Here is a 144,179-nt window from a genome sequence, read left to right as displayed (position 1 = left end):
TTTTAATAGAGTTTGAATGGTTGATAATAAGCATATTGCTCACAGAGTTTTGGGACATGATGATAGAGTCTATTTTGTGACCACCTGCTTCTTCTGGCTAACATTAAGTATATGCAGAATAAGAAATACATGTAAGATGTTAAGTGGATGACTGGAAAATAAACATACCAACAAGTGGATGGGCTTTCATGTAACTGGATCACCTTCTGCTTCTAAGTTGTTAGAGTCCCACATGGTTACTCTTAGCCTCCTATTGGTTGAGGCTATCCTTCAATTCAAATCCCAGATGAGCCGTCAAGTGCAATATTTTCTACACTGAATACCTGTTCTGTGCAAATTAATTAAGGGTTAGGTTAGCATTAAATGCAATTATTAACTTGTTTAAATAATGTGGAAGGAATACAGCCAGGAAGAGACACATGTCAGACTATTTCAAGATCTCAAAACAGAAGAACATCACATGGGTCCTCTACTGGTTCTTTAGATCCCACTTTGTGTTCCACACTGGGTAGGGTTGCTTGAAGCCACATTTCTCTTATGTTACTCTTCTTTTTAGAAGTTGGCAGTGAAGCCCAAGTTACAAACCCTGTGCATACCCTCCTTCTCCTCTGCAGAATTTATCTCATTGTTCATTCCCCTTTTCATTGGATTCCAGGCCAATGAATTGCCCTCTTCCTGCCATTTCTCTGACTCTAACTTGGATGCTTAATGTTTCTCTCCTTTACATTTAATGTAAATTTCCCACAAGATTCTGCCTTTGCCTGTCTTTTCTTTTTCCTTCTAGAGTTGATCTTTCATTCATGCCTTTTGCTGAAGAATCCTAAACCAATAATCATATTTTTCACTCCCCCTATTTGCAAGGAACAACAGCCATTCTCCTCATAAATGTCCTGTCAGCGCCTCCAATTTGGCATGCCTATAACTAATCATCTACTTTCTCCTTATATATGCTATACTATGTCTCATCATACTCTCAATTGGCAGAAGCTATTGCTCCAGTCGGGCAGACTCAAAACTGTAGAGTCCTTCCTATAGTAGGTCTGCATTATAAATTTAGTGCTAATCTTATAAGAATGTAAGGAAGTAAATTGCACTTCTTTACTGTCTTTCACATATATAACTTTCCTTTCTATTATTGCTACTAATCATCTAGCTAAGAACTGTGTCTCTTTCATAAACAATATCCATAAGAGGATTTGTCCTACTGCAATTCCTTCCTTGAACTTACACCTCTGTTCATCAGACAAGCATTACTACTACCATTGCCATCATGTAGAATAGTAAGAAAAGTATTATTAAAGCAGAACTCTGGTCAAGCCATCCCCAATTATATAACTTTGAATGGTTTCCAAATACTTCCTAAAAAGTAAAGTACAAGAAAAACAAGGAAGACTAATTCTAAAGCAAAAAGGCATTGGGTTATATGAAAGGAAGACTGGAAGAAGAATCAAAGGTAACAGCAAGTGTTTTCCATGCATAAGCTGAAGGACTGTGGATATGTGGTGACTTATCACCAAGTTATACAAAGAACCATAATTTGCTTATTCAGATCATTACTCTCTTAGACAACTTCCTTTCCTAGACACCTTAGTATTATTCTATAGGTATACATGTATAAAATGAATGTACTTCCCAATGATATATTATGGAATATGATCAGACATATGGTTGTAGAAATGGGGCTGGGAAGATAAGTGAGGAGCCCGTGGGATGAGGCCTGCAGCTTAGGGTGACTGGTGGAAGGCTGAACAACTTCTGAATTGTGCCAAGTCTGGAGAAATTCTGCTCTGGTGCATCTCTAAATATCACCAGGTCTCCTTTTGGTCAATGACTAGCTGTGATACCTAGCAGGGAAGCAATGATATGAAAAGTTAATAGCTCTTCCCAATCTGTACCAATCACATTTATTTCTGAAGAAACCTTTCTAGAAACTGAGAGTTCTAGAACCAGAAAATTACTTTCTATCTAAAAGGTTCCATTATACCTAACAATGTAAATCACATATAATCCTTCAAATCCAAATAAAAGTTCATTTTCCATAAAGCCTTTCTGGGTTATTAGAAGGGTTTTTGTCCTCTGTATTTTATAGCTATTTGTCTGAATCAGTTATAATCTATCATGTCAAGTGTTGAATATATTAGAAATATAATATAATGTATTATCTCTTAATGTATTCAACATTCCTCAATGTCCACAATAGAAGGAGAGAACATGAAATGTAAGATCAAAAAACATGTGTTTGAGAACCATTTCTGAGACATATGAGTTTTGTGATGGACTTTGAATGAGGTCCATAATCTTTTTGCTACCCACTTTCATAATCCGCAAAACAACAACAATAATAATATTTTCTCAAACAAGCGGTATACAAGAACCCTGCTGATTAATCTAAAGGTACTTTCTAAATGATAATGTGCTCTGCAAATATTACTTACTATGCACATCCTACTCTGTACCTAACCAGAATCTTTAATATATGAGGCACTCAATAAATGCTAAATACCTGTAGAATCAAATTGAATTTCAACCCTTCAAGGTGAAATAGGAAATATTAAAACAAAATTTAGAAATGACACTTTATATACACAGATTATTTTTATAGATAAATGATTTCCCAAATGAATACCAACAAATAGGAAATTGTATTGGTGGTAGCTGAATATCTGGAATGTTCTGCTTTAAACTAATATGTATCTTTATTATTTTTATTTGGCATTATCAAGAAAATAGAATATAGTCAGGGTTGATGGCAGTGCCTTAGGATCTAAAAGACAGAAAGAGCACATTTATAAAAGAGAAACAAATAGAAAGTGAATGAGAAAAAGGGAAATTAATCACTGGGGAGAGACAGGGAAAAAGTAACTTCAGTCTAATGAATGCTATGATTGCTCTTCCCTGTTTTCACATCAGTGGGTAAGTGAGCATCCAGAATAACAAGGAATCACTTTGCTTTATAGCACTTATGATCTTTACATGAAGCATGAATGTTTTCTGAAATCTGATCAGACCTGCATATACCTTAAGTTTGAGGAGAAGAGATGAGTTTGGTTTAGATGCTAGATACTCCACATTCAACATACAATGAAGGTCCTACTACTCCTATTTTACAACTAAGAAACCTGAAATGCAAAGAAGAGATTTCCAGTGATGTTTAGAGATAATTTAAGAGAGTCCAAAGTTGTATTGCCTTTGAGCCTAGGAAACAGAGTGAGTGCTGCAGATGACAAGATCCATATTCCGTGCAGAACCAGTGTGTTCCAATTCATCAATGACATTCACCACTCAAGGCCTGAATGACATTCACCTCTTGGGGACTGGAGGATAACACCCTGGTTACAGATAGTGTTTTAATGGCAGAACAAACCATGGTTTCCTACAGACCTGTGATTCCTAGATGACTTATCAGGAAGGCATCCTTAACAAGAGAGCCAGAGAAAGTGGGGAAAAAACAGGGCAGGCCTAACCGCAATCATAAACATAGCTTGCATTCTCTGAATGCTTACTATGTGCTGGGAAATATGGTGCATTCTTGACAGCTGGTTCCTTGCTGTTCCTCACAGTGACCCTATGAGGCAGGTACTCTTATTATGCCATTTTACAGATCCAGAAATGGAGGCAGAAATAGCCACTTGGCTCCAAACACTTTGCTCTTAACAACTGAAAGTGTCTTCATGCTACACCAATCATGTGAGATAACTGAAGCCAGCAGAGTGTTTTTGAACAGGAGTGTCAGATAGTTCACATGGTAGTACCTATAAACAATATGATGAGTTTGAGAAGGGAATTAAGGGACTACGTGAATGAGTGGGGACCTAAGCCCTAATGGGTTTTCACTGCTAAAGAAATCCAAGTTTTTCCAGACCTCAGTAACCTGAAAGTACAACTAGACCCGTAGTTCTCTGGATACGTGGAAGATGCTCATGGGGCTCACATTCCTTTCAGAAAAATTTCCTCGATTTTCTGGGATCTGTAGACAGTGGAAAAAATATTTCTCTGTTGCTGTTTTGTTCTAGTTTTCTGGTTAGTGTCTTATCAAAGCTACTCTTACCATTGTAAATCTTTTGGTTCAATCTTAGTGTGTTTTGTTGCCTTCTGCCTTCTTATGGGTGGAAGTGTCATGGACAATAGGATGATCAAAATATGTATCAGAAGAAGGAAGTGGAAGATAAACATGTGAGGTGAAGAAGAAAGGCTGACCTTAGAGTGTGTGTCTAACAGCTGCTTCTTTGTAATGCTTTGGGGTCTGTTTTTGTGGAAAATATAAACATACAGGACTGTGTGTTTTGATGACCCCAAGTTGTCAGAACCTTGTTCTTCATGCATAAATTCCCTCTAAAACCACACACATGAACTACGTTTTCTACTAGTGAAAATTGCTTCTAGATCCTTCCTCCATACTATGTGAAAATTTTGAGAATAATAACATTATAACTAGTAAAAATGAAATGTATGATAACAATTTAAAGCAATGGTTCTCAAATCTAACCCTGTTGTGTTTATAAATCACTTTAGCAGTATTGGGATACACATGGAACTTCTTCTCATAATAATGTTATTACATGTATAAAATATTTAAAAATAAAAGTAAAACGAAATCATTTATACTGAAATACAATTATCAAAATATTAATAAATTTGTGATATAATAATCCATTTTTATTAGCATACTAAATAAAGTTCTTAGCAGCAAGTGTAGTAATTACTGTGATTTCTGAGTAATCAGGAGGGTCAACAATATTTTACCATATTTGCAACAGCTGTAATATGATTTGAAAATAGCTGTGAATGGCCGGGCGCGGTGGCTCAAGCCTGTAATCCCAGCACTTTGGGAGGCCGAGACGGGCGGATCACGAGGTCAGGAGATCGAGACCATCCTGGCTGACACGGTGAAACCCCGTCTCTACTAAAAATACAAAAACTAGCCGGGCGAGGTGGCGGCGCCTGTCGTCCCAGCTACTCGGGAGGCTGAGGCAGGAGAATGGCGGGAACCCGGGAGGCGGAGCTTGCAATGAGCTGAGATCCGGCCACTGCACTCCAGCCCGGGCCACGGAGCGAGACTCCATCTCAAAAAAAAAAAAAAAGAAAAAAAAAAAAGAAAATAGCTGTGATTTCCATGGGGGATGGGGGATGAAGTAACTGTTGCTGCTAGTGTTACTGTGCATGTTGCACAGGAATGTTAGCATTAACAATTGAAGGGTATGTAAAATTTCATTTAAAGATTGGTGAAAATAAAGAGGTAATTTTTTTCCGTCTTTCATTGTCATTCATGATGTCTTGGAGATTCTGTGGACCCAAGGTTTAGAAGGCTGAATTAAATTGGTGTTCTCTCCAGAGACTCTGCTTCTGTTTCTTTCTTTCTTTTCTCTTATTTTCTTTTTTTGTTTTAACAGAGGCTCACTCTGTTGCCAGACTGGAGTGCAGTGGTGCAATCATGGGTCACTGCAACCTCTGCCTCCTGAGTTCAAGCAATTCTCCTGCCTCAGCTTCCCAAGTAGCTGGGACTACAGGCGTGCACCACCCACATTCAGCTAATATTTGTATTATTATTTTATTTATTTTAGTAGAGAGGGAGTTTCACCATGCTGGCCAGGATAGTCTCGAACTGTTGACCTTGTGATCCATGATCCACCTGCCTCGGCCTCCCAAAGTGCTACAATTACAGGCATGAGCCACCATGCCCACCATCTGCTTCTGTTTTTTAAGCTTATTAATGATAAACTGTTGAATTTTAAATATCAGTTATTTTATAACAGAAAATTTGGGAAAGCCATTGCCTTTTTCTCATTCCTAAAATGCCATAAACTAGACTACCTAGTGTACACACCGATATTTCTGACATCATTTCTAACCATTTGCAATTGTAGGGGGTGTCAAAAGTTACAATTGCTATGTGGATGAGGTAATGCAATTAACACTTTTATCTCTTGTCTACATTAATGTTCAATTGTCTATCTAGTTATATGCCAAAAGAACTAACGAAAGAAGTCACAGGCCAGGTAATTTTGAAGTGAGATATCTGTGTGTGCAATTACTTATAAGGAGAATTCACAAAGCACATGTATCCTAAAGAGCCAAACTGCAATTTAACCACCCTCGATATATAAAAGAATAGTGAATGGAAATAAACATGGGGAAGGATTATTTGAGGTGGATAAGTAGGTACTACAAACAAAATTTTCCTGTGTATTGTCTGCCCAATGGATAGCCCAGAAATCAGTTCATCTGCTTCTGAATGTGGAATTCTGCACGCCATAGAATTATGTTTTATTTTTTATAAAAATCACCTTAAACTAGAACTTTACAAATTATTTGAATTACATATGTGATACACAAATGCATTGTTCTATAATATTAGCTATTACAGATAAAACCAAAGGCCCTTTATCCCCCCTGCACAATCCAACTCCTTCTCTAGATGTGGTTATGTCTATTAATGAGTACATGTCCACACTTTTCTATTACATATATATAGGTTCATGAGTTTATTTTTATATCATATACATATTTTATAGTTTTCTCAACAATATAATTTTGACAGGTTTCCATGTTACTAAACACATATCTACCTACTCTTCTTAGCTACTGAATATGGATATACTATAGTTTATGTAACCATTCCCTTTTTATCCAGCACTTGGGTTTTTTTCCCCAATATATTTATGTTAAAAACAATGTAGCAACAAACACCTTTTTACAAACTTCCTTGAGCTCACATGATTTTGTTTTCATCATGAACAAACTGATAAGTAGACTTGCTGGGTCTTTGAAGGTGTATGTGATTGTATATACACATAGTTGTGTATATAGCTGTAAGAGACACTGCCATATTGTTCTCCACAACATATAGATTTATACTTTTGTCATTGCTGTGTAATATTTCCAATTATCTGTACCCTCGCTAACACTTGACTTTATGATACAAAATGACACTAGACTTTTATTTCTTTAGTCAGTCATAACTGGAAGAGATGATGCAAGGTTAAAGTGATTTCTAAATAGAAATTTCTGGGTCTTGTTTGTACAGATGTCCATGCTATAAAAGCAAGGACAAGCTCTGATAAGTTTCTTAATCAAAATGATAAAAGCTAAAGACTCTCCTCATAATAGCATATATAATCCACAAATTCAAATGTGACAGTATAATGTTTAGTTTTCAGTGTGAAAAGAAAGATGGGGGAGAGAGATAGAGAGGAAGACATTGAAGGACAGAGTTATGGGAATGCTCTGGTAGGTGGACAAAGGGTTCCCTAACGAAACTCCCAATCTAGAGTGAGAGGAAGTAATGGACATTTATATTCAAGTATAATATGTGTTAGGATAGAGATGTTGTGGGAATATGAGAAGGGACACCTGATCCCACTATGGGTCCAGGCCCCCGACACGCTGAGGAAGGTCGGCTGAGAGAGCTGCCGTGTTTGCCAAAGCAGCCACCATGCTTGACTTTGGTGTTTACAGTGGGGTCTGGATACAGAAAACTAAAGAGGCCTTTCTCATAAAACATATAACGGAACAGCCTTATAACTCAGACAACTTCTTATTTCATTCTTTTGCGATTTGGATGGAATTCAACATGACTCTGCCTCCTGATGATTTAATGCTCAAAAGAGAATTTGATGGTGGTCCTAATGCCCTTAAAACTTTGAAAAGGGAAAAAAGGCTCGTAGATACAAATACCAAAATGACAAAAGAGGCAAACAAAAATATTTGAAATATCTTTCTTTTCCTATTTTCTTGTTTCTTTGTTTTTTGTTTCTGTTTTCTTTCTTTTCCTTTCTTTCTATTTTCTTTCTTTTCCTCTTTTGGGGGTTTTGTTGTATGCATAGAAGTAATTCTTAGAAAATGGGCAGAATGGCAGGCGTGTAACTACTGTTGTCATGCTGTCTGTGGAAGTGGACTGAAAATAAAACTTTGTAGCTATGGAGAGATGTCAAAAGAGAAGCAGAATGGATATGTACATATTGATACTGATGTACACTTATGTTTATATAAAGCATCTGCCCATTGCCAAAGTCTCCAGGTTTATTTGCACAATTAAAAACAACATATTCGGTGTGCTAGAAGAACAACAGTAACTAGGTAGTGCCCCACACAAACTCCTCTGAACATTCTCTAGGAAATACATATTCCTAGTGAGTTCCATCAAACAACAAGCTGAGCAAATTATTGAGACATATTCAGTGCCCTGAAGGTCACTTTCTTTAAACAAGTATAGATATGGCATTTTATAGTATGAGAGCTTTGCCTAGAAATATCGTTTCAAATATAGAAATTTCCTCTAGTGATCTCTAAATTCAGCAGGGCTCTTAGGAAAACAAGTGGCTTCTTTAGAAGGTAGAATAAAACAATACTTTCCAATTGTATCCAGGAGCACTCAGAGAGTGTGGCTGTTTTGCTCCTGTTGTGTTTGTGAGGCATCCATGCTGAGGGAATTTCAAGGAGCCAGCTGCTACCCAGACAGCTGGAACCAGCCCACCTCTCTCTCTCCCTCTCTTTCTCTCTTAGCAACCTCTCCTGGAAGATTATAGGATGCCTGGAAGGTTTTCTTCCCTAGCTCCGTGATGTGTATATAGTGAATTTTATTTCTACTTTCTACAGCTCCCAGTCATGTTCAAAGTCCCAAATGTCTTGGTTTATTTCATGGCTCTATTTAAGCAGAAGTGCTTGTGAAATTAATGAAAGAAACACTAATGGAGAAGAGGTAAAAAGGACAAAGTATTTTCCCATCCTTTCCCACTTTCCTACTCCTATGAGAGAGGTGCACCACAAGGTAAACAGGGCTCGTGTGCCCCTTGAGTTTTCTGAGGCATTAAAGACCTCTTTGCTCTCTATGTGGGAACAGACTAATATTTTGTCCATGTTTATTGTGGACACTAAGTGGAAAGCATATTCTCTTGCAACAAGATGCATCATGTCACATCCACTTTCTCTAATGGTCGAAAAACAGTCTGGGACCTGGCTGAGTCAGAATATAGGAATTTTTTCACGCAAAATAATTTCCTTGTCATTTTATTAAATCTTTATGAAGCTCCCTCTTAATAAATTAACATGTAAAGGATTAACATTTTCCAACCTTGGTGGATATAGACTGCTTGTTTTTAATTAAAAACATTGATGGCTCCAGAAACAGGATTTGGTGCCGAGTGAGTTTCCCTAATGGAGCCCTGGAACTTGGACACAATTTTTGGCTTGGGGCTCTCAGTTCTCTTTTCTCCTGATTGCATCTCTCTGTAGAATATCATTTATCCTAAGAGGGCCTAATGTCGTACATCTACAGTGCAATAAGCATAGCTACTTAAAACTGTGGATTGAGAAGGGATTGAAACTGAGCTCAAAATATATATAAAGATTTAAAGGACGCTTATTTTTCCACATTTGTCCTTTAGGGAATAATTGTAATTGCCATTTATTCCAATTTCCATAGCTTAGTTTTTGGCATCATTTTGCAGAGTGTGAGGAATTCACAGAATGAATGTGCAGTGTTCAAACTTACAACCTTGAGGATGGTTACTGTCAAGTTTAGCTTCAAGTCAGTACTTTTCCCCATTCCTCTGGGTATTCTCTTTTATGCCATTTGTGTACCCATCTCTATTTTCTAGTAAATGTGAAGCTTCTGTTAAAACCTAGATAATATTTTATTCAACTTTATGTATTTCCCAACTTATCTTCTAACACAGTGTGTTGTAAGCAGAAGCAGTTCAATAAATATTGGTTAGAGGGAGAAATAGAGGACAGTGTTTCACAAAGTCAGCTACCTAACATGATTACAGACAGTAAAAAAATTAATCTTTTCATGTTAATAGTATTATAATTATTTTGTGCTTATTATTATAAATCACAGAGTTTATGATCAGATCTGCAGCTTCAATCATATTTTTATAAGTTAAAATGCAGACAAATTTCAAAGAATAAATATTAACAATATTAAATGCTAAAATAGGTTTTATGTGAATATGAGAAAAATTGTGACACTGGCATATTTCAATAGCAACAACATGAGAAAACTCAAGGGTCCATAACTCACCAGTAGTTGTTATTATCCGTGAGTTTTAGCAAAAAAGACAACATGCTGAAGTCAGTTTCAGAACCAAGAGTAGAACTCAGGACTCAAATTATATTGGGATATTGGGCTTCTAACTACTCTAAATCTTGACTTTCTCATCTAGTAAAGAAGCTGATTGGACTAAACTGGGTAGTCCCTCCTGTGCCTGTAAGTCCAAAAATAAGAACCAAATAATAGTATTCAATGGTGTTCATGAGTACTTTAAAGAGCCATTTATTCGTTGCATTGCTATGTTTTTTTCTCTGTAATTTCTCTGTTCATTCTCAATTTATACAGCATGGCTCTGATCCAATTTGCTGCCAACCACTATACAATCTATCTCTTTATTATATAGGCCAGAATGTGAGGATAAACTTAATTTTGGGCTCTGGCAAGTCAGATCTTGATATGCTATGGTTCCCCTGGTAGCAATTTAAACAAGTTTCAGTGTCCTTTCAGAGTACATGAATGTAGGTGCTTTTTTACATTTTTTCACCTGCAGAAATTGAAGTTTTAGATAACACTTTTCTCTTGGTAAATAACACATTTTATATAACCAATTTATACTCCCATATGTTTCTCATGGTGATATCTTTCTATTAAGGACTTTCTGAGCACTTACAGGCCTGCTTCATCAATAAAATTAGATTTATATTGCTTTCATGAGTTCTAAAGTAGTAAATGCTTTAAACAAGGTTTATGGTAAATATAATTGAATTATAGATCCAAAGTTCATATTTATAGAGGAATTACATTACTGGAAGCCTGTGGAAAATATAGCTGATGATAACTAATAGAATATTTACATTAGGTACAACCACACCAACCTGTACTCCTGCTTGATACTAATGTTCATATTCTCTTGCTTTCCTAAGTATATTTTCTAGAAATAGAGACATTTGCAATTAAACTGCATACTTTTTTTTAGATTTCCATCTTTTCCTCTGACTTTAATTTTCTTAACATGTCACTCAGTGGGATCTGTTAGAATGGCTAACTGGAAGAAGGTTCCCTTTTGCTACATTTCAAGTCTGTTTAAACTCTAAAATGAATAGACAATTTTACTTTACTCCTTGCATGAAATGACATGAATTAGAACAGTCTAATATGAAATGTAATTGCTCTAGTAATGCTTGCAACTGGCCTCTGAGGAAGTGTTTGAAGATCTCAGTGGGACATTAATGCAGTTGAAATTGTAGTATCGCTCAGGTCAGCCCAACTGCCCAATTTTCCTTTAGTGATATAGTAGGACACTACAGAAGTATGTTCACAATCAAATTTACTCCCCTAAGCAGATGATACAGCAAATCTTCTATTCACCTAGGTCAGTTGGCGTGATCTAAGCAAAACGCCTTATTAGATGAAATGTTCCCAGTTACTCCCTGGATTAATACAAATCTGTTTATCTGAATCTACAGCTGGCAGTGTAAACCCTTTTGTGAGTTCATTGCTAACCCTCTAAAAAACAAGGTCACACTGCAGAGTGGGAAAAAAGAAAGAAGACAGGGAAGCAATACAGTTCTTTCAGACAAATAGGGCACACTTTTGAACAACCCAGAAAAGCAACTGCGTAGAGACTGTAGATCCCAAAAGGACAAGTAAGAAAGCATGATTATATCAATTGTAACCTTGAGAATTCAAAATATCAATTCCCCTCTTAAAACCTTTAGACCAGCAACCAAGAATTTCTGGAGTTATTTTTTAAATTCATGTAATTGTCTTAACTGTCTATTTCACTTTGGCAGCAAAGCATAGTCACACAGAAAACATTCATGTATGTAGGGTCTACCATGAACCACTCATTACATTAAGCATAGTTACACACATTTTCTTATTGAATCTACTTAGTAACAATATGAATAAACTGTTATCATCCATATCTTTCAAGTGAGACAAAACTGAGATTCAAGGAGACACAGTAATATTTCCCAAGGTCACGGTCCTGTAAGGTTGAAAAATTAGGGCTTTAACATGGACTAGTATGGCTCCAAGGCCTGTGTTCTCTACACTGTATCATGCTTCTCAAAAAAAATTGCTATTTTTATTAGTAACAAACAATAGAAGCTAAGCAACTTCATATGATTCAACCTAAGAAGTTTGCAGTTGTCAAACTTCAGGTGGTGCACAGAACACATTTATTTCATATGATTGCTGGCAACACAAGAGGGAATCAATTTGGGGGACCACAAAACCTCAATTAGTAGCTGTGGATGACTTTAGGGAATGTTTCGTATAATACCCTATATACTTTGGAACAAGGTATAGGCCAACATTTCCCAAGCTTTTATGTGCATACAGTCACCTGAGGATCTCACTAATGTACAGATTCAGATTCAGTAGGTCTATGGTGGAGTCTGAAATTCCGCAGTTCTCACAAGCTCCCAGGCGATGTCAATATTGCTGGTCTGGGAACCAAACTTTGAGTAGCAAGAGATTAGGCAACTATTCTTAAAAATAAGCATTCATTTTTTGAGAATAGTCTGGGACCAATAGCAGCTGTCTCTAGCCTGCAAATTTGCTAAGAATCATTTATGTCATGCCTTGCTTTCTGAAGCCAAGAAATTAAGAACCAGGACCTCTGGACTCTATGTAAAATGCACCATAGCACATCTCCTGGCTCTAATCTCTTCCTAATAGGAAGTTCTTCCAGGCCTAAATACGTAGGAAATATTTAGAGAAATAATCCCCTCATTTTAGCTAGACACCACCAACTCTGTGATAATTTATGTTAGTTGTAAGCAGTGAGAAAAAAAACAAGATTAAAAATTTCCTGTTATTAAGTAAGCAAATGAATTAATGACTTAGTAATCTTGAGAAGTTATATTATTAATCTGGTAATGAAGACACCAAAAACTAAGACTGATTATGATTATAATTACTTCATAAAAACTATAGGTTATTACTCATTTGTCTTTTCCTGAATAACACACCACCTTAAAATTTAATGGCTTAAAATAATAAATATTAAATATTGCTAGAATTCATCAGGATGTCTACACTGGGTCAGCTAGGGCTGAGTGGAATAGGATGGTCTCGCTTACAGGACTGAGACTTCAAGTGAGACTGCTCTGTCACCTTGGAGCTGGGACCTCTCTCTATGTGATCCCTCATCCTCAAGAAGATATACTGGATTCACTTTCTCATTCTTCTATTTTTGTTTTGTTTTGTTTTTTTTCTAGTTTTACTGAACTGGCTGGAATTTGCAGTAAAATGCCAAATATGAATATTGATAGTAGAGCCCATGTCTTTTTCCTGATTTAAAGTGAAATCTTTCAACATTTCCCATTGAGAATATTTGTTGTAGAGACTCTTTATCAGTTTTTTTTTTTTTTTAAGTTGTCTTTACCATGTTTGCTAAGAGGTTTTTCATTACTTATTTATTTATTTTTTCAAATACCGTACGTTCTCACTTACATGTACCCAATGTTAGTGGAACTAAACACTGGGTACTATGGTCATAAAAATGGGATTATTCACAGGGTGATTGCAGAGTTCCCAGCAGCAAAAGAGGGGAGGTGCCAGCGTGAAAGCTGATTTTTAATCCTCTTCTTGCATTGTGTTTGCTTATATCCCACGGTCAAGGCAAGTCATGAGGCCAAGCTAAAATTCAAGGGATGGAGAAATAGACTTCACTTGCTGGGAGGGGTTGTGAAATACTGAGAGTATCTTTTCAATTTAATATATTTTGCTCTCTGACTACAATTAGTGATACTCCATCCACAGGTAAAATATGTTTATACCCATCTCAGGATCCCTCAAAGTCTCACTCAATGTTGTCATCAAGTCTTAATCCAGATGAGGACCCTTGCATGAAGTTCTTCTTGATTCAGAAACCTGTGAACTAAAAATACAAGTTATTTACTTTCTATCTGTCCCACACACAATGTTGGACAGGGACTGAGTAACTGCAACAGACACTCCCACTCAAAAAGATGAAGAAAAGGAAGGGCATGACAGTCACTGATTTATAGCAATTCTGAAATCCAGCCAGGCTCATATTAGCAGGTCTCACTATTTGCAGGACAAAAGATGATTTCTGATTAGGCCTAGTTCTGGTCTTCATGATTGACTCTCTAATACTGCAGTTCCATATGGCTTTTGGCTCCACTCTGGGTTTTTCACTCTGCTCATTGAGACATCCTTCTTTTTCCACAAGAAATGGTTCCTATTTGCAGCTGAGTAATTTTCACCTTGCTTCTTACAGTAGAAGGTCACTGGTCTTCTTTTAAATATAAATTATCTTTGTTCCTTTTAGTGTAAGACTGGTTACCTATTGATCTGATTCAGGTTCACTCCATGCCCTGAAAGTCATATTCCTTTTGTTTGTTTTATTTTTAAAGACCAGCCTCTATTTGGTGCCATGTGTCAAATTGGCATGACACAATCCTCTTAGGTTCCTAGATCTTTAATCCAGCTATGTCTTCAAGAGAACTCTAACAACATATCTTGTAGTCACTTTCTTGACTTCACTTTTGGCTTCGTACCTTGTTTCACATTTAAATAAAATTATTTTTATAAGATAGAGAGACCATTTTATTTTCCAACCATGCAAGTCCTGGCTTCTCTCTAAATTCTGCCTGCAAGTTGAATAGTTCCTTCTGTAGCTCATTGACATCTTCCTCAATTTTATTATTCACAGCCATAAACAACCACTGACACTTTCAACATTCTAGTTGTAGATTTCCTTAGCCAAAACCCAAAAGCTCACTAGGTATACTCTCAGTCTTCCAAATTATCACAAACAACAGTTTTTCTAATTTGGTTTGCTGCTATGAGTTGCTATTTTTTAAGTGTTCTTTAGAAATATGCATGCCATTTTCCCAGGCTTCACTAAGAGTTTACTACCCACTTTTCTAGACTTTATTAACACTTCATTCACAATTTTCCAGTCTTTTCCTGTTTGGTGGCCTCAAGTTCAATGCTACACATTTTAGATTTGTGTTCAACACCACCCGACTTCTAGTATCAATTTATGCCTTAGCTGTTGCTGTAAAACAAATCACTCTAACACCCAGCAGCTTAAAGCTGGGTCTTATATACATTTATTCTTTTTCAAAATTCTTTGGATTTTCTGGACCGTTCTTATGGTCTGAGTTCTCAGCTGGGATGGCTGAGAGTTTATGAATGTTTGGAACTCTTTCCACAAGATTTCTCAACCATGGAAAACTTGTCTTGGCTTCTGCCCATCATAGTCTCAGGGATCCCAGTAGCAAGAAAGGGCAAGCCCCAAGGTGATATAGTATGTTTTAAAACACTGCATGTATCACTTTGCTAATATCTTACTAAAAACTAAGGTCACATGGGTAAAGAGAGATTCAAGGGGTAGCGACATAGAGTTTGTGTCTTGATGAATGGAGCTGTAAAATGTTGTGGGGTTTTTTTTTTTCTATCTATTATTCTATATTCCAAAGAAATATATTCTTATTCTACTGGAAAACTATTTAAAGATATAAAAATCTATTTTTAACATAGAATATTAGAATTAGCATTTCATGAAACATACACAAATATATAGAGTTATAGATATGCATTACACAGACATATATACACTTATACACACATATGTATGTGCGTGCATATGTGTGTGTATTCCTAAATCAGATGTGTCTCTTCTGAATAAAAAGCATTAGATTCTTATCTTCTTCTAAAATTTCTGTGGAATTTTTTCTCCATTCTGTTTCACAGTTATACTTCACGTTAATTCATTTTATTTAGCTAAGGAACTTTTAAGATGGGAATTTAGTTACTCAAAATCATATTACTTACGTATAAAATTTAGCATCAAATTTGCATGAATTATGCAGGTCAAATTATCAATTATTTTTATACATAGTTACATAATGCATTCCATATTATAAATGTTCTTTTAAGAACACCATTTCTACAATTAGTACAGTGTTTACTTTCTATGTGTAAATTTAAGTTAGGTAGAATGTTAACAAATGTAGAATTGAGTTTGTTACCTTCGGTTACCAGTATTTGTCTTGAGCATTCTAATTTAAATTATAAATTTAAACATTTCCAAGCAAAATAAATAATTTTTACATAATTGGAATTTATTTCCCCCTAAAAAGCAGCCAATTGCTTCAATATTGAAAATTTAATTCATTTAGAAAGAGAAGTATACCTCTAATCATAGAGTTTATCCATTACTCTGCTCATATTTGGAATAATTGAATATGGAAATATTTTGACAATATAATTACAAAGACGTATGTGGTTTTTACTTCTCCATGACATATTGATTTTATTGAATGTCACCATTTTTCAAGGAGACTGTGATAAAAGGAAAATGATGTGAGAGAACTGGAAATATTGGAAAAAAAATACTGATGAAGGATATACCACAGATTCTAAGCTGAAAAGGAAAGTGAATGGTAGAAATTGATTGAGACAGAGAAAGTACAAGGTTAATGGGACAAAATAACTCGGGAATGGTCCTAAAAAGAATAAGAAGGAAAACAGAAGTGGAGAATACGTAAATGAGACAATTATAGATGTGTTTCTCAGAATATCTCCCTGTTAATATTTCCCAATAGACTGCCGCTTTGTTTTCAACTTTTAAATGTAGTAGAATATATGTATCTCTCATTACAAAAGTTTTCATTAAATGTTTGTAAAGTTTTTACGTATGCTCTTGTAACAGTATAATACTTAAAATACATTAATCTTTGTTTAATTCCTATTTTTATCATCTACAAGATTGCTCAAGAAGTGCAAAAACAGCAGATAATTAAACAATGGTTTTTTAAAATTCAACAACGACCCCTCATCTCTCATTTCCCACTCTCACTTTTTTGGCCATACAGGCTAAAAATCCTGTTTGTTTTTCTATTTTAAGCATTATCTATTGAGCGTTCACTGTGGATGAGGATTTTCTCTTTCATACCTTCTTAATTACCAGCACACACATGTGTCCTTTTCATAATCCTATACTTGTTAAATATTGTAAATTAGGTTAGATCAACATGCAGTATTTACATTAACTCATATTATTATGATTACTACATATTCACCATCATCTGGGGAAAATATCCTTTGTCTCTCGTTTGTATTGTGTCTCTTGTTTCTTGTCTCCCACGTCTTCTTCCTTTCTTGGTTTACTCTCATTGTAGGAGATCATAGCCTACAATAACTTCCTGAAAAAATATACATGGGATTATGGGATGTTTTCTTACATGATGATGTTTTGGCTAGGCAAAGCGTACTCTGTTGGAAATAATTTCTCTTCAGAGTTTTGACGGCATTGGCTCACTACTTTCTAGTTTCAGAATTTGTTATTCAAAAGGCCCAAGCCATTCTGATAGCCTAATTCCTGTGGAAATCTAAATCCTCTCCCCTCTCTAGCCCCTGCGGAAGCTTGTAAAAAGATCCTTAGTTCTCTGAAATTTCATAGTGATTTAACTTTGTATGATTTATTTTAGCCATATGTGTAGGTAGTTAGTAAGGCCTTTCAATATGATAATTAAAGTTCTTTAGTTCATGTAATATTTTTGAATTGTTTCATAAATGATTTTCTCTATTTGTTTTGCTCTTGTCATTCTTTCTGGAACTTCTTGTATTCAGATGTTGAACGTCTTTAATTATGTGTTTAATTTTTTAACATTTTCTCATATATTTTTCCATGTATGATTCTTTTGGCTCTACTTAATGGGATTTTTTTTTCCTAAGTTTTTCAGCATTCTATGAGTTTTCCTTTCTGTTATCACTTATTTACAAAATATTCAAAAGCTCCTTTTGGATCGTTGAGCGTCCTTTACAGATTGATAGACATCTAGATATAGACAAACATTTATATATAATACATATATTCTGAAATTTCTTCGTGTATATATATGTGTGTTCTTGCTTCATGGATGCAATATATTCTCTTATTCATCTAAAGATATTAATAGTTTATTTGAAAATTGTTAATTTGCATAGTATGTTTTATGCTGCTTTTGTTTCAAGTGTGTGTGTGGGTGTGTGTATGTGCTTGTCTTTGTAAATTTTATACTAGGAATTTCTCAGATATTGTTTTTCACCTATTTTGGTCTTTGACTTTTTATTATAGGTTTTCTTCAGATAGTGAATAATCCATAAATTTCTACTCATATCATAGGGTGGAACACTGAATAGATAATTGGAATCCCATGGACTTGCTGACTGAATTTCACTATTGAGTGTGCTGCCTGAGCTTTTCTTTTGGTAGACATAAGATGCCCATCATTTTGTGCCTTTTCTTTGTAAAGTCTAATTCCCTAGAGAAGAATGTGTCAACATTCCTGCTAACATTCTGTAAGCCAACTGGCAAAAGAGGTGGGGTCCAGGAGTCTCAGGAATTGGTATGTAAATATCCACTTAATGCCACCTTCACCTCTCTCATTTTCAGTAAAGTATCCCTATCCACAACTATGCCTAATTTTTCCTAGTCCAGAGACTCTCTTTTTTACCCTCTGGAGAGAGCAAACCTCCAGAGTTCTGCTGAAGTACCGGAGAGTTGGTTTCTTGGTTAATGGAACTGAGGGTGGGAATTGGATCAGAGATAGGCAAAGCCCATCAGGGGATCTCCTTGGTTTCAACTAAACATTCAGCTTCACAGCACATAGGCCACACTGGGACCAAGCTACTCAGAGTGATATAAGCAGGAAACACAGCTTGGCAGGAGGGCAACATCAGGCATTCCTTCAAAAAGAGTCTTTGCAGCAGCTCACATGGCAGTTCACATCCAGTAGCTACTCTTATCTCAGATCACAACTGGAGGGCTAGGAGGTGAGTCTGTGTTAGGAGATGCAAGAGTCACTTTGGCTGAAAAGACTCATGACCCATAGTATAACTTCCAGAATTGCATGAAAAACTTACCAGCCATTACACTCAGAATACGCCAAAGCTACATCCAATCCAGATGTAGTTTATCAGCAGTCATTGCGTTCTAAGCAGTGTTGCCTGATAACATGGTTCATATACTATTTTTATCAAGTTGCCAGAGGATCAGAGTTAGAGAGTTAAATAAAGTTTAAATTCTGAAGCCCAAAGGAATAGCTTTTCTTAAAACTTTATCCATACAATCTAATTGCTTCTTTTACTTTTTATTTTTATTTTTTAATGAAACAGGAAGGAAAAGAGAAAGTATGAGTAGAAATATGGCTATAAAGGCAAATTAACATAGTGTGAAGATAAGCACATTTCTGTCTATTTCTTCATTTCCCAGGAAGTATGAGGTAAGAACACCATCATAGGGAAAGGATAGATAAGGAAGTGGGTGATTTGTAGGAGGAAAAAGCGTGAAGTAGCATTTTGGTAAAGTATATAAGGAGTCCCCTAACTCCTCCAGAATATATTATGGTCAGTAATTTTTTTATTTAAGAGTATTGGTGTATTACTTGCAACAAATGAAACACAATAATATGTATAATGACCTGAACATGATAGAAGTTGATTTCATGCTCATATAATCGAATTAGGCAGGAAGACAAGGTGATGGCAGGACCCTCTTCCATGTAGTCTAGTTGGGACTCAAACTGGCAGAACCACAGCCATCTTTGAAACTTAACCTACAAAGTTATCGGCTCTTCTTTCTTCCAGCCAGAATGGAAGAATGCAAATGAGAATTTTGTTTGTATTAGGCTTGGAAGTGGCAGCTATCCTTGCAAATGAGCACACCTAATTGCAAGCAAGGCTGAGAAATATTCAGCTATGTGCCCAGTGTACTAAGGAGAGCATAGATTTTGTCGTACGTTTAGTGAGCATTTAGATTTTTTAAATATTTGTATCAAATGCATAAAAATAAACATGTTAAAATCAAAGGATATATGGTAGTCAGTTATTTTTAAAGACATTATTTGAAACATCTAATTTCTTAAAACCATCATGTCAATAAAATGCTGTTTAATGAATTAGTAGCAATGATTTCAATAGCATGACATTAAGGGTTATCATTATATCATTTTAGTAGTGATTTACATGCATGTAAAAATGTATACTGTTCTGTTATAAAACATACCACTAGACTTTTCCAAAACTGCCTATGGATCAATTACCTTCATAATAAATGAAGAATTCATCTTTAGTTTTAAATAATAAATTAATAGCTTACTTTTATCTTCATGTCTTATTTTCATAGATATTTGTTTTTTAAAATTCAGGTACCACCATATTTTACTCAACTGTACATGGCATCAATTTACTATGTTACAGTGAGTATGTCATTTTATAGACTCAAAATAAGCCAAACATGGAAGTAGGAATATCCAATTTATTAAAATAAGTCTGTTACTCTTTCTGATATTGAATGAGACTATTCTTTTTGGTTATCTTACATTTCTTAATGTAATATGGGAACCACAGGGATAGGTGAACAAATATTTCTATCTAAAAATATTCTTTATGACGTTAAAATAAATTAATAATAGAAGGATATAACTTTTCAACTTATAATTAAGATTAAATATTAAAATAGATATTATCTCCTTAGTTTATAAATGTGAATTGTTTTAATTTTACCAGTAATATTGTCCCAGTTTTATATACTTATGAAATGTCTTGTGTTTTACTGATGGTGGTTTAAAACATATCCATATTATTTTCTTTTTAAAAATGAAACTTCACAAAAAAGAAAAGAAAAAGAGGGTAAACCCACCATTTGACAGCCTGTTTCTATTCATTCACATCTTTCTGTAACATTATCCTTTTGATGTATTGGGCTCCATGAAAAGATGAAAGCTTCATGGTAAGTGAGCCATACTTGCATTACTGTTTTTCAGTTACACAGGGATGAAAGGAAAGTGCTGTTCCTACTGTCTGATTATTTTTGCATATGTGTAACTTAGAAAGTGACTGTGAAAGCTGAAAACTTTCCATCAGTCTAGTTTGCAAAAAGAAACTTCTCATGGAAAATGTAGAAGAATAAACATCCAAGTTCTGATGTTTGGAAAATTAATCCAAGGCCAATTCCTTAGGATTTAAAACATTTAAACTTGCCTTCGTTAATGATAGTCTATCCATTACTAAGGAGATTCACGTGTATTACATAATTACTTCATATCTACCCAGAAGTGGACTCTTTGGAAGCCCCTCCTTTTACTCTCCAGTGGAGAAATAACCATGAACCAAGAAACCAAAGTAACTCTCAATTTCAACACTATTGTTCTGCACAATATCAGTGTGTCTGTAATCCCTCAACTTCAGGAAAAAATAGATACAATTACAAAGGGGAACAGGTCTGGATATATTGTTTAGACATATTTCCTACACTTAAAAAAGAAACATAAAACAATATACATTTGCTAAGAACCTAAAAGCCATCAGGAAATATATTTGTAGTCAGAGGTTACAAGACAACATATTCACTTATCTAATTTTCTTTGAGGATAAGGAAGAAAACTTGTTTTGATGCTAATTTAGCATTCCAAGCTATATGAACACAAAGGCTGGTAAGATGTCTCATTGCCAAAAGATGCTTTTTCAGAAATTGATGCTAAAAATATTATAGAATTAAAAATTATCTTATGGACTATCTTTTAAAAAGTCCCTCCTTTTATCAATGACTAAAGTAAAATAAAGTGAGACTATACGTTGACAGAGATGAAAATCAGAGATGCAAGGTGATATCTGGTGTTCCATATCTAGCTGGGTTTTCAATATCATACCATGGCAGGCATAGAATCTGAACATCAGTTCTCTAAAAGTGTGAGCAGAGTGGCAGAAGACCTAGATTTTTGCTCATTTTCTTTTTTTCCTTTGAGTGAGAGTTGCATTCTTATATACTGTAGAAAAGATAGACCTCTAAAACACTGCTCCCTTAAAATTTAGTGTTGCGCGATATTCCTGATCCTACAAGGATCTTTGGTCTTGGATAAATGATACATGAGCATGTTAAAGAAGCTCTTGAAGACTATTTATGATTCAAAGTAATCTAGGCACATACCATTTAAGAAACCACAATTAGCCGGGCGCGGTGGCTCAAGCCTGTAATCCCAGCACTTTGGGAGGCCGAGGCGGGTGGATCACGAGGTCAGGAGATCGAGACCATCCTGGCTGACACGGTGAAACCCCGTCTCTACTAAAAAAAAAATACAAAAAACTAGCCGGGCGAGGTGGCGGCGCCTGTAGTCCCAGCTACTCGGGAGGCTGAGGCGGGAGAATGGCGGGAACCCGGGAGGCGGAGCTTGCAGTGAGCTGAGATCCGGCCACTGCACTCCAGCCCGGGCGGCAGAGCGAGACTCCGCCTCAAAAAAAAAAAAAAAAAAAAAGAAACCACAATTAAAAAAAAAAAAAAAATCTGCCTAGACCTCATTCCACTTCTTTCTTTATGCATCAATTTGTCAAGTTTTTATTTTATATATATATATATTTTTTTTTTTTTCTTTTTCCTCTTCTGGGTGCTCTTCTAGGAAATCAATTCATAAATAAGATTGGTAATATTCCTCCTCTCATGGAGCTTAGAAACCAATAGTAGGAGACTCATAGAAAACAAGAAAAAAATAAGTTAATTTCAAAAGTGATATATCCAGTGAAGAATATAGAAGAATATGATAATGTTTGGGAGGGATCATATTTCACATAACGATCAAGGAAGGACATTTTAAGGAGGAGAACTGAAAGACAATCTAAAAGATAAGTAGACTCTAACCATGAGCAATTTCAGGGAAGAATGTTTCTAAACAGAGGGTTAAGCAAGTACACAATGAGGGAAAAATCAGGGCTTGTATTTTTGAGGGAGGGAAATAGAATTCATGTAAACAGAGCACAAGGAATGAGGATAATTTTGGCATGTAACGAAATTGAAAAGTTGGCAGGGCAGATTATGAAGCACTTATGGGCTATCATAAGAAGTATGGATTTATCACACTTCAAAGTTGAAAGACAAAAACAGTACAACACAGACTGTCCTTTAAGGCAAACATAATGTTAATGTTCTTTATTTCCTTAATACTTACCAGAGTGTCTGATATGTAGCAGACAATCAGTAGGTATGTGCTTAAGTAAACATATAAAATTTGTTGATAGCAAATGGCTGATATTGGTAGTATAAGCAATGTGTTTTTAAGAACCTCACATTTTCATTTCATATCCAGTTCTTAAATAATATGCATATGAAGAACGATGTGAACAGGGGTGTGGAGCCCACACAAGAATAGAAGTTTAGTGCATTTCTTTTTGGGAATCTCCAGAGTATCTACTTCACAATAAAATGGAAAGCTCTCAATTTGAGAACCAAACATTTAAAATGTAACCCAGACTGGACCACTCTAAACTGCCTGGGATTTCCTGGCAGGGCCCATTTGCATATATTTTTCAACATTTAAGTAGATTTTCATCTCTTTCATTGTAATTTTAACATTTTTTAAAAGACTCACCAGCAAAGATTCTGTGATGAAGAGCATTACAACACTCACAGGGCATCCACACATGCATCCCAAAGGCTTCAAACTGAATGGGCAGACTTTCAACAACACATCCTGTATTATTATAGCATTGCTCTGGAATAGTCTGATTCCTGATGTATATAATTATAGGGGTCTAAACAAACCTCAAATCTTTAGCATGTCCCTGGCCTACATAACCATTACCTAGACTTAGCTTTGGCTGAGGAGGAAGGTCCTTTACTGCAGCATTCCTGTTTTAATTTTGTAATTTCTCTCAAAGTCAAATTTACCACGAGCCCTCAAAATACAGAGTAAACTTTGAGTGCAAAGTAAAATGCCTGCTTTGTATGTCCACAGAGATATTAGTCCAGTGAGCTCCATGGTTCAAATCCACTCATGCTTTTTTTTTCTTCGCTGAATCATACTTGCTTTTGGAGAAACGAAGTCTCACCATACAAATTATATCTCTAGAGTACATTGGACACCTGGAGAATGCAATGAGTTTCAGGCAATTCTGATGCCATGGGGCAGATTCAGATCATTTAGCAATTGACTGATAGCTTTCACCAACTGATAGCCAAGCAGCTTGCGAGTTAACGTAGAGATACATGGCTGCAATACTAAAAAGGAATGTTTGACTATATCTGAGTGATACATTCTCATTACTGTTGGAAAGAAGGATTTACATTTGGCAGATCTTTCAGTTACACATTATAAAAGAAGAAAATGTTTTGTTCATCCTGGCAGAAACAATATTTTCCCTTTTACATTTATTTTAAAAATAATTATGATGATTGAAAAGTCACACAGGTAAAACTTTTTTTTTTTTTTTTTCAAGAAATAATGACATTCCCAGGCCAGCAGACTTCAGTTCAAAATGTTAAACCAGGCACCGTCTGGAATATTCATTTTCAAACTCTATGCCAATGGGATCAAACCGTGGCATGCTCAATCTACATTTGATTAACACTCTTTTAATATAGAACTGGCAAATCAAAACTCCCTTAGATTCCTGACCTTTGCTCAGAGATATAATGACAAGCTTGAGATGGCCTTTGCTATTTAATAGACAAAACATCGACATCTGGCTGCACAGTGAAGATGGAATGGAAGAAGGTGATATTTAATTATTAGAAAAGTCACACAATTGTCCAGAAACAAAGTCTGTGACTTAAATGTATATTGGAAAGCTTAGAAATGTCACTTAAATGCTCCTACTCAAAATTATACTGCTTATTAACCTCACTTAGACATTCTCTGGCATGAGTTATTCACTATTCAATGTGGTGAGAGTTTGGGTTTCCTAATTGCATCCTAAGTTCTGTAACGGTAAGGGAAGGTCCACCCATTATGTTATTTCTTTTGTAGCCTCCATCTCCTTTTTATTCATTGTTTCTTGAGTGCCTTCTGTTTTCCAAGCAGCAATACTGAAGGTTGCAAATATTAATATCAGTGTTCCCTGCTCTTGGGAACTTCAATGTAATGGAAAAGACAGTTATGAAAACAAATAATTATAATGCATTGGGAAAAGAGGTATACTATAGGCATGTAAAGAATGTTATGGGACAAGAAAGGGAACAACCACATTGGCCTGGGGAGTTAGAGAAAAACTTCCCAGGGATTACTCGGGACTTGGCCTTGAAAAGTAGTGGAATTTAAACAACAGTAAGAAGAGGAATACCATTTTAGGCAACGGCAAAGGCCTGGAGGCCCACAGGACCCTGTAGAACAGGACCCTGTCCTATTTAACTTTGGCTGGAAGAAAACACCTTCCCTAGAAATCTTGCTATAATTATATGATTTTTGTAAGAGTAATAGGAACATAATAGGAATGTAAATTCTGAGCAATATAATATATCAGAAGTATGTGGTTTAAGGCAAGTAATTTTGAGCCAGACTGCCTGGGTATAGATTCCAGCCTGAACACATAAATGCTATACTACTTTCAGCAAGTTACATAAGTATTATAAGCTTCAGTGTGCTGGCCTGTAAATTAAGGATGAAATTAGTAACTACCTCACATAATTATTGTACAGATTAAATAATTATTTTAAAATTCTTGGAAAAGTGATGGATTTGTGAAAACTTTATAAAAAGTAGTTACAAATGTTTGAATTAATTGCTTTTTAATACCTTTATTGAGTTGTTCAAATACCATAAAATTCACCCATTTAAAGTGTGTAAGTCAATGAATTTTAGTAAATTCATAGGGTTTTGTAACCATCACCTCAACTTAATCTAGAATTTTCTTTTTTACTCAAAAAGAAACCTCATACATATTAGAATTCAATCCTTATTTCCACCCAATCTACTTCTCAGGTCTAAATAAACACTAATCTTTCTGTCTCTGCTGATTTCTCTATTCTGAAAATTTCATATAAATACAATTATATGTATGTGTTATTTGTATCTGGCTTCTTTCACTTAGTGTAATGTTTTCAAGGTTTGTCCATGTTGTAGCATGTATCAAAACCTCATTCATTGCAGTGGCTAAATATTATATTGTATGAATGTGCCACATTGCATTTATTTATCTTTTTGTTGGTGAATATTTTAGTCTGCATTTTGGCTATTACAAAAAATGTTCCTATGAGAATTTTTCATAAGGATGTATAAGTTTTTGTATGAATATATATATATATATATTTTTTTTGTATCTTGGCTATGTACATAGTAAAATTGCTAGGTTTTATGGTAACTTTATTTTATTTATTTATTTATTTTGGGATGGAGTCTCACCCTGAAACCCAGGTTGGAATGCAATGGTACAATCTCGACTCACTGCAACCTCCATGGACCTCCCAGGTACAAATGATTCTCCTGCCTCAGCCTCCCAGGTAGCTGGGACTACAGGTGCCTGCCACCACACCCAGCTACTTTTTTTGTTTTTAAGAGAGATGGGGTTTCACCATGTTGGCCAGGCTGGGGTAACTATACCTTTAACATTTTGAAAAACTGCCAACTGTTTGCCAAAGCAGCTGCACAACTTTACATTTCCAAATCTTTTACCCATTTTAACAATTGAGTTGTCTTATTACTGTTCAATTATTAGAGAGTTGTAGATTCTTGATACAACTTGATTAGATAAATGATTGCAAATATTTACTCTCATTCTGTGGGTTGTCTTTACTTTTTTGATGGTGTTCTTTGAAACCCAAATATTTTTAATGCTGATGATGTTCAAGTCATTTTTCTGATGTATTGTAAAGAATTAGTTTCACTACCCTAAAAGTCCCCTATGCTTTATCTATGTCCTTCCCTTCCTATCTCCAAAAACCTAGGAACCTCCCATCTTATTTCTGTTTTGCCTTTTCAAGAATGTTGTAAACATACTGTAAGTAGCTTTTCCAGATTGGCTTCTTTCACCTAGAAATTTGCTTTTATTATTTCTCTAGTAAAAAAAAATCCTTCATGTCTTATTTAGTTTTATTGCTGAACAGCATAGTTTGCTTCTAAATTCACCTACTGATGGACAGTTTGGTTGATTCCAAGTTCCGGTAATTATGAATAAGGCTGCTATAGATATGTGCTGGTTTTGTGTGGCCAAAATTTGAAATTTATTTAGATATATCTCAAGAAGCACAATGACTAGGTGATATTGTAAGAGCTTGTTTAATTTTGTAAAATACTGCCAAATTTTTCCAAAGTGACTCTACCATTTTGCATTCCCATCAGCAATGAATGGTAGGTCCCGTTGCCTTGCATCCTCACCAGCATTTGGTGTTGTCAGTGTTTTGAGTTTTAGTCATTCCAACAGGTAATATATTTTGCTGTTGCTTTAATTTGCAGTTTCCTAACGACATATGATGTTGAGTATCTTTTTATATGCCATTCACCATCTGTGTATCTTCTTTCGTAAGATATCTGCTCATATTTTTTCTTTCCTTTTTAAAATTGGATTGAGGTTTTTTTTTTTTATGTGTAAGAGTTTTGCATATATTGGATACCAGACTTTTTTATTATTATTTTATATTATTTATTTATTTTTTTGAGATGGAGCCTCCCTCTGTCACCCAGACTGCAGTGCAGTGGCGCAATCTCAGCTCACTGCAAGCTCCGCCTCCCGGGTTCACGCCATTCTCCTGCCTCAGCCTCCCAAGTAGCTGGGACCACAGGCGCCTGCCACCATGCCCTACTAATTTTTTGTATTTTTAGTATAGACGGGGTTTCACCATGTTAGCCAGGATGGTCTCCATCTCCTGACTTCGTGATCCACCTGCCTCTGCCTTCCAAAGTGCTGGGATTATAGCCATGAGCCACTGCGCCCAGCTGGATACCAGTACTTTATCACGTTTTTGCAAATATTTTATCCCAGTCAGCGGTTTGTTTTCTCACTGTCTTAACAGTGTCTTCCACAGAGCAGAAGTTTTCTAATACACCTAGGTTTTCTTTTATGTTATCTTTCACAAATTTTATAATTTCACCTTTAACATTTAGGTCTATGGTCTCTTTCGAGTTTTTTTGTATGTGTGTGTGTGAAAATTACAAGGGAAGTGTCTAAGTTCTTTGTATAAGGATGTCATATTGTTCCATCAACTATCCTTATTTATTGAAATATCTTAGATTCTTCGTCAAAGATCAATTGACTATGTTTGTATGACTAGATCTATTTCTGGGTTTTCTATTCTTTCCCACTGATTGATTTATCTTTTTATCAATGGTATTATTTGCCAATATCATGCTGTATTGGTATTGGTAAGATAGCATTTTATTACTGTAACTTTACAGTAAGTCTCAAAATCAACTAGTGTCAATATTCCAATTTTGTTCTTCCTTTTCAGTAGTGTGTTGACAATTTTAGGTTCTTTTGCCTTTCTCTGTAAACATTATGATCAATTTGTTGATATCTACATGTTAAGTTACTGAGAGTGAAATTGTGTTGAACCTAGAGATCAAGTAGCAGAGAATTTACATCTTAACAATATTGAGTATTCTTACATATACATGAGCATGAAATAGCTCTTCATTTACTTGGGTCTTTTAAATTTTTCTTTAGTTTTGCAATTTTCCTCATATAGGTGCTGTACATATTTTGTTAGATTTATACATAATTTGGTTTATTGGTAATGCCAATAGTATTGTTTTTAATTTCTTATTTCAATTATCAATTTCTGGTATATAGGCAAGCAACTGACCTTTATATATTAACCTTGTATGTAGCAACCTTGCTGTAATTGCTTATTACTTCGGAGAGGTTTTCTTGGTTATTGAAGACTTTCTACACAGAAAATTATGTCATCTGTGAACACAAATACTTTTCCCTCCCAACCTTTCTACCTTTTATTACCTATTATTGTCTTATTGTATTAGTTTTGACTTTCCATAAAATTGTGAGTAGGATTGGCTAAGAGGGGATGCATCTTTGGCAGGAAGGTTCTTAGGCAGAAAGCACAACATTTACTATGATGTTAGCTGCAGGCTTTTAGTAGGTATTATTTATCAGAAAGCAGAACTCCCTCTCCATTACTAGTTTTTTGAGGGTGTTATAATTCATTGAAGTGTATTTCTCTATTGATATAATATGATCATCTTAATTAGTTTGTTGATTGGATGAATTATATTAATCGATTTTCAGATGTTGAACCAGTATTGCATACTTAGATTTTTAAAATATATTGTTGGGTTCGATTTGGAAATATATTGTGAAAATTTTTTGCATCATTGTTCATGAGATATATTTGTGGTTTTGATATCTTTCAATATTTTTATCTGGTTTTGGTATTAAAGTAATGCTGTTTTCATAGAATAAATTTGACAGTGTTTTGTACTTTTATTTTGTAGATATCAAAACAACTGAAGAGTACACATTTTTAAAAAAGATTGTAGAGAACTGGTATTGTTTCCTAAATATTAGGTAGAATTCACCAGTAAAATTTTCTGAGCTTAGCGCTTACTTTTTAGAACATTTATCAATTTCTTATTCAATTTATTTAATATAGGCTGTTCAGATAAACTAGTTCTCCTTGTGCCAGTTTTCAGTTTCTCTTTTTCATGGAATGGGTCAATTTTATGAAGGTTATCAAATTTTTGTAAGTATAGTTGTTCATAATATTCCCGTATTAATCTTAAAATATCCACAGGATTATCTCTCATTTTTGATATTAGTAATTTATGTCTTCTCTCTTTTTGTCTTGATTTATATGCCTAGAAGTTTATCACTTTGTTGAACTTTTTAAAGAAGCAGCTTTGGTCTTGTTGATTTTCCCTATTGACTTCATGTTTGAAACATTAATAACTTTCCCTCTAACTTTCATTATTTCTATCTTGTTGTTTTGGTTTTCCATTGCTCTTCTCTAGTTTACTAAGTTTACATGATCAATTTTAGATCTTTCTTCTTTCCTATCATATGGATTTCATGCTATAAATTTCCCTCTAAGCACTGTTTTTGCTACATCTCACAAATTTTGATAAGTTGCATTTTCATTTTATTTGCTCAAAATATTTAACAATTTTTCAAGACTCTTTAAATCACTTTATTTTAGGTTCAGGGGTACAAGTGCAGGTTTGTTACATAGGTAAACTCATGTCATGGGGGTTCAGTGTACAGGTTATTTCATCACCCAGCTACTAAATGTAGTACCTGATAGTTATTTTTTTTTATTATCTCTCTTTTTCTACTTTTCTCCCTCAAGTAGGTCCCAGTGTCTGTTGTTCTTGTCTTTGTGCTTTTTATAAATATAAATATTTATAAATAATTATTTTTTAATATTATTTTATTATTAAATAATAAAATTGCTTTTTATTATTTAGTTTCCACTTACAATTAAGAAAATTCAGTGTTTGGTTTTCTGTTCCTGTGTTAGTTTACTAAGGATAATGGCCACCAGCTCCATCTATGTTGTTGCAAAGAATATAAGCTCATTCTTTTTTATGGTTGCATAATATTTCATGGTGTTATATGAAGCAGAAAAATGCTAAAAAGAAAAACAAATTCCCTTTCTCCTTTGGCATAAGTAAACTGATGAGCTGATGGATTCCTGTTTTCTGTAACTAGTAACTTCAAGTATTCTGTTTTTCATCTAAGCAGCACAGTGAAGGTCCTGAGATGTCTGAGCAGGCCTGGATTGCAGCTATCTAGGCACCATAAGGAAGGTATTGAAATAAGCCCATGCAAGGCACTTGAGCAAGCCCAGATAATAGCCATTTGGCCACATAGCAAGAGTCACATGTAAGCCTGAGTTATGAACTTGTCACGGATTGATTAACTGCCTTTGTTCTGCCCCTGTACCTTTGCTTTTGTGCCACTATGCTTTACGCCACTGTAAGCTTGTTTCAAACTAGCCAACCCCCTTTTTGAAGTATGTATAAAAGTCAAGTCCTGTCTTTGTTCTGGGACCAGTGTCTGGATGTTAATCTACTGGGTATGCGTGCACTCAATAAAGTCCTCCTGTTCTACCTACTGGTCTCTCCAGTTTCCCCAATACCACAAAATACATGTACCACCGGTATTTTCTTTACCCAGTCAAAAAAGTAGCCCAGATAGCCAAGGCATTCCTAAGCAAAAAGAACAAAGCTGGAGGCATCACATTACCTAACTTTATACTACAGGGCTACTGTAACCAAAACAACATGGTACTTGTACAAAAATAGACACATAGACCAATGGAACAGGATAGAGAACCCATAAATGAGACCACACATCAACAACTCTCTGATCTTTGATAAACCTGATAAAAACAAGCATTCAGGAATGGATTTATTATTCAGTAAATGGTACTAGAATAACTGGTTAGCCATATGCAAAAGATTGAAACTGGATCCTTTCCTAACACCATATACAAAAAATCAACTGAAGATGAATTAAGGACTTAAATGTAAAACCTCAAACTATAAAAGCTCTGGAAGATAATCTAGGAAATACCATTCTGGGTATAGAAACTGTCAAGAGACTTCTTATTTGACTCATGTGTTAATTAGCAGTACTTTTTTATTCTCCAAATATTTGGGAATTTTTTTAGCTATCTTTATCTTGCTAATTTTCACTTGGTAATATGTTTTGTGACTCAACATATACTTTGTCTAGCTTTATGCCCCATGTAACTTGAGATGAATGTATGAATGTGTATACCACATTTATTGAATGAAACATTCTATAAATGTCAAATAGATCTAGATAATTAATGGTGGTTTTCTGTAAACTGGATGAATTAATTAATTCAACCATAGTAGCTGTACATGCCAGAGACTTCAAAGTTTTTATGTACTAGTTATTTTTTCTCCCCTCTTTTCTTTGGGTTTCCCTAGATACTTTCTCTTAATTAGAGACTGTGTATCAGAGACTTAATTAGAGACTATGTATTACAGCTCTTCTAGCTAATTCACTGTTTGTATACTGAAGTCTGGTTGATCTGGTTGTAAGGTTTTGGGGAGGGAAGCATTCTGTAATTTTATGATTAAATCCCATTGTTTTAGTGGTTACTAGTCATTGGGTTATGACCTTTGTGAGCATTTCTTAGCTTTTAAAAAATCTCTTCTTATGTGAGAAAGGAAGAGTAAGGAGTTTGGAGTTGTTTAACTGACGTTTTCCTAAGTCAGAAAGGTCCTACAGTGTAGGCCTTTGTTATGAAGAAGTCTCTCAAAATATTTCAAAATGGTTACTTCCTTCCCAGGTTTATTTCAAAACAGTGACTGTTCATTACTCCTGCCTGAAACAAGATACATTTTTGTCATACTTTCATTGTGAGTACCTGGTGGGGCTACAGGAGGTTAAACTTGTGAGATTTCTGCCACAAGATTGGGACCCCAGAAGTTTTCAATTCTCAAGATTAAGCCCCCTTTTGAAAATATGATTTAATCCTTTATTGGATATCTTGAAGGTGCTATCCAATTGAAATTTACATTTTTTGCCCCATTTTCATCCAGGGATAATTTGCTAACAAATTTCCTCTCTAGTTGATTTTAAGAGGGCACACAGCACAGTCACCAGAGATATCCATTCCTTCCTTGAGATTGCCAGGGAATAATATATATTTTTTAATCCTGGCATTCTGAGAAGTATCCCTAGGACAGAGTAGCTCATTATGTAGTCAGTTGTGTTTAATCTCTTTGTGCCAGTGTACTTAAGTGTGTTGATGTGTCTGTGTATGCTTAAGAAACGTTTCTGAGTCTTCTTGATTTCTTGATCTGATTGCTTCTGAATGAGTATAGCTGAGCACACACTCACAGCCTTCCAAACCCCAGCATGAAGTGTGATTCCAGCAGGGCTCTTTTTGGCAATCTTTCTATAGTTTCCTCTATATTACCTGTATCATAGAACCATCAGTTTCCTCTTAATTGCTCTCCACAAAAATATCCAATGCCCATAGGCATGCAGTTCTCTATGCTCTTTTCAAATAAATTCAGTCCTGTCAATTCTTATGGCTTGCCTTTACCCTTGGCAGATCTCAGAGCTACTGCACTGGAACTAGGGGTGGGGCAGGCAGGGGTGGGGGGCCTGGATTTTCCTGAAGTGATTCCCTCACAGTATGAATGATCACAGTGGGGTGGTCAAACTGAAAAGACCAGACCACACCTTCTGGTCTTTTCAGTTTCACTCTTTCCAGCATGGAACCACCAACCTATGAACATTCTGAGGCAAGGGTCACTGATTATTCTCAGATTACTCTATGTGATGTAGAGCTTCTACTCTATGAGTGGGATGGGGGAAAGCAGAGGCAGGGAGACACCTGGTTCTTTTAGCTCTGCTTGCATGGAATAGAACACCTGCAAGATGGGGTGACAAGGCATTAGAAATCCCAGCAGCCTGCCCTACCCAGAGTGAAGCCATAGCCCAAGAGTAGACAGTGGTTAAGGGAGAGAGCCCCCATCTTCTGGGTCTCACTTGCAGGTTGTAGAATTCCCAGGGCAAAGCTTCTGTTATAGAGATCTTGGGGGAACAGTGGGGGTGGTAAAGGATTGGGTCATGGCTCCAATGCCACAGACTTTTGCCATTCTTAGTGAGATTTAGTACATGTTCTCGATGAAGATTTCTCCATTTGCTGTATCCCTTAGGAAAATTTCTAAAGACTTTAACTGATTGTTAGACAACTGCCTTGATTGCTTTTAATTATGGTAAAATATATATAACATAAAGTTTACTGTCATAACCACTTTTAAGTGTACAGTGGTATTAAATACAACCAAAATCTTGTGTCGCCTTTACCACTATTCATCTTCAGAACTTTCTTCATGGTGTAAAAATGAAACATTATACCCAATAAACAATAATTTCCCATTCCTTTCTTCCCCTAGCTCCTGGAAACAACCATTTTATTTTTACCTCTGTGGTATTTGACTACTCTAAGGACCTCACATAAGTAGAATCATATAATATTTATCTTTTTGTAACTGGCCTATTTCACTTAGCATAATCTCCTTGAGGCTCATCCATGTTGCAACACATGTCAGAATTTCCTTCCTTTTTCAGGCTGATTAGTATTCTATCGCATGTATATACTGCATTATGCTTATCCCTGCATCCACAGATGAGTGCTTGGGTTGCCTCCACATTTTAGCTCTTCTGAATAACACTGCTATGAACATGACTGTGCAAATATCTCCTTGACACTTTGTTTTCAATTTTTTGAATATAGAATATATACCAAGAATAGAATACTGGATAATATAATTCTATTTTTAATTTTTTGAGAAACCACCAAACCGTTCTCCACAGCAGCTGTACCATTTCATATTCCTAACAACAAAGCACAAGGGTGTTATTCTTTTAGTCCTTTACACTATCTTGTCAACACTTGTTATTCTATAACTTTTTGGTAGTAGTCATGGTAATGTGTATATGATAGTATTTCATTGTAGTTTTGATTTGCATTTCCCAAATGTTTAATGGTGTTGAGCATCTTTTCATCTGCTTACTGGCCATTTGTATATCTTCTTTGGATAAAATGTATATTAAAATTTTGTGCCTATTTTAATTTTTACTATTTTTTATTTTCTGTGGTAAACAGAAAATGATTTAATAGAAAAGAATAACAGATATGAAAAACTAATGAAAATATGATCAAAAATTTAACAAGAAATACTATTAAAATAGGCATCAATTATAAGACACTCTAAATGCATAATTAAAACAAACAAATAAACCGCCCCCCAAAAACAAAATTACAGCTCTTCCCAGGAATGCTGTTTGCCACAAAATGTTTCTTACTGAGCAGAGTAACATGAGTTTTACTTTGCCTGTGGTACATATCATAAATGCAAATTTCATAGCAGACACTAGAGACAATGTTTCATTGAATACTTTTTAAAACAATAGCTGAGATATTACAACATTCTTGCCTTCTAAAGAGATATTCACTGATCTTTCCACACTTATCAGATATTTAATAACTTTTTTTTTTTTTTGAGACGGGGTCTCATTCTGTCACCCAACCTGGAATGAGATGGCACAATCTCAGCTCACTGCAACCTCTGCCTCCTGGGTTCAAGCAATTATTCTGTCTCAGACTTCCCTCCAGAGTACCTGGGACTACAGGCACCTGCCACCACGTCTGGCTAATTTTTGTATTTTTAGTAGAGACGGGGATTCACCTTTTTCATCAGGCTGGTCTTGAACTCGTGACCTCAGATGATCCATCCACTTATGCATCCCAAAGGGCTGGGATTACAGGCATGAGCCACCGTGCCCTGCCTAATAACATTTTGTTGTACTAGAATGTTAGAAATATTGAACTTTATTGGAAGCCTGGCCAACAAAATGGTATTTGTGAATATGATTGGGTGGGTGGGGGGATAGGGATTAGGAAATTAGGGGGTGAGGTTTAACAATCACCAATGCGCACTTCTTATTTCCCTTAAAATATAAAGTTTCATAATATTAGGAAATACCAATGTGTCATAAAATTAAGAACTGAAAAAAGTTTACAATAGCTTTTTTACATTTACAAAAATGAAATCATGGAAGAACTGACTGATAGCTGTGCCTATATTTTTTGTGTGGACACTCTATATATACACTGTGGATATGTATGTACATATGTTAGCAGCAACTTTATAATTTGCACCTCCCTATTGATTCCAAAATCAAACCAAAATAAAATTTTCTTTGACTATTTTAAGAGAATGGATAGTTTCTTACCAATCAAAACTGTACAGAAGCGTAAAAATAATATCTGATCAGATATTATTATCTACATATATATCTGTAGATATAATAGCTACGGATATTATACTGTAGATTAAATTATTGCACAAAATATGCAAAATTTCAAATTATTTGATATTTCTAGAGCAATATATTACAGATAACAGTTCTACAGCTTAAAACTCTACAATCTGGAAATTAAAAATAAAGAATTATGTAACTGTTTAAAAATTCACTTTATTGAATCATAAATTTTGTTGAAAAAAGTTTACAAAGTTCGAAATGAAGCACAGCAGATATTTACAATACTAAAAAAATTAGTTCGGGAACTTTCTTTTTAAACATTCCCACAGCCTTTCCTAAAATCTTATGAGCAGTATGGCGGGAAGGAATGATGTCAAAGCAGAGTCTGTTTCATTGTAAGGAGCCACACCAGCACACATCTTGCAGCGCTCAATTTCTCCTCACTCCTATCAAGCAATCCTGAACGAGGTGGTTGTTCATTACTGTGATTTCTTCTGTCCTTGATTTTGAATCCTTAAGGTATCGGTAAATAAAAACCTGCAGATGCCTTGTCAGTGAGGATTCAAGTTACGTTATTAAACTGTTAAATCTTACTCCATTGGAACGATTTGGTTTAATTTTGTGCAAGTGTGTTATAGTCCCACTAAGTAGTTGTTAGTTAAAAGTTAATAAGGACTTCTCAGACTCCATGAATATTGAAGGACTATAGTAAAAATCCAGAATGGGTCAGAGATTTCTACATTGTATATTGATCAAAGCTGCCCAGCTGCTCTAGGACAATTCAGTAGCAAAACCAATACTCATTCTCTGTTTGTACCATGGCTGGCCATTGTGTTCTTAATGTTTTGGTGGTCTGGAAGATATCTACGACTCCTTTATACTGATTATTTCCAAAACAATGCTCAATGTTATGAAGATTTTACTCCTTCCTAGCTCACATTACAATGAACTGAAATAGGTCCATCTTGACCACAGTACTCTTTTGTTTTTATGCACCTGGCCAATGAAGTGAATAAATCTTTTTCCAGACTTTGGCACTTTTTACTCTGGCCAGTCAGTAAACTGGAACTGTCTCACTGTTCAGGACCAGCTGTCCTTGGCATCTATTCCCTTGAGATAAATTATGGCATCTTGTACTCAGCCATAGGATCTACCACAAAGTACTGGTATCTTGTGGATTATTCTTTTGGCCAGTATTGGTGACAATTTTCTCTGCCCATTTCACACAGCTTGATGAAATTGTGTTTCCAGAGCATCCACTAGAAGTCCTCAGTGATCTCTTTCAAGGGTCCCTAATGTAAGCTTTCTGTTGTTCTTTACTCATCAATAAAACTGGCATTGATGTTAACCAAATCCTTCTACCCCATAGATAAGTTGCAAGTACGACCTTGTGGATTCATGTGGTGTAATATTAACAAGGTGATTTTTGAAATTACTGCATGGAAGATTGGCACTGATGAATCCTGAGATTTGAGCTTTTGAGCTGGTTAGATGCTTAAATTTGAGCACCATTCCTATGACATTTTGTCCCGTCTCTATTTGTGTCAGCTTCTAATGTATGCATACAAGTTTATAGCTGGCACTTTGGTATTTACACAAGTAACTGCTTCTAACAGTGCATCATGGACAAAGATAGATTGGTCTCCTGCTTGAACCGTGTAATTCCTCTGGGGTCTCATTAAAGTTGCATAGGCATAATTATCTATAGTTTTTTCATGCTTGATTCTTTCTAACATGGCATCAACGACAATGAAACAACCAGTCCAGTCAACTCTTGCAGATTCTGCATGGTGGAAGCTAAAGGGGGAATAAATGTGTCACATGGTGAGAAAGGGAACAACAGAGCCTTTGTCAATTTTTAAATCAAGTTGTTGTTGGGATTTTTTGGTTGTTTTTAGTTCTGTATATATTCATGATAGTAATCCTTTATAAGTTATATGATTTGAAAATATCTTCTCTCATCCTATGGTTTGCGTTTATCACACTTGGCTGACAGTGTCTTTTGATTCACAAATGTATTATTATTATTATTATTATTATTATTATTTTTAGAGATAGAAGTCTCCTTATTTTGCCCAGGCTGGACTTGAACTGCACTCAAGCGATCCTCCTGTCTTAGCCTTCTGGGAAATTGGGACTACAGATGCATACCATCACATTCTAATTTTAAAAACTTTATGAATTCCTATTTGTCTATTTTTGTCTTTTTCTGTGCTTTTGGTGTCATATCCAAGACAGCATTGCCAAATCAATGTCATGAAGCTTTTTCTTATGCTTCTTATAACAGTGTTAGAGTTTTAGTTTACCTTTAGGTTTTTGGTACATTTTGAATTAATTTTTGTATAAAGGGTCCAACTTAATTATTTTGCATGTGGATATCCAGTTTTCCCTGTACCATTTGTAGAATAGATAGTCCTTTCCCCATTGAATGGTTTTGGTACCCGTGTCAAAAATCATTAGACCGTGTATGTGAGGGTCTATTTCTGGGCACTCTATGCTATCCCACTGGTCATATGTCCTTGACGCTAGTAGTTCATGGTTTGATTATTATACCTATGTAGCAAGTTTTCAAATCAGGGAGTGTGTGTCTTTTGGGTTTGTCCTTTTTCAAGATTACTTTGACCAATGTCTCTTGAAATTCGATATAAATGTTAGGGAGGATTTTTCTATTTCTGAAAAGTACGTCACTAGGATTTTGATAGGTATTGCATTGAATTTGTAGCTCACTTTGGGTAGTATTAACATCTTAATAATATTAATCCTTCCAATTCATGAACATAGAATGTCTTTCCAATTATTTATGTCCTCTTTAATTTCTTTAAGCAATATTTTGTAGTTTTTGTTGTACAAGTTTTTAACCTTCTTGACTAATTCCTAAGTATTTTATTCTTTTTGATGCTATTGTAAATGCAACTTAAGTTTCCTTTTCAGATTGTTCAGTTAGTCTACGAAAATGTAACTGATTTTGTGTGCTAACTTTATATCCTCCTGCTTTGTTGAATTTGTTATGTCTACATTTTTTGGTAGAATTTTTAAGGTTTTCAATATATGTGATTGTGTCATCTGCAGGGATAATATTACCTCTTCCTTTTCCATTCATATGTGTTGTATTTCTTTCACTTGACTCATTCATCTGGCTAGAAATTCTAATACTATACTGAAGAGAAGTGCCAAAATTAGCAACCCTTGCCTTATTCTTGATATTAAAACTTTTAGTTTTTCATAATTGAGTATGATATTCACTGCAGGTTTTCATAAATGGCTTTTATTATGTTGAGTGGTTTCCCTCTATTCTTAGTTTGTTGAGTGTTTTTATCATGAAAGCGTGTTAAATTTTGTCAAATGCTTCTCTTTGCATCAATTGGGATGATAATGTGTGCTTTTTTTAGTACTTTCTTTCTGTTAATGTGGTGCCTTGCATGGATTGGTTTTTGCATGTTGAATCATCTTTCCCTTCCAGAAATAAATCCCATTTAGTCATAGTGCATAATGCTTTTAATATGTCACTAAATTTAATTTGCTAGTGTTTTGTTTCAGATTGCTATATCAATGTTTATCAGAAATTTTGGTCTATAGATTTGTTTTCCTTGTGATGTTTTTGTCTGACTTTAGTATCAAAGTGATACTGGCCTCATAGAAAAATTAGAAAATATTCTCTTCTTTTCCATTTTTTGAATATTTGAGAAAGATTTGTGTTAATCCTTTGAGTCTTTTTTAAACATTGGTAGAATCCACCAGTGAAGCCATCAGGTCCAGGGATTTTCTTTATTGGGATATTTTTGAGTACTGATTTAATCTTCTTACCAATAGTTATAAATCTATTTAGGTTTTCTATTTCTTCAAAATTTAGTCTTGGCAGGCTTAATTTTTTTTTATAATTTCTCCATTTCACCTAGATTAGCCAATTTGTTAGTGTACAATTAATGTTTAATTTTAATTTCTCTGGAATCACTAGTGATGTCCCCATTCTAATTTCTGAATTTAGTGATTTGAGTCTTCTGTCTTTTTTTATAGCTGTTCTATTCGAAGTTCTGTCAATTATTTTGATCATTTCAAATAATCAACTTTTGGTTTCCCTAATTTTCTCTATTGTTTTTCTATTCAGGGCTTCATTTTTCTCTGCTATAGTCTATTATTTCCTTTCTTCTGCTAGATTTGGCTTTAAATTGTTCTCTTTTTCTGGTTCCTTAAGTTGCTAAGTTAGGTAGTTGATTTCATATCTTTGTTGATTTAAACATGTTTATAGCTATACATTTTTCCCATTAGTACTACTTTCACTGTGTCCCATAAGTATTGGAATATTGTGTTTTTGTTTTAATTTATTTCAAATTATTTTCTGTTACTTTTATTTTTTCTTCGATCCACTTGTTGATTTGGAGTTTGTTTTTTAAGTTCCACAAATGTGTTCATTTTCCCATTTTCTTTGTGTTATTGACTTCTAACTTCATCTCATTGTGTACAGAGAAGACACTTTTTACAATATCTGTATTTTATATCTATTAAGACTTAGTTTGTGGCCTAACATGGTCTGCCTGGAAAATGTCTCATCTGCAGTTAAGAAGCATATGCATGTAGTTGTTGCTGAGTGAAGTGTTCTGTGCGTGTCTGTTAGATCTAGTTGATTTATTGTGTTAAGTCCTCGTTTTTTTACATATCTTCTGTCTGGTTGTCTATGGATAATTGATGATGAGATATTGAAGGCTCAAACTATTACTGTATAACTTTTTATTTCTTCAACTTTGTCAGGTTTTGTTTTATATATATTTAGTCTGTTATTAGGTATGAAAATATTTATAACTTTTATATCTTTTTGCTATATTGAAACTTAAAAAAAATAGTCGTATTTTAAGTTCTGGGATACAGGTGCAGAACGTGCAGGTTTGTTATATGGTATACATGTGCCAGGGTGGTTTGATGCACCCATCAACCAGTCATCTACATTAGGTATTTCTCTTAATGCTATCCCTCCCCTAGCTCTCCACCCACTGACAGGCCACAGTGTGTGATGTTCCCCTCTCTGTGTCCATGTGTTCTCATTTTTCAACTCCCACTTATAGGTGAGAACATGTGGTGTTTGGTTTTCTGTTCTTATGTTAGTTTGCTGAGAATGATGGTTTCCAGCTTCATCCATGTCCCTGCAAAGAACATGAACTCATCCTTTTTCATGATTGCATAGTATTCTATGGTGTATATGTGCCACCTTTTCTTTATCTAGTCTAACATTGATGGGCATTTGGGTTGGTTCCAAGTCTTTGCTATTGTGAACAGTGCTGCAATAAACATGTGTGTGCATGTGTCTTTATACTAGAATTATTTATAATCCTTTGGGTATATATCCAGTAATGGGATTGCTGGGTCATAAAAATAATGACCAAAAGAGAGCAGAGGTGGCTATACATAATCAGACAAAATAAACTATAAATCAGAAAAGTTGGCATGAACAAAACTATTATATATTAATAAAAATGTCTGGTCAGAAACACTAAGATCTCGGAGAGAAAGAAAATGCACTTAGGTACATTTTTACCACAGTTTTTCAGCACAGGAAACTTGCAAATAAAAACAAAAAGAAAGAGATGCTGAAGGAAAAGTAGCAGCTTGAACATTTGCAGAGCCACTGGGCTAGGAGAAAAGAAAACAAAAATAAAAACCAACATTCTTGAAGCTACCAAGGAAGATAGCACTTAATGAGGACAAGATCCTGAAGAAAAAAGTTATATATGCATGAAGTGATATGTAAGAAATTAAACAAAAATAATATACTAAAATAGCTAAATAGGAAAAAGTTTATAGAATAAGAATATGAAGAAAAAGTATTTTATACAGCTGTACAATGTATTTGTGTCTTACTTTAAGTGTTCTTCCAAAAGAGTCAGAGTTAAGAAAAATAAGTTTATAAAGTAAAAAAGTAATAAGGAGCTAATGTTAACATATTATTGAAAAAAGAGTTTTCAAAATGAATCTAGTGTAGCCTAAGTGTACAGTGCTTCTAAAGTCCACAGGAGTGTACATAATGTCTCAGGTCTTCGCATTCACTCACCACTCACTCACTGACTTACTCAGAGCAGCTCCTAGTCCTGCAAGCTCTATTCGTAGTAAGTGATTGATACAGATGTACCATTTTTAACCTGTTTTAATGTATTTTTACTTTTCTATGTTTAGATGCACAAATATTTATTATTGTTATAATATCCTATAGTATTTAGTACAGTAACATAATATACAGGTTCATAACCCTAAGAGGAGTAAATGACAATATCATATACCCTAGGTGTCTAGTATGCTATATCATCTAGATGTGTATAAGTACGTTCTATAATGTTCAAATAACACTGAAATGGCCTAATGAAGCATTCCTCAGAATGTATCCCTGTACTTAAGTGACACAGGACTGTACATGATCAAATGTGTTATACTATATTTGTAATGAATTGAATACCACAGACTCTTTAGCAATTCTACCAGATTAACTCATTTCTGTGCATATGTAAATAAAACTTTTCTTTCCATCTGTATGTACATGAGGGGTATACTGAAATGGCATGAGGAATAGTTAAATTACTACAACCCTTTGCAAGTAATTACAGAATGAATTGGATTTAAAAACTATTATGCAACTAAAATATATAATTGAGACTGAATTATAATAACTACAATAGAGACTGAATTGGGACTTTATAATACAAAATCAAAAAATAGTGATTGTATCATTTTTATTATTTATAAAGTTTTATAAGTATATATTTATAAAAATTCATACTAATAAAGTGTCAGTTCCGTGGTTTCATGTGTTTATTAGCAAAAAATCAAGTTGCTTCTATAAAAGTTGTAAAACTACTAAAGAAAAACTTAAGAACATTTATGGAAGAGTTTGTACCTGCAGTGCCTAAAGAGTGCTTGATGATGCTTATTTGATGATTAAATGGATAGGCTAACTTATGTGGCTAATAGCCATGTATATATAAGCCTATATTTGATGGTCATACATTTCTTGGGCAATAATACTTTTCATATCCATGTATGAAAATAATTGACTTTTAAAAATCCTACACATCTTCTTAGTTACAAAGCCAAATGACCAAATGGCTTCCATAAATATGTATCAAATGTAATCTCTGTTTCAGCTACCATTGTGGCACAGGTGTGAACTTAACATCTGCATCAAATTAGGATGATCTTTTTAAGAGCTGAATTGGAATGCTGCAGAATTCCACTGGAGACTGTGTGAAATGTGGATAGGAATAGCTAAAAACACTACAACTGCTGAATTAGCCAAATCCTTCAAAGTTGACAATGCTATATTCTGGAATGTAAAAATAAAAACAAGGATGCAACTGGAAAAATACATTTGAAGGTGCAAAGCATGCACTTGGTTGAACACTTATGCCAAGGATAGAGGAAGTAAAATGCAGCTGCACAGAACTGAAAATATTTTCTGGAAAGTAATGCTGACAGGTGATATGCTTTTGTAGAATGACTTTTTATTAGCCACGCAAAAACATGCAAAGGTTGTTTTCACCCAGCATGTTCTGGGTCTACAAGACATTCTGCAAATGTACTGAGGTCTGCTACCAAAAAAGGAAGAAAAACAAAAATAAATATTTCAATATTTCTAATATTTCTCCTGGTAAAAGCCCTGAAGTGATGTAAAGTGCCTGCATTATAATGAAAATGAACTTGAGCAAACCCTGCATTTGGATGTGGATTTTTCTCATGGATCACGATTGTTGAGTACGTGGGAAAGAAAAGGAGCATTATTTGTTATAATACTTTAACAACTATTTCAATACTGCTTGTTAGACAATTTTTAGTAAGACTACACATAACATTTTAGGAGATATGTGGAAAAATAGATGTTGACCAGTATTACTGTGGTATATAGGTGGAATGCAATTGCTCTTTGATACAAAGCTCCACAAACAAGTTTTTTTTTAAAAAATATAGGTTTTCCCAGTTAACCTGTAACTGTATTCTTTTTCCTAGATAGATAAAGTGATGGAAAAGAAGGATGAATAGTCTGCCCAGGACTCATAATGTTGGTATTTCTTTCTTATAGTTAATTCACAGAGGTGGTTATCACTGGTAAATCTTTGTGGAAAATTCTCCATTCTTTTTTTCTTTCGAAGTAAAAAGGGACTGTTTCATGCTTTATCCAAATTTACAACCAAATTGGTAAGGAAAATATGAGTCAAAGTATTTTCTAAGTCATAAATATTTTTGAATGTTTTTGCTACTAAAGTTTCACCATAACAAATCTCAAAGAAATAACAATATACTAATAGGGCTTTTATGCTCTTCAAGGAAGTTCTGATGGGAGCATTTAACTCTGGCCCCAACCTGGAGACTACCTGCTTACTTATTGTCCCTGAGGTTATAGTCATACCCTGAGGTCAGTGGCTTCAATCCTTCTGTAGTTGCTGGTCACCTGTGGGACAGAACTGAGTCCACCTCACATTCTGTGTTGGGCACAGCTGAAATTTAGTGAGTTCAGTTGGGCACAAAGCTGGGTAATGTTCAAATAGAATAAAGTAAAGCATAAAGCTCTATCTTTTTCTTAACCACCCTCTGTACCTACCCATTAGTAATAAATTTGACTGGGTGGTTAGAGTTCAGGATGTAGAAGCAACTCTAATGTTTAAGAGATGAGTCTGATAGTTTACTCTTTTTTAAAATAATTTTTGAATTTTGACATTTTTAATATCTAAATAACACTCTCTAAAAAATCTAGATAAAAAATTGCTATTTCATCAGGAGCATAGCATTAACTAAATAAACATTGCTAATAATAGCACTGAAAAGTATTACACACCTATTGGCTCAAGATTATGGCTTTTGGTAGAAGAAATAACAGACCATAATTCAGACTTCATTCATTTTGCTTTCAGCAGTGCCCATCAGGAGGAAAGGGTTTGCCGATCTAAATTTGAGCAGGTTGGTGAAGTATGCATATGTCTTTAAAAACTTATTGCATAGTTTCATTTAACAAATCTTCAGGTTCAATTTCACCCTCGATACTTGCCTTATAGAGATAGATATCACAATTATTAGGTGAATTTATGCTTTTAGGGTTTGCAACATACATATATATTCACAAGTTTACAAATTCTGTTTTTAAAGCCATCTGATGTTGTGAGACTTACTATCATGAGAACAGAACAAGACAGTGCCCCCATGATTCAGTTACCTCCCACTGGGTCTCTCCCATGACATGTGAGAATTCAAGATGAGATTTCGGTGGGGACAGAGCCAAACCATATCAAGAGCTTAATTGACAAGTGCAATCATCCCACGCACCTGACCCCACTTGCCTGTACCTTTCATCAGAGGTCCAATAAAAATGCCTGAAGCTCAGTGTCCATTTAGGGTTCCGCTTTCTCACCAGGATGTCTGTACAAGAGATGCATAGTCTTATGAGAGAGTAAAGTATATGCCTTTTTAAAAAGTTTGTTTACTATAATATTCTACTAAGTGCATTTATTATCTTGCTTTCTTGCCTACCAAAAAAGGAAAAAATAATCATTTTAAATAAATTTTTATAGATGATACTGTCTTCAAATTCTTCAACAAATGTTTTCCTGTATAATTTTTTAAAGGTTTATTAAGTGATAATGACTTACTGATAGATTATTGTATAGAAACTTTACTGGAAGGGATTCAGGAAAACTGAAGAATTGAAGAAATCACAGAGTTCAGCTTCTGATTCACCTTTGTGGGTGATATGGTTAGGCTCTCACCTTGAATTGTAATCCCCGTGTATCAAGGAAGGAACCTGATGGGAGGTGATTGGATCCTGGGGGTGGTTCCCCTGTGCAGTTTTCTTAATAGTGAGTTCTCAGGAGAGCTGATGGTTTTAAAAGTGGCTCTTCCTTCTTCACTCTCTCATTCCTGTCACTATTTAAGACGCACCTTGCTTCCCCTTAGCCTTCTACCCTGATTGGAAGTTTGCTGAGGCCTCCCCAGCCATGTGGAGCTGTGAGTCAATTAAACCTCTTGATACGGTTTGACTGTGTCCCCAGTGAAATCTCATCTTGAATTCCCACGTGTTGTGGGAGGGACCCTGTAGGAGGTAATTGAATCATGGGGGCGGGTCTTTCCTGTGCTGTTCTGGTGATAGTAAGTCTCACAACATCTGATGGCTTTATAAACAGGAGTTTGCCTGCAAAAGCTCTCTCTCTCTTTTTTTTTTTTTTTTTTTTTTCGCCGCTATCCACCTAAGGTGTGACTTGCCCCCTTTGCCTTCCGCCATGATAGTGAAGCCTCCTGAGCCACGTGGAACTGTGAGTTCTCCATGAAACCTCTTTCCTTTGTAAATTGCCTAGCCTGGGCTATGTCTTTATCAGCAGCGTGAAAACAGACTAATACACCTCTTTTCTTTATAAATGACCCAGTCTCAGGTAGTATCTTTGTAGCAGTGTGAAAACAGACGAATACAGTGGGCATGTTCTGCTCCATACAATCTGACACTTGATTATAAACTACCATTCATATTGTCTAATTGTTGGCTGTACGTTTGTTCTTTTATCTCAAAAGAACCTGTTTTCTAATTAGTTAGTGCTTTATAGAGTGTTACTTTAGCCTTAGCTTGCTGCAAAAGAAAAATTTGGCCAGAAATTGGCTATACATCTATCTGATCTCTCTTCCCTCCCTTTCTGCCTTTCTCTCTCTGGCGAATCTATTATCTGTGAATAATGGCATTTGAAAGCAAAGCAAAATGCAAAATAAGCAAAAATAAAAGTTATCTGCTGTTAGAAGACAGAAGAATCTTTTGAAAATTCAATTAAAAATTAAGTTACCAGACTTCTTCCTTAGAAATTCTGATTTGGTAAGTCTGAGGTGGTATCCAGGAATTTCCACTTAATATAAGCTTCCTTGTAATTGCATTGCAGGTGATTCTTCTACCTATGTTGAAAACACTGGTTTAGGGAATCTATATTAAGGATGATTCTGGTTGGCAGAATTTACCTATTTTCTAGCTATTCTACTGATATTTCCAGAACTGGTGGTCTATGATAAAGTATTTGAAACTTAAGTATTCGATTCTGGCTATTCAAAATCCAGATTTTTCCCAGAAGGGCATTATTATCCTACTATGAACCCAACAGCCATTCCTGATTTCCTTTTTATTGACTTTTGCTTGACCTACTCAGAAATAACTATTATTTGGGTCCAGCGAGGCCCCAGGCTGTTACATATTTAGCACTTCTTTCTCCAACTCTAAGCCATCCAGCTTGGTTTAGCTATATAAAAAGTCCTTTCACAGTGGTGTGTCTGCCTGGTTGTTTATTTAGTGCATATCAGTTCATTGTTGCTTGCTGAATTGTTTCTTTTTGCCAGGCAGAGATGTTAAGTTCCCTGCTCCTATTGCTACGTATTATCTGCAGCTTTCAGCCAAAATTATTAAGCAGGTTTTGTTTAGTGAAGCTTCATTTATCTAAAACAATTTTCTTTACCTGTAATCATTTGACTTTTTCATGATTTTCCTGCCTGATTTCCTTGAGATTTTTAATGGTAATTCACCAAATAGTATATGGAAAGGTGGTTTATAAAATCATGTAGGTTTTTGAACAGTTCAAAGGATTTTACTGTTCCTCCCACCCCAATATGTACCTCTTTTCATTGTAATTTGCTTGTGTGTGTGTGTGTGTGTGTGTTCATCCCTTCTCAGTTCTTGAAAAAGAAGTTGTCCCATATAATTAGTGGCCATTTAAGTCAGAGGTAATTTTTGGTTTACAGTAGCCATATGTCCTGACAGCACAGTTATTTCAAATACATTATTCAATTTTCTTCATGAATGTATTCATAGTTAACATGAGTGAGTCCTGAATTATGGGTGAAGCTTTGTTTTCACCATTGCTCAATTTCAACAATTTGTGGTAATTCTACCTTCTAAACATCTCATGTATTCATTCTCTCCTTTCCATCCCAATTGTCACTGCCTTAGTAAGCTGTCACTGTATTCTGCGGTGGACCATTAGGGGCCTGAACCTGCACTTCTGTTTGCCTTCTGGATTACTCTGTTTAAATTCTTTCACTACACTTGAGTGATCCTGGACAATCTACTTTCTCATCCCTCTATGTCAGTGGTCCCCAACCTTTCTGGCACCAGTGACTGGATTTGTAGAAGACAATTTTTCCACAGACTGGGGTGGGGGAAAATTGTTTCAGGATGGTTCAAGTGCATTACATTTATTGAGCACTTTATTTCTATTACATTGTAATATATAGTGAAATAATTATGCAATTCACCATGATGTACAATCAGTGGGAGCCCTGAGATTGATTTCCTGCAATCAGATGGTCACATCCAGGGGTGATGGGAGACAGTGACAGATGATCAGGCACTACATTCTCATAAGGAGCTAGCAACGGAGCTCCCTCACGTGCAACCGAGCCTCTCACATGCAACCTAGGTCCCTCACATGCGCAGTTCAAATAGGGTTTGTATTTGCTCTTATTAGAATCCAATGCTGCTGCTGATGTGACGGGAGGTAGAGCTCAGGAGGTAATGCCAGCAATGGGGAGTGGCTATAAATATAGATGAAGCTTTGTCCGCTTGCTAGCCACTCACCTCCTGATGTGCAGCCCAGTTTCCAACAGGCCTCAGACTGATATCTGTCTGTGGTCCAGGGACTGGGACCCCTACTGTATGTGTTTGCCTGTTGCCTTCCCTGGCTTGAAGTTCACACTGGCAATTCCTAAGCATTATTTAAGAAAGTTAGTGTAAAACTCTTCTCAGTAGCTTCAAAACTCCTCTCTGTGTCAAGTGGGCCACTTGAGTCCTTGTTCTCATCTATCTCCTGTGTCCTTTTTTGTTGCAGAAGTTGTGACATGTCATGGAAAATATTGTTTCCTTCATCTGTTTCTTTGGAAAGTTGAAGTCATTTTGCTCATTAAAAATCTTTTGCCTAGCCAAGTATCTTGCAGGAAATAGATGTTGATTTAAGAAATAAGTATTTACATGTGATAAAGGAGAAAGAATATAGCAAATTGACATTTGTATTCATTGGCCTCCATTATTTTTTATGTAAGCCCTATTTCACTTGCCAATTTTTTGAGTCTACAGGGAAGTTATTTCTGTGCCTATTATAAAGATTTTATGTTTTTATGTCTTTGTTGAAGAGTTGAGCTCCAAATATTTTTTAAGAGACCGAGATGGACAGGTGCAGTGGCTCACACCTGTAATCCCAGCACTTTGGGAGGCCAAGGTGGGTGGATCATGAGGTCAGGAGATGGAGACCATCCTGGCCAACATGGTGAAACCCCGTCTCTATTAAAATAGAAAAAAATTACCTGAGCTTGGTGGCACATGCCTGTAGTCCCAGCTACTTGGAAGACTGAGGCAGGGCAATTGCTTGAACCCAGGAGGTGGAGGATACAGTGACCCAAGATCGTGCCTCTGCACTCCAGACTGGCGACAGAGTAAGACTGGGTCTCAAAAAAAAAAGAGAGAGAGAGAGACAGGGACTCACTCCATCATCCAGTCTGGAGTGCAGTGGTGTGATCATAGTTCACTTTAACCTCAAATTTCTGGGCTCAAGCAATCCTCCCACCTCAGCCTCTCAAACACCTAAGACCACAGGTGTGAACTACCACACCTGGCTGATATCCTCTGTTGTTACAGGTGTGAACTACCACACCTGGCTGATATCCTCTGTTGTTACAGGTGTGAACTACCACACCTGGCTGATATCCTCTGTTGTCATTGCTTCAGGTGGCAGTTTACATGTGATCTAAGAAATGAAACTCAACCTCAACTCACTGCAGACCTCACCTACATGACACTTATACCCATGGGAGAACATCACGTATATTTTTATCTCTGTTCCCATATGAAAATGACAGTTTTGAGTCTCTTTAACCTAGTTTTTATCCTAGTAATTCCCAGAATATCAGAACATTGTTTAATTTTTATATTCCTACTACAAGATGACACATTGTTCTGTCTAGATCTTTCCCTGCCTGTTCCCTCCAAAGCTATTCTCCGTGTTGCCTAACTCATGGATTTAATTCAGATCTCAGCTGAAAATTCAAGAAAGGTTTTCATGATTGTCTAAAGCAAAGCCCAGTGACTGTCACTTACCTGCCTGAGCCCTGCTTTCATTCCTATGAGAGCATTTGTTACTTTGCAGTATGACAACATATTCACATCTCTGTATTTAAATGTTAAACTATACAATTGAAAACAGAGCTTATCTCCTTCACTGTTAAACCCATGTACTTAAAGAAGTGTCTGTGTAATAAATATTTATTACATAAATAAAACACTTTTGTGTTAGAACTGACATTACCGTTGATCCTTGAACAACATGAGTTTGAATGATGTACACTTTTACCTTGCTATTTTGCAATAAATATGTTGAAAAATTGTTTGGAAATTTGTGAAAACTTGAAAAAACTAACAGATGAATCCTGTAGCCAAGAAATAAAAAAAGTAAGGAAAACTTAGTTGTGCTGTCAATTCATAAAATACATGTAGATACTACTTTATTTTAGCATTTGCTATCATAAAAATACAGAAATCTATTACAAAAATTTAAAATTCATCAAAACGTACACATGCAAACACCTACAGACATGGTGCTATTTGCAGTTGAGAGAAATGTAAAGACATATAAAGATGCAGTATTCAATAGTGACTGCATGTAATTAACTGCAGCACATACCATACTACTGTAATAATTTCATAGCTCTCTCCTGTTGCTATTGTGGGGATCTCAAGTGTTGCAAGGATCTGCTAACCTGCCATGTAACACTAAGTATCTCCTTTTGTGCAGTTCTTCTCTCCAGTTAATTGTGTATCTCAGTAAAATTGATTTCTCCAAGTTCTTGCATATTTTTCATTGTGTTTTGTGTAATACCTTGAACATTAAATAACACATGAGACCCACATAACGTGTCACTAGTGTTTCTGGGAGTGCTCCCAAGAAGCAGAGAAAAGTCATGACATTTCAATAAAAAGTAGAATTACTTGATATGTATCATAGATTAAAGTTTGCAGCTGCAGTGGCCACCATTTCAGACAGATTATTTATCTCGTAAACAGATGACATAAACTTACAGCATCAATGAATACTGTACATTTATTTTTCTTCTTTATGATTTTCTATCATGTTCCTTACAATTCAGTTCCTTCCTTACTATTAAGTTCTGTACATTTGCTTTTCTTCCTTATGATTTTCTATCATGTTCTTTATCTTTATTGTAGGAATACAGTATATAATACATATAGGAAATGTGTTCATCAACTGTTTATGTTATTGATAAGGTTTCCAGTCCACAGTAGACTAATAGTAATTACTTTTGGGGGGAGTTAAAAGTTACATGAGGATTTTTTATGGCACAGGCTGGAAACCCCAACCCCTTCATTGTTCAAGGGTTGGTTGTAAACGTTTTGAAAATGAAAAGTACACTCTTTGAAATGACCATATAGAAAGATCCAAGCCAGAACCTGCAAAACAAAGGTTGGAATTGCCATTTTACGATTCAATATAGGCTTTCTGACGATTAAGAAAATTTAATCTATGTTATCTTCTTACATGACTTATGACAAATGAAAAGTAGCATATGTTGTTTTTATGCTAGGAAGCTTTAAAAGTGTTATTGTTTGGCTCCATTTGAGAGCTTTTGAGTTGCCCTTTTAAAAGTAGCTGACTTAGAAAGTGCCCAGGTAATGTCAGTGTCAGTTTTCTGATGAGTTACCAAGCACTGGTGTGCTCCTGAGTGAGGGCACAACCATGTTTGAGTGAGAGTCTCAGCTGAGTGGATAGGTGGTCATTTGGCTGGGTAACAGTAGGGCTGTCACTACAGAAGAATTCACAAGTAAGGTGATGACAGAAGTAGAAATGAATCCTTTATGGGCATGAGGTAGGTGGATTCAATCATAGTTAATTAAGGATGACAGAAAAGACATAAACTGAATTACAGTCTAATGAAGTACTTGGCCTTACTTGCTGTGTGAAAGACATTCTGGCTATTGGCTCTCTTTGAGGACATTTGTATTTTGTCTTTTAGACACACATGGTCATGTGCAGAATAACAGAGTCTGAGTGTAGACTAATCCCATGACAACCTTGGATATTGTGAGTGTTGTCCCCTATGCCCCAAGAGCTCTGATTCCCACTTGGACATGGAAGAACCAGTATAAGTACCTGGAGAATTTTGCTTAATGACCTGCCAGTGGCTCAGTGATCTGATGGTTTGTGTCTGAAATTATGGAGGCATACTGCTCTTCTTTTTGAATCAATGAATATGCATCTATTTGACTAATTAGTACTCCAAGAAATCTAAGCTCTCAGGTTTCAGTATATGCCTTTTATTTTTTCTAATAACCTTCTCACTTGAATTCTTTTCATAAATGATATTTAGAAGATGCACTTACGAAAATGACAGTGCACCCCATGCCAAGTCTTATTGTGACCGTCATTCCTGATGTTTAATAAACCCACACTTATATATAGCCCATCCATCTCTTCCCCTTTCCAGGACACAGTGTTGTTTTCATTTTACCCAGGCACCTTTCCTTTTAATGTTCACTGCATTGTCAAACATACCTTATCTGAAGTAAATGATGTTACTGGCTGTCCTGGGGGAACACAGTAAATATCAGTAGGTAAATAGAAGCTCTGGTAACTTCTGCAATGTCAACTTTATCTCTGTCACCATTATGGTGATGGAAAGCACGTGAAACCTGCTGGTCTATTTCATCTCCCTGACTGCATCTCTTGCAGTTGGGGGAATGTGGCTGGTGTGCAGCTACACAAGAGTTTTAATTAATGTGAAATACCACAGCAGCAAGTAAAGATAAAGTTTCAATACTCAAATGTATTTAGAGGCCCAAATTTTAACATTGTCAAAATTCATTCATCTATTTATTCATTTATGGGAGTCTCATGCTTATATAACTAGGAAGATCAGCCAATCTTCCCATGGGGAAGGGACACTTGTTCTAGTATATTAATGATCAGTGGAAATTAAGTTACACAAGAAGAAAGAGAGGAGCATTCCAAGTAGTGACTGTATAAAAATTATTTTAATATAAAAAAATCTGTTGAGTACAAAGAATAACAAGAATGTTTGTGTGACTAAGAAGGACAGAGTATGGTTTGAGATGATGTTGGAGAAGTGCGTGGAAACCATATCAGGCTAAATATTGTTACCCATGTTAGAAGTTTTTGTCTTTATCATTAAAACTATGAGAAACCTCTGAAAGTTTTAAGAAGCGTAACTGTATCATTTGTGGTATAAATATATTTCTGAGTGTGTCCATTCGGTATCTTTAAGTCTGTGGCATGCAGCTGTGTTTCTCTGGGTGCATGTGTTTGGATGAGCGGCATAATCAAATCTTATTAACCTATTCAACTAGTATTTTGAGCACCTGTTCTGGGTACTCTTCTAGTTCTTGAAATGAGACCTGTAGATAAAGATATACACGATTTTTGATTTCATGGGAACATTATTGTGGGAAAACACAAAATAAAAATACCCAAAGTCAAATAATGAGATAATATAATTTTGTGTAATGATATGTGCCATGAAGAAGATTAAGTAAAGTAAGAATATAGAGGATGAGATGGGACAGTGATTAGGGGAAACCAAATGAGGGAGTGTGTTATGAGAAGATGTAGGGAAGAGCATTCCAGACTGTGATGAGTAAGTGAAAGTCTTAAGGGGGTATGAGCTTAGCGTGTTTGAGGAGCAACAAGAAGACTATGAAAGAGGCACCAGGCTAGGACATGAGTTGACATGAGTTCAGAAAGGTAGTTAGGGTTTAGATTTAAAGTCTTCACATGGCATATTTATTAGTGCCTTCTCGCTATGAAGTATGGTTAAAAGGTTATAGAGAGCAAGGGAGGATATAACGATAGATACAGAGAGTAAGAAGTCTGTTGCAATAGATTTGGTAAGGTAGTGTAGTTGTTTGTGGAGGAAGATCAGATTCTGGATACATTTTGAAGGCCGAGCCAACAAGACTTACTTATGGATTAGACATAGACAGTAGGTGGAGAGATAATGCACAGAAAAACTAATTTTGTTTTGGGCCTGTGCAACTGGGTAAATGGTGATAGCACGTGTTGAGATGGAGAAGATCAGGGGGATAATGGAATTAAGGAGAAATTATTCTATCATGTATTTGGGATGTTTTATAATGTCAGAATAGGCATTCTGACATTCCTATTAAGTATACAAGCCAAGATCAGATTATGAAGTTGAACATGAGTATGGTTTGCATTTTTAAAATGTGTCTACCTTTGATGTAGAGCAGATTGTTGCGAAAGCACTCTTGCCTCCCACCCTACTCTCTTAGTAACCAAACTGTAGTCAAAGTGTGATTTAAATGTATATACTTAAAGGAGGAGGTGGTAGAAGGAAGTGATACAGTAACATTGAAGAGTTCCAAATGCAACTTAAGCTTCACAGTGGAGTGGGATGGAGGAGATTTAAAGATTTCCAGGGTGTTGGCTGTGAGCCTAATGAGTTTAGTCCTAATTTCCTGATGGAGGAGGAAAGTGAGATATCCTCCCCTTTCCCTCCCATTATAGAACCCTCTGTAGATCATCATGTAGACTGTGCATGTACAACTTCAGGAGCAATGGACCTAGAGTGAGACAGGAGAGGTGGCTGGTGGTCCTCGGAGTGGAGCAGATTGGCAGACCTCCTTCTACCACTTTTATTATTACAAAGCTATTCTGTCTGATACAACAGCCATTAGCCATAGATAGCTACTTAAATTTAATAAAATCAAAACTAAATAATATTTAAAATGCAGTTGTTCAGTTGTTCAGTAGCACTAGCTACATGTCAAGTGCTTAATTGTCACATGAGGCTAGTGACTACCAAATTAAATGGGGCAGATATAGAACATTTATATCATCAAAGCAAGTTCTTTTAGACAGTATAATATGTAGAAAGAAGTGGATTGGATGATCTGCTGTATTTCTGCCTTCTAGTTCAATTTCTATCTCTTGAGACTAAATGCAAATATTTTATATTATAGAGAATCCAGTACGAATTCAAATTTAATCAGGAGTTTGTGATAGGAAATATCCAATAGGTTGGAGCCATATACTCCTGCAATTCTCCTATATGGGCTTTACCTTTAAAATATTAAGCGTGTGTGTGTGTATATACACATACATATACATACATACCATATTAGATAATAAAACCACAAATAACTGCTATTCTTATGTTGAGACTTGGGAACACAGCTTCTGCATTAATTCAAAGAAACACAATAAAAAGTAGAGTTGGGCAAAGCCTGTTTATTCTATTTAGAGTCCCAGAAATGTACTTCCTATTTCTTTTGTTCCAATCTGATGAAGCTTTGACACTACAGCGAATTATGTAAGTTGTAAACAAAGAACTACATCATTATGAGCAGAACCTAACATAATATCAGCCTTTAATGGTCTTTTGTAAACCTGTCGTATGAATAGCAGTGCCTTACAGAAAATAGCACAATTGATCTAAAGAAAGCACTTTCATTCTGCACACTAACTCATTCAAGAATGAAGGACACCACACCATACAATGAAGTGTATTGAAATAGAAAAGTACATGAAGCCAAGACTGCCAAATTATTTATCTTTCATTAAAAGAGAAAATCACACATTATTATCTCTGGTAAATGAACGTGTTTGTCAAAGTTGGCAGTGGGCTCAGAAATAATAATCATAATAAATTCTATCCTCAATCAAGTAAGTATAACTGTTTTAATATAAATTTTAGGAAAGGGATTTCTGAGCATGAAATACTTTCCAAGGAAAGTGTAAATAGCCCTGTGGGTCTTGCCTGACCGTCAGTAGGGAGGGCACATGCATCTGTGCAACCTGGTGGAGTGGCTCATCCAGGCCGAAGATATTTTTCTATCCCTGTAACTTAGTTACTGATCAATTCATGCATAACCAAGAATCTTAATAACAGTTGAAGATTTTCAGCTATAGAAGCTTGGAATCCTATGCCCAGAAAGGAAGCAGATATGCAACACTTTTTAATTTGAATAAGTCTTCTTTTTAACTTTTTTTGAAAATTTAAATAATATGTGCCAGAGAAAGATACCAAACAAGAATTTGCACTTCAAAACAGTTTCATTTGAGGCTATACAATGAATAGCATGGAGATAATGTGCAGGTGTTCTCTCTTGGTTCTCACTGTCAAGAGAAAAAGTGTCAGCCTGCTAAGACTGAGAACTTACAATCTAGAATTTCCTTTGGTTCTAATGATAAATCCATGCATTTGCAGAAAGCAAGGACATACCAAATTAAATTAAAAAGTTTCCTTTCCTGTTTCAGAGAAACTCTGAAGAAGGTTTTCCTTTTTTTAATTAATTATTTATTTATTTTCTTTCATTTTTAGGTGCAAACTGCAAAGTCTGTAAATATTCCTGGAATAAAATTCTGAATAAGCATCACTTGATATTTTCATTGAAGAGTCTTGTCACCTTAGAAAAAGGGAAAATATGCTGCATCCCTTAGCTTTTCAGGGAGAAACTTGAGTTACAGTGAAAGATTTCTGCTATGTTTTTAGTATGATTTTCTGAAAGTTTTTGTAGATGCTGAAACTTCTGAGGGACTTAAAAATTCACCCTTAGAACCAACCTGGCTGACTGTGACCACTGAAATGTTTTCCATTATTCATAGTTGCTTCAGGAGCTCATATTAACTTTCACTAGTACTGTTGTGATAATTAATGATTATGGCACCTCCATCCTCCAGGCCCTGCCCTTTTATTTTGCTGTCCTCTTGATGGAGGTTTAGATTATCTTTCTATAGAAAATATTTCATTTTAAAGAAAGTTGTGTGCATTATTTTATAAAACAATATATTCGGGTTCCATCTCATTCCTCTTTTTCTTTTCTTTTTCTTTTTTGGCTTGGGGGAATCTACTGGATCTTTCTCCTATTTTTACTACATTCCAACTCACAGAGATGATCTGAGTTCACACCTCTTTTTTGTCAAAAGAGGAGAGACCTTTGGAAGCCACACTGGTGTACTTTCAGGTACCAAAGGAAGAAATTTAGACTTAAAACTACCAACTATTCAGAGCATTGTAGAATGCCAGAGCTGAAGAAAAACCTGAAACAAATGCCTGAGAAACATAGCAAGACATTGTCTCTAAAAAGTTGTTTTGAAAGTTAGCCAGGATTGGTGGTGTATGCCTGTAGTCCCAGCTCTTTGGGAGGCTGAGGTGGAAGGATGTCTTGAGCCCAGGAGTCCAAGGCTGCAGTGAGTTATGACTGTGCCAGTGCACTCCAGCCTGGGCAACAGAAGGAAACCTTGACTCTATAAAAAAAGATTAATTTTTTAAAAAATCTCTAAAAAATAGAGTCTATCTCCTTACATTTTAAAGATGAAGAGATATTTACATACAGAGAGATTTTTGTGAATCAAAACTGAATCTTAAGTTTCAGGTCTCTGGATTGCCAGTAGAGTGCTCTTTGCCAATACCCCGTACCCTTGATGCTGTCTTTCCTGAGTAGCATTTAGTCTCTCTAACTTATTTGCATTAATCCCAAGTAGAGTTGCCTACATTACTCCCTTTCTGGTCTTTGGAGCGTGTGACTCTTTGCTGTATGCCCCAGACCCATCCCTGGCCCTCTGGAAACTTTGTGACTACGCACCCACAAACAGCTCCATCCCTTAACAGCTCCATCCCTTTCTGTGAACCTCTGACATCCGTTTCTCTAACCATCATTTTCTTTCTTCTCTTTTGTCTCTGTTCCTAAGGGTTTATCTGAAATCTGTTCTCAGGGTAAACAAGTCAGGCTATAAATTCCCCTTACAGGAATTTTGGACAGGAACAGCCTGACTTATCTTAGAACTTTGACACTTCAGAGAATTAGAAAATGTACTTCATCTTCTTGCAGGAGGCATCCCTCAGCATTTTTAGCAGGAAAAAAACGTTTTTTCTGCTAAGTGCTTTTAGTGATTCTCAATTATATTCTTTTCTCTTTCTGCTTTTCCTTCCAATTTTTCAGTAGGTAATCCACTTCTTGGATTATCATAACCATGTGAAATTTATAATAACAATAATAAAAACTCATAATGATGTAGAGTATTTAGGGTGAAAATAAATCATAATTGCTGAATAGAACAAGGAGCCCAATTAGGAGGATCTAAGTGTATCAAGTATTAATAGTTAGATGGACTGAGTAAAGTAGATTGAACCATATTCCACCTGGAATTGATTTTAATCTTCTCAGAAAGAAGCAATTCCCTCCAAGTTGGGGAACCTACTTCATCATAGGCAGGAGTTGGGAACAGATAAAAGTCCTGATGGAGATTCCTAAGGTAAGCAGTAGATTGTGAGACAGAAACCCAAGGGACCAGCCTCCTCCCAGCAATCTCCTCCAACTCAATCACCCTGTCTAGTCCAAAATTGTACACTAATGGAAGTGAGGCTCCATCCAGTCTTCTTTATCAGGGAAGTCCCTCCTTTCAGGAGGAAGGAGGATTGTGGAAGGATTTATTTCGAGTACATCTAGAATGGTGGAAAGTGATGGCGAAGCTACCCATTTATGTGTGGAATCAGGAATATGGGAAGAAAAACTAAAGAATTTTCTTATTTCTGCCTAAATAAGAATTAACTAAGTTAAGAAAACGATGTTTCTCTTTACAGAGCATCCATCATGCATTAGAAAAGATGCTATTGTTTTACATACTTTATCTCAATCCTATCAATAACCCTTTAAAATGGGATGACAGAACAATTCACCCCTCTCCCCATATTCTTCCCAATTCAGTCATTGTATAAGCCTCTGGAATCTAGATATCATCCTAGTGAAAAGGAAGAAAAAAACTGAATCGATCAAATGTAAATATTTAATAACTGAATTCACCCGAAACTTACTAAGATATCAATATTTTCTTTTCTTTTTTTCTTTTTTTTTTTTTTTTGAGACAGAGTCTCGCTCTGTTGCCCAGACTGGAGTGCAGTGGCCGGATCTCAGCTCACTGCAAGCTCCTGCCTCAGCCTCCCGAGTAGCTGGGACTACAGGCGCCCGCCAGCTCGCCTGGCTAGTTTTTTTGTATTTTTTAGCAGAGACAGGGTTTCACCGTGTTAGCCAGGATGGTCTCGATCTCCTGACCTCGTGATCCGCCCGTCTCGGCCTCCCAAAGTGCTGGGATTACAGGCTTGAGCCACCGCGCCCGGCCGATATCAATATTTTCTAATGGAGCAGAACAGGAAAAGATAAAGGAAGTTGCAATTTAAATATATTTGAATGCTTGGATTTAAAATTTGTAAATTTGTTACAAATTCTTACATTGCAATGTTACAAATGATACATTTGTAAACATTATGAGGTGAAACTGGCAAGCAGGAGGCCAATGGGGTTGACCTTGGGAAGGAAGGCTTCTGCCCATGGATAGTATTTTAAGTTTAGAAGAACCACAGGAATAAGACAGAGTGCTAGGAGGAGTTACATGGTCTTATTTTTGAGGGAAGAACTTAGCCACAGAACTTAGGCTCAAAGCTAACATGAGACCACAGCCACTGTTGTTACACAGCACCCTGACCTCCTGGTCTGGGTTCTTCTTGCTCAGAACAACAACAACAACAAAATCTATCTTGAGGTCTAATTTAGAATTAACTCAGCAGGTGGGGACTATTTGGCCCAGATAAGGGAACTGGCGAGCATAGCAGCAGGTGGCCTCGTTTCTTATAATTGAAATGCACCTGGTTTGTATTTCTGTTAAAACAACTCTCACTGCCGGCCGTGAACATTAAAATACAGTGTTTCAGACTGTCCATATGAATTTTAGTAGCGTTAAGTTTCAGCCTCTTTTCTTGAAAAAGCATTTTTGATTCCCAATCACGTTTTATGTAGTGTTCTTATAGATGAATCCTAGTTGTACATATTTTTGGCATATTTGTGATATTTTGATACATGTATGCAATGTGTAATGATCACAGCAGGGTAATTGCAGTATCCATCGCTTCAAACATTTACCTTTTCTTTGTGTTGGGGATATCACAATTCTTCTGTTCTAGCTATTTTGGAGATAGAATAAGTTTTTGTTAAAATTTTCTACTGTCCTATTGGATACTAGAACTTGTTCCTTCTATCCTACTATGTTTCTGTAACTGTGGTGGTTTTCATTCTACTGTGGTGGTTTTCATTGAGCTGCATGTTGGAATCAATGAGAAAAGTAAAAAATGTTCTGATGCTTGGACCACAGGAAATTCTGAGGTAATTAATCTGGGGTGTGGTCTGGGCATCATCAGGCTTTTTAAATCTTCCCAAGCATTTTAAACATGTAGCCAAAATTGTGAACCACAGTACAAGTGTAAAACAGGTAATATTTTTAATTTAGGGCAAATATTTTATATTGAATTCTGTGTCATACTCAGTATCACTGCTATATATATAGCATATAAACTCTAGAAAATGAAACAAGTAAAGAACTATTTTTTATGAGATTTATTGTAATTAAGAGACCAGATATGAAACTCCAAATGGACTTGTAATTATAAAGCTGAAACATGACGGTAGAAGAAGAGAATAAGACTTATAAAAACATCTTAAATGATTATTCTTGGGGTACAATATCACATTGCATTTTGACACCTGAATTCTTTCAGACGAGCCACAACATGGCAATAGTGTTTTGTCACAAAATTAAATAATTTGCTTTGAAAATAAATGTGTTTTTCTTTTGCATCTTTTCTTCAATCCAAAATCTTTCCCTAATGAAAAGTTATACACAGGTAAGTGTAAGTGTATGTGGCTATCATGTTTCTTCCAGTGAATGGGGAGTGGGTATTGGACATGAATAGTTCTTAAGACACAATTCTTACTTCAGACCGTGTACCTAGTACCTCAAATCCAAGAAATTATATACATTTTTTTAAGTTGTGAATTTATGCTCGTGGTGGACAACTTGAAGTAGTAGGTTTTTTTCTTTCTTTTTTTTTTTTGCCAAAAAAACACTTTTCTTTTGGAAGAACTGACTATCCAACTGTATCACTACCTCCTCCTTGTGTCAGCAAGTCCGAACATGTGGAGCTCTTTTTGAAAACAGTACCTATACAGGTTTGCATTTAAGTATGTCTCTCTCATGCTTATTTATTTGCTTATTTGAAATGAAGTAGCCTGAGGGCTTCTCAAACTTTAATGTGAATACAAATCACCAGTTGTCAACAAGAGTGGAGACTGAGATTTTCCCTTACCTGCAAACTAAGTTAGCCTCCCACAGTTTCATGTATTTTGGCAGAACACATGAAGTTTGTGGTCCAGAGATAACCTATTACTCATGACACAGAAGGCAGAATAAGGCTTATGTTACCATTGCTTCCCCTTACTCCTCAAGAACATGCTGAATATGCAGTGGGTTTATATCACTGTTGAGGAACTTCAAATGTGAGAAAGTCCAATCTTTAAACAAGTTGCATACAGCTCTTCTCTACCTTTCCTCCAATGGGAAACATTACTTTTATTACCTTGGTCAGCAAACAAATCTGTCCTCTGCTTTTCAGTGAGATACCATGTCTTTCTTTTGAGACCATTTACTATACAAACATCCTTGAAAACAAAAGCTGTCAATGCCTTCTTTCAGAGGACATGAAGTATGAGATACTCATGGAGAACTGTGTCCCAACACTGAGAATTTGGTCTAAATAAAAATTCTGATTCAGGTGGTTTGGGGTTGGACCTGATATTCTTCATTGCTAACAAGTTTCTGGGTGATTGATGCCAATGACCAAACAGCAAGCAGTAGTGGGCATGTTTATTATACTCTCTAACCTAACATTCTGTCTTGATTTTAATATTCGGCAGAATCCTATGTGGGTATATGATGACAATGCCATGGTAGGGGAAGGGGAACAAAACTGATGCATCTCCTGACAAACTATGTTTGTCTCTGTGTGTGTTGTGTGCACTGACAACCTGTCTAAATGTGGCCAACTTGGAACACTGCATAATGCCACATACTACATATTCCTGGCATTATAAGAACTCTTTGCTACCTAGGCTTTTAAGGAGAAAATCTTGTGCAGTTTAAGAGTATGGACTCCAGAGTCAAAGTTCCTAGATTCAAATTTGGATTTTGCCATTTACTAGCTCTGTAAACTTTAGCTAGTTATTGAACTTCTTTTTGATTCAGTTCCCCATTTATAAAATTGAGATGATAAAAGTCAATAGGGGCCAGACATGAGGACTCACACCTGTAATCCCAGCACTTTGAGAAGTTGAGGCGGTTTTATCACTTCAGGTCAGGAGTTCAAGACCATCCTGGCCAAGGTGGTGAAACCTCATCTCTACAAAAAAAAAAAAAAAAAAAAAAAAAAAAATTCAGCCAGTATGCTGGCATGTGCCTGTAGTCCCAGGTACTCGAGAGGCTGAGGGAGGACAGTCGTTTGAACGGGGAGGTAGGGGTTGCAGTGAGCCGAGATCGTACCACTGTACTCCAACCTGGGTGACAAGAGTGAGACTCCCCACCCCCAAAAAATCAATAGGTGTCAAGTGCTTAGAAATACCAGTCCACTGATGATAGCTACATGAATCCTTGCTATTATTGCTGGGTTCGCTAACACACTTTTTAGATTGATGCATTAGTTGAAATCAAATTATGAAATGAATTGTCAAAAATACTTGCTCTTCCATAGAGCAACATGAAATATGAAGTTTATGACCTTAAAAATTTAATCAAATGATTCTCACCTATGTCATGTTATTAAGGACTCAGTAGCTATAAACTTCTAGTTATTAAAAAGTAAAATTATTCTCTAAGTTACATAAAATAATTTTATTATATGAAATATCACAGATTGTATATATGATTAATGTACCTTAAGTGCCATATCTTAAGACTAATACCTTAAAGTAACCAAAGTAATTACTATGCTATTGAAACACTGAGGTGAATGAACGGTCAATTAATACTTTTGTTGGCCTTTTTGAATTTAGGAGAGGCTTTTGTACAAGTCTGTTCAACTTAGTGAAACGACTCTGTTGTCTGGGGTATGTATCCTGGTTCTTGGTCTCAGTCGAGAGAGAATTCCAGACATTGATGCACACAGGAGTGGGTTTTAGAAGTAGAAAGTTTAATAGAAAAAGAAAAGGCTTCCTCATATTGAGAAAGTGGGTCACCCAAAGGAGGGTCTCCCCTTTGTGGTGGAAGGCAATCAATTTTGTACAGGGGCTTGAGGAGGTGATTGATTTACATAGGGCTCAGGGGATTGGATCCACCAGGTGTGTCGTTTGCATAGCCAGCGCAAAGACTGGCCCTCCCACCCTGGTCTTTTATTGTGAGAATGTAGCCTCCACCTGGCTGGTCGCCACGAGGCCTGTACACGTGGGTTTATCTGGAGGCTGTCATGACACCTGGCACAAGTAGCGACTAGGAAAAGAGGGCAGGAGACACCATATTGAATGTACCTGGCTTCCATATACAGCTGCCAGCATCTGCATATAAGAGCTTCTAGTTTGCATATCTGTGCCTAACTTATCAGGCTGCTTTCTATTAGAGAAGAAATGGTTTAGCGGCTGCTTTTTACTAAAGGAAAATTCCATGAAGAACTTTCACCCTTTCTAGCTGCCTAAAAACTATTTCCTAATAACTTCTGTATTATCAGCAAATATAAATAAGTGTCTCTTATTTGATGGTTGTCTTACCAGACATTGGGGATATAGAAACAAGTAAGACCTAGCTATTAAGTATCTCACAATATAATGGAGGAAGAAAGGTACTTATTATATGCCATTATTTAATTTGAGATATAACATGAGAATTTGTGGATACTGAACAAGGAGCAATAAGTTTTGGCTTCCTAAAACAAGAAATACATCAGAATTTGACATAATCGTGACTTGTTTTCCTCTCAATAACATTCTCCAAAATAAAGAGCATCTTTCCTTTTGCCATTCATTTTATGCAACCTATTTAAAAAATCATTAATTCAAAAATAATTTATTAACTGTCCTGCTATGTGCGAGGAATCTAAAAGAGGTGCCAGGATTAGAAAAACAAAAGAAAAACAAAAACAAACATATGGTCTATGACTTCAAAGATGCACCATGTATAGTCAAGGAAGACAAATAACCGGCTGCATGAACCTTGATGTGATGATGATGGAGGTGACACATCTGGCTGTGAAAGCATGCCTTGAAGATCATGCCAAGGCATGCTGGTGTTCTTCAATTTTACTTTGTTTTGGGGTGATAGAGTGACTTAAACGATTTTTGCATTTATATCTATTTGTATATTTATTTCAGTAACTACCTGTTCATGTGCGTTATTCCCTTTAGTTTCTATTGAATTATTCATCTTCTTTTAAACTAATTTCCAAGGTCTTTATCTTGATGGCACTGCAGCATCATTAAAGGATTTTAATAAGAGAAGTTGGGAAAGGGTTTATGAGTGCACGTAAATTTTGTAAAACTTATCACTATTCTATCATGTTTTTCTTATACCCCATACGGATATTTCAAAAAATCAAGCAATAGAGTGGTATAGAGCAAGAAACAAAGTCCTCTGTTTTCTGACGCCAGCAGTCCTACTCTCTAATGTAAGCACTTTTAAATTTATTTTGTGTTTGTTTCAATAAACTTTATAAACATAATCAAGTATGTACAGTTGACACCCTTGAAAAACATGAGGTTTAGAGTTACCTAAACACACATCCCCCTCCCCGTGCAGTTGAAAATCTGTGTATAACTTTTGACTCCCCAGAAACGTAACTGTGAGTACCCTACTGTTGCCCAGAAGCCTATATCAACAGTCTGTTAATACACATTTCATGTGTTATATTTATCAGAAGTTGTATTCTTACAATAAACTAAGCTAGAGGAAAGAAAATGTTACTAAGAAAATTATAAGAAAGAATATAGTTACTATTTATTAAGTGGAGGTGGATCACCATGAAGGTCCTCATTCTCACCGTCTTCACATTGAGTACGCTGACAAGGGATTGGTCTTGCTCTCTCAGGGTGGCAGAGGCAGAAGTAAATTCCAGGATAAATGGACACATACAGTTCAAACTTGTGTCAGGGTCAAGAGCATCTATTTCTATCTACCTATATATAGATATACATATATAAAGCTTAATAGTAATTTTAATAGAAGTGAAATCATTCTATTTGATATACGTTGACTTTTCTGTTTAATGTGATGTCTTGAATAATTTTTTATATATCATTATACTTAGATTTATCTCATTCATTCCAGCTTTTTAATATTAGTAACAGCCATTGGTGATTTATACATGTAATATTAAGTATGTTTTCAATCTTTTGTAGAGTGTGTTAATGGAAATAAAATTGCTGAATTAATGGACATGTGCATTTAATTTTAGTTGATAACACTAAAATATTTTTTCACAAAGACAATACCAATTTACACTCCCATCAAAAACATATGGATATTTTTATTTATACCAATACTTCCCAACACTAGCTATAGTAGGCTTTCTAATATTTTCTAAACTGAATAAAAGTTATTACAATTTTTTAAGGTGCAGTTTCTTAGTTATAAGTAATTTAGGGTATGCTTATAAAATCGTATTGGTTATTTTAAGGTATGTCTAAGGGGGGATGTGTGTGTGTGTGTGAGTGTGTGAATTGCCTGTTCATGTCCTTAACCGATTTTAGAAATTGAGCTGTTTTTCCTTAATCTCAAATGTATTTATATTAATTATCCATGTTAAAACCTGGAGTTATTCAAAAATCCATAGATGCTTTAGAGGATGGGGTTTAGTTTTGCCAATATTGTTTTCAGATAAGGAGTTTTCAAGAGAGAACTTTGGTAAGAAATACTGGGGAAGGCCACAGAAGTTAATGGCTAAAGAAGATTTACCACTCAGCATTCTTTCACCTGCACCAGGCAATTAGCACCCTACTCATTCAGTCAAGAATATCTTTGAAAAATAACATGAAGTTGAAGTTCATTCTTCTTTTAAAGCATAATATAATTCTCTTTTTCACCTTATGAGCTCTTTAGTTTTAGGTTCTTAGGCTTTTTTTTCCCCCGATAACATTTGTGCAGCTTCCATGCTGAAATATTCAAGAAGAGTAAACCACATCAAACATATTTAAAGATAATGCTTGGGCTTGTGACCTCTGTACATTTGAATGTATTGTTTTTATGTGTTCTGAATAACTTTCTTCCAAAATGAGTTCCCACGTCATTCAGGTTTGTTAAAGTAGTTAACACAAGGCTATTAGCAACTTCTAGTAATATACTAGCTCTAAGTTGTTCATTAGACGTATTTTCCTTGGAAAATATTAACAGTATAAACTTTTCATGATTAACAATAAAAATATATAACAACATATATATATATTATTTTGTTTTTATGTATTTATTATTATTATTATTATTATTTTGAGACAGAGTTTCACTCTTGTTGCCCAGGCCGGAGTGCAGTGGCGCAATCTTGGCTCACTACAACCTCTGCCTCGTGGGTTCAAGTGACTCTCCTGCCTCAGCCTCCCAAGTAGCTGGAATTACAGGCATGTGCCACCACGCGCAGCTAATTTTTTGTATTTAGTAGAGATGGGATTTCACCATGTTGGTCAGACTGGTCTCGAACTCCTGACCTCAGGGCAATCCACCTTCCTCAGCCTCCCAAAGTGCTGGGATTACAAGTGTGTGCCACCGTGCCTGGCCATGTTTGTTTGCTTTTTAGAGATGACGTCTCACTTGTTCACCCAGCCTAGAGCGTAGTGGCATGATCATAGCTCACTGCAGCATCAAGCTCCTGGGCTCAAGTGATCCTACTGCTTCAGCCTCAGTAAGTATAAATATTATCCATAGTGATAATCACATACAAGCAAATATAAATCGATTCATTAAAAGTATGAATAAGTTTATTTTAAGATATATGGCAAAGACTAAATGGAAAATTTCAATAAAATTTATCTTCATTAGAACGTAATCTTTACAAAACATATTTAGATGTTAAAATGTTGTCTTATGAGGGAATTAGCCTGATTTAAATGCTTTGTACAGCAGCTATTTTAGAGAGGAGTCTCCATTGTTTGGTATGATCCTCTTTTTAAAGATGCTGAATATAGATTTTAAGTTCTCAGAAGAAATTTAATAAAATCCTATTTTATGGCTCTCCTCATATATATGTAGATATTTCTGGTCTATTGGTAACTTTAACTTAACTGGTAACTGAAAGCAATGTTTCAAGAAATAAACTCATATAATAAAAATATGATTCCCTTTAATACACCATTGTATTTTTGCAAGAGTTACCACTGTTTTTGAAGAAGTTAGATAATATACTAAATGAAGTTTTCGGTAGATGTTTAATAGTAGTAGATTAGGTGTGTGCATTTTATTTCCAATATTTCATTGAGTAGAGACTTAAGTGATATTTTAATTCAAATTCAGAAAAATGAAGAAGAAAACTGAATTTTTTCCTTATTAAACCTTATGTGTAAAATGCATTCTATCTTATAAAAACCAAAATATTATTTGCTGATTCATGCAGAAAACATTGATTCCAGCTCATATCAATAAATGGAGGGCATTTGTTGCAATATTGATTTTTAATTTGAATTGCTGAAGATAGCTCTAATCAAAACAAATCTGAAAAATATCACTCTCCAACTGTCACTGAGTAGGGTCAGGAAATTACTTCCATCATTATTTATCTTCATTATTTAATGCAATATTGAGAGTTATCTTGAATTTGGAGAAACACATAATTTCAAGGTGACTATAAAACACGAAGCCTTTTTTCTGGTGCATGTTCTTTAAACGTTTGTTAGAAGGCAGTAAAATATGCAGGGTCAAGGCAATAAAGTTTAGTGCTTTAGACCAGGGCTTCTCAAACTTTAATATATCTGTGAATTACTTGGAAAGTAGGTCTGAAGGGACAGGGGCTTAGAATCTTTATTTCCTTGTTTTTTTTTTTTTTTTTTTTTTCTATTTCAATGGGTTTTGAGGTACAAGTGGTTTTTCGTTAAATGTATAAATTCTTTAGTGGTGATTTTTGAGATTTTGGTGCACCCATCACCCAAGCAGTGTACATTGTACCTAATATGTAGTATTTTATCCCTCACCCCCCTATCACTCTCACCCCTCAAAACCCCAAAGTCCACTATATCATTCTTATGCTTTTGTGTCCTCATAGCTTAGCTCCCACTTATAAGTGAGAACATACACTATTTAGTTTTCCATTCCTGAGTTAGGAATTCAGTCCACTTAGTTCTGAGTTCACTTAGAATAATGGACTCTGGCTCCATCCAAGTTGCTGCAAAAGACATTATTTCATTCCTTTTTATGACTGAGTAGTATAATTAAATAGCCAAAAACCAATAGATCTTGGTAGGGATGTGGTGAAAAGGGAACACTTCTACATTGCTAGTGGGAATGTAAACTAGGACAACCACTATGGAAAACATGTATCTAGAATCCTTAAAGAACTGAAAGTAGCGCTATCATTGAATCCAGCAATCTCATTACTGGGTATGAGATTCCTTCTTACTCAAAGGAAAAGAAGTCCTCATATGAAAAAGACATGCACACACATGTTTATAGCAGTGCGATTCATAATTGCAAAGATATGGAACCAACCTAGGTGCCCATCAACCAATGAGTGGATAAAGAAACTGTGGTATATGTAAACCAGAGAAGCTTCATTGCTAACAAGCTCCCCTTTGCTGCTGATGCTTCCAGACTGTGAGCCACACTTTCAGTAGCAAAGCTTTGGAGCACTTTTTACTGTGGAGTCACATGATGTATCCTAGCTCTTGCCCAAATGTGAACCTGGATAAATTACACTGTACTTCAGTTTTTGAATCTGTGAAATGGACTAACAATGATCTTACCTAATAGGGTTGTTGTAAGGTTTACATGAGTTAATATACAAAAAGTTCTTATAATAGTCCCTTATAATTAGTAGACATTTCTGAAGCTATCATTTTATTTTTTTATTTCTTCCCAGTTGAGCAATAATGTGTTGTGATAAAGATATAGAAATTATCATTAGAGAATTTAATTTGTTTAAATCTAGACTTTAGAAATAATCTAAGGAAAATCCTATATTTTACAGTCTAAGGGTTCAGATTAGCTAAACACAGAGAAATGGGGTTTGTTAATCTCCTGGTACACGTTCTGCTTCCTTTTGCCACCCTCACCATTGTACACTATAACTGATTTTTTAAACTACAAATGTCTCAAATGCTTTTGAGAAATCAACAATTTACCACTTGGAGGTAAAAAAATGAAAAAAAAATTGTGAAAGGCAAATAATATACATTGTTACCAAGAAACCCCAGATTTTCCTTCAAGATGATGCAGTAGCAGTGACTTGCTGTGCTAGCCTCTGAATCTTTGTCCTTAGCATTTGTTACAGTAGTGAAACATCTGTAACCTCAAAGGTATAAGTGATGCCCCTTCCACTGAATTATTTTTGAATAAGATAGAGAGGTGAAAAAAATATAGAATGGACTTCAACTTCAACCAACTGCAGCCTGTGCAGATCTTTGCTGATAAGAGTGTTGAACAAAATGAAACATGCATGAGAAGATTGAAAAGTGGGTTATAAAAAACAAAACACCTTTGCTGCCAGGATGCCACTCTGGCTTCTGGGTTAATCATGCACTGCTGGAAAAAGCATTTGTGTTCACGTGCCCGAATGAATCTAAAGACCATAATGAACAAAATCTTGTTTTTTTTCTTACCCCTGTATAATGGATATTGGTATTTGCTTTTCTGGGGATATAATTGTAGCTATCCTTCTCTCCCAGGATTTTTTCTTTTTTATAGCCTAGATAACTGGATAATGCCTTAACAGTTATTAAATAATTACTATATTTGGCATTGAAGTAGCCATAGAAACAGATAAAGCAAAGTTAAGCTTCCAAGGAACTTATAACTTAGAACAGAGTATTATGTTTCTCACAGATACCATCCAATGTATGAGATAAATGCATGAGATAAACATTATAAATGAAGTATTGCTGATACTAGGAGAAGGGAAAAATTATCACTGGACTTTCCTTGAAGGAAGTAACAGTTCCTTGCTAGGAAAATTAAAGAGAATTTTAATATGAAAAGAGGAAGGGGTTTACCAGATAGATTTATAAATAAATCCTAGGCAAGCTCTGGTAACAGCAACATTAAAATCTGGCCTCCAAATAAGTTGTGTATTTGACAGTGATGGAATAAGAGTACTTTAGGGTCAGATCATGGGAGACTTCACTTGTGCTAAAGAATATGGACCATTTTTCTTCTAATGGAAATGGGGAGAACTGAAGGTTTTTACATAGAAAAGTGTCTTGTTTAAATTGTGCTTTCTGAGCATGCCATAATCAGCTGGAGGATATGGAACAAAGACTAGCGAAAATACCAAGAAGTCAAGTCAGGATAATCTGTGGCGGTAGACCTCTTCTTACTCAATGATGTGTCAATGGGTTGAGATTAAATAACTCTTAGTTACTATATAAATGGACTTTCCATGTAACCTCAATGTTATATCTATTAAACTCTATAATAAAAATCAATTTTCCACTCTTATCAAGACAAAGGAGTAAATATGGAAGCCATGGAAACTGTGGCATGAGCACCATCTGAAAACGGTTATGCTGCTTTCTAAATCCAGGATCGTGACTCTTGGTCAAATCTAAAGAATACAAATTACTGACTTTGACACAACATGTTGTGTTTCTAATGGTAATAATGAGAACAGAAATTATTACAATTAACCCAAATTGATGAGAGTCAGAAGGAAAATTGGAAATAAATGAAAAGTGAAAAGATTGTAAGAGTTAAGGAATGACTAGTGTATTACAATGTTACTTTTACTTTGTTTGTATCTTGTACCTAATAGTCATCTAAATTATAGAAAACACTTTTGTTTTCTACCAGAAAATGTCTGTTATAAATTTTGGAATAAACTAGTGATGAAAAATTTATGTATTGTCAAAAAGCATTCTAGGGTTCTTTTGTGATTACCCCTCAAAACAGCTTTATTTCATAGTTGTTATTAACTTTCCATTTACAGATGAGGAAACAGTTCCGGAAAGATTAAATGATTTTCCCACTTTAATTTTTCTGTAAAATACCACAACCAAAGTTAGAACCAAGATCTATTGGATCTAAAGCTCACACTGAAATTGTTCACTAATGTTGCTTAAAGTCTACTAATGTATTTCACGGAAGAATCACAAAGCATGACTATTTCAACCAGTGAGTCTGAAGTGATAATATCTAAGTTTATGTCTGAGCTCTGCTCCGTAACCAACTTGGCATAATCATACAAGAATTGTTAATTATTTTTAGACTTTATTATAAAATGGTGGTTGTTACCTGCTTTATGGTTGTTTTCTGGAGTAATAGAAAAGCTCAATGTGAACTCATAGGCTTGTTATAAATCATGATGAATATTTTATTAATATTAAAACCAAAGTTTAACATTTTATTTAGCACTAAAATGATGGTAATAATAATATTGGGGCTTCGTGAAGCTCATACTTTTGATTTTAATATGTTCTATTGGTTCTTGTGTTTAAATAAACCTTGTTATTTCCATTTATCTAAATACACATAATGTCAGTTTAGAAGCAGAAAATCAACTCTAATTGGTATGTAAGAAGTAATTTGGGATAATGGTAGACATTCGATTTTGATGTCCCACAGATCTGGTTTCATTTTTTAAATCAGACACCCTAGATGTTTGTATTTAGGCAAATTACATAACTTGAAATATTTCCATATTTACCAAAGGAGAGATTAAAATATGTAAAGTTATTATGCATATCTGAGATAATATACATAAATTCCCTGATACACAGTGAGTGCCTAGTGAAAGGCAGAGTCTATTGTAGCTATTAAAGCTAATTATCCATTAATTCCCTTGTGTAGATAAAAACTTCACAGTATCATGATGAAGAAGACAACATTGGCAAAAAGAAACTTAATTTTTCTTCTGAAAGTTTAATAATAATAACAAACAAATCGGTCACCAGGGCTAAATATCAGAAGGTTGACACTCTCGGGTCATTTATTTGACCTTTAATATTCTATCAGGGCTGAGGAACATGAAATTATGTACTGGCAAGGAAATTGGCAGTGGGCTCCTGTAATTAAGGTCCATATTACAAAACAACTTATATTTAGGCACAGAGATAAGATTTTTGTGATCATTAAATATATATATATATATTTCTTATTATACTTTAAGTTCTAGGGTACATGTGCATAACGTGCAGGTTTGTTACATATGTATACTTGTGCCATGCTGGTGTGCTGCACCCATCAACTTGTCAGCACACATCAATTCATCATTTACATCAGGTATAACTCACAATGCAAACGCCCCCCCACCCATAATAGGCCCTGGTGTGTGATGTTCCCCTTCCCGAGTCCAAGTGATCTCATTGTTCAGTTCCCACCTATGAGTGAGAACATGCGGTGTTTGGTTTTCTGTTCTTGAGATAGTTTGCGGAGAATGATGGTTTCCAGCTGCATCCATGTCCCTACAAAGGACACAAACTCATCCTTTTTTATGGCTGCATAGTATTCCATGGTGTATATGTGCCACATTTTCTTAATCCAGTCTGTCACTGATGGACATTTGGGTTGATTCCAAGTCTTTGCTATTGTGAATAGTGCCGCAACGAACATACGTGTGCATGTGTTTTTATAGCAGCATGATTTATAATCCTTTGGGTATATACCCAGTAATGGGATGGCTGGGTCATAAGGTACTTCTAGTTCCAGATACTTGAGGAATCACCATACTGTTTTCCATAATGGTTGAACTAGTTTACAATCCCACCAACAGTGTAAAAGTATTCCTATTTCTCCACATCCTCTCCAGCACCTGTTGTTTCCTGACTTTTTAATGATTGCCATTCTAACTGGTGTGAGATGGTATCTCATTGTGGTTTTGATTTGCATTTCTCTGATGGCCAGAGATGAGCATTTCTTCCTGTGTCTGTTGGCTGTATGCATGTCTTCTTTTGAGAAATATCTGTTCATATCCCTTGCCCACTTTTTGGTGGGGTTGTTTGTTTTTTTCTTGTAAATTTGTTTGAGTTCCTTGTAGGTTCTGGATATTAGCCCTTTGTCAGATGAGTAGATTGCAAAAATTTTCTCCCATTCTGTAGGTTGCCTGTTCACTCTGATGGTAGTTTCTTTTGCTGAGCAGAAGCTCTTTAGTTTAATAAGACCCCATTTGTCAATTTTGGCTTTTGTTGCCATTGCTTTTGGTGTTTTAGAGATGAAGTCCTCACCCATGCCTATGTCCTGAAAGGTGTTACCTAGGTTTTCTTCTAGTATTTTTATGGTTTTAGGTCTAACATTTAAGTCTCTAATCCATCTTGAATTAATTTTGGAATAAGGAGTAAGGAAAGGATCCAGTTTCAGCTTTCTACTTATGGCTAGCCAATTTTCCCAGCACCATTTATTAAATAGGGAATCTTTCCCCCATTTCTTGTTTTTCTCAGGTTTATCAAAGATCAGATGGCTATAGATGTGTGGTATTATTTCTGAGGGCTCTGTTCTGTTCCATTGGTCTATATCTCTGTTTTGGTACCACTACCATGCTGTTTTGGTTACTGTAGCCTTGTAGTATAGTTTGAAGTCAGGTAGCATGATGCCTCCACCTTTGTTCTTTTGACTTAGGACTGTCTTGGCAATGCGGGGTCTTTTTTGGTTCCACATGAACTTTAAAGCCGTTTTTTCCAATTCTGTGAAGAAAGTCATTGGTAGCTTAATGGGGATGGCATTGAATCTATAAATTACCTTGGGCAGTATGGCCATTTTCACGATATTAATGCTTCCTATCCATGAGCATGGTATGTTCTTCCATTTGTTTGTGTCCTCTTTTATTTCACTGAGCAGTGGTTTGTAGTTCTCCTTGAAGAGGTCCTTTACATCCCTGGCAAGTTGGATTCCTAGGTATTTTATTCTCTTTGAAGCAATTGTGAATGGAAGTTCATTCCTGATTTGGCTCTCTGTCTGTTACTGCTGTATAAGAATATTTGTGATTTTTGCACATTAATTTTGTATCCTGAGACTTTGCTGAAGTTTCTTATCAGCTTAAGGAGATTTTGGGCTGAGACGATGGGGTTTTCTAAATATACAATCATGTCATCTGCAAACAGGGACAATTTGACTTCTTCTTTTCCTAACTGAATACCCTTGATTTCTTTCTCTTGCCTGATTGCCCTAGCCAAAACTTCCAAGACTATGTTGAATAGGAGTGGTGAGAGAGGGCATCCCTGTCGTGGACCAGTTTTCAAAAGGAATGCTTCCAGTTTTTGCCCATTCAGTATGATATTGGCTGTGGGTTTGTCATAAATAGCTCTTATTATATTGAGATACGTTCCATCAATACCGAATTTGTTGAGAGTTTTTAGCATGAAAGGCTGTTGAATTTTGTTGAAGGCCTTTTCTGCATCTATTGAGATAATCATGTGGTTTTTATCTTTGGTTCTGTTTATATGCTGGATTATGTTTATTGCTTTGCATAAGTTGAACCAGCCTTGCATCCCAGGGATGAAGCCCACTTGATCATGGTGGATAAGCTTTTTGATGTGCTGCTGGATTTTGTTTGCCAGTATTTTATTGAGGATTTTTGCATCGATGTTCATCAGGGATATTGGTTTAAAGTTCTCTTTTTTTTGTTGTTGTGTCTCTGCCAGGCTTTGGTATCAGGACGATGTTGGCCTCATAAAATGAGTTAGGGAGGATTCCCTCTTTTTCTCTTGATTGGAATAGTTTCAGAAGGAAGGGTACCAACTCCTCATTGTACCTCTAGTAGAATTCAGCTGTGAATCCACCTGGTCCTGGACTCTTTTTGAGAGGTAGGCTATTAATTATTGCCTCAATTTCAGAGCCTGCTATTGGTCTATTCAGGGATTCAACTTCTTCCTGGTTTAGTCTTGGGAGAGTGTGAGTGTCCAGGAAATTATCCCTTTCTTCTAGATTTTCTAGTTTATTTGCATAAATGTGTTTATAGTATTCTCTGATGGTAGTTTGTATTTCTGTAGTGTTGGTGGTGATATCCCCTTTATCATTTTTTATTGTGTCTATTTGATTTTTCTCTCTTTTCTTCTTTGTTAGTCTTGCTAGCGGTCTATCAATTTTGTTGATCTTTTCAAAAAACCAACTCCTGGATTCATTGATTTTTTGGAGGGTTTTTTATGTCTCTATGTCCTTCAGTTCTGCTCTGATCTTAGTTATTTCTTGCCTTCTCCTAGCTTTTGAATGTGTTTGCTCTTGTTTCTCTACTTCTTTTAATTGTGATGTTAGAGTGTCCATTTTAGATCTTTCCAGCTTTCTCTTGTGGGCAGTTAGTGCTATAAATTTCCCTCTACACACTGCTTTAAATATGTCGCAGAGATTCTGGTATTTTGTATCTTTGTTCTCATTGGTTTCAAAGAACATCTTTATTTCTGCCTTCATTTTGTTATGTACCCAGTAGTCATTCAGGAGCAGGTTGTTCAGTTTCCATGTAGTTGAGCGGTTTTGATTGAGTTTCTTAGTCCTGAGGTCTAGTTTGATTGCACTGTGGTCTGAGAGACGGTTTGTTATAATTTCTGTTCTTTTCCATTTGCTGAGGAGTGCTTTACTTCCAATTATGTGGTCAATTCTGGAAGAAGTGTGATGTGGTGCTGAGAAGAATGTATATTCTGTTGATTTGGGGTGGAGAGTTCTGTAGATGCCCATTAGGTCTGCTTGCTGAAGAGATGAGTTCAATTCCTGGATATCCTTGTTAACTTTCTGTCTCGTTGATCTGTCTCATGTTGACAGTGGAGTGTTGAAGTCTCCCATTATTATTGTATGGGAGTCTAAGTCTCTTTGTAAGTCTCTCAGGACTTGCTTTATGAATTTGGGTGCTCCTGTATTGGGTGCATATATATTTAAGATAGTTAGCTCTTCCTGTTGAATTGATCCCTTTGCCATTTTGTAATGGCTTCTTTGTCTCTTTTGGTCTTGGATGGTTTAAAGTCTGTTTTATCAGAGACTAGGATTGCAACCCCTGCTTTTTTTGTTCTCCATTTGCTTGGTAGATCTTCCTCCATCCCTTTATTTTGAGCCTATGTATGTCTCTGTGTGTGAGATGGGTCTCCTGAATACAGCAAACTGATGGGTCTTGACTCTTTATTCAATTTGCCAGTCTGTGTCTTTTAATTGGAGCATTTAGTCCATTTACATTTAAGGTTAATATTGTTATGTGTGAACTTGATCCTGTCACTATGATATTAACTGGTTATTTTGCTCATTAGTTGATGCAGTTTCTTCCTAGCATCGATGATCTTTACATTTTGGCATGTTTTTGCAATAGCAGGTACCAGTTGTTCCTTTCCATGTTTAGTGCTTCCTTCGTGGTCTCTTGTAAGGTAGGCCTGGTGATGACAAAATCTCTAAGCATTTGCTTATCTGTAAAGGATTTTATTTCTCCTTCACTGATGAAACTTAGTTTGGCTGAATATGAAATTCTGGGTTTAAAATTCTTTTCTTTAAGAGTGTTGAATATTGGCCCCCACTCTCTTCTGGCTTGTAGAGTTTCTGCTGAGAGATCTGCTGTTAGTCTGATGGGCTTCCCTTTGTGGGTAAGCCGACCTTTCTCTCTGGCTGCCCTTAAGAGTTTTTCCTTCATTTCAACTTTGATGAATCTGACAATTATGTGTCTTGGAGTTGCTCTTCTTGAGGAGTATCTTTGTGGTGTTCTCTGTATTTCCTGAATTTGAATGTTGGCCTGCCTTACTAGGTTGGGGAAGTTCTCCTGGATGATATCCTGCAGAGTGTTTTCCAACTTGGTTCTATTTTCCCCCTCACTTTCAGGCACCCCAATCCAATGTAGATTTGGTCTTTTCACATAATCCCATACTTCTTGAAGGCTTTATTCATTTATTTTTTTCTCTTTTTTCTTTAGAATTCTCTTCTCACTTCATTTCATTCATTTGATCCTCAATTGCTGATACTCTTTCTTCCAGTTGATCAAGTCAGTTACTGAACCTTGTGCATTTGTCACATATTTCTCGTGTCATGGTTTTTATCTCTGTCAGTTCGTTTATGGCCTTCTCTGCATTGATTATTCTAGTTATCCATTCTTCCATTCTTTTTTCAAGATTTTTAGTTTCTTTGCGCTGGGTGCGTAATTCCTCCTTTAGCTCTGAGAAGTTTGATGGACTGAAGCCTTCTTTTCTCAACTAATCGAACTGAACTCATTCTCCGTCCAGCTTTGATCTGTTGCTGGCAATGAGCTGCGTTCCTTTGGAGGGGGAGATACGCTCTTATTTTTTGAATTTCCAGCTTTTCTGTCCTGCTTTTTCCCCATCTTTGTGGTTTTATCTGCCTTTGGTCTTTGATGATGGTGACGTACTGATGGGGTTTTGGTGTGGGTGTCCTTCCTGTTTGTTCGTTTTCCTTCTAACAGTCAGGACTCTCAGCTGTAGATCTGCTGGAGATTGCTTTGGTTCCACTACAGACCCTGTTTGCCTGGGTATCAGCAGCAGAGGCTGCAGAAGATAGAATATTGCTGAACAGCAAGTGTACCTGTCTGTTTCTTACTTTGGAAGCCTCGTCTCAGAGGTGTACCCCGCCTTGTGAGGTGTGGGGTGTTGGATTGCCCCTAATGGGGGATGTCTCCCAGTTAGGCTACTCAGGGGTCAGGGACCCACTTGAGCAGGCAGTCTGTCCGTTCTCAGATCTCAACCTCCGTGTTGGGAGATCCACTGCTCTCTTCAAAGCTGTCAGACAGGGTCTTTTGCATCTGCAGAGGTTTCTGCTGCTTTTTTTTTGTTTGTTTGTCTGTGCCACATCTCCAGAGGTGGAGTCTACAGAGACAGGCAGGCCTCCTTAAGCTGCTGTGGGCTCCACCCAGTTCGAGCTTCCTGGCGGCTTTGTTTACCTACTTAAGCCTCAGCAATAGAGGGCGCCCCTCCTGGAGCCTCGCTGCTGCCTTGCTGTTAGCTTGCAGACTGCAGTGCTAGCAATGAGGGAGGCTCCGTGGGCGTAGGACCCTCCTGGCCAGGTGTGGGATATAATCTCCTGGTGTGCCATTTGCTAAGACCCTTGGTAAAGCGCAGTATTGGGGTGGGAGTTTCCAGATTTTCCAGGTATTGTGTATCTCAGTTCCCTTGGCTAGAAAAAGGGATTCCCTTCCCCCTTGAGCTTCCCAGGTGAGGGGATGCCTCACCCTGCTTCAACTCTCGCAGGTGGGGATGCAGCAGCTGACCAGTACCGATTATCTGGCACTCCCTAGTGAGATGAATCCAGTACCTCAGCTGAAAATGCAGAAATCTACCGTCTTCTGTGTCACTCGCTTTGGGAGCTGGAGACTGGAGCTGTTCCTATTCGGCCATCTTCCATCTCAAGTCTTCCAGAACCTGATCATTATATATTAAACTCATATGTATTTAGAAAGTTTTTATATTAGTTGATTTGTCATCCACAATAGGATCCATACTCTAAAAATAATGTAAAAGGAAATTGTTAACAATAAAAGTATACCAAAATATATCTTTCTTTGATAATTGCTCTGTAGGGTCTTAGAGTCATAAAATGAATAGTCTTTGAGGTCCAGACTACTTAGTTTTTGCTTTTCTCTGCTAGCTGTATCGCATTAGATAATTTGACTTTAAATTTTAGCTTCTTCATCTGGTAAGAAATAAAAAAGGGCAAACAGTTGACTCTTAAGGTTGTGAAAATTAATATAATCATGTATATAAAATACATAATATGATGCCCAATACTTTTTGTTAAGCACCCCAAAATGAAATGATTCTTGCCAGTGGCAAGTTGCCAGCTGTCACTGTGGAACTCTTTGTCCTGCAGAAAGCACTGGGCTGAATCTGACCTCATTTGAATGTTCCTTTCAACATGTACATATGATATACAACTATTGGTTTATTTTCCTGAAGTTTTTTAATTCTTTCTTTTCAAAATAGATGAGAATTTATTCTGGTTGTTCGAAATTTCTGGTTCTTTGCTTACAGAGCAGTGGCCATTTCTATTTCTGTCCCCCAATGTCTCAGCTTGTTTCCAGTACCAAATTTAAAATATGGAACTAATTGAAGCCAATTAAAAAAGGCAAAATCAACTTAGCTTTTGAGACAAATCAGTAATTTTTCACCACTATTTTCTCTGCCTGCCAAAATACAAACTTTCATAGGCAAATCTTATTTTCCTTTGAAAATTCATAGGTGTAAAATTGCAAGCCACTTTCAAACTTTTGCCTCATTAAGCCTAATGCTTTTTGGAATCACACTAAACTATTTGCTTCAATAATTTCTTTTGGTAACTAGTTACAGGCACTAATTCAGCTTTACCCAGAGAAGTAGTTCTTTCTACCCATTCTTTATGTCTTGCTTTTTTAATGTTATATCTTCTTCATGTGAAACACCAATCTTATATTCTCCATACCACTGATTGATCCTGTAACAAAACAAGTGTGTGGTTGAAGGGACTTATGCGTATATAGATATTATTTTGTAATGTTGATGTCCTATCAGAATAGTAAGGAAACATGAAAATACCATAGTCTACAGCATATTCATAAATTGGAAATCAGAGTTTCATTTGTAAGCTTATTTTGAATATGAAATAGAATTTTCATGACAATAATTTAAGAGATAGTGATTAGAATATAGTCAATTAAATTTAGCATCTACCTATGAAGCACACTATGTGTAATGCTCTGTGTCCTATTTACTACTGTAGACACAGTATCTGACTTCATGAACTTCATGTACCTATAAATAGTGATACTAATAACTAGCATTTTCTGAGAACTTATGCTAAATATTGTATGTTCAACATACATTATCTCATTTATCTCTCCCAATGAAGAGGATACAGTTGTTACACTCATTTCATAAAATAGGACCCAAGACTTAGAGATATTTAGTGTCTTGCCTGAAATTAGAAAACCAGAAAGAATCCTTATTTGAAACCAGGCCTGCCAGAACTCAAAATTCATGTTATTACTTAGTAGAGGTAAAGTCTGTTTCAATGTCTCATGTTCTCACCTTTAAGTACCACTATTAGCTAGATGGATGTTTGCAGGCTAAGTTGAGCCTTTAACTGCCACTTAGAATATTGCATTCTTCAGTACTGTCCCACAGATTGTTGATAATGTATCTGCCTCACATTTCAAAAAGTTAGCAGGGGCACCTTCCAGCTTCAGATACAAAATTGAGCCCTATTGGCCTCACTACTGGTAGTGGTGGCAAGAGGAGGCATGCGAGGTGAAGGGAGTCGAAAAGTGTTATGGTCCCACCAAAGGTGAATGCCTTTGGCCTGAGGGAAGTTTGCCCTCCAGATATAAATGAATGAACAGGGTTTGGGACCCCAGACACGGATTGGTTCACCCTCTTACTCTATGTGTACATTATTACATTGATAGTTTAAGAAAGAAATTGTCAACGGGAAGGAATTTTAAGGAAGAAACAGGTAAATAATGAAAGAAGAAAATAGAAATTTTAAAAGAATATAGTAGAAATCTCTTAAAAAACAGCAAACTTTTTTTTTTTTTTAATCCTCTAAAAGTAGAGGGGTTTGTGTTATTTAGTAAGAAGACGTTTTCACTGTAAGTGAAAATCTCAGGACTTTTCTAATCTTAGATTCAAAGTGTTTAAAGACATGATGGGATAGAGCTTAAGAGATTACATTATTCACACATATGTGATAGTGTAGTAAATGGGCTACTGAGGGACAGGAGGTCTTTAAACCTCTGTGCTGGAATATTCATGGCTTGCATAGGCTGGAAGAATGTATGATGCCTGCAAGCATGTTAACATGGTGGAACAAATCTGAATATTTTCCTGGTGGGGGGAGGTTCATGGGCTAATCTGTGGAAACTTTTATTTATCTCTGTATTATACAAACCCATGATTCTGTCATTAGAATTGTCTGAATAATTACCAAGCGTAAAAGCTGCATCACGATTAAAAGATGAAATACAGAGGATGTTTATCAGAAAATTATCCAGATCTCTTTGAACTTTTGCTTTCACAAGAGTAGATGTTTTCTGAGATTACCTCCTGGGGAAGGCATCACTGCCTAATCATAATAAAAGTCTTCATTCCTATGTTTATAAAATGGACTGATGTGGTTTCCAGAAAGTCAGATAATTTAGAAGTAGAGAAAAAGACAAAACTAAATGGTAAGTTTGTAAAATGTCTTAAATGATTCCAACTTCATTTTTCCTTTAGATCAATGTCTAGGTTTGGAGTAGTTGTAGACATTTTTCAATAAAATGATTTGTGTTAATCTAATACAATGTATCTGAAGGAAAAGGTCAAAAAATAAGAACATTTTTAAAATAAGGCATTTGGTGAAAGTAAACACTGAAAACTCTGAGACTACATGTTAGATTTGTCTCTAGAAAATTGTTCCAGGATAGCTTAAAACTCAGGAGATTATAATGCTGAATCCTGTAGATTATTCTTGCACACATATTATTACAGATGAGGAATTTCAAACAAGGGAAATTATGACTCTGATAATAGAATTTGGCAAAACTGTTACTATAAACCAATCTTTTCAAATCTGTTTATTGTTTTTTCTATGAAATATTTTTTGACTCTATGATTATGCAATGTAATTGTCCTTAAGATTAAAAAAAAAAAAAAAACCTGGTTTTACTCTTCATTTATAAGAGGTATCAATAGTGAAAATTTAAATGATTTGTTTTTTGAATTTATTAATAAAGTGATGATGTAGCTATGCAATTCTATGCTAATTTTTTATATATTTTAGGACACAGAGTTTTATTAGATGACAAAAATGGCTAGCCTAGTGTGGATGGATCTGCCCATATACTCTATTTCTATTTTATTAATTGTGCAGCACTGATGAAAAAGAGAAGGTCTAATTTTCCTGGTTCCAGTGACCCTCTGATGAACACCAGGTGCTGGAGGTTTCTTCTAAAAGATAGCAAATTTAAAATCTGAACTAGTAACAAAATAAAGTAATTCATAATAATGCTTACTAAACAGGGAAATAAAAGAGGGACAAGAGTAAATGCAGATGAAAGACCTTAGCTGTGCTCTGTATTTCTGTGGGTTAAGCTCATATTGGTTAAGAGACTGCTTTAGAACCAGCCAGTCTACTGAGCAGTACTCCTGACCAGTTCGCAATGGAAGCCGTGAGGGAGTACTCTGTTGCTCTCCAGAGCTCTCTCTGTAAAGCCCTCTCCTGTCTTGTACTCTGCCCTGACATTGCTAGCTGCCTTGGCCTCCTTGACATCTCACTCAGCTCCTGAGTTTCTCTCTAAATCTAGGCCAGTGTCAGGTATAGAAAGATGATCAGAGACTGGGAAGAGCTCGGGTGTTGGTTAAGGGAAACCTGATGCAGTAATGTAGTCAGGCATATATTTGTAATATGTTATAGAGTAAAAACTCAATGCTGTTATATTTTATTATTATAACATAAGCAAATCAAACTGCCCAACTCTCTATCTTTCTCCTGTTGCTTACTAGAGTTGTTAACTTTAGAAAGTAATGGATAGGTTGAGCTTCACATCTTTTTGTCTCCTATAAACATCTGCCGCAGTAATATAGTTTTTATTGATTACACACACACATATTTTTCCTACTTTTCACACTAGTTGATTAGTGTGCAGACCACAAAGGTGAGAGTTCTAGTGAAACGTGCGCTCCTTCCTTGGATTTATGTAAACAAATACAAACATAAAAAGAAATTTGACACAGCTTCTGCTTCTCCCTTTCAGTGGCTTTGTGTGTTTTCATGCCAATTCTCAACATCCATTTTTCTTGCAGCAACACTTTTCCTCTCCTTAATTTAGTTTTTATGTAGAAATTTGCCCAAGAAATAACCTAGTCAACCTCAACTTCTGTTTCAGCATACTTCAACATTTGTTAGCTGGAAAATTATTTTTGTGGCTTTTTCAGCAGTAGGGGAAGTGTCTGTATTTAGAAAAATATATTCAATTATATCACTTATTTTGAAATTAAACATTGCAAAAGTCACAGGGAGGCAATAATTTCAATGGTTTTGATTCGTATATTTCTTATTCAAAAAATAACTGGGACCTTCATAGTAAGAGGGGGGCATGATGCTTGAGAAGACTACCTCTGTGTCTCTCAATCTGCAAAATAAACCCAAATAAATAAAAAGGAGAATAGATAAAACAAAAGGGAATGCAGTAAGTTCTATCTTTTAAAAAGTCATAGGTAAAGGAAGACAAAAAAGGAAGCTTTAAAATAACAGTGATTTCATCAGCTTTCAATTTCCTCTCTATGTCAAATATATTGATATGTTAAGAAATAAGTTTAAGAGACAATATCATAAAAAAATCTCCTCCATTACCACCCCCCTCGAAATAATAGAATGAGCCCAGAGGCTGAGTTCTTAACATGAATCTCAGGAAGTCTTTGGCCCATAAAGTGCTAGGAGACCTGACCTCTAGACAGGTCTCTTTCTCTCCTATCTCATCCCTTACTTCACCCAGGTCTGTTTTCTTTGTCCTTAATTTCCCAAACATATGCAAACCCTAGAGTCTCTTCTGAAGCTTGGTCATGTGACTGAAACGTTCTTATACAGCCTTCACATAATTAGCTTGTTTTATTTTTGTTTAGGTCACTCTAAAAGTGATTGCTATGGCAAACATTCATGATAGGAATGAATAGCAGCATTCATTTGAATTACAAAATCAGATAGGGCTTGCCCTCTTTAGAGTTGGTGATGGGTTAGGCACTAAGTAGGAGTACTTCCAGCTTGGAGATGTGCAGCTATGTTTCTGTTTCTTAATGGGAGTGTGAGTAAGCTTTGCTTCCTAGATGTAGACATTGGTTTTTGAAGGTGCTTAGTTTGTGAAATGTATTAAGCAATAAAATGATATTATGTATGCTTTTCGGTGTATTATACTTCAACAAAAGGTAGCAAAATACACATGCAGTTACAAATATTATCTCATGTTACCAGACACTGTATAACCACAAGCAAGTGGTACTTAAACATGTTTATTTGGATTTTGTTTTGTTTTGCTTTTTTTGATCCCATTACTTCATGTTTAGCCTCAGATAACATCTCCATCCACTTTTGGAATTTTAAATGCCCAGAACTGAAGGTTATCTTCTAGTTCTTTGGACTTAGACCAGGCCAAGCCTTGGACATCAAGTGTTTCATTCTTTCACCAAATAATTCTCACTCATGCCAACCCCACTAAAAGCAACAGCTACAAGTTTTCATCTTCATTTTCTCATCCACAAATTTCACTCACATAGTCTTTCATTGGCAAGTCGTCATTTTATTTGCCTTGTGAGTTTATTTTGCTAAGTGTTGTTTGCATTAAGTATTCTTAACATGATATTGTAACTTTCACTTATAATATGGAATATATTCATTAGAGTACATAAGGTGAGAAAGTCTGGAATTAGGACTGTTCAGAGCCCGTAGCCTGGAATTATACTGTACTGCAAGATGAAAAGCAGTCAGGACGTCAGCAGGAAGAATACAGGTGTTCTTCTTAGAAAACTAGGTTGTTCAGAGAAACAGTCTGATGATTACATTGTGATGGAAGTGTATGACTTACCAATCACACGACTTCATTGAAGTCCACTACTGATTTGGCTGATAGTTGTTTAGGATTTTGGCTTTTAAAAAATCCCATTCTAGCTCCTTTTCCTGAAAACCCATCTCACAGGGACTAAAGCTTTTTTGTTGGATGAGGGTTTCTCTGCCTTAACCAGCAACCAACTCAGGTGAATTTTCATGATGTCTCCAAGTCTTTCTTTTTCCCTTGTCAACTCAAAATATAATTTATAGTTAGTGTTCTTTCACTGCATTCGTATACAGTACTTTTATGTATATTACTTACAAATATGCCCTTTCATGTGTTTATTGAATAGATAATCAGGGTCTTGAATATATCATACAACAAAGGAATTCTTAGTCAATTATTATATAGGTGTTTAAGGATGTTTTCTTAGTGTCTGAGGAAAAATTGGTTGGAATTTTGAAATTGCCTGGGAATGAATTATTTTTTACACTTAAAATAATAGAACAAAGGCTTCTGTTATTCAAAAACTTGGTATTCAACTCATTTTCAGGATTGGGCTAGAGTCAGATAACAAGGAATGCCTGTATTAGCAAATTGAATTAAATGATACACAAGTATAATGCAGCATTATACAATAGCCAGTTAAGGTTCATGCCACAAATTTAAAAAATGACTCAATCTTAATAAATATAATACTATAGAGAATCAGCCCATTGAAAAAACTGCTAATTTCATCACCAGTGTCCAGTTACTGAATTCTTATTTTTTCAGTTTTTATATATCTTCTGAAGTTTATCAAATTACATTAGCTACTTCTACAAAAGGGCAAAAAACAGTTGTAACATTGGGCATCGATGTCTTGTCCCTGACTTCAGATCTTTTTTTATATGATAAAGATTCATTTCATATATGTGAGGAATACAAGGATTATTCCACAAAGATGATTAAGAAAGCTAACAAGACATAATATGTGTGTATATATGTGTCTGTGTGTTTATATGTATATGTACATATAACAAAATAAATCCAGATGCCAAAAAGCCTTAATTGTAAGAATTTATTTACAAAGATATTATGCAAAAGTAAGATAAATTTGTTTATTGGAGTAGAATAGGCCATTGTGAATGAGACAGGAACCAAGAATCTACAAAGAAAAGTTTTAGGTAGTTTTACTGCTTAATAATGTACTACTTTTATATGGTAAAAAAAAACCTAGACAAAATTAAGTAACAGATGATACATTGTGAAAAATAAGTACATGGCTAATTTCAGGCAAAAGGCAAATTTGATTTGCAAAGATCTCCTGGAAGTTAGCAAAAAAAGTATATTAAAAAAATTGAGAAAGTTATATACATAACTATTTCACAGACTAAAAATATAAACGTTAAAGAGTGTATTAAAATTCAATCTCACTTGAAAAAATATGAATAAAAGTAATAAATAGATAATATTGTAACCTATCAGATTGGCAACTGTTTAAAGGTTTTGATGCAATTCAATGTTGGCAAATATATGAGGAAACAAGATTTCTTTAATACTTCACAAAAGATGTCAAGATAGCTGTACAGGATATTACCATTACTATTACCATAACTATTCATAATAGTAATAAAGCCACGTTAAATATCCATTAGTCAGGAGATAGTTAAAATGTATAACTATATACTGTAGCTATTAACCCAGAATGAGGTAAATCTATGTGTTTGGGCATGATAAATATGGAATCACATTGGTGAAGATAAAGAAATGTATATATGTGAGTATAAGTGCTTTACTAGAAAGATACATTTTTAAAAATGTAGTTAATTTTGAGGAAATGTATGGATGTGATTAAATGTAGGAAGGAGAGAGAGGACATCTCTATTTCAGAGACTTTCATGTACTTTTTTTTAATATTCACATGGAAAATACATTTTCATGTCAGCAGGGTTCCATGAGTAATAAAATTAAGACTTTTTTTAAATTCTTCGCTATAATCTTTAATAAGCAGAACGAAATAATTAAGATTAAAGTGAAAGTCTGCTACCTCAAATATTTTTCTTGATTAGATTATTTTTAATTTGTTTTATTGATTTTTTGAGACAAGGTCTCACTCTGTCACCTAGGCTGAAATGCAGTGGACTCAAGCAGTCCTCCCACCTTAGCCTCCCAAACACCTGGGGCTACACGCACAGCTGGCAAATTTGTATTTTTGTAGAGATGGAATCTTGCTATGTTTCCCATGCTGGTTTCAAATTTCTGGCCTCAAGTGATCCTCCTGCAATAGCCTCCCAAAGTTCTGGTATTACAGGTGTAGGCCACAGCATGCCTCAGCCTGTGAATATATATTTTTACAAGCATTTTCCTCCAAACTGTACACCTGGGTGATTTTTTTTCCTAGATATTTTGATGCCAGAGTTGGAGTTAAGCCATGTATTGAATAATCATAGCTTGAAGTGATATTAAACTTGAAGTAGAATTTTCTCCCATCACTTTCAAATAACATATATTTATGTATATCAAATCATCCTTCCCAGTTCCTAAATCATTGCACAGTTTTCTAGTCCCTTTCAGTTAATTAAAATCACAGTCAGGTCCACTTTAAACCTCTGATCTCCTCTCTTCTTCAGCCTTGACCTGGGCTGGAGGGACCTGGGTAGGAATAGCTCTTTTAATCCTTTTCCTCTGACTTCAACGTTGGGGCAGGAAGGAAGCATTCAAGGAAAGAGAAAATCTTTTTAGTGCATTGGGCATGACAGAAGTACAGCATTTCTTTGGGGTGGCTGTTTCCAAAAGTCCCCTTTAACATGTGTCACTTTTTTCGAAGGCCCTTTGGAAGCGTCCTCATTGCCCAGTTGCCTAGTGTATGAGACCTAATTCTAACCCCATCACCTTCTTTTAACCCATTCCCTTTCCCTATGGGATGGAAAGCCTCAGCTAGGCAAATCACACTTGATTCTACTGACTAATTCTCACTCTCATTCCTCTTTTACTGTTGCACTTTTATGTTGATGTAGACAGGGGACTCGGATTGTGAGTAGAGCCACTCAGCCAGGCTCTGATATGACGCAGAGGCTCATACTGGGTCCAATTCCAAGATAACAGGAAGATTACTACTCAATTTTATTTTCCACTTAATTCTTCCTAAATATACCCCCACAGCTAGTTATCTTTGTAAGTCTTTTTTTTTTTTTTTTTTTTTTAAGTTTGTACTTAACTTAAGTAAGTCTTTGGTGCTAGAATTCTTTTAACATGTCCTAAATTTCTTGTTAGAGTTAAGCTTTCTTGAGAACATTACTAATTTAATAGTGCTAATAATCTGTGCCTAGAAAAGGAGAAATGATAAGACAAAATGCTGAAGACATAAACCAAAATAAGATTCTATAGAGCATTGTATTCCGTAAAAATGAGTTTGGATTTTTCCCTCTCAGTAATGAGAAGCCTCTGAAAGTAACCGTGTCAGAATAACTCGCTATTTCATTTGAATTTCCCCTGGCTGCTGTAGAATGTTTGAGGAAAAGTTGGCTGTTTTGAAGCAGCAGACTCACACCTCAGTGAGTTTGTTTCTAAATTCAGTAAATAAAGCCAAAAACATTGAAGGTTGTCAGAAACTCCTTAAAAATTAACTGGGAAAATGCCAGTTTGAGATCAACATACCATCTCTAAATAGTCACAACACAGGCAATTTTCTTTCCAGTTGGAATATGTCTGCTGTGTGCTTGATTAAGTGGTTGGTGAGTTCACACTTAGTGTTACATTGTACTTCTATGCAAAGTCTAGACTCACTTAGGGAAACAAATAGCTCACACATGAAAGACATGCAGGAACCAAGACCTCTTGCTGATTTTGAAGTGAAATAGTGGGTGGAATTGCCTATGCTATTCAAATATGCTTTTCCTCTTTAGTTTTAGAGAATGAGTAAAGCTAATTATGTTAAAGTTAGTTATATGATATGGCTCCATCATTATCTCAAGAGAGCATTTAAAGAAAAATGTAGAAAATTATATCAAAAGCTGCAAAAATAAAATTAGATGAATATATTAGTTTTCTAGTTCTGCTGTAACAAATTACTACAAACTTGATCTCTTAAAACAACATATCTCCTGAGGAGAATGGAAAAAAGTCAATGTTTACATGGAATCTTAGAGAATAAAAAAAATGTTATTTGGCCAGGCGCGGTGGCTCAAGCCTATAATCCCCGCACTTTAAGAAAATTGAAATTATATCTATCACTCTCTCAGACCATAGTAGAATAAAACTGGGAATCAACTCCAAAAGCAACCTTCAAAACCCTCCAAATACATGGAAATTAAATAACCTGCTCCTGAATAATCATTGGGTCAATAATGAAATCAAGATGACAATTAAAAAGATTCTTCAAACTGAACAACAATAGTGACACAACCTATCAAAACCTGTGGGAGAAAGCAAAGGTGATGATAAGAGGGAAGTTCATGGCCCTAAACACCTGCATCAAACAGTCTGAAAGACCGCGGACAGACAATCTGAGGCTACACCTCAAGAAACTGGAGAAACAAGAACAAACCAAACCCAAACATAGCAGAAGAAAGGAAATAACCAAGATCAGAGTAGAACTAAATGAAACAAATAAAAAAAATGAAAGATTAATAAAACAAAAAGCTGGTTCTTTGAGAAAATAAATAAAATTGATAGACCGTCAGAAGATTAACCAAGAAAAGAGAGAAAATCCAAATAAGCTCAGTAAGAAATGGGAGATGTTGTAACTGATATCACAGAAATGCAAAAGATCGTTCAAGGCTACTATGACCACCTTTACATGTATAAACTAGAAAACCTAGAAGAGATGGATAGACTCCTGGAAAGATGCAACCCTTCTAGTTTACATCAGGAAGAAGTAGACACCCTGAACAGACAAATAACAAACAGCAAGAGTGAAGTGGTAATTTAAAAAATTACCAACAAAAACAAGTACAGGACCAGACAATTCTATCAGATATTCAAAGAAGACTTGGTACCAGGAAAAAGAGGGATCCCTCCCTAATTAATTCTATGAAGCCAGCATCACCCTAATACCAAAACCAGGAAAGGACATAACCAAAAATGAAAACTACAGACCAATATCCCTGATGAATATAGTTTCTAAAATCCTTAACAAAATACTAGCAAACCAAATCCAACAACATGTCAAAAAGATAATCCACCATGATCAAGTGGGTTTCATACCAGGGATGCAGGGATGGTTTAATATATACAAGTCAAGAAATGTGATACACCATATAAATAGTAATAAAAACAAGTATCGCATTATTATCTCAATAGATGCAGAAAAAGCATTCTACAAAATCCAGCATCCCTTTATGGTTAACACTCTCAGCACAATCAGCATAGAAGAGATGTACCTCAATATAATAAAAACCATCTATGACAGACCCACAGTCAACATAATACTGAATGGGGAAAAGTTGGAAACATTCACTCTGAGGACTGGAACAAGACAAGGATGTCTTCTCCTTCAACATGGTACTAGAAGTCCTAGCCAGAGCAATCAGAAAAGAGAAAGAAATAAAGGACATCCAAATCGTAAAGAGGAAATCAAACTGGCACTGTTTGTTGATGTGATTGTTTACATAGAAAACCCTAAAGACTCCTCCAGAAACTTCCTAGAACTGATAAAAGAATTCAGCAAAGTGTCTGGGTACAAGATTAATATACATAACTCAGTAGCTCTTCTGTACACCAACAGAGACAAAGCAGAGAATCAAATCAAGAACTCAACCCCTTTTACAATAGCTGCAAGAAAATACAATATTTAGGAATATACCTAAGGAAGTGAAAGACCACTACAATGAAAACTACAAAATACTGCTGAAAGAAATCATAGACAACACAAACAAATGAAGACACATCTGTGTTCATAGATATAATTAATATTGTGAAAATGACCACACTGCCAAAAGCAATCTACAAATTCAATGCAATTCCCATCAAAATACACCATCATTCTTCACAGAATTAGAAAAAAAAAAGCAATTCTAACATTCATATGGAACCAAAAAATGAGCCCGCATAGCCAAAGCAAGACTAAGTAAAATCACATTACCTGATTTCAAATTATATTATAAGGCCATAGTCACCAAAACAGCATGGTACTGGTATAAAAATAGACACATAGACCAATGGAACAGAATAGAGAACCAGGAAATAAACTCAAATACTCACACCCAACTGATCTTCAATAAAGCAAATGAAAACACAAAATGGGAAAAGGACACCCTTTTCAACAAATCGTTCTGGGGTAATTGGCTAACTACATGTAGGAGAATGAAACTGCATCATCTTGCCTTACAAAAATCAACTCAAGTTGGATTAAGGACTTAAATCTAAAATCTGAAACTATAAGAATTCTAGAAGATAGCTTTGGAAAAGAGCCTTCTAGACATTGGCTTAGAGAAAAATTTCATGACCAAGAACCCAAAAGCAAATGCAATAAAAACAAAGATAAATAGCTGGGACTTAATTAAACTAAAGAGCTTTTCCACAGCAAAAGGAACAGTCAGCAGAGTAAACAGACAACTACAGAGTGGGGAAAAATTCTTCACAATCTATACATCTGACAAAGGATTATTATCTAGAATCTACAATGAACTCAAACTAGCAAGGAACAAACAAATAATTCCATCAAAAAGTGGGCTAAGGACATGAATAGACATTTCTCAGAAGAATATATACCAGTGACCAACAAACATATGAAAAAAATGCTCAGTATCGCTAATGATCAGGGAAATGCAAATCAAAACCACAATGTGTACCACTTTACTCCTGAAAGAACGGCCATAATCAAAAAATCACAAATTAGTAGATGTTGGCATGGATATAGTGAACAGGGAACACTTCTACACTGCTGGTGGGAATGCAAACTAGTACAAGCACTATGGAAAACAGTGTGGAAATTCCTTAACTAAAAGTAAAACTACCATTTGATTCAGCAATCCCACTACTGGGTATCTACCCAGAGGAAAATAAATCATTATACAAAAAAGATACTTGCACAGGCATGTTTATAGCAGCACAATTCACAATTGCAATAACGTGGAACCAACCCAAATGCCCATCAATGAATGAATGGATACACTGTGATATATATACATGATGGAATGCTACTCAGTCACAAAACAAACAAACAAACAAACAATGAATTAACGGAATTTGCCGCAACCTGGATGAGACTGGAGACTATCCTAAGTGAAATAACTCAGGAATTGAAGAGCAAACATCATATGCTCTCACTCATAAGTGGGAGCTAAATTATGAGGATGCAAAGGCATTAGAATAACACAATGGACTTTGGGGACTCAGGCAGAAGAGGTAGGAAGGAGGTGGAGGATAAAAGTCTACAAATAGGGCCAGGAGCGGTGGCTCATGCCTGTAATCCCAGAACTTTGGGAGGCCAAGGTGGGCAGATCATTTGAGGTCAGGAGTTTAAAACCATCCTGGCCAACATGGTGAAACCCCATCTCTACTAAAAATACAAAAATTAGCCAAGCGTGGCGGTGGGTGCCTGTAATCCCAGCTACTCTGGAGGCTGAGGTGGGAGAATTGCTTGAACCCAGGAGGTGGAGGCTGCAGTGAGCAGAGATGTGCCATTGCACTCCAGCCTGGGTGGCGAAGTGAGACCCCATCTCAGGAAAAACAAAACAACAACAACAGAAAAAACACACAACTACAAATAGGGTGCAAGGTATACTTGGTTTTCACTGGCGATATAACAAATAACTACACTCTTGGTGGCTTAGCAAAACACACATTTGTTTTCATATAATTGTGAACAGCAGACATCTAACAAAGGTCTTCATGAGCTAAATTTAGGAATCAGTAGGGCCGTGATCATTTCTGGAGACTCCAGGGGAGAATCCGGCTCCTTGCTGTTTTAAGCTTCTGGGTGTTGCACACATTCCTTGGCTTGTGGCTCTTCTTGTGTTTTCAAAACCGGCAACATTACATCTGTCTTTTCCTTCTTTCGTTGTCAAACCTCCCTCTCTGTTTTGAGCCACAGTTGGAAAACGTTTTGCAAGTTGAAGTTTCATATAATTAGATAGAACTCACCTGAATAATCTAGATAAGCTCCTCATCTGACTCACCTTAACTTAATTACATCTCAGAGTTTCTTCTGCCATGTAAAATAACACATTCGCAGGCTCAGGATTATGACACTGACATTTGGGAGAGTTTTATTTTTGCCTACCACAATGAATACATTAAACACATTTAGATTTAGCAGTAAGAAAATCTCATTTCAGGAATGGAAAATGAAATATTGTATGTTCATACAAGTGGGAAGTAAGCTCTGGGTTCACAAAGGAATATGCAAGACACTGGGGACTCAAAGGAGGAGGGTGGAAGGAGGGTGAGGGATACAGAACTACATATTGTGTACAATGTCCACTACTGAGGTGACTGGTGAACTATAATCTCAGACTTGACCACTATACAACTCACCCATGTAACCGAAAACCACATGTACCTCAAAAGCTACTGAAATAATAAAAGATGATCACATTTTACCGTGTTGAGAGCATCTCAGAGGAATGGGGAAGGCGAGAAGTTAGATTTCAGTGGGTTAAAGAGTACATAGCAGCTGAGGCAGAAGAACCAGTAAGTAGATAAGCTTAGAGAAAAATATAAACAATAATATAATTAAATCTAGGGTGCATGCCACATAGCTTTAATTTTTAACACCTTGCTGTACATGCTACAAATCATTTCCCATTTCTTTTATCTTCCTTTCTTTGCTTGCCTCCTTCTCTTGTGTGTCTGTTCCCAACTCCATTCCATTTCCTGTTTGTGGAGAAGAAACCACTCCCGATCTTTTCTTTCATGGATGTTTTAAGATTTTTACCATGTTTTAAGAATACCAATATGTTTATGGGTACAAACTTTTTTTGTTGTTGCATGTTTTTGAAAGTTTTTAAAGTGTCCTTCTGTACTATTTTTGAAATTTATACTAGTTGAAATTTATACTATATACAAGATAGTATATACAAGATATACTATCTTGATAGATATACTAGTAATTCATTTGTAATAACTGAATAGTATGCTATTGGCTGAATATAGCCTAATTTATCCAATGCTCTGCTGATAAATAAGTTGCTTCTGATTTTTATGCTTTTTTCTTTTTTAATCAATCTTGCTGATATTTTTATATTTTAAAGGGTTTCTTAAAAAAATCAGTTTCTATTCTAGTAATCTCTAATACAGCCTTACTTTGTTCCATTTAGTTGTCTTTATTTTTCCACTCTTCCACTTTTTTTTTTTTTTGTTTAGTTTTCAGTGACAAGTGAACATTTATTTTTGTATCTTCCTATGTGTATGTCAAGTCTTTTCCAAAACAAGGCCCCAGGAATCTCCAGATTCAATTATGTCCCTGGGCTTGGTTGACTGCTGCAGGAGTCTTAGGAAGCCTTGTACAAATGCTAGAGTTACTCATTTACCAACATTAAACCCTGGGATAGACAATGCAGCAAAGCAGGACTCCTTCCTCCATGGAATGTGCTGAATTCAGACGAGGTGGCAGCCAGTGTAGAAAACGCTGGAATGTTCCCTTGGAACTGGACGGTGATGAGAGGTGCTTGCGGTGAACATAAGCTCTTGTCTTTCTTTCTTTCCTTTTATTATTATTATATATATTTTTTTGAGACAGAGTTTCGCTCTTGTTGCCCAGGATGGAATGCAATGGGGCAATCTCGGCTTAACTGCAACCTCTGCCTCCTGGGTTCAAGCAATTCTCCTGCCTCAGCCTCCTGAGTAGCTGGGATTACAGGCATGAGCCACCATGCCACCATGCCTGGCTAATTTTTGTATTTTTAGTAGAGACAGGGTTTCTTCAAGGTCAGGCTGGTCTTGAACTCCCGACCTCAGGTGCTCCACTTGCCTCAGCCTCCCAAAGTTCTGGGATTACAGGCGTGAGCCACTGCGCTTGGCCAGCTACTGTCTTTTCTTTGACCCTTCCTTTCCAGTTTTTGAAGATAAAGCAGGAAATAATCTTCTCTGAAGATACTTGATAAAAATTCCCCAAAAAACAAAAACACATACTTCCATTTAATTCATAAAAATTTACTGCAGTTTGGCACCTGGTTTCAGCTGGTGGATGAGCCGATTGATGTGTTCACCCCGATAGCCAGGTTTGCCCATCTCCCTGAGGAAGCCCACTCTAGCTTTGGTAGCATGACTGGCCACTGAGAGGCGGAAAGGGTGCAAGAACCATGAGATGTTCTGGAAATGCTTTTCTAGGAAGGCAGTTTCATGCATGAGGTCTTCCAAGCCAATGACACCAAACTCCCCCAGGTGCTCCTCAATCGCTGCGTTGTCTGTCAAGGTGCTCCTCAATCGCTGCGTTGTCTGTCAGAGGGATGGTCTTATTCTTGACCTTGGCTTGTCCACATTTCAAAATGAGTTACCAGACAGACTTCAGATTTGGAAATCCCCAGGTCACATAAGGTTCACACTATACTCAACATTTTTAGGTTCTGTGGGGCAGCCGGGCGGGTGGTGGGGTGACTTTTACAAAGATACCACTAAAATTTTTCTTTAGGTGAAGTCTTGCAATGGTTCTCTGCACCAGTAAACTCACGCCATCAATCCTTTTGATGCGTACAACAAAGGCCAAGGAATGTTTATCTGGCAATTCCAAGGATGAGGTTTCACATCTAGCCATCTGAGACTCACCTTGTCACGTTTCGGCTGCCAGGAATCATGTAGGAATGATTTCAGTCGCTTAAACCTGAGTCCTTTTCCTTTCTTCCGCTCCTTCTTTGCCAAAAGTGTCTGCTTTGCCTGGGTGGCTTTGGGGACTTGATAAGCTTTTCTCTTTTTTCAGGAGATTTTCTGGAACCGAAGGGATTTTTCTTTGCTCTTCCTCCGCCATCTTTCTAGTGTTGCAGCTACTGATCCACTCTTCCAGTTTTTTATTTTCTGTGTCCTTTTTGAATTACGTGAAACCTATTCTTTGCTCAATATGCAAATAATAATCAGTATTTTATTGTAATATACACTTTTCAGACCATAAAAATTCTTCAAATTAATATTTTATTTGCCTCTTAGCTTTTTACATGTAGTTTTTTTGCTTTTAAATATTTTCTAATTTTCACTGAAATTTCTCTGTATGACCATACCTGTTTAGAAGTATGCTTCTAAATTTTCAAATGAATGTGTTTCCTTTTACCATTATGTTACTGATATCTGACTTAATACAGAAAATATGGTTTAATACAGAATTTATTTTAGTTATAAGGGAACCTCCTTAAAGCATTTGCTTTGAAGAGGCAGAAAGAGTGATAGGCTTGGTTTATTAAAGATAACATAGTTATAATGAATGATGGGCTCCTTTCCCATCAATGAAAAATTTGAGAATAAGACACTAATGAAGGAAACAGGAGGGTATAAGAGGGAAATTGAGTGGTCTGATTTCCCTGAGCTGCGGAGAGGTGATGGATCCCCCAGATTTTGTTGAGTGGTCTTAGAAGGGAGTAGGGGAACCTCCTTCACTGTAACAAGAGAATGAAGAAAAATGTGTGTTACTGTAGGAAACTTTGTTGGGGGTTGAGAATTTACAGAATTGATGACCATTTTCTGAAAAAAATATAAAGTAAGACTGTCTGGTAAAGTAGATGGCAGGGATTAGTAGGAAGTTTGAGAAAAAAAAAATGAAAGTTTTTCTTAGACAATAGCAAAATAGGAAACTATTAGATGTCTGTTAGACAGTTAGCTCTAGTAGCTAAAATGGGTCTCCATTAGTGATCTCTACGTGAGCTCAGAATAAATTATAAGCAACTTTCCACAGACGTTCATCTAAAAGTGTTGTTGAAAACTGGGAGTAACTTTCCTGAAATCCCTATCCAAATTATATAGCCCATTGTTTCCAGTTCCAGGTCCTTGGGGGACACATCCTTAATGCTCCACTCCATGCCGCCTGGCACCAGAACAATTTATATCTTTTCTTTAAAAAGAGAATTTCATTCTGGAAATGCTGAGCAGGTCTTAGTAGACTCTAGTTATATTAATTCAGAAATATTTAAGGCATTCCGTTTCCAAGATTTAATTTAGGATTAAAACTTTGTATTTAGCATGCACATTGCACAGGTCTCAGTTTTGTAACTAAATACTCTTTCCACTTTAAAATCATTGGTGGCTTCAGTGCTGTCCCCAAATATCATATTCATTTTGTGTTCACACTGCTGTTTAGATCCCAAACACTCCTTAAATTTGTGAACTTTTAATTCCTTTTTCCTGCTTTTGTCTGTGTGTATATATATATATACACATGCTGCCAATTGAAACAGTATCCACTCACAAAAACATGTGACAAATAATCTCCAAGTTGAAGTCTGAGATCCTTGACTACCATAGACATTTATGAATAATCAACCTGTACAATATTTTGTTACAGAAGGTCTCAAATGGTTTGCCTATTTTATCCATATTGATTATTTTATTCTAGTGATCTCAAAGTAGGTGATTAAAAACCTATGGTATATACATTGTTGGTGATATTTTGTGTGCTCTTCTGGAAAAAAGATGGCCAACAGTCCAGGACTGAGTTTTTCCCAGAATTAAGGGCTTCCCAGGATGTGATTATCAGTTTTAAAAATGGAATAATCCTGGGCAAATTGGGACAATTATTTATCCTATCTGAAACCCAGACTAGATTCAAAGTTTGGGTTATCTAGGTTTCTAGCCAGGATTCAATGTTTCAAACAGTTTGTCATTATTTAATTTTTTTTTTTTTTTTTTTTTTTTTTTTTTTTTAAGAAGGAGTCTCGGTCTGTTGCCCAGGCTGAAGTGAGGTGGCACAATCTTGGCTCACTGCAAGCTCCACCTCCTGGGTTCACGCCATTCTCCTGCCTCGTCCTCCTGAGTAGCTGGGACTACAGGCACCCGCCACCACGCCCGGCTCATTTTTTGTATTTTTAGTAGAGACGAGGTTTCACCGTGTTAGCCAGGATGGTCTCAATCTCCTGACTTCATGATCTGCCCGGCTCGGCCTCCCAAAGTGCTGGGATTACAGGCATAATAATTTTTTACTTATATTCATAAATGTGGTAGTTCCTCTCATGTGTTCTGTCTCACAAGTTAGTCTCACAAGTTTTGTAAAACATGTATTTTAAATGAGGTATATTTTAAAAAAGTAAGAAGCTAGCTTGGAGAAGTGATACTTCTTCCATAAAACTCTATTTGCTTTTATGTATACGAACATTTACAGAGAATGACATCTTAAAAAGTCTGGAAATAATTTGAGGTTATAGGCCATGAAACTTCATGCTTTAGGTCTGCAATAAAATGTCAAAATACTTCACCAGGTTTTTCAGACACAAAATAAAATAGGACAAACGTATGATTTGGGGAAATTTGAGATGAAGGATATTATTTGAATACTACAAACAGAGAGCAAAAGTAAAACTTTCACTTAAAGTTTTTCACACAATTATGTTAATTTCTTTGGTTTGGACTTTAATAATACTTTCATAATGCATTAAATTAGAATGTAGCACAGGTGATTGTGGAGATAAGTATTTTATTGTAAGGTTTCAAGGGCATATTCTAATGCGTTAAAATGGTCTCAACTTCTTTGTCTAATATCCTACATTTGATGTTACAGGAGAAGTGCAAATTTTGATGGAACACAAAGGAGCAAGTGAGAAAATAGGCATTTCCCACAAAGTAAATGGGCAAATTTTTAGCATGAGATATCACTTTTTGAAAACCTAAAGCATAGGAGAGGGGGCATATTTACAGGTAAATAGTCAAATCTACTTGGTGATTTTGGGCCAAGTAGAATGGAAGAAAATAATTTGCACAGAGTGTAGTCTAAAATCTATTACACAAGTGTATTTCTGGACACTGTGGTCTAATGAGAAAATATTTTGCAGACATGGAAATGCATGGATATCACTGAGAGATGGGGATAACCTGTTAGAAATAAACCAGCAATGATATTTTAAAACATCTTTGTTTTCCCACATGGTAATTAAAACAAAGAGTTACTACTGTTCATAGAAAGAATGGGAGGATGGTATCGCTATGTTTCCCTAGGAATACAATCTGTGTGGACACGGTCTGAAGATTTTCCAAAGGGGATTCATGACTTTTGAGAAGAAAGCCTAAACAATATTACCCTCCTTTGATGCAGGAGAATGAAGGAAGGTGAGAAGATCAATTACTTAGCATGTGCACAAAGACTGTACAGTCAGAGGAGTGGAATCTTGATAATGACAGGCTCCTGTGACAAAGCCTTCAAAGCACATTGAGGAGTTGATGGAGCTGCTGGAGCAGGCAGGCATGTGGAGTGGTGGTTAGCTTTCTTTGTAAAAGAACAATGGAAACTGGTGTCACCAGGTGACTTATCTAATTTTCACCTGTTTCCCCAGATGGTAGTGAAAGAAGGGTGGGGGGAGGGTGGAGGTAGAGTCAGCAGCAACTGCCTTGCTCTTCTCTCCTTCCCTTCTCTATCCCCGTTTTGTCTGACAGAGGGCGGATTAGGGCAGCTGAAGGAGTTAGAGGGACCCATGTTTTATAATAAACCTTCCCTGCTCTGTGGATTTGTCCACAAAGTTAATATGTTGTATGCTGGATGGTAAGTTTAATTTGTGCTTTTAAATATGGATCAAGGACTTCATAGATTCCTTCCTCTAATCAACATTTATGGAGCATTTCATCAGAGCCTGGCACTGTGCTAGGTGGATTTTTGTAAAAGGTGAAGATAGAAGGATTTTGAAATAGGTTTCATTCTATTTTGTCCGTTTAGACTTTACCAGTAGCTATTAATTCTGATAATAAAGGGTAAGAAAAACAGAACAGTGCTCTCCTCTCCCTAACTGCCCCCCCATTTCCCATGATGTATGTTTGACATTTTCATGATAATTAAAGTTTGAATAATGAAATATTTGGGGTTTTGTGGTGTATTTCCCCCTTTATCTGCTAATTTTTAATGAGCAGTCAAATTAAGACATGACAGGGCAAGGGCAATGTCGTGGGAAGATTCTGCATTATTTAAAACTGAATTATTCTGTTCTTAAATCTGGAGGACCTCACAACATGGAGGCTGTTTTATCTAAATCTGGAGAGTACTTCTGGAAGTTTCTTGAAAGCCGAATTTTTCTTCCTTTTTCATATTAATTTGTTTATAACACTGCCAAATACATTGATTTATCCTCTTACCTACTGTCAAAGCAGCCCAGCTCTGATGTTGAACACGGGCCATTTCAGGTAATCTATCATGAAACAGCTCAACAATGCCAAGTTTCTTTAAACCTCTTTCTGAATGTGTTTTCTTACTCAAAAGCAACTGCTTCGTGGAGTGACCCCTGCACCTGGTGTGTCAAGATTCAATAACTAATTGAATACACAGTGATTTCGGTTCTCCACCTGAGACAGCACTGATAATGAAATGGAGACCTATCTCAGACAGCAGGACCTATAAATTAGCTTAGTAGTCTATCAATCTAAGCCCTGTCAAAAACAAATGAGAGAAAGAGAAAAAAGGAATAACTGTTAGCAAAATTATACCCTTCCACATTTGTATCTAACAAGCAAATAACCATCAGCACATTGAATCTGTGTTAGGAAGTGGAATAAATATAGTCTTCTATTAAAATCCTTAGCACATAGAAAGAAATGAGAGCACTTATTTGGGCTGAACACATTTTATTTAACAACAAAGGTCTAAATCCCAATTTTATCTTCACTGTCATGAGCACTCCCTATTTTTATATATAATAGGTACTATTGTACAAAATATATGCTCCTTACAATATAAGAGTGAGGCAATCTAACAAATCTGATGCTTCAGGTCAGTTCCCAGGGACACAGGCTCTGAAATAAAGATTAGTATGCATAAAGTTTATTAGGAAATGTCCCAGGAAGGGAATGAAGGTGGATCATGTGGAGGAAGAAGCTGGGCTCCAGTGCAGGAATACCAAAACCTCAGCCTCCTTCATGAGGAAACTGATGCTTGGATTTCCCCTCCAAGTTGCCCAGATTTGGGATCAGACTCTTACACACTTGAACAGTCTTTGTATGAAGGCTGCTCCAAGGAGGCACCATGACATTAACTGTGGAGTCTGGGGGTGGGCTTGGGCATCAAAGGCTTAGCTGAGAGCACTTTCTACACTGTAGAGAACAATCTTGGGACTCCTGAAAACGGGGCCTGAACATAGCACGGTGTTCACTACATCAGGTAAGTGACAGCTGTCACAAGCTAGGGTAAGCATCCAGACAGATTCAGGAATAAAAAAGAGTTCAGGAGAAATCTAGGTGGTTAACTGTTATATTTCTTCTCAGAATAAGTGCTACTGAAACCCCTTGAACATGAATGTCCCACTCTAAATTTCCTGACTTTTTTTTTTTGATTGTTTAGGCATTTTTTGGTAAGATGAAGTAATTTGACTCTACACAGGCATATCATAAATTTTACTTGAGAGTTTAACAGAGGGGTTTTTAATAACATCCTCCAGAGCAGAGTGTACATAAGCTCAGAAAATGGTCTGTCACAGGTATTATCACCTTCCCAGGGTTGTTTGTTATTGTTGTTGTTCATGGAATATTCTGGAAACAAATAGATAAGCTGCTACAGACCACAAAGGTTGGTTCTGTGGACTGAATTCTGTCCCTTACCTAAATCCATATGTTAAAGCTCTAATCCCCAAAATGACTGTATTTGGAGATAGGTCCTTTATGGAGGTAATTACGTTTAAATGATGTCAAAAAGGTAATGCCTTAATCCAATAGAACTGGCCTCCTTATAAGAGGAGGATGAACTACCACAGTTCTTGTTCTCTCTACGTGAGCACAGAGGGAGGAAGGCCACATGAGGATACAGCGAAGACGTTTGTTAAACCATCAGGAGGACCCTCACCAGAAACTGAGTTGGTCAACACATCGAGCATGGACTTCTAGCCTGCAGAACCATGAGAAAATATTTCTGTTGTTTAAGCCAGACTATCTGTGGTATTTTGTTATGGCAGCCCAAGCAGACTAATATAGCTGGTTACATGGTTAGCAAATAGAGGGGCCGTCAGTTTAGTCTCTTTGCACTATATTAAACTGGAGATAACGAATAAAGAAGGACAACTTGTATGTAAAAACAAGTTACAGGAGTTTGAATGGTTGATGTAAATTAGTTGACATAAAATAGTTGACTATTACAAGAATAGGCAACTGATGCTTTAGAAGAAAATTCTATTACAGGATGCAAAAATCTTCTCAAAGGAAAGATGTGAAGAAAAGTTCAGGATAATGTGGGGTTGGCATATTAATCTAGGTCAAATCTTCAAAACCTCAGCACTATTGACATTTTGGTCCTGATAATTCTTTGTTGTTGGGGGCTGCCCTGTGTGTTAGAGAATGTCTAGTAGCACCCCTGGGTTCTACCCACTAGGCACCAGCAGCAATCCTTATCCCAAAGTTATGACAATCACAAATGTCTCCAGACCTTGCCAGAAGTCCCCTAGGAGACAAAATTGTCTCCCTACATCTTTTTGAAAACAATTGATCTTTAAGTAATGTATTCTCAGAGATAGCCTAGAATATGAGTGCGTGCACTGTTAAGGTAAGCCTAGGGAAGAATTGTGTTTTAATTATACACTGAAAAAAAAAAAAACAGCTGTTTTGTGTGTGGACAATGGTGTCTTTTATTCCTTGAATGAATGTGTTCCTTACTATATATTTATCATTTGCTAAGTCAAGGTCTAGGTAGTTGTGCGTGCAGTGGAAATGATGTAATTGAAAATGATGAAAATTGGGTGAAGAAAGAGTGAAAAACACAGTGGAGAAAGTAGCTGGCTGTTTAATGTAATCCTCAGGAGATTTGTTAACTTCTGGGGTGGTTTATCACTGGAAATATCTAATAGTTACATTTTTTAAAGACAAATATGGTAAGTCTTTCTTGGACTATTTGATAAGAGTCAAATTATTTCATTCTTTATCTGAATTTTTAATAGAAGTTTTGAATGTTACGCATATATTAGGAGTCCTTTTCTCATTTGCCAAATATGTGAATTGAAGAAAATGCAATTTAATGTTACCTGATTCTAAGTTACTGGATACGTTATGTTGTATGAGACAATAATATAACATAATGTTAGATAAGGAAATGGACATTTCAGATTATGCCATCACTTTTTTTTTCTCTTAGGGACAGATTTCTTATGATGTTTAAATGTTTAATGCTATGTGAGCTTTATTAAGCAGGAGCATCCCATTTCCTTTCACACACTTAGAAAATAAACATTGTTCCAGATTTATCTGTTCCTGCAGCTGTGTGTTTGTAAATGTCAGAGCAAGACATGTTATGTTAGATAGGAATCTATTATCACTCATGAAAATAAGTTGCATTTGAATAGTTATGAGTAAGGGACAAAAAGCAACTATAGGAAATTCACAATTACATTCTTCTAGAACCTAAAACCATAATAAAACAATTTATAATTTGCCTAGTTTTTATGAAAACTTTGCTTTCAAATTTCTTATCTTTCTCGGTCTTGTGCCAGTTTTTGAAACCCCAAGTAGATTTATATTCGAGGCTTGTTCTTTTAGGCAATGGAGATGTTAACTGTCTTTGCAGTTGTGGATTGTGTTTAGCTTAGTTCTTTGAGGATCCTATTCCTTTTCCCTCAATGAAATGAGTATTACATCCATCAACCGAAGGCGGCACTGCTGTCCATTTGCAAGTTACTACGTAACCAGTGAGAGAAAAAGAAAATGCAGCATTTTAAGAAATGAACAGTAACAGTCACCAAAATAAATTATTACAGTTGTCTTTCAGCAACATTAGACTCCTATTTCCTAAATCATACTTCGTATTTATTTTCTATTTGTGATTTTTATACTTCCTTCCAAATGAATACCTTCATACCTTCAATCTCGGATTAAATGATCCCGAATTTAAATGCCATCTCTTTTATGATATCTTTAGCGACCAAAAAATACATTATTTAAAAAAATTTTCTAGGTTCCCTTGGACTTCAACTCCTATGAACAACATTATGCCTTCCCTTTTGCTGATAGCTTCCCACCTCAGCTCCTGGTGCTCAATCATTAACCACCCTTTTTTTTTTTCCACATGCTCTCCTTTTAGCTGGACATAAAATGACTCCAGGATGACTTTGTCCCTCAAGTCCTCCATATCTGTGTTGGGAAACAATTCTCCATGAATCTTTTCTACTTCTGTGTCTTTTGGGCAGAGGCACTGTCTGCGTTTGTGCTAGACTCTCTTTTCAAGATGTGTGTACAGGGAACAATCTGAGAAGATGGAAAATTTCAGGTTGGGTGCAGTGGCTCACACCTGTCATCCCATCACTTTGGGAGGCCAGGGCAGGCAGATCACTTGAGGTCAGGAGTTCCAGACCAGTCTGGCCAGCATAGTGAAACCCCATCTCTACTAAAAATATAAAAATTAGCCAGAAATGATTGCGGGTGCCTGTAATCCCTGCTACGTGGGAGGCTGAGGCAGGAGAATTGCTTGAACCCGGGAGGCAGAGGTTTCAGTGAGCTGAGATCATGCCAGCACACTCCAGCCTGGGTGACAGAGAAAGACTCCATCTCAATATTAATAAAAGGAAAATTTCTACTCTAGGATAAAGACTGCTTTGTTTACTGTTCAGCATAATAGAGATAATATTTCCCTCTGATGCAAATGCAAAGCTCATACAAACTACTATTGCTTATTATAAAAGACACGTGTTTCCTAAGCTCAGGATGCTTCTCGTGTAGTACATCCTGCTGTATGTTCAAGTCTCACTTGGTTTACTTTATATAACGCTGTGAGAAGCTGGGCTTCCACTTCTACTGCAAATGCTGATTATCGGGCTAGGGCTATTTCTTTACTTTTTTTCCTTTTTTTTTTTGAGGCAGAATCTCCTTCTGTTGCCCAGGCTGGAGTGCAAGCGGCGTGATCTTGGCTCCCTGCAACCTCCGCCTCCCGGGTTCAAGCGATCCTCCTGCCTCAGCCTTCCGAGTAGCTGGGAATACAGATGCTCTGCTACCACACCTGGCTAATTTTTGTATTTTTAGTAGAAATGGGCTTTTACCCTGTTGGCCAGGCTGGTCTCAAACTCCTGACCTCAGGTGATCCACCTGCCTCGGCCTCCCAAAGTGCTGGATTACAGGCTTGAGCCACCATGCCTGGCCATAGCTACTGCTGTTTCTGTGACTAATTAATCATCGTTTGTTTCTGACCCAGAAGGCTTGTGTCTCCTGTCAGTATTTCTAAAACTGGGACAGTCTAACTTGTTAGCTTGCAAGTAGGATAAAGTTTCAGACTCTTAACAATTCTTAATATTCTGGCCCATGGAAAATGTTTACCCTGTAGTGACTTCTTAAACACGGCCCTCTTCTCTCTTCCTTTCTGCCTTATCTTCATGTTCTTAAGGCGTGTGTCAGATCATAGTCAACAGTTAGTTCAAACTCAAGGAAACATCTCAAACTTCCCCAGTGATCCCATGATACCTCTCTCTGGAGTCGTGCTGAAGGAAACAGCATTCATTCCCCTTAAAATGGGAGATCATGATTGGATGTTTCCAAATATGCTTCTCACCGAAGAATTTCATTAATGTTTTTTTTTCCTCCACTCCCTTGACCTTTTTATATTCTCAACCTGAACAAGAGTACCCAAGAAGGGCCCAAGAATAATAAAACTCATTTTTGACAAACTACATGGAAATGTACCTTTGATATATTCTCACTAATTTATTTGATATATATCACAGGTGGGGCTTGGTAGAAACTGAAGCAAGGAAAATCGCAATTTTCTTTTTATGTATAGTTTAAATGTGCAATATCTATATATTAATAAAACTTTTCTAAATAAGTTATTAAAACATACATAATAAATATAAACATCAAATTCAGGCAAATACAAACCCCCATCCATGAACAGAGAATAAGCGGAATGAGATGAAAGAAGAGAAACAAGTGCCTTCCACTGTATCTGTAAAAGTAGTAGATTTGGGAACAAATGGCAAAATGATAACATTTAACATGATAGAACTGAGTGTTAAACACATGGTATTTGCTATCTTAATGTCTTTACCTTTCTCAAATCTTTCTCAAATAAGTAAAGTTTATAGTGCTGTATTTGCTTTCCTAGTTCAGAATTATGATTTGGTTTCCTAATACTTGAATAACAATCTGGCTTTTATATACTACTTGGGATTTACTTCACTTCTCAGAGTTCTAAATTCATCGCTCTATAGTCTTTTGAGGTTACATATTGCCTTAATTTAAGTCAAGGCCAGTAATATCATCTTTTTTTGGTTGAATTTTTTTTTTTTTGCCTATTTATAAGATTCCTTTTGAATGCCATATTTATCATCATTTTCATCTAATTTAGTTCATAATAACCAGTATTTTTTATTCCTTTCTATGTATTGAGCATGGCTTTAAACAATTATGTTAAATTGTTTAATCCTGATTGTAATCTTATAAGGTATGAGACATTATAATTGACCCTTTATATAGAGAGAAACAGGCACACAAAGTACATCATCCCAATTTATACAGTAATTGGTGATTTTAAGCATAGGCAATATTGCTCCAGAGCTTGTAGTCTTAACCACCATGCTATGTTGCTTTTGAAATTATGCATTAATTGATTAGGTAAAATATAAATACATATTTATAAGCATTAACATAAAATGTATATCAGAAATTCTCATGTCCATGAACTCAATCTGCCTAACATTTTCAGGTACTGCAGAGCATTCCAAATATTCATATGCCATAATTTGTTTAACCCATCTGTTTATTGACATTCCACAACTAAGCCTTAAAAGACACAAAAATATAAGTTGTTTATGTGATTTATAGTTATTTTGTAATTGAGATATATATATTTCTTATATTCAGTTGATGAAAATAGTACTGGTATGATATGCTGCCCTCTGATAGGCATCTTTCTTCACCGCCAGAGACACACAGGACACACCAGAATAAGAAAGATGACTTCCTCTAGATTGAGCAGATTTAGGCTGCACTGGATTTTTTCTTAATTTCTTGTTTACCAAGATTGGAAAGATCATAGTATTCATGCTCAGGATTCTCAGCGCTATATCATATGTGTCAATAACTATTCTAAAATACATACTTGAGTGGACCAATTAAAATCTGGATTTAAGAGATAATCCAGTTAGGTGCTTGTCAAATTGCTGTTGTCAGGAACTCTTCAATTTAAGGCTAGTTCTCTTGTCTCAAAGTTTATCCTTGCAAACACCTTGTCTGAGCGGTAAGTGTCATTTGGCCATATGAGTCTTTCATTTGCAAAGGGTTAACCTGTTGGATACAAAGTAGACACTATTTCCCTGATTAACCTTGAGCACAGGAATTTAACCTCTACATTTTTTTTTTTTTTGTCTTACCTATCATTCTATCTTAGCTTGTGCCAACCTAATCTTCAGGGAAAATGTAGTTTGTGCTTGTCAAAGCTCCTTAATATTCTTAGCTGAAAGGTGTTCTAATAAATAGATTAATGTTAACATAATAATTTGAATGAGAATAAAGAGATAGGAATAATGAACTCAGAACCTTTAGTTAGCTCATTTTAAAATGAAGATATTAGATCATAGATGAAGATCCTCTGTAAGCATCGTATTTGCATACAGGGTTATGAGGATTAGATAGCAGAGCTTTGCACAGCAAAGCTTAACAGTCTTATCCATAGATTTTATGTGTTTAAGAAAAGCCGTAATTCAGAGTTCTGTATTTTCTGTGGCAGTTAAAGGATTTAAATGAATCCTGAAACAGGCCCTTTCTGTTAATTTCAGAAATAAATAGCATGTTTTAGGCAATGATTCAAAGGCTGTTTTTCTTTAAGCTGATGGCAGGAGATAGAAAGGAGATTTATTTCAAAACAAGTTGAATATTCCCTCAGTATGTGTGCTCACCACTCCAACAATAATAGGAAATTAAGTTTCCCTAATGATACCAGTTTCTTCACCTAGAATCGTCAGAAGGGTTTCTCTACTCCACTGAAGACTATCACAAGTAAAAGATGTTTGAACAAATAAAATTATTTCAGGTTACTTCAATTTGAATCTCAAGAGTAAACTGTTGACACAATAATTTGTTATATAATTCAAAATAACCAGAGGATTTGGAATGCCTTAACACAAAGAAATGATAAATGTTTGTGGTAATAGATATGCCAATTACCTTGATTTAATCATTACACATTGTACTGAAAATATCATATGTACCCGATATATATGTACAATTATGTGTCAAAAAAGAATAAACTGGTTACATGTGCAAAGAAGGTGGTAGGCATGGGAATGTCTGAAAATAAGTGCATTTATCTTTTTTTTTTTTTTTTGTCTCTAATACAACTGTAAAAACATGAGTCCTAACAACTGAAAATCTTGGTGAAAGTTTAACAGTTTCTGGGATATTTGTTATTTTCACTATTCTATCAAACTAATTTGTTTCTTTCATCTTGAACTTGGGAATCCTTTCTCAGTTCTCCAGATCTCTAAGAAATTGTTTTATCTTTTCATTTTGAATCTGGTTCCATCTAACTTAGTCATGGAATTCCTTAACTAGTGCTTTTCTTAACTGGTATTGTAAACTCACCAAAATCTTTTGAATCCTGTTCCTTATGATGTTTACAATGATAGGTAACATTTAGTGAATAGATAGACCATTTCCCCGAGATCTCAGTGGCAATATTTCTTCTTTAGTAAGTGAATGGAATCACTTAACTAAAGTTACTTACTAAGTCAAAAGTAAAGGCAGATTTAAGTAATGGTGATCCCAGTGATAGCCAGAACACAGGAGAGAAGCCACCAGGATTTTGTTACCACTACTCAGTGAAGAATTTGAGGGGTTGAGCTCCAGCTGTCAGAGGCTGGAGTGTTAGGTCTATCTAGAATGCAGTGGTGTCCCAACGTTCTCCAAGCACTGACACTAGGCCAATGGTGGTCCGAGGTTAAATGGAACAGTCGTTGAAGATGCTATAGCTGGCTGATGAACAAGAGAGATTGGAATTGGAATAAGGTATGTTGCAGTTGGGAACTGGGACAGTAAATGAAAGCATTTAAGAACAGCTATTTTTAGGGAAAATTTTAGTCTGATAGAAAAAAATATAGATTTTTCAAAAGAGCTGAGCCCCAGTGACCTCAAAATACATTGTTTTGTCATTACATTAAAGCCTACCATATAGGCTTAAATCAATCACTCTTCCCTTCTGGATCCATAACTAAATATTTTCCAAGCTCTGTTGCAGCTGAGTGAGGCCAGATGACTGAGTTCTGTAATTGCATTAGCAAGATGTTGAGAATAAGATGACAGTGATTATGAGAGCTGACATTTTGTATGTTAGTAATTTAAATATTATAGTTTATAATTTAAAAATTTTAGAGGAAAAAATTAAATATGCATTATTTCATTTTCACTGGCATGCCAAATATAGAGTGGATATTTTATATCATCACATACATTTTAGAATTTATAGAGAGGACCAGAGGCAACTCCCAAGTAGATAGGCTCATAAAATGAATAAGCAGAACAAAGATACCCTGCAAAATATTTTCTGAACCTAGACAGCTTCAATTTATGATAAGCTGAATAAATACTTGTTGAACCCTCACTAGCTTTATCTCTTCTCTGCATTGCCTGCCTCATGAAAATACCAGTAAAGTCATTCTTGAGAGTTGTCTTTTCTTTTCCACAGGCACAGGCATAACTTTTCATATTATATAACACTTTTTTTTTTAATTTTAAGAAAAATGGAATACATGTAGAAATCCTGAAAAGTAAGATTACAATTTATGACTTTATGGATAGAACGGGGTGTTTCTCCTTAGTTGTCCCAAACTCAACTGCAATAACAGTTGCTTCATGCAAGTAATAAATAGTTTAAGTGTTTTAACAGGTCAGTTTTTCAATAGCCTCTATCCATTAAAGTTATTTTAGCCTCCAAATGTGTTCATATGTCTTCAAGAGTTTATCCTAAAATACCCTGAAATAGCTCACAGAGTATGAACTCTTGAATTTAATAAACTTTGAATTAAATAAACTTTGAATTAAACAAAAAAAGATCAAGTAAATGTATACGAATTTTCGACTGGTTAAGTAGCACCCTATTGGAAAATTATTGGGAAGAATCATTCATTTGTGTCTGTTTTATAGGAGTCCAAAAATTCATTCACAGCTGAGAAGGTCTCTTGTTCTTAGGGTTAGGATGAGTGTCAGTGAAGAGGAGGCATGAAGTATATAGAATTTTTTTCTTTCTCCTACACACCTCAATAGCCCCAGCTATTCTTTGAAAGTATTAAATAAACTCCGCTTACTATAGTAGACAAAGCTAATCTCCTTTTTATTGGGGAAGAATAAGGTCTTAGGTTCTGGATTCTAGTACAGGAATCAAATTTGTCTCCATACTCAAGGTCAACATCCTCCCTCACCCTTCATACTCTGACATTTACCCTGAAGTTTTACCGGTGCCTGTGCTTTCTGTCCTCAGCACTTAGATTGGATTTGGCTTACTTCCACCCACTCTGAGTGTTGAACAGACTTGTGATTGCTTTCAATCAGAATAAATAAGGAGATTACTGTGCATAATAAACAAATTGTGGGCTAAGTCCTGTCATAATAATAGTTTTCATTTTTGTAACAGATTGTTTTGGGAGATCTTGAAGAATTTGCAAATATGGTTTCCCGTGTTTTGCTGATAGGAAAACAAAGTCCTTGGCACCAGTCTAGGATTACAAATCTCAGAGACTGCAGCCGAAAACACAGAACTCGTGTTTTGGAAATTTGGACTCAGTTCATTAGAGCAGGATAATAAAAACATGACCAGGATCACCATCCTCCTGCTATTTGGAGGATGTGGATTTGCTGATTCTGCTAAAGAAATACTTGGCAAAGAATTTGTTTTCTGTTTTGAGACTCCAAAATCATTTACAAAATGCAGAATGTGAATCCTAAAAAATAATAGCAGAGGGTCATATGCTAACTGCCATCTCCAAGGAAAATCTGAAAACAAATTTGCCACTTTGAATAAGCACTTTTATTTATGCAGTACAATCTATCTGTCAAAACACCAAGAGGCTCTGCTCAGTTAAATATTCTAATACAATTAGCAAAGTAATGTAATTGGCTGGCCTTAATAGACATCAGCTCTACGGGCAGCATCACTAAAGTTAGCAGTCATGCTGGAGATGGGACCGAGACGCTCCAAATGAAGCCAGATGTACACACAGAGGGGCTATAGACCCATCAGGATTTCCTGGGGGAAATATTCATTAAACTGTGCATCTGGTAGAGTGCTTCAGATGTCTGCCCCTCCTAAATGATCCTTGGGCAGATTTGTTTTTAAAAATACCTCACCCCCATTTGAAAGGTAAATCTATATATGACAGTCTTTAGTAAATTAATATATTATTACCAAAAGTATTAAGTCAAAATGATAGTTTTTTATAATGGTGGTGATGCAGAGTGATGGAATCCTCTATATCTCGTATTGTTGAAGAAATTTGAAAAAAAAGATTAATATTCAGATTTATTTATTTTTTGACACTTTTCTCATCAAGAGACTATGGTCTATATCCCTTGTCCCTTCCCCTTGAATCTGGGAACGCTCTGTGACTGCAGCAACTAATAGAATATTACTGAGTGGTATATCAGTTTCTGTACTCAGGCGACAGACATACACTTTCCATTTTCTGTCTCAGAACACTCACTTTTGGAATTCAGATGTGAGAAAACCCAAGTCCTCTCATTAGAGAGGATCATGTGCAGAGAAACTGAGACTCCAGGTGACAGTTCTAGATGAGTTTCCAGCACACAGCCAACACGAAATTGCCATCTTTTAAGTTGTCCACCTATCCTGGTCGAGCTGCCTCAGCTGTTTCTACATGGAGCAGAGCTGAATGCTTCCCCAGATGCCTGCCCACATTACAGATTTTTCACCCAAATTATTGAATGCTGTCATCTGAAGCCACAAAGTGTTTGGGTAATTTGTTATGGCCACGATAGGTAGTGGGGATGCTCATCAATAGGTAACCAAACACATTGAAAAACATGTATATTCTTTTCACAATTTCTTTTCTGTCTGGATTTGAAAACAAATTTCCCTCAATAAAATAGCTCAGTATCTATTTTCTCCAGGTCAATGTTTTTAATTTGTAGCCTGAAATCTGTATGTTTAACTTGATACCAAACTTGTTCGTTCTCTAATCCAGTTGTTGCTGTTCACTTACACTCTATAGATATCTCTCTAGGATTCTTCTGAAACTCTCATCAGGAAAAATACTGCTGACAACACTTTCTTTAGTGGTCTCAAAGACAGTGGAGAAGAAAAGTGGATTCCCACAAGAGTTAGAGGCCTTTAATTTGATGTTATTTATGTATTTAGTCTTGCATGTTTTTATAGGATGTGGTACATCTTATTTCTAAAAATTAAATATACAAATTACCATGATGATTACACTATAGGTGAATTCCTAAGACTCATCCCTACACCAAAGCTCTGAATTTCCCCTTTCTTCTTATAGATTCCTTCTGAATTATGACTTTTCCTTTTACATGTCCAACTTCTTGATGCCTACTGACATGCTCAAATTTTTCCTCTTACTATAAATTGAATTTATTCCTCAGCCTAGCTATTCTTCCAAGCTACTGACATTTCTTTCTTATTTCCATTTGTTACCAGAATTCTTTAAAGAGTAGTCTACCCTTGATTTCTCTCCCTTACATCCCCATGGTTCCACTGACATAAGTCGCCAGGTGACCAGTGACCCCATACATGTTAAGCCTAGAGTATGTTTTTAGGCCCCAGGTTATGCTTTACATGACACACAACCTTCATAAGCATTTATTTCTTCTTAAAATACTATTTATTTCATCTCCATGGCACTGTCATCTTTGTTTTTCTCCTATCCCTGCAATTGCTCCTCCTTGAGTTTCTCTTTTTTCCCATAAAGTGCTTTCTTCCCTCTTTCTAGATGGTCCCCTCCATACTCATGGCAAAAATTGCTCTTTGGGCCATATTTCTCTCCTGAGTTCCAGACCCTTGTATTTAACTACCTATTGGTTATGTCTACATTTCCCACGTTGAAACTATCATTCTCTACTTTCTATCAACCTGTTCAATACTTTGTTTACAACCCCAGGTAAGTGGCACAATCCTCCATCCAATTGTCCAAGGGAAAAAAAAAAAAAAAAAAACAGGAATTAAGTTTATTTTCTAGCTCATATTTTCCAAATTCAGTTAATCACCAAAGGTTCCTTTTCTCACATTCTTAAACTCACCCACTTCTGTCCACTTCTTTCTAGTCGCGCTGTTCCAGCCACAGCTTAGGCAAATCATCACCTCATGTTTCTAATTCTGTCCCTCTGCCTCCTTTGTTCACCACTCCCATCCATTTTTTGACATTGCAGTCGAAGTGGTCTTTCTAAAATCCAAATCTGAGCATGACATTTCCCAGTGTAAAAATCTTCAGCGACAACTACTCTCTGTTTGGACATAGTGTCTTTTACATTTTCCGCTTCCCAGAGCTCTACTCCCCCATCCGTCTTTCGGTGGCTGTGCACTTTGCAATGGTGCCATTCCAAGTCCTTTTCTAAACCATCATTGGAAAACACCAGCTTGCAGTTAAAATTGCTGTGATAAATGGCAGAGGGCTAGGTCACCTTTCTTCGTAGACTCCTTTTCTGTGACATGATGGGCAAACCTCAAGTTGCACCACATTTAAAATGAGACCAAAATGATTTGAACTTTGACAAAACATCTCTTAAGAGTCCTACCTGCTAACTTTATGGAGTGCCATTTATTTTGATTAAATATCCCCTTTGAACCTGCAACCTTCTGTTCTCTATGAGACAGCTCTCGACTATATTTTGCTGAACGATAGCCTCACATGTCACTTTAATTTGTTTTTGTCTTGTTCTTTTCTCAGACCAAAGCCAGTCTGTTCCTAGAGTTTACCTGTGGATAGACAATACTAGGGCCCTGTGATGGTGCAAACCTATTCTTACTGTCTTTCTCCACTAACCGTAGTTGAAATGTATAGATTCTCATTTGTAATGACAATCCCCAAACTGTGAACATTTTTTGGATGCCATCTGATCATTACAAGATAAATCTGTATGTTTCCTTTTCATATTTTTATAGTTCTAGTTTGTATTATGTGGCAGCGAGTCAAAATATATCTTTTAAGACTAACTTTTTTTTACTCTTAAAACTCAGCGTTTTATATCAATGTTTTAAACAATTCTAGTTACACTCTACTGCAATAGCAAAGCCCTAGGAAAAGCCCAAAACAACTCAGCTTATGCTTATTGACTTACATATTGAGTAGTTGATCTTATAAACAATGCACTGGCTCAAATACCTCTAAGTTTTAACTTTTAATAGCTATGTATATCTAGTAATACTTTGCTGGTTATAAAAGTTAAAAAAATGTTTTAAAATTCATTCCTTCTTATTGTAGAAAGTAGAAAGTACAAAATGAGATAATCAAAATTTTACATCTTTTATATAAAGGATAACAGCACAGTTAACTTTCTACAGTGCTGTCCTTCAGTTAAATAGTTCCTAGCACATAATAGACACTCAGTAAGTATAATAGATGGCTGTGGAATGTATGAAGAAATGTATAAGAATGAAAATGACAGTATGTTTTATGAGGTACTCTTCTAATATGATATTCCCAAAATCCCATTATCTATATGTAAACAACAGTTCCTCTATATGCAGCCATTTCCCTATTGCTAGATATCTGAATACTTCTTTATCAGAAATAAATACAGATACGATATACCTTCAGTCTATATCTTTTCTGCTTCTGTGATGGTTTCCCTAGACTAATATATATGCATTCCTTTTTATAAACTTCTCTTATTGTCTTTTTTTTTTCCCAGAATAATTTAAATAACTCATGCACTAAAGGAGTCAGAAGGTAAAGTGTTTCTCAATGATTCTTAAGCATGCTGAGATGCATGCTCAAAGCATATTTCACAGATTTTACGAATTTCACCTTATGGGCTATTTTATTCTTCTATCATCTACATTTTTAAATTCAGTTAAATGTGGAAAAATCTGTTTTTCTCTTGCCACATCTGATCTACTGGATAGTATCTGGATACATTATACTTTCTTATATAATAGCATAAATATATATTTACTAGGTGATATTTATTTTTTCTATTTAAAACTTTTAGTTGGTATTGCTTAAATCTGAAACAAAATGAAAATAGATTATATATTTTGTTTACATGGTTAATGCTGTAAGTTATAGGTCTCCCATGCTTCAGTTATGTCTGAGATGAGCCAAGTCAACACCTAATGTATGGGCAACATCTAAATGCACGGAGCTTTCAAGGTTTTGCATGACAAATGTGGCAGTTGATAAAGGTAGTAGTATTGTAAATTTCCCTTTTTTAACTTCTAAGTTCAAGGGTACAAGTGCAGGTTTGTTACAGGTAAACTTGTGTCATGGGGGTTTGTTGTGCAGATTATTTCATCACCCAGGTATTAAGCCTAGTACCCATTAGGTGTTTTTCCTGCTACTCTCCATCCTCCTACCCTCCACTCTCTGAAAGGCCCCAGTGTGTTTTTTCCCTCTATGTTTCCATGTGTTTTAATCACTTAGCTCCCAGTTATAAGTGAGAATATGTGGTATTTGGTTTTCTGGTTCTGTGTTAGTTAGCTTAGGATATTGGCCTCCAGCTCTATCCATGTCCCTGCAAAAGACATGATCTCATTTTTTTTTTTTTTAATTGCTGCATTGATACAGTATTGTAAGTTAAAAGTGATAGATTTCATAGGATGGTTTTTGTCAAAAAATGTACTTTAGCTATCATCTAATATAATTAGATAATATAGTTTTTGAAATGTTTTCCAATGTCATTTAATAGGGTTTATGTGACTAGTATCTTAAAATTGTTATGAATTACACTGTTATTTTGATTGTTGGGAAAGTGCTTCCAAGTGCTTAAATTGTATGCCATCACAGCTCAGTTAGGATAGAAACTGATTGTATGTAATATTGTTTTGCATAAAATAACTTTGAAAAGTGCTTCATTTATTGTCTGCATTGTGGTAGATTCTGTGCCAGGTTTTTAATATATAACCTTTATATCACATTCATCAGCTTCATTTTTTCATACCTACTTTGAAAGGTAAGCAAAATTATAGAAACTAAAACTCAGAAAGTTCAAATTATTACCTGAAGGTCATACAGCTAGTAAGTATTAGAGTCAACACTTGAACATATACGTGTCTGAATTCTTTCTCTATGCCAAAAGCTGTTGGTGTCTTCTTGAACTCCAGAATAGTTTCATTAGAATACATGAATTGCTAAATTATCTGCGTAAGGAATTCAGTGAAAGTATGTGAAGCCAGAATACATTTCCACAGTAACAATATTAACCTATTTTTTTTTGCATTTTTCAGTATACTTTTTTATTTTTTAGGAATTACAGTAGAATATAGGTTACTCCAATATCATTTATTCTTACTTCCTTTCATTTGATAACTTTTTTGAATGAGAGAGTAGTTACAGTAGAGTAACTACTGTAAGAGTAAGAACTGTACCTATTATGGTTATACTGTCATGATGATTAAAGTTTTATTGCTCTAAATTTCTTGTAAGGTTTTCCATAAGAAAGATATTGATTTTAGGTTTGTTAAGTCAAGTGTAAATGTTAAAACTTAAAGTTAACCATAAAAATGAGACCATATATAACTTCTGAACAAGTAGAGGGGAAAAAGCATTAAAAAGTTCAATCAATACAATAGAGTGTAGGAAATTATAAAAGAGAATGAAAGAATGGGCGGAGGAAGAAGTAAACAAATGCTAGTAGAAATAAAGCAAGGTATCTTAGCAATAAACATCATCCATCGTGAGTGCTAAGACAGAAGAGAAGTTGGAAATTGGTGATACATTCATCTCAATAGACAAAGAAAAAGCCTTCAATAAAATCCAACAATCATTCATGATTAAAAATCCTTCAACAGACTAGGCAACAAAGGAATATATCTCAGATAATAAGAGCCATCTATGACAAACCCTCAGCCAATATCACACTGACTGAGCAAAAGCTGGAACCATTTCCTTTGGAAATGGAACAAGACAAGGATGCCTACTCTCACCACTCCTATTCAACACAGTACTAAATGTTCTATCCAGAGCAATCAGGCAAGATAAAGAAATAAAAGACATCCAAATAGGAAAAGAAGTCAAATTATCTCTCTTTGCTGATGATACCATGCTATACAGAGAAAACCATGAAGACTCTGCCAAAAGGCTTCTGGAACTGACAAATTCAGTACAGTTAGAGCATACAAAACCAATGTACAAAACTCAGTAGCATTTTAATACACAAATAACATTTCAGCTAGAATTAAATCAAGAACACAATCTCATTTACAGTAGCCATAAAGAAATGAAATACCTAAGAATTCATCTACTCAAGAGGTAAAAGATCTCTGCAAGAAGAACTATAAAATATGCTGAAAGAAATGAGATGACACAAATAAATGGAAAATGTTCCATGCTCATAGAACCAATATTATCACAATGGCCGTAATGCCCAGAGCAATTTATAGGTTCAACACTACACCAATCAGAATACCAAAGTCATTTTTCACAGTCTTAGGAAAAATGTATTCTAAAACTCATTTTATAACTAATAAAAGAACCCAAATAGCCAAAGCACTCCCAAGCAGAAAAAAAAACAAAAAAACCCTCAAAGTCAGAGACATCATATTATCTGACTTCAAAGTGTAATGTAAACTTACAGTAACCAAAACAGCATAGAACTGTTGCAAAAACAGACACATAGACCAATGGAACAGAATAGAGAAGTCAGACATAAACACACAAACCTACAACCATCTGATCTCAACAATATTAAGCAAAATTAGCAATGTGAAAAGGACTTCCTATTCAATGAATGGTGCTGGGATAACTGGCTAGCCATATGCAGAAGAATAAAACTGGACCCCTACTTCTCATCATATACAAAAATTAACTGAAGATGGATGAAATATTTAAGATCTCAAACAATAAAATTCCTAGAAGAAAATCTAGGAAATAACTTTCTTTACATTGGCTTTGACAAATAATTTATGACTAAGTACTCAAAAGCAATTGTAATAAAACAAAAATTGTCAAGTAAGACCTAATTAAAGTGCTTCTGTACAGCAAAAGAAATTACCAACAGAGTAAACAGACACTACAGAACAGGAGAAAATATTAGTGAATTATGCATTTGACAAAGGTCTAAATATCTAGAACCTATAAGGTACTTAAATCAACAAAAACCAAATAATCCTAAAAACACTAAAAATTTGACAAATGACTTGAACAGGCACTTCTCAAAAGAAGATGTATAAGCAGCCCACAAACATGAAAAATGCTCAACATCACTAATAATCAGAGAAATGAAAATCAAAACCACAATCAGATACCATCTCACACCAGTCAGAATTGTGATTATTTAAAAGTAAAAACATAACAGATGCCCGCAAGGCTGTGGAGAAAAGGGAACACTTACACGTTGTTGATGGGAATGCAAACTAATTCAGCCAGTGTGGAAAGCAGTTTGGAGATTTCTCAAAAAACTTAGAACTACCATTTGACCCAGCAATCCCATTACTGGTTATACCTCCAGAAGAAAACAAATCTTTCTACCAAAAAGACTCAAGCACTTGCATGCTAACAGTAGCATTAATCCCAGTAGCAAAGACATGAAATCAATTTAGGTGTTCATCAATGGTGGACTAAAAAAGAAAATGTGCTACATACACAACATGGGATACTATGCAGCCATAAAAAAATAAGAAAATTATGTCTTGATATGGCTTGGCTCTGTGCCCCCACCCAAATCCCACTTTGAATTCTAATGCTCATAATCCCCACGTGTCAAGGGTGGGACCAGGTGGAGATAATTGATTCATGGGTGTGGCTTTCCGCGTACTGTTATGGTGCTAATGAATGAGTCTCCCTAGATCTGATGGTTTTATAAGCATCAGGTATTTCCCCTGCTTGCACTCACTCCATCTTGCCACCCTGTGAAGAAGGTGCCTGCTTCTCCTTTGCCTTCCATCGTGATTGTAAGTTTCCTGAGGACCCCCCACCCCAAGTAATGCAAAACTGTGAGTCAATTAAACCTCTTTTCTTTATAAATTACCCAGTCTCAGGTATTTCTTCATAATAGTGTGAGAAGAGACTAATATATGTCCTTTGTAGCAACATGGATGAAGGTCATCTTAAAAGAATGAACACAAGAACAGGAAACCAAATACTGCATGTTCTATTTTATAAGTGGGAGCTAAATATTAAATACACGTAGACAAAAAATATGGGAACAATAGACAGTGGAGAGTACTAAACAAGGGAAGAAAGGAGGGGTGCTTTGATTTAAAAAATGGTTTGTAGGAACCCTCTCTATTAGAAACATTAGAATTATAAAGAATCACATGAACTGACATGTCTTTTGACCTAGTGACAATGAAAAATTTGAGGTTCTCCACAACAAAATATATTTTAAACATTTTACAAAGAAAATTCCTAATATAGATGATACTCTGCAAACCAAGGACCTTGGTAGGACTTCTGACATTTTGGAAAGCCATACAACAATTTTGGTTATGGCAGAATTGCTGACCAAGAGTTTTGGTTTAAGAGAACTTTGGGCAGAATCTCAAGTGTTGAAGATTGGTAAAATTTCTATTTTTTCATGCTAAAATTACTATCACCCCAACTTAATGGGTTTTTCTGAAGCATTCCCTCCTGCAGTGCCTTATTCTTTTCCTACCATAGTTTGTAACTATATAGCATGTGTTTATATGTTAGCTTAACATCTATCTTTATAACTAATTGGTGTCCCTGACAAGGCTAGACTACTGTTGTGTTCTCCAATCTCAGGAATACCACCTGAGACAAAGGGAATATTGATAAATATTTATTTATTAGTGCAAAAATGAATACAACTGATTGTTGAGAGAATTTTCACCCTATGAGATAAAAAAATTAGCCATCTGAATTCATTTCCATAGTTATGTGACAGAAGAATTCCATAACAAGAGCTGTATAGTCCTTTGTAATTAAAGTGTAGACTTTCTGAAAATATATCTGGGCAATTCGAGTTAGAGATTATTACCAGCTTTATATTCATCACATTCTTTCTAGTATCATGTGTGGCATATTTAACCTACTAGTCAAGAGGAAATAGCCTTTATATATACTTTGAATACCATGAGCAGCGGTGACTTGCTTCGTTTGCTTACACGTAATTCTCAGTTTATCTAGAATAACAGCAGAAGATGAAATTTCTGGCAGTTTTCCTTTAGTCTGGAGTTAGCCTCAGCACTTATCAGAGTTTGCAATTGCATATTTATTTATGTTTGTTTAATATCTGTATTTCCTTAAGGCAAGGATGATTACCCTCCTGACTGTGTGTATATATTCTAGCATCCCATCAGGGTTACTATTTTTCTGCCTAGGAATGACAGACATGCACTATACAATCCCTTAGAAATGGAGTCATGGAGACTGTATGCATTTGTAATTGCCTTAGTATCTGGAGACATTCTAGGATATCATTAAATTTTATTGTGCATTTCAGGAGTATTTTTATTCCCTCTAAAGGTCTTGGTATGGATTTATACCAGAAATTATTTTTAGGGCAAAGCAGAAAATCTCTTAAAAAAAAAAAAAAAAAAAAACATACCTATCAGCCCCATTTAAAGTTTTCAAAAATTAAACACTATCATAAAATCTGCATTTGAGTTTAAACTCAATTTTTTTGTTTTATTTTGTTTTACAGTGATAAAAGAGAATATTTATTTACCCAAGAATAAATATAAATAATATTTGGTGTGTTCTTTTCTAAAATACACATTTCCAAATTTACTTAGGAAAAGGTTTCAATCAAAAAATTTATTAAGTGCAAAACACAATGAAACAAAGAGCAAATGTTACTTCCTTGATGAAGGGACAAAAGCAAAAATTTTCCAGGAAATATACTTCATAAACAGATTTTAACTCAAAGATGTTAGTATTTAAATATATAAAGTTAGCCAGAGAACTCCATAGCCAAGTATCTCATAATTACCAAAGAATATTAGCTTTTGCTTGCTAGTGTTCTGATTACTTATAATTATTGCTATATATTTTGGAATACCTTTTAATTATAGAATTAGTTTTGTTTATTTTGCTTTGTTTTACCAACGGAAAGATATCCCTCTAATAGGAGACTGGAGGAGAGAGGTGCAAGTGCGAGAAGTGACAGGGAGAAGGGAGGCTTTTCTCCTCTCTGAACTAAGAATGATTTATTAACATTTGTGTTATCACACTCTGGAGAAAGAAATTAATTGTATTCTTGCTCTTTAATTTTTTTTCGTGCAAAGATGTTGAAAAAAATGAAAATTTTCATACTAAACAGTTCTACTTCATTTCGTAACAATTGATTCTGCACGTATAAGGAATTAACCTAATGTCTCAAAGAGTTCACATAACAAGTTAATAGCAACAGATGGAAATGGGTACAGATAATAATCCGATGTCTTCCAGGTTTTACCTTTATGGGTGATAGTTTCTCGCGTGTTGAGTCTATTCTAGGATACACAGGCATGATGAACATTTCAAGAGTCTCTTTACTCTTGAAAAGAAGTGGTGTGAAAGAAAAATTGCATCTATTAGAATTAAATGGGCAAGAACAATTTTATTCTAGAGTGTTTCAATAGGGGTTAAAACTATTGCAATAGGGGAGCAATTCAACTCAAATTCTCAAACAAAAGACAAGAGACTTTAAAGCACTAGGGTTAGCGAGTGGCAAAGTACTGGAGAAAGTTAGTAAAGAGGTTGGTCAATGTGATTAGGCCCTCTGTGTTTGCTAATTGGTGCTTATGGAAGGTAGGCACAGATCCTGCTGTAGATGGTGACTAGGGCACCATTTTTATTGATGATTACATTTTAAAGGGATGGCTCCTAGGTCCTTGGGAAAGACATTCCTGGGCTATAGAAGATTAACATCTTAAAGAGGAAGAAAAAATTTACAGCGGCAAGTTTTCTAAAGTAAATACTCTAAGAAAAGGGAAGTCAAGGACCTATACTCAGGAAGAAGCCTGTCTAAAGTTTAGTCAACTGGGGAAATGTTAGAATCATCTAGGTGAATAGACGTGACATGTGTAAGTAGTAGAGTTATCTTGGTTCATGATTATGGACAGATTTGAAGTCTCAATCGATGTTTGAGAGCCCAATTATTTTCTCAATAGTTTACAACAGTTTCCTGAATGTAATAGTATTTGCATAGGCTTTCAACTCAGAAAATCTCATTTTTGATTTACTAGTTGAGGCAAAAATAGATTATAACATTTCTTGTGACAACTCCAAATTATTTTACTTCTTGATTTTTCTCTCCCAAAAGTATAATATAAATATCATACATAATGCTAAATTTTAAGGGGTATAATATAAATATTGTATGCAATAATTTTAAATGATATACAGTGCTAAACAAAAATATAAAATCAGACCTAACACCATAATTATATTTTATTAATTATAAGACATTCTTTTTAAAAGCATTTAATACTTGGGTGATGAATACCTTAAAATTGGATCTAACACCATAATTCTATTTTATTAAGTGTAAGATATATTCTTTTTAAAAACATTTATTTAATACTTGGGTGATGAATACCTTAAATATCCTGATTTGATTATAACACATTCTGTGTATCTAAAAGGTTTTCACATGAACCCCATAACTATAAACATAATGCATGAAAAAAAATTTTAAAGTTACATTTAATAAAATTTTTTTAGTTTTGAAATTGGGATGTAAATTACAATCTATAGCATCCCACATTTATAAATATCAGTTTATTTTCTCCCTCTTCCTCCCTCTCCTTTTCTTTTTGAAATTCTCAAACCCTGACTGGATTAAATCACCTGAGCTGTATTTTGTTTCACCACATTTTGTTTTGCGTTTAAACACTGAAACACGAATTCCTGGGTTCTACTACCAGGTTTTCCGATTTAAGCTGTTCATGGCAGGCCCCGGGCATTTGGACTTTTAAAAGGTCCCAGATGATCTTAATGTACAGCCAAGAATGAGAAATACTAGTCCAAGTAATTGAGAGTTGATTACGTATAAAATAAGGGTTTCAAAACCAGCTGATTACCAACATAGAGATTGCTGAGTCTCTTCCCCAGAGGTGTATTTAGGTTGAGGCCTTGGAATCAATATTTTAAAAATCCAATACTAAGGTTTGCACTGATGTGACTGCCCCTTGAGAACTGTCTGTTCCCCCAAGAAGGGTGGGCAGGAGTCAGCAGTGTGTGACACTTCAGGGCCTCTTCCTTCAGCTTTCTTCTTGTGATCTTTAGGACCTCCCCGCCTGTTAAAGCTGTACTGAGATGTGTCTGGATTTATCAAAGAGCTGTCTTCCTGAAAATATTCCTCCAAAATTACTTTGGAGTATAGAGGTGGCTTCTTCAGGTACTACTTAGTCTTTTTTGTTTTCTACCACAGGAATTATTCGTCTACTTTAGCCTTTTGCTATAGAACAATTCTTTATCTCATTTTGTTTTCATTGCTTTTACTTGCAGGGTCTAGGATCAAATGGTATAAAATCTCCTTCTCAAAAAGTAGCTAAGTAAGAATAAACACAGTTTTGGAGTTTTTTTTTTTTTTTTTTGAGGGTTTTCACTAGTAGTAACAAGTAGAGACCAGAAGAATTAAATAAGTTTATCAAGGTTTAAAAATCTAAAGCTATCTCAGTGTTTTTTGAAGTGTCACTGCTAAAGCAGCCTTTCTTCTTTTAACTTCTCTTGAAAATTAGAGGTAGCCAGGTAAACTTTCTAACTATCTTTTAATTCTCTGGACAAATTTATTGACATACTCTAACCTCTAACATCCTTTTTTTCAGTCAGTTGTCTTCAATTTTACCCTATTTAACGTAAGTGGGGGCCAACAAATCTGGCACTAGCCACTTGGCTTGAATCACGAAACAAAGATAGGCTATTTTGGCAAAAAAAAAAAAAAAAAAAAAAAGGGAAATGTTGCTATCATTGTCTTTATATGGTGCCACGAAAACATTATTTCAGGTGATCTCCGATTAAGTGAGAAATCACTTCCAATCTATCATGGCTGTACATAGTAGAGATACTCGGTTCCATGTACTGTTGGAATCCATCAGCAAGGTATAGAATTTGAGGTGATTCCTAGATGCCAGTTTTCCCTTCCTCCCTTTTCCAGTAACCCTGGTTACTGGAAACCAGGGTGTCAACCCTCATAAAATTTCTCTGAAATAATGATGTTTATACAATACGTGTATGAACGTTGTTTCAGTTATCTCCCATTTACTCTATGTATATGCTTAATAATTTTTGTAGTGTGCAGGATTGTAGAAATCTCATCCTTTGAAAACTGATAAGCTTGCCAGTCCCTCTCATTTGTATAGTTCATATGTACACACTTGACATCAAAAGAATTGTTACACATAAAACATCTTCCTTTGAGTTTGTTTTGTGTTTTTTAAATCTCAGGCCAAGAAACATACTTTTTTTGTTTTTTTATTTGTCTGTTTTGAGACAGAATCTTGCCCTGTCACCCAAGCTGGAGTGCAGTGGCACAATCTCGGCTCACTGCAACCTCTGCTTCCCGGTTTCAAGTCATTCTCCTGCCTCAGCCTCCCGAGTAGCTGGGATTACAGGCGCCCACCACCAGGCCCAGTTAAGTTTTGTATTTTTAGTAAAGATGCGTTTCACCATGTTGACCAGGATGGTCTCGCTCTTCTGACCTCGTGATCCGCGCATCTCGGCCTCCCAAAGTGCTGGGATTACAGATGTGAGCCACTGCACCCGGCCAAAACATCTTGTTGCATTATTACTTCCTCGATGACTTACTGACAGTGCACCGTGAGACACTGTGGCGTTTTTTATTCTCACAAGTTAGAATACAAGATCATTTTTCTAGAGAGTGTGATATTTCACACAAAGCCCTCAGTGCTTTGAAATGCTACCGTTGTTGACACAGGTTGCACTCCTACATTGTTGGTACGAGTTGGTAAGGTTGAGTATTCCTTACTGAAAATGCTTAAGACCAGAAATATGTTGGATTTCAACTTTATTTTTAATTTAAGGATATGTACTAATTCAAAATTTTCAATGAGTATTCCCTTTGAGCATCATGTTGGTGCTCAAAATGTTTGAGATTTTGGAGTATTTCAGATTTTTGGATGAGGAATGCTTAATCTGTACTTGGAGGAAGTAAAAGTTATAAGCACAAAGTGTGGTTCCAAAGAGAACCTGTTGCTGCCTTTCATGTTCCTCCTTTATGTGATTGCATTTATCACTTTTTTTTTAAGATTTAGTAAGATCAACGGTGGTCTAAAACCTCAGAGTTGGAAATGTTCTCAAGTCATTTGGTTCCGAGAATTAAGCAGATGTGATGGCGATTGACTTTTTTCAATAAAAGCATGACATCATTGGTAGAACTGGGCCACAGAGCCATAAAGAAGATTGAAGGGCTCACTTACTCTGTACACTCTAATTTAGATATTGGAGTTGATACTTTTTGCTGCCTGTCTTGCTTGTCATTTTATTAAAATAGGCATTGGCTTTGTTAATTCAATTTGTTTTCTCTGTGTTTATTAGTGCCTTATTTTTTTCTACTAAGGTGACAAAATTTCATTACAGTTTGTCTCATCAGTAGAAATTACTTTGGGATATAAATGGCTTTTGGCTAGGAGTTGCTTATCAGTAAAAATTGTTTTTGGATGTAAGTATGTTTTGGCTGTGATGTGCCTGAAGTTTAGATTTTGTATTATTTTAGAACACTGTTGTTCTATCATGAGTACTAAATTTGAAAAACTTGCAATAAATTGTTCAGTTCTAGTCAACTAAATTGAATATGTGATTGGAAATTAGTAGGTGTTGAACATGTGTAAAAGTTCAAATTTAGCATAGGTATAAAGGCATGACCTACCTTTGGAAAAGCCAAAGTCAAATATATAGTTTATATGCCTAAAATTATATATATTTAATGATTAGAAGATCAAATAATAGAGTTTATTGTCAAAATACTATATTTGGTTCTAATTTTTAAGTATTTCCTGAAATTAGACTATGATTGTATTTGTTATACATATATAAGGCATAGTGTCTTCCTCTTCTTCTCTGCTCATAACCACTGACAAGCTGTTTTTAAATGTATGGTTTGTTATGGCTTGTTTTCTTACCACTGGTATCATGTAAAGTGCTGGAGGGTAATGACTATAAAGGACAACCTTTATGACAATAAGTTCTATGGCAAATTTAAAAGTAAAAACTACATCACTGAGTGAAAAATATCCTGGGTATGAAGTATCAGATGTGATTGATATCACATCTTGTTCTTGTAACAAGAACGGAGAAGTAGTAAAGCCAGAGCAGGCGAGGAATTAGAGGAGAAACAAAAGCCTTAAATGTTGAAATGAGCACGGTATGATCAGAAGATGTCGACACGGGCTATCTGTAGTGGAATACGACTCTGTAGGAGTAACCAAGATAACTGATGGGCAGAGTGGCTCCTGATAATGAAGTATGGGCTTGTGTTGGCTCAGTTTGCAAAGGTAAAGAAAACCTCTTTACAGACCCCAACAGCAAAGTAGCATGAAAAAATGATGTTTCCAACTTTACTGCTGCCCTGTAAGTTGGGAACGAGCTACTGGGAGAGGTATCTGGACATAGGAAACAGTAAGAAAAAGAAGAGATGTTTCAGTTCATATACCCATTTAAAAGAAGAACTATTGGCAGGAAAGTCTACAAAGCAGTAAGGTCTGTCTCAGATTAGACAGCTCATGTGCAGTGTGCACACAGTGTGTAAACCTTTTGTAGGGTACGCTGTAAATGTTGAAGTCTAGTGACTTAAGAACATGTCGCTGGGCTGAGTGTGCAGAAAAATTCAGGTGGCAAGGTGTGTATAAAATAAAAGGAAACAGTGATAAAAGGGTAAAGAATATTTGAAGAAGAACAGTAATTTTCGCTCAGGCATGACGATAAAGTAAAAACTAGTAGCATATTAAGTAAGCATATTAAATCAAGTAAGAAGATATTAGCTTCTTCATTAAAAAAATAAAAATAAAAATCATACCTTGAAACCTGAACTTACTCTCTCTATAAGTTAAATCAGTGAATCAAAGAAGAAGTTAGAATTTAAAACAAAAGTGGCTTTTGGGTTTTGAGATGGAATGGTTAAGGAGTAGATGGCGATTTGTGGTGGAGTAATGTGGTAGAATAGTTGGCCCCGAAGATGTCTACATCCTGTGATCCTGTGAATATCTCAGGTAATATGGCAAAGGAGAATTAAGGTTTCTGATGGATTTCAGATTGCTGATCAGCTGACCTTAAAATAGTGAGATTATTTTTGATAATCTGGATGAGCCCAATATAACCACAAGTCTCCTGAAACCATGGAAGAGGGAATCAGAAGTGTCAGTGTCTGAGTGATGCCCTGTGAGAAAGACTCAATTGGATGCCACTGGCTTTGAAAATGGAAGTGAGCCAAGGAATGCAAGCCATCTCTAGAAGTTGACAAAGCAAGAAAACGCTTTCCCCTACAGACTAGAAATGAACCAGACCTGTGATGGGCACCTTTTCTTTTCCTTTCTTTTCCTTTCTTTTCCTTTCTTTTCCTTTCTTTTCCTTTCCTTTCCTTTCCTTTCCTTTCCTTTCCTTTCCTTTCCTTCCTTTCCTTCCTTTCCTTTCCTTTCCTTTCCTTTTCCTTTTTTCCTTTCCTTTCCTTTCCTTTCCTTCCTTTCCTTTCCTTCCTTCCTTTCCTTTCCTTTCCTTTCCTCTTTCTTTTCTCTTGTTTTCTTTTCTTTTTTTTTTTTTTTTTTAAGACAGGGTCTGTGGACATCTTTTTCTTTCTACTCCTTTTCCCCTTCCTTTTTCCTTTTCTTTCTATTCCTTTTCCCCTTCCCTTTTCCTTTTCTTTTCTTTCTATTCCTTTTCCCCTTCCTTTTTCCTTTCCTTTCCTTCACTCCCCTTTTTCCTTTCCTTCCCTTCCCTTCCTTTTCTTTCATTTTTTTCTCTTTTTTCCCTCTCCCTTCCCTTTCCCTTCCCTTCCCTTTCCTTTCCTTCCCTTCCCTTCCCTTCCCTTCCCTCACTCATCCTTTCCCTCCCCTCGCTCATCCCTTCCCTCCCCTCCCGAAAGTATTAGTTTTGATATTTGAAATACAGACTCTGACTATCTGGCTGGGAAATCTTAGGGAAACTGCTTAACTTCTTTTGATGAGCTTCCTCATCATTTATTCCCCTAGCATCCAGAAACACTTGTTCTTAGTTTTATTGCTGCCTCTGGCTGACCATCCTCTGACTCTTTCTCTTCACTCTTAAATTGCTGATGGTCTCCAGCATTCAGATTTCCTCATTTCTGATTTCTTTTCCAGAATATACCTCTATACTTTAGTGATTCCAGTTGTCACATATTTTCCCAAATGATAAGCACATTTGTCTATTCAACACCCAATCATTTCTTCAAATTACAGTCATATTTCCAAATAACTCCCTGGCACCTTTACAAGGACATACCAAACTCAACTTGTCTGCAGGCAGATTTAAAACATTCTCCTTTGCCCCAAATTCCTTTTAGTAATTTTAATTCCATTTAAATAATTAAATGCCTTTTAAATATCTCAAATATCAATGTTTAATATTTCCTGTTAAATCACATACCTTTATTCTTTTTAAATCCTTATTGAGAAGAGGAATTGAAAGAAAATTAACATTTATTGAACACTAAATATTTGTTAGATATTGAAATCTCTTACACATACAATTGGGATTTTTAAAAAAATGTTAAGCTAATATATTTAAACTGAAATAGTAAGTTTCACTGTGTCTCACCAAGTCTTTAAGCAAAAGCATCAATCACTTCTGGAGGAAAGAAAATACCATATAGAATAAAGATTCACAAACTATTTTCTGTAGCTGACCATAGTAAATATTTTCATCTTTGTGTGCCGAATATCATCTTTGTCTCATATTCTTCTTTGGTTTTTGATTTGCTTGTTCATTTGTTTTATTTAACAATACTTTTTAAAATGTGTAATCTATTATGAACTCATGGGCTCTACGAAAATAGGCTTGATTTGGCCTGCACATGATATTTTGTCAACTAGAACAAATAGAGCTGAATTTCATCCATAGTGAGACGATATTCTGAAACTTAGACTTTGTTGAGGAATAAATGTTTTTTCCTTCTAATTTATCCATATTTCCTTTTACGTATAAAAAAATTAGCTGTAATGAAACTGGATTATTTTTACTATTGGATATAACATAGAGGAATGGATTTGTGGGATACTCCCAACAAACAGGAAGGGGAAGTAGAAAGACCTTCTGGAGATGAGAGGGTAAGCCAAGGAAAAACTGAGAGAAATTAAACTTCAGCATGTACTTCTGCATGTCTCCTACCCCTCAACATTAGAGGTGGCAGGAATATTCAGTAAGATTTGGGGGTGAGGGAAATTCCAGAAGAGAAGGACTTATCCTATTTTCCCCAATATAAAACCTAAGAAAATTAGCAGCTGATTAAAGAAGCACCATGTCTCAAATGTTTTAAAAGTGATAGAACAATTTTGGCAGAGGATGTTGGTAGACGGGGTCTAAGATATATCTTATGATACACGTAGCTAGAATTAAGCCTGTAGAAGATTCAAAAGTTCTCAAATGTTCCAAAAGCAAGAAGCTAAATTGCTGAGAGAGATGGTGTGCAGGAATAGGGCTGGTGTTTCAGATAAAGGGCTTCAAGACTTCATAATAATAGGGTTGTTGGGAGTTACGAACTTCAAAAGCAGGTACAATTCTGATACCTCAATAAACAGGTTTAGCAGTAGATTATCCAGGGACCAGGCTAGAATGACTATCTCCCAGTGAGTAGCTATAGAACAGTAAAATGAACCTTGCAATTTCTTCAGATTTAATCAGGCAGTAGTGTAATTTAAAGATGGTTAAAATTTCTGATACTCCTATGATCATGATGTGGGGATTCCATGATTGCTTTGAACAACATGGTATGGTGGGAATAACCTGGTGCCAGTCTTCATGCCCAGGCCCTAAGTGGCAAGCAAATTCTTCTATCTCTTGGAACACTTGTTCTTGGGCACTACCTTCAGAAATCTCCAAACTCAATGTTTTGAGAAGCCCAAAACATGTGGCGAGGCTACATGAAGGCACCAAAGTCAACAGACCCAGCTGAGCTGCTGGTCAATAGCCTTCGTCCATTAATGTGAGATAGTCATTTTGGATGCCAAACCCAGTTTACCCTTTAGGTATCTGTAACCCCAGTGGATTTCTGGCTGCTACTATATGGTAGACCTCAAGTGATACATCAACCACAGTTAGCCTACAGAGCCTTAGGAGATGATAAGCAATGCCACAATATGTAATTGCAACACAAGCCAAGAACACTTCATCACTATGTGGTGAGGAGCTGCCAAGGTGAACCACCCATATCAGGAGTGTATTTCTTAAGAATGTGAAATAGACTTTAATGTATGGAGCCATTTTGAGTTCAGGCTTAATATACTAAGTGACAGCCACACATTTGAGGTCTCAAAAGTGAGGTTTGAAACTAAGTGGTTATTAAAATATAATCTTCAGATGTCTGATATTATTTTAGGCAGCTTTTAATATCAAACTATGTTTATGTAATTCTAAGATATTAATGATGTTTGCATTGATGTTAAAAAAAATAAAGGTCAAAATTGCTGATGCCTTAGCACAGATCAAGGCAGGAGCAATGAATTGTACTAGAAGTCTTTATGTTCTTCACTGGCAAGTATTTTGGATTAAAAAAAAAATTCACTTAAGAATTTCCTCAATAAAGGAGTAAAACAATGGTAACTTTACAAATCTCAACCCTTGGGAATATCTTTTTAATGCTGTGTTACAAAATGGAAGTATGCATGTCAAAGTATGATGTTTGTCTTAAGGAAAAGTACATGTGTGATTTTTGAGTTGTGAACTAAACTAGCTGTTTTCATGGATCACATTTTCTTTTCTTTTTTTTTTTTTTTTTTTTTTTTGAGACGGAGTCTCGCTCTGTCGCCCAGGCTGGAGTGCAGTGGCCGGATCTCAGCTCACTGCAAGCTCGACCTCCCGGGTTCACACCATTCTCCTGCCTCAGCCTCCCGAGTACCTGGGACTACAGGCGCCCACCACCTCGCCTGGCTTTTTTTTTTTGTATTTTTTAGTAGAGATGGGGTTTCACCACGTTAGCCAGGATGGTCTCGATCTCCTGACCTTGTGATCCGCCCGTCTCAGCCTCCCAAAGTGCTGGGATTACAGGCTTAAGCCACCGCGCCCGGCCCATGGATCACATTTCCTACTTGGAAGAACAACTGACGTACAGTGGTTATGCAGGCATGGGTTTCAGGTAAAGACTCTTGAAACTGGATAAAGTGAGCGTGCCATTTAAAGGAAAACAACTGATTGTATTTGTTTCCAGTAATAAGTGTTTTCAAGGAAAACATGTAAATTTGGCATAGTAGAAAAGAGAATTCCCTTCCCTTACAAAAATCAAACCCTAGGCCCCATGAGTATGTTATGCTACATGACAAAAGGGACTTTACAAATACAATTAAGGTTCCAAACCTTGAGATAGGGATATTATACTGGATTTCCCCAGCAGGATCAATCTAATTACATGAACTAATAAATCAAATAAATAAATAAATAAATAAGCAGGAGTCTTTATCTGGAAGCAAAGAGATGAGCCATAAGAGAAAGTCAGAGAAAAAGTATAAGAAGGACTCAACATGCTATTGCAAGTTTGAAGATGAAGGGACCATTATGACGTCCTTAATGAGCTGAGAGCTTCCCTGGATGACATGCTATCAGGAACTGGGGACCAGAGACCAATAACCATATGGAACTTAATTCTGTTAACAACCTGAATGAGCCTGGAACCAGGTTCTTCACCAGAGCCTACAGGCTGGCCAGTACCTTGATTTCAACCTTGTGGGACTCAGAGCAGAAGACCAGCTGAAGCCAGCTGGACTTCTGAATTACACAAATGTGAGATTATAAATGTGTGCTGTTTTGAGATGTTAAGTTTTGATAAATTTTATAGAAACAATAGAAAATGAATACATTTGAAATATTTTTATTTGCTACCTTAAGCTTGACAGACATTTCTCATAAGATCAGTGGTGATATTAATATGTTTTTGACATTATATAATGAAATGTGTCAACATATGGAAGATCTGCATTAACTCATTCAGCCAATATTTCTCAAAAGATACTAGAAAGTCATGCATGAGAGGAAAATCTATTCAGATTATAAGTTGAGTCCAAAAATACAAAAATTTATTGATATGGTTTCCGGGTTTTGGGTACTATTTATGTTTAAAAAGCTTTCACTTACTGAGTTTTTTGTTGCAGCATTAAAGAATAGCCATATGATGTGAAAAGACTATTAGGCTACTTGATCCTTTTCCAACAAAATATTTCAACTAAAAATATCTCAACAAGGCTTGGCGTGGTGGCTCATGCCTGTAATCCCAGCACTTTGGGAGGCCAAGTTAGGCAGATCACAAGATCAGGAATTGAAGACCAGCCTGGCCAACATAGTGAAACCCTGTCTCTACTGAAAATACAAAAATTAGCTGGGTGTGGTGCCATGCACCCACCTGTAGTCCTAGCTACTTGGGAGGCTGAGGTGGGAGACTTGTTTGAACCCAGGAGGTGGAGTTTGCAGTGAGCTGAGACCATGCCATTGCATTCCAGTCTGGGTGACAGAGTGAGCCTCTATCTCAAAAACAAACAAACAAACTCAACAAACTGAATGCAGAAGTATTTATGGGAATACAACTACCTTCTATTAAGCCAGATACCTAGACATTAAGCAGATTTGCAAAATATAAAAAATGTAAAATAATGCCATTCATATCACTATTGTATTTTTGCAAAATGGAATCATTAACACAAATTTCTTTACAAAAAATGAGTTTTTATTTTGAAATTAATGTGAATTTAAAATTGTTTTAACTTCATATATATAGAAAGACATCGATAGATAGATAACCCATATAAATATATAAACATTATAACCCACATAAACCTTTTGGATTAATATTTTTTTTTGAGACAGGGTTTCACTTTGTCACACTGGCTGGCATGATCGTGGCTCACTGCAGCATCTGTAGCCTCCACCTCCTGGGCCCAAGTGATCCTCCTACCTCAGTCTCCCGAGGAGCTGGAACCACAGTCATACAACTACCATGACTGGCTACTTGTTTATTTTGTGTAGAGTTGGGGTCTCCTTATATTGCCCAGACTGATCTCAAACTCCTGGTCTCAAACAATCCTCCTGACTTGGCCTCCCAAAGTGCTGGGATTACAGATGTGAGCCACCACTCCTGCCCTGCATTTCTTAATAGTTTCCAATGCATAAGGGATTTTGAGATAAAAACTTTGGGAACCACTGACCTTGCTGGCACCCTAGAACACAGACTGGCTATAAAGAAAGCTGGCTGCTAAATTACATACAAAAAGATAAGAACCCTATTTCTATCTGTACTGTAGTTTTGAATTTGAGCTTTGAACTGACTGAAAAATCAACATGATAAAAGTCTGTTTTAAACTTGTATAGATCAGTCCAGGTTAAGTTTACTTTCCTTGCATTCTCACCCCGTTTGCCATCAGGAAAAACATGAAATTCAAAACAAAATGTGATCTGTTATAGAAATAAATTGTACTTTACCTCTATTCTGTAAATGAGAAAGTTGAGGTTCACAGAGCATTAACATCACTCTTTGCTTAGTTTCCTATTGCTCTTTGAGTATTATATAAATTCCTGTGCAGATACTTCCTAGTGTATCCATTTTCTTGGTAGTGTTATCTGCAACCAAAATTCTATGCCCTATGTGCTTCAGGTACTACAGAAATCAAGTGATTTTATACATCTTGAATATATCAACAGGTTTTTTTCCCCTCCCAAGTTCTATAAACATATTTTTCTCTCTAGAAGATCCTTTTCTTTCTGATCCACCTGCAGATTCTATACCTATAAAAAGGGAGTGCATATGCCATCTCTTATCTGAAGCCTACTTCAACTAACTTCTTTAAGACCTTGATCAAGCATGATTAATTTCTTCCTTATCTTTCTCCTATTTTATACTTATTTTTATAATGGTATTATATATTTTAATGGGATGATTTGCAGAATTCTACTTTTTCACTTTCGATTTTCCATTATACTTTTTATTTCTTCTCTACTCATCCCATGTGGTCACTGAATTCATATTGGCAGCATAACTTTTAATTCACCTGAATAAGTCAAAATGCAGTTTCCTAGGATGCTGAAGACATACTGCAATAGAGAAACCAAAAAAAGTTGTTAGTCTTGCCCACTGCACTATGCATCCTTGGAAAATAGGATTCTGTCTTCATATTCGCAACATAGTTCTTGGCACATTTAAATGCTGAGTAAATACATGACTGATTCATGCATGAATGACAAATTGTTTGAATTGGATAGTCTCTCTAAAACTCCTCTTCATTCCTTAGCCCTCTTTTTCTCTGAACCTCCTCACCTCTTTTTCATGATTCTTTTCTGCTTGGTTTTGTTGTTTTGGATTTCCTTTGTGTTATATATATATCTCCTCATATAATTCAAAATTACATATCTATAATTATATATAATTTTACATCTATTTTACATATAGATGTAGAATATATATAGATAGAATATTTTTCTATTTTCCTTTCAAAATAAAAACACTTGCACAGACCTCTGTTTTAAAATGGCATTCAGTCAGCATCCTCAGATGTAGAATTTCCCATCTCTCATTCTTTTCACCAGTGGGTGCTTGGAGATAACTTGGAAATGTCACATCACTACACTAATAGAAGCAAAGACATATTACCTACCTTTTGCCATAATATCAAAGTATATCAATCTTTTTTCTATTTTATTTGAAGTTCAGGGGTACATGTGCAGGATGTGCAGGTTTGTTACATCAGTAAATGTGTGCCATGGTGGTTTGCTGCACAGATCATCTCATCACCTAGGTATTAAGCCCAGCATCCATAAACTATTCTTCACAATGCTCTCCCTCCTCCCACAACAACCCTTAGACAGGCCTTAATGTGTGTTGTTCTGCTCCATGTATTCTCATTATTTAGCTCCCACTTATAAGTGAGAAAATGCAATATTTGCTTTTCTGTTCCTGTGTTAGCTTTCTGAGGACATCCTCCAGCTCCATCTATGTCCCTGCAGAGGACATGATCTCACTCCCTTTATTGCTGCATGGTATTCATGGTGTGTATGTACCACATCATCTTTATCCAGTTTATCACTGATGGTCATTTATTCTGTATCTTTCCTATTGTGAATGATGCTGCAATGAACGTATGAGTGCATGTACATTTATAATAGAATGCTTTATATTTCTTTGGGTATATACCCAGTAATGGGATTGTTGGGTCAAATGGTATTTTTGCCTCTAGGTCTTTGAGGAATCACCACACACTGTCTTCTACAATGGTTAAACTTATTTGTACTTCCACCAACAGTGTAAAAGTGTTTCTTTTTTTTGTTTTCTCTACAGCCTCGCCATCATTGGTGGTTATTTGGTTTTTTTAATAATAGCCATCTGACTGGTATGAGATGGTATCTTATTGTAGTTTTGATTTGCGTTTCTCTAATGATCAGTGATGTTGAACTTTTCTCAACGTTTGTTGGCTGCATGCATGTCTTTTGAGAAGTATGTGTTCATGTTCTTTGCCCATTTTCTATTGTTTTTTTTCTTGTAAATTTGTTTAAATACATTGTAGAGACTAGATATCAGACCTTTGTTAGATCGATAGGTTGAAAAAATTTTCTCCCATTCTGTAGGACTTCTGATCACTCTGATAATTTCTTTGGCTGTGCAGAAGCTCTTTAGTTTAATTAGACTCCATTTGTCAATTTTTGCTTTTGTTGCAATTGCTTTTGGTATCTTTGTCATGAAGTCTTTTTCTATGCTTTTGTCCTGAATGATATTGTGGAGATTTTCTTCCAGGGTTTTATAGTTTGGGGTTTTACACTTAGATCTTTAATCCATCTCTAGTTGACTTCTGTTTATGGTGTAAGGAAGGGATCCAGTTTCAGTTTCTATATATGGCTAGCTAGTTCTTCCAAAACCATTTATTAAACAGGAAATCCTTTCCCCATTGTTTGTTCTTGTCAGGTTTGTCAAAGATCAGATGGTTGAAGGTGTGTGGTCTTATTTCTGAGTTCTGTCTTCTGTTACATTGATCTATGTGTCTGCTCTTAGCAGTACATGCTGTTTTGTTTACTGTGGCCTTGTAGCATAGTTTGAAGTCGGGTAGTGTGATGCCTCCAGCTTTGTTCTTTCTGCTTAGAATTGTCTTGGCTATTCAGGTTCTTTTTTTGTTCCATATACATTTTAAAACAGTCTTTTCTAATATTTTGAAGAATGTCAGTTGTAGTTTAATGGAAATAGCACTGAATCTATAAATTGCTTTGGGCAATATGGTCATTTTCATGATATTCATTCTTCCTATCTGTGAGCGTGGAATGTTTTTCCATTTGTGTCCTCTCTGATTTTTCTGAGCAGTGGTTTGTAGTTCTCCTTGAAGAGGTGCTTCACTTCCCTTGTTAGCTGTATTCCTAGGTGTTTTGTTCTTTTTGTGGCAATTGTGAATGAGAGTTAATTTATGATTTGGCTCTCCTATTGTCTCTTGTTGTTATGTAGGAATGCTAGTGACTTTTGCACGTTGATTTTGTATCCTGAGACTATCCTGAATTTGCTTATTAGCTTAAAGAGCTTTTGGGCTGAGACAACAGGGTTTTCTAGATAAAGGATCATGTCATCTGCAAACAAAGACAATTTGGCTCCCTCTCTTCCTATTTGAATACCTTTTATTTCTTTCTCTTGCCTGATTGCCCTGGCCAGAACTTCCAATATTACATTGAATAGGAGTGGTAAGAGAGGGCATCTTTGTCTTGTGCCAGTTTTCAAGGGGAATACTTCTAGCTTTCACCCATGCAATATGATATTGGCTGTGAGTTTGTCATATATGGCTTTTATTATTTTGGGGTATGTTCCAGTATCATCCTGATACTGGCAGAACCAAAAAAAAGAAAAAGAAAAGAAAACTTGATGAACTTTGATCCAAAACTCCTCAACAAAATACTGGCAAACCAAATCTAGCAGCACATCAAAAAGCTTATCCATCATGATCAAGTAGCCTTCATCACTGGCATGCAAGATTGGTTCAACATAAGTAAATCAATAAATGGGATTCATCACGTAAACAGATCTAAAGAAAAAAAAAAAACACATGATTTAGCTCAATAGATGCAGAAAAAGCCTTCAGTAAAATTCAGTTATCTCTTTATGATAAAACTCTCAATAAACTAGGGGTATACATTGAGAAAAACTATCAGTTACCCATTCCTGGTTCAAACAATTAGATGATGATGACCCTCATTTTGACTCTAAAAAATGTTGCTACCAACTAGCTTGCAATGTTTGCTGAACACACAGCAAATCAATAATAGAGTCATTGCATTTAACCTTTGAGTTCAATAAACCCCTTATAGGTTTTTATATTTTTCATTCATTTTACAAAAAAGCAGAAGGAAAAAAGAGAATACAAATAACTTTAAAATATTAAGAATCTAAACATAGTTACACTTTTGTTTTAAGAAAATATTGATGTACAAACATGAAAGATATAGGAATGAAAGGTCAAAGAGCACTGTCATAAATACATTTAGCAAAATGGGATGATCTAGGTTTTCTTGTAAAATATTGAGGAGTTAGATCCTTCATGTTTTATGACTAACAGGTTGAGAATACATATTTTCTTTATGGTCTTAAAAATACTTTGTTTGGGGCCAGGCATGGTGGCTAATGCCTGCAATCCCAGCACCTTGGGAGGCCGAGTCGGGTGGATCACCTGATGTCGGAAGTTTGAGACAAGCCTGACCAGCATGGAGAAACCCTGTCTCTACTAAAAATACAAAATTAGCTGGCTGTGGTGGTGCATGCCCGTAATCCCAGCTACTCGGGAGGCTGAGGCAGGAAAATTGCTTGAACTCAAGAGGCAGAGGTTGCAGTGAGCCGAGATCTCATCATTGCATTCCAGCCTGGGCGAGAGGGTGAGACTCCACCTCAAAAAAAAAAAAAAAAAAATCCACAGAAGCAAGAAGCAAGAGTGCACATGTATCTTGATTAGTGTGGCAGTCATTAAGGATATTGATTGAACATATTCAGTGACCTTTCTAGGATCTACAATAGGATTGCACTTTCTTGTCTCTCAGAAGTTGGGCTTCTATGTGACATAGTTTGATCAGTGAAATAAGCACAGAAGTGACATGAATCTCTTCTGGGTGGAAGTTTTAAGCACCATTTCATGAATAACCACATTCTCTTGCCCTTGCTTTAGAAATTTGAGAAGTATGAGTTGAGGTGGGTCCTCTGTCTGTCAGACTGTGCCCATGAGTGACCACAAGAAATAGAAGCTCCAGTTAATCTTTGATGGGCAACAACTTCTGTGGTTATAAACTCCCTTAAAAATCTTTTTGGAAGGCACAACATGAAAAGCCACTAAAGAAAGAGTAACATGGTTTATAAAAATATAGAAAAATAAACATCATGAAAAGTATGAAGGGAGGGTTTCAAAAAAAAAAAAAAAAAAGCTTCAAACATTCCCAAGCTGCTGATGAAGAGGGATGAGGAAGAGGAGGTAGAGGAGGATGAATACTAAAATAAATAAAGTTGTGTCCAAGAGCAAGAGGCCATCTGTGATCCATGAAGGAAGAGATTCTGTGGTGGGGGAGCCACAGCGTCAGAACATAGCAAGTCACTAAAGTATTCATTCCCTTGTGTATTCTCCTCCCCTTTAGTGTTGTCTTGACCTAATAACTTGCTTCTACTGAGTAGAATGTGGCAAACTAATAGTACATCACTTCCAATATTAAGTTACAAAGAGACTGTGACCTAAGTCTTGGGTATGCTTTCCCTCCCTTTCCATAAGACATCTGACCCTTCCTGAGGTAAGCCAGCTGCCATGTCCTGAGGCAAACCTATGAAGAGGCCCATGAGAGGGAACTTAGACATGAATTTCTAGGACCTGACAAAAAACACACAAGTGAGGTTGGAATCAGATCTTTCAACCCCAGGAAAGCCTTGAGATGACTGTTCACACGTGCTGATAGCTTGACAGCAACCTTATCAATAAGAATCTTAAGCCAGAGGCACCCAGTTACACTGTTTTGGGATTCTTGATCCACTGAAACTGTGAGATAATAAGTGCTTGTTGTTTTAAGCTGCTAATTTTGGGAGTTATTTATTACACAGTATGTAACTAATGTTCCATTAAGGCAAACAACACATAAGATTATTCAGTGGTATTCTTATCACCCCAGACTTCTTTACATTCTTCTCCTGAGATTATTTCCCTTGATTTCTTATGTTCTCTTCAGTGTTGCCATAATCCAGTTTCCTCTGTACCTAGCTATCTTTGACTTACATGTGATATTATAATTAGATCAGTTTCAAGATTGAGTCAGCCTGCATAGTAACCCTGCTCGCTTGACTTTGAGAGTAAGGTTGACTGGCACAGGTTGCCTCTATTTACTCCTTCTTTTTAAGCACCATTGGCTTTCAGCATCAAAATGACTCTGTTGAACTGTATCCTAAAGGGTCTGTGCAAGGTGTTAATACAATAGTGTCCTTTCAAGAAGTTGAGTTGCCCAGGTCAGCTGAGTTTATAGGATTAGAAATTATTCGAAGGTATTTCACATAAAGACGATAATTAAGTCCAAAAAAGAATAAGCCTTCTAAAGGTGAGAATGTAGAGCCTTAAACAAGTTTGAAGTAATGTGTTTGTGTGTGTTGCCAAAGGGAAGGAGAGCAGAATCATTTCTTTTAAAGTTAGTCTTTTTATTATTATTATTATTTTTTGGTCACCTCACCATTCAGTAGCATTTGCTGACACTATCTAATTCATAGTAAAATACGCGATGAGAACTCTAGAAAAGCATTATTACCACTAACCCATTTCTCAAGAATATTGAAGGATTTTTTTTGAGGATAGCCAAATTTCTAAAGTAATTGCCTGAGAGTAAATCTGTTGATATGGCAATAAGATGAGGAAGAGAACATGGCACTGTCCTCTAAATTTTCCTTAAGCCCACTGAGCTGTGAAGGCTGAGTCTAATGCACTTTGTTGTGGTTTGAACCTCTGCTGGGAGTACATTATTAACAGTGTTGTAAAACAAGGCTGACAAGGACTCGGGCCAAGAACCTCCCTGTAGTATAGAGGAGCTAGACTATGACTTTGCCTGCTGAAGCCAAATCAACTGACTTGTTCTGTCAAACTACCAGTCAAGCTGCTTATTTGACACTGGGGAGAGAAAATGACCTGAAGATTGTCTGAATTTTGCTGTTAACGATCATCTCTGCTGGCACCATGCATGAAGACAGACTTACTGCTAAAACTCTATTTCCACCTTTTATTCTCTAAGCTAATTGTTAGTGTTAACACTGTAGTGATTAAAAGGATGGACTTTATCACTTCTTGGCTTTTTGACTAAGATCAAGTATAGAAACATCAGCTTCAAGGTCAAATAACTGGTCAGGAATTTGGCTTCATCTCCTACTAGTTCTATGTCCTTTCCCAAAAAGAGATGAATTATCTGAGTCTCAGTCTTCTCATCTGTAAATAGACATCATAATAGTACCTAACTCCTAAGGTGGAGAGGGTTATAAAGACAAAGGAGGAAATATATGGAAAACTTTTAGAATGCTGGCACTCAGCACTTAATAAATTGTAGCTATTAATATTTTTGCTATTAGTATTAATAGCTCTTAATTGTATTAAATTATCTATAAGCTTTAGTGAAAAATCCTTTTATGTTTTAATTCCACTTATTTTTATTTTCATAGAACATTGAGCTCTTTTAAAGGATTACTGCTCTGATCAAAGTTAATTTAGTTTACAAAATTTAAAATATTTTCCTAAAGTTAAAGGTATAATTAAATATCATGATTACAAATATATCGAACTCTATGACTTTTGGGTCTTAAAGTGTATATTTACTTCTCCATTTGATTTTTAATTTAAAATGTAATAACTGTACATTTATCAGTATTAAATTTTCTCTATTCACTGAAAAATCAACATAATCGGGTTTTCCTTTAGGTTTGGGAAGAGATTGTCCCAAGTGTAATTTATGTGAATATAATTTTTCTTCACTTCAGTTGTTCTTGGTGTTTTATGCTTTATTCATTACTAATGAAAGAGCCATATTTTTCTATACGTTTGCATATATAAGGAATTGTGTGTTCATAATGATTTCATATATACCCCAACTTAAGTGCTTTTCTGATGAACAGGTAAAAGTAGACAGATACTCATTTTTTCTGCCAGCATGATCAACATTTAACTGGGAATGCTAAATTTGTTTATTTTTTTAATTTACCTTTTTCTCCCCAGAGACCATTATAATTCAACCATCTTACTACACGAGGGTCAAGGTTGTTGTTTTTGTCTTTTCTGTTGTTAGAATATACACACCCTAAATATAGACAATGAAATACATGTTGGCAAGAAGACTGAGATGCTTGAAGGCCTTGGCCAGAACTTTCCATTAATCACAGTTTGATTGATTAAATACTATCTAGGGCACTTTATTTAGTGATATTTACACTAATGGTGGCAAGAAGTCTTGGTTTATTTAACTACAAGAATTTCTGTAAAACTATATGGGTTTTTGAGAACAGTTCCATTACAGTCTATCTTGCTTACAGATTCATGTATGTCAGAATCATTTTCATAATGACTGGACCCTCGAACCTTTTCTTAAAACATATTTCTGGTTTTGAAACTTTCTTTTCTAAGTGTAATGACACAATTTAGAAGAGTCCTAGAATTTCAAAAATATCCCAATCCAAAAGACGTTTGATACTTTTACCAACTACAGCTTTGGAAATGCATTTATTCTTGAGGGATATTAAATAAACAATAGGTGAATGTTCTAGATATATTCATTCCAGAGCTATGTGGCATGGATGTGGATTTCTAGCATATTGTAAAATATTAGGCCACAATATGTTTTACACCTAATTCAGTTCTGTTATTATTTCCAAGAAGATATTTTGCACTCTTGGATGTTGACTCATTAAATCACTCATTCAATGATTATTTATTGCCTGAAGCAATATTTTGAATTCTGTAATTAGAGTAGTGAACAAACAAGGTTACTTTCCTCAAGGAACTTACTCTTTGGACAAATAAGTCAATTCATACTGTATCAGATGCTGAAAAAAAAATGTAAAGAAAGGAAATAAAGCAAATGCAGAAAAAACAGGAAAGCATTAAAGTTGAGAGGGATGGTATAATCACTCTAGATAGATAAGGCTTCTGTACAGTAATTATAAGGCTAAGGCAAAGGTAATTTTGGAGTATATAAGGAAATGAGAGGCCTAGCCATATTTAGGGTACACCAGTAGACACGAGTATGATTGAAATAGTCGAGAAACGGTGTTAACGCTGATGTGGCTGAAGCAAAGTGAAGAAATGAGAAAGTAGTTGGGAATGAAGTTAAATGGTGGAGATGAAGGAGTTACCATATTGAGCCATTGGAAAACATTGTAGGGACCCTGGCTATTCCTCAAATTGAAATGACAAATATGGGAGAGTTTTTAGTTGAGGAGGGCAATAAGTTGTCTTAGGAGGATTCTATTAATGTTTTAGGAGGATTCTCTGGTTGCTATTCTGTAAGAAGAGGCTGAAGAAAATGGAGCATGAGAACAGTCAGCAAGGTCAATTAGTAGTCCAAGTACGATGAGAACTGAAAATTGGTTATTGAATTTAGCATTGTGAAGACCACTATGATGACCTGATAAGAAAGCCACCACAGGTGGAATTTTCCATAAGCAGACCCTGAGATGGACTTTGGTGTGCTGAATATTTATTAGAGATTTACACCTGTTGGAGAAAGGAGAAAGCTGTATAGGTAGAGGAATAATTTGAATGGAACAGTGATGCCGGCTCAGAAAAGCCTTGGACAATCCCATACATACATGAATTTAAATGAAATGTCAAAAGTGTCCTGCATTAAGCTTAAATATTTGTGTCTTCAAAGTGTACCACAATAGTCACTGGATGTGTGCCTGCTAGGGAGAGGCATGTGGTTGGACAAGTTACGCCTCATTTCTCTTCCTGATAAATAGCAATGATCCTGATGATCCAATAGCAATGAAAAACACCAACATAGGGGGAAATACTGGACCAGTATCCCCCTGAAGCAAGAGAGAATATGATCTAGTAGATCTTTGTAGAAAATAGTGTTAACCAGTAGTTATCAAGATGTATGCATAATAAGGTCAATAACTTTTCTTAATTAAGTATCTTTAGTAAAATTAAGTTTATGCCTATTAGAGGGAAACATATTAAAGGGAATTATAATTTTTTTCTACTCAATTAAAATTTCTCACTTTAGTGGGTGAATCTAGAGATATTTTCTTTCATAGACCTCTCGTTGAATTATTGATTTCAACAATATATAAAGATGTACTATCATTACACTTAAAATTTGCTAGAACAGTAGGAGATCACATTGAAAAATGTTTGTTTTTCTATTTGTGAAATTTTGATTCTGAAGGTTTCTTCAAACCCGTGGTAGTGGCATCATATTTTCACCCTCACTATGGGGCATGAAATGCACCCTTTAGGAGTGAAGGTGAGGTGATACAGAAATCCAAGCTTGAGCAGTAGGGTGAAGGTTAGTAACTCCTCCTTGGATGACAGATATATTTCTTTTCACCTCAACTGCCTTTCAACACGGAGCATGCTAGACACATGGATACCCTAAACGGAATAGAAACAAAATAGGTAAAATAAGCTGCTTTTATTCAAATTCTGTTTATGGCAGTGCCACTATAACTCATATTTTGAAATCTAAAATGATGGCTCTTATTAAATCTTCCTGGCTTTGTAGTAGACATGGTTTTAAAATTTATACTAGAAATGAATAAAACTACTAATGTCCCTTTTATGTGGAGGCAATTGAAAATACTAGGAAACCTATTTGTTGTAGTGATGTTCATTCTGTTTAAGTGAGTTGAAGTCAGACAGAAGCAGTTTTAGGCGGAGATACCTAATGTAGGCTCTTAAACTTTTGAGAAGTTAGTGAGAAAGGACATAGAAATTTCTCCTCTGGAGGACACTGAATAATACAGAGTTTGCAGACAAATGAGAATGGTAATTGATGACCTCTGAATGTTTCTTCCAACCTTAGGATTCTCTTCAACTCTGTCCCAGAAGCGCTGTTTGCTGATGGCTGAACTACTTTATTTCTCTACGCCTCATTTCTCTTCCTGATAAATTTGTGAATGTTCTTCTAACACATCTGGTGGAATGGTTGTTAAGAAAACCCACCCCTGAAGATTATTTTAACCTATAGTTTTGATCCAAGAAAGTTATATCACTTGACATTAAAACAGTCCAAATTTTTCAAACCTCTTTCTCAAAAAATGAATGAAATATATTGTTGTATTAAGAGCTAGTCATTATTACTTACCAATGCCATGGCAAGTAAGAAAGGAATAAAATCAGCAAAAATTCTCAAGCAACCAAATGTAGTTCACATTGGATTCCATGATCTTCCTTTTTTTTTTTTTTCATTTAATCCAAATTCTTTTCCACTATTCTCCAAAATATGTCAACCTCTCCAAATAGGATATTCTATTGCCAGAAATATTCTTTCTGCTCTAACTTATGCAAATCCTATTCACTCTTCAAATCACTATCTCTCATTATATATTCTTTGGCTATTTCAGATCTCATTGATCTTTCTTTACTCACAAATTCAATAGGCTTTATAGTTTGCAGAATATTCTCCTAGATTTAATTATACAAGGTCAGTAGTGTTGACTAGAGTTTCAATTTTCATATCACCAATTATACTATAGCCCCTTAAAAACATGGAATTCAATATCTCCATTGCACCTAGCACTCTTCCCTGCTACTAAAAATCCCTTGATAAATTCCCTCTTAATACACCAAATTAGTAATGAGATTTCTAAAGTAACACTTTGTTCATCTCTAAAGGGCGCCGTTTAGATATGGTTTAAATATATACCTTTTAAATCAATGTGTAACCTTTTAAAGCTTTAATAAGCTATGTTTTTAAGTATTGACTGCAGTTTTCATTTTTCAAAGAGCACTGGCCTAGATAATTTGGATCAATTACCCTGAAAGTAGAATTGGCAGCCATTGTTTATT

General features: G+C 35.8%; 1 pseudogene; it reads right to left on the bottom strand.

Annotated features, from left to right (window-relative positions):
• Window positions 1-36,224: 36,224 nt before the first annotated feature.
• Window positions 36,225-94,598, bottom strand: LOC117066138 (annotated as a pseudogene).
• Window positions 94,599-144,179: the final 49,581 nt, after the last annotated feature.

This window comes from Trachypithecus francoisi, unplaced genomic scaffold (genome assembly GCF_009764315.1).
Source record: "Trachypithecus francoisi isolate TF-2019V2 unplaced genomic scaffold, Tfra_2.0 Lachesis_group2, whole genome shotgun sequence".
NCBI lineage: Eukaryota > Metazoa > Chordata > Mammalia > Primates > Cercopithecidae > Trachypithecus > Trachypithecus francoisi.
The sequence above is the reverse complement of the archived record's forward strand: the minus strand, read 5'-3'. Positions and strand labels throughout refer to the sequence as shown.